Source organism: Aulostomus chinensis, chromosome 14 (genome assembly GCF_037954235.1).
Source record: "Aulostomus chinensis isolate RoL2024-O1b breed Wild chromosome 14, RoL_Achi_v1.0, whole genome shotgun sequence".
Lineage (NCBI taxonomy): Eukaryota > Metazoa > Chordata > Actinopteri > Syngnathiformes > Aulostomidae > Aulostomus > Aulostomus chinensis.
This window is the reverse complement of record NC_141333.1, coordinates 8,060,273-8,180,272: the sequence shown is the minus strand read 5'-3', so window position 1 is coordinate 8,180,272 and position 120,000 is coordinate 8,060,273. Positions and strand designations below refer to the sequence as shown.

The window sequence follows — 120,000 nt, the reverse complement described above, 5'->3', positions numbered from 1 at the left end:
GCTCCTACGGAAAAGAAAAAAAAAAGACATGTGCTCAGTGGGGGGCATAAACATACAGTTAATTTGCATAACTGATTATATTCACAATCATTCATCCAACTCGAGCATACACAGATAAAGCGTGCGAAATAAATCACCAGGAATAACCCGAGCTGGTTTTTCCAACTTTCATCCTGTGAGGCATCATTGCTACCTGAGCTGCCCTCAATGATTTTTTTTTAAACAGTAAATCATCCCCCTAATTGCAGCATGAATGTAGCTGTAAAATTGATATGCTGATCTATTAAGTTTATTGCTTTGTTACCAGGAACAATCTGGCTGGAGGGAGCGGGCGAGGACAGGTAGCATCTGTCCCCACCTACTGCCTTGGCAGCGTTAGCGTCATCTGCTAGCTTTGGCAGCATCTTGGAAGCACATCAACATGGCTTTATGTAGCCAGGGCCGCTAGTAGCTAGCATGCCAGTCACGCTCTCAGGCAACGCTCACTCACAGCCTGAGCATACACAGAGCACTGAGCCAACGGAGCTAAGCGGAACTGAGCTCGCGCTGAACAGGGAGGCCAGGTCTCCCTGGACCTGCATGGGGGAAAAGGGCCAGTGTCTGTCATCTATTCACACATCCATGGTTAGAAGTGTGGAGCCAAGTCCAGATATGAACACTGCCACCATTGTAGCTGCGAGCTTTATTTTCTTTCCCCCAGCAACACTTCTGTTATGGAATGTTGATGCGCTCATAAAATCTCAATTCATGTCAATTTTTTAACCTGGAAAATTTCCTCGCCACAATTTCACGCAATCAAATCTTTAGGTGTTATATCTGCAGCACCTTAGGTAGTTTTATAACCAGTGGAAATGGTGTGTGTGTGTGTGTCTGTGTGAGGGGGGGGGGGGCAATCATAACCATGGGAGATCTAATAAACGGGAACACTAAAAACAGTAGCACAGCAAATTATCCTAAATTACATGCTGTAAATGTACAATTCCTTTTAAATTACACATATTTTCTCTTTTCCCTTGTAAGACAAGAAAACTTGATCAAGATGTCTGTGAGTCCAACTTGTAGTCGTGTACAAAAAGTCATAAAACAAAGTCTGTGTCATTCATAGTGGTTGAATAACCCTGTTGGCAGGACATCATAGACCGTCAGTCGTCTCACGAGACCCTGCTTGCAGCAATCTACTACACAAGCAGATCTGTCCTGAGTAAACACTCCAAAACAGAGTACAAACCACAGAACGTCTGATTATTTTCCCAGGAATCTCTGCTAGATAAGTCCGTAGTGAGGTTTCATTACTAGACATACAGAGTGAGAAAAAATGTACTGATTTGGCAACTCTTGACTCTGGACTATTTTTAACATTGCTTAGTAACAAGAAATGAAAATGTCACGGTAGTTCCTGAATCAACTGCTCACCAAGTTATGGATTAAAAATCCTCAGAGGCTCATAAAAACATACGCGTGACGCTGCAGCGTCCGCTTCCTCAGCCTGCGTGCAACATTTCTCTGCTGTGTATTTTAATCATGACTAAAATTCATAAGAAGAATACCGAAGAGGAAGAGGCTGAAGCAAGATGATGCGAATGGGAGGACGCAGTCAAACCTCAAACAGGCAGCAACAATAGGATGGATATAAAACCTGCAGTTTAGACTAAAACTAAAATTACAGCTATGTGCAAGAGTGACACGCGAGTGCTCTTATTCACAGTTATATTTCATCGATAGACAAACTCTTCCACCTCTCCAAGCGTGATTTTTTTTGGGGGGGGGGGGGGCAATATGTCAAGATTGATTACAATTTTCAGTGTTTCCACTCAGTTTTTTTATACTCAAGTTTAAAATGTACGTAAAAGGAGATGGATCGAAATGCAACTAATCATCTATCATCCCCAGCCCAAATATTAACCGACATATCAATATCCGAATTTCCTAACGTCACGTCATCATCGGCCCCAAAATTCTAACATTTTTTGGCTGTCATTTTTTTTTCAGCCGTTTCTTTCCATTTCTAATTCTGTCTCCACCCACAGCGAGGATGACTCAGTGATTGTTGGTAGCTTTAATATATTTCGATGCATGTTGGAGAGGAAGGTTAGAGGGAGAGCTGCAGGTTCAGGGTCTTTCCTCCTGGTTGTCTCATAACAACATCAAGGAAGGAAATACTGCAGCGCGCTGTTGCCGGAGTCACACTGGGCTGTTGAAAGTTCTATCATAGCTTTTGGGTAAACTTTGTACACCGCTGACTGATTTTTATCCCTTTACTTATTTTTACAAAGCTAATTACACACAAATTTGTCACTGAGTATTGACATCTCAATCATAAGTTCCGAAGAGCCTCTGCCATAAAGAAATTGTGGACTTTTTCGTGAGCCATGCATACTTTTACTGCCACAGCGTAAACTTCATAAAGAGTCGACAATCTATTCTGGGATCACTAATTCTAAAAGGTAATTGCGAAACAAGCTCAGCAAAAAAAAAAGGAAGAAAAAAAAACAGGCCTGCCTGTATGTACGTGGGCGCCATGAGCACTCAACGCTGTCCACACAGGAAGTAGTGGGACAGGTGTAATGACCATTTCAAAGTCAAATTCTGCAGTAGGATCTTGACTCATATTATCAAAGAAAGTGCGTGCATCAGTCTGGTATATCATGTCATGATATCACATGTGGATCAAGTTTCAGGTCTACAGGACCAGGATGTGGTAAGAGTGGCAAAACAACGGCGCGGCATCAGCAAAAGCATGCACAAACGCAGCAAGTTTTCTGTTCCCTAAAAGAAGACACCCTCCCACTATCACTTTTAAGTAGGATTCTGTGTGAGGCAGAGAGAACACAACAACTGTAAGAGAGCCAAAATGAATCTAAAATTAAACTGGAGCCGTTCCATAAACTGGAGGACATGATATGAGAAAAGAGCGAGCTGAAGCATCCACCAGCTTCTTAATTCTCAAATGTTCTATGGTGCAAATGAAATTTTATCAGGCTCGCCCTATTGTTTGTTTGGCTCTAGAAGGTGTGTGTGTGTGTGTGTGTGTAGTGGTGGGGGGGGCAATGTGCCAATGTGAAGTGGTGCTTTGTTGGCAAAGTACATACTCGTTGGCTGTAGAAGACAGCGAGACAGGTCTAGCTTGTGGTGAGTGACTGTGGGGGTTTCACGGCATGGTCACAGCCCGTCTGCTATGACTCATAGCATTAACCCTCTGAGCACATAACACAAAATAAGCACTGAAGATATTAGACAAACACAGCAGTTGATGCATGGATACACATATGATAACCACCCAATATCCATTTAATCAACAAAGAGTCTTTTACACAGATGCCTGCTGAAGAAGGGGAAATTGATCAGATTCAGAGAGAAGTGATCCTTTCCTCATTTGCTCATCTGAAACCATCTCCTAAACGCAAAAACAACCCACCACAAGCAGAAGCCCCTCCTGCTAGTAGAGTATACATGTACATCGTGACAACCGCCACAGCAGGGGCATTTTTAGATCCAATCAGGACTGAGCACCGAGCAGCGAGAGCACTTGGGTCAAATGACTGAGCAGAATGCATATGTTCTATTTGACCTGAGGGGTGTGCAAACATTGCTCCGTAGCTGTGCTCCAGGGAGCAGGAGTCCGGATATGAGTCTGACCCTGAATCATACGTGGGGGGAAGTCAGTTATTACAGCTCAGACTGGTGGTTTATGAGTTGGGTTTAAAATCCAATATCAGAACTACGTCCAAGGACAACTTTCAGTCGACTCTAGTCAGCTCAGCAGCTGCACAAGTGAACCGTCTACATAACACCTCCTTAACGTCAAAACCCAGCAGAGCAAACAGGACAGCTGGTGTAATATGCACTGACAATGTTTATACATGATATTTTACTTGACACTGGATATTGATGTGAAATATAGCTTACTTTATTTTCAATATTCACATATGGTTGAATATGAAGCAGGCCACAATCATTTCCCAGGCTGATATGACCCTTTTTCTTTTTTTTTGCCCCGGCGGCCATGACTGCTGGAATGTTTGACCGCTGCAAATAGCCCAACAGTTCATGCAGCTTGCTGACCCAAGCGTGATCTTTCTCAAACAATCTAGGTGGGGGTCACGGTTAAATGGGAATTGTCTGCGGTGGTTAACTCAGGCTTAATGGGGAAATTATTCAAAATAAATGAAACTAAATGAAAAATACGTCGCGCTAACATAGGTTTCAGAGCAACTAATATCATTTCTACACCTCGATGATGACCTCTTGTCCTCCATTTCTGAACAGAGTAAAACACGATGCCACAGACACAATGCCTGCTCTATTGTGTGAAGCCAGACTCGGTCATGCAAGGATGTGCAGTGACGCTTGCTGTCACACTTAAAATATCTTTCTGGTGCATTTGGGAAACAACTTTACACAACATTTTGGCTATACTATGTTAGATTTACATGAATTACAAAACAATACAGTCATTTATGAAAACACAAGGCATCCCCAAGAACCAAAACACTCATTTACAACACCGCCAGAGCCAGGAGATCTAGCAGAAGTCAGTGCTGGGACATCTGGTTTTTTTTAATTAATCAATATATTCTAGATGAATAGATTAATTGTTAAATCTCACTGATCTTTACAGTTGTCAATGCAGGTTAGATACATGAGATATGATTGACTAATTTCAAAGTGCTTGTTTTATATGACTCACAATCCAAAACACAGCTAAGCCAGCTTACATATACAACTGACGTCAACAGCATATCCTCACATTTGAGACCTGAATTGTTGTGATATTTTTCAATGACACACGTTAATAATCACCTGTCGCAGCTACATCTGAGTGTCATTCGACAATGTTCGGTACCAGTTCAAATCCGTTTTTCACCAAATGAAAATTATATTATTTAACAAATCTTAGCTTTTTAGTTTTCAGCTCATTCCTTTTCCCACACTCAAAGCACTTCATAGTGTGAAAAGGAATTTACAAAAATGTGGTCTGGTTTAATGTGGCTGTTATTCAACATCAAAAAAACAAACCACAGCTTGAGACTTTTGCTCCTTAAATAATGAAATGTGAAAGTAAATGGCAAAACAATTTTAAATACTGGATGGCAATTTGGTCAGTGCCACGACAAATCCCACCAGAGACTCAGGAACCACTGACATTTAACACTTCGGGGCACTGGTTCGATCTTCACTTCCCCCGGTGACCATGTCCAAGTTGAACATGATACTGAGCCAATAAATGCTCCTGAAGGCCCTGCGACAGAGTGGTGACCCATCCAGGGTGAACCCTGCCTCTCGCCCGATGACGGCTGGGATAGGCTGGATGATTCATACAATTGTACACTCATGTGTTACAACAGATGAACGTGTCAGCTGCTAGCTTTGAGCATTACTTGTGTCACCCAATGCAAAGAAAAACGGACATGTCAGAACAGTAGATTACCAAAAACGACTCCCCCTACCTTCATCTTCAGATGTTGGACATGCCACCTGCAAAATCAGGTCAAATGTTCTCTCTGGGTTCTCCCTGCAAAAGACAAAACACCGTTAGTTAGAGGAGGCTCAGTCATTTGCAACAAGTACTCCTGCGCAGGCTCCCATTACACAAACGTGTCACATTCCCTTAATAGATTTGTGGTGCACTTGTAATCATGAAGGGCTCCCACTCGTCCTACTTTGCTTTACATGAGCCACACCACCTCAATAACAGCGGGCTATCCTGGGCTGACAATGCTGGAGTTTGCACAGCAGAGCGAGTTTTCTTATGGTTGCTGTGGACCCCAGCGGCCCAGAGACTGGAGGGCTGATACCGTCACTGTTCAGGCTGGCTAGCAGAGCTGCTAACTGGTGGCCAGCGGGTAGACACAGCAACAGACTGACCCAAATGCTTACGAGCCAGCTGGCCCGGCTGTTAAATCCACTGCTGGAGAAGGCTCACATTGCGCCAAACGCTGCCTCGCATTTTACACCCAGCTACCCTCACTTTAGCTTCACGTCCCTTAACGGAAACGTGACGATAGACAAAACTCAGGGGTCTTACTTTATTCTGCTGTCCATGATTTAGCTACCACATCGCGACAGCTCCGTGCTGTCGGCGGCTCCACTCGGATGTCCGAGAATATTTGCCCCTCGTCCTCCCTCGGACGCAACCGTCACTTCTCCTGGCTTATCTGACACCGGTGGAAAGCGTCCGCGACCACATGTTTGGAGGTGAGATCGTCCCGCAGTTAATGTCCTCCTTCTGTCCTTAATGCAGCCAGGATCCCTGCTCAGGACCACGGTAGTTATTTCCCACAACAAACACCACTCCAGGAAGTGCTGTCAAAGATTTGGTGACGTCAGCGCGTCTGATAGGCACCTTGCTGCTGCCGCCTGCATGCCTGCATCTTTCCCCCTCCATGGATGACTAACAAGAATGATGCTTACAGCTGACGAGATGCCTCATGAGGTTCCTGCTTTTGATAAGTGTTTCTCTATGAGACTTTCTTTGTGTGTGCGTGTGTGTGTGCGTGCGTGCGTGTGTGCGTGTGTGCTAATGCTATCCTTCACCAAGGATTTCAAAGAAACGGGGGTCCTGAGAATACCTGGGCTCAGTGGCTCCCCAGCAGAGATGCAGATGTACAGTAGACCTTTATAAACCTTTATTCATTGATTTTTTTTGTTTGTTTGTTTTTGTTTTTTTGCTACTTGGATTTTGGCAATCATCATGGAACAACAGGCAGTTATAATCCTGCATTAATTGATTTTGGCTACTTGGATGGACCGTCAACTTCAGATAATGTAACATCATGGAGCAATTAAAGTCCAAACTTGTTTTAGTCCTAATTGCTCCAAAATGTTTCTTTTTTTCCCTCCAACAACTCCTGAGGAAATGATGTGGCTCTTTAGCAGCTGAAATGTTCTCATTATCTGCCCACTATCAACAGGTTATTGGGCTCTGTTTATAAATTTCACCTTAATAGCACATCAAGGACTTTAAAAAGTTTCCTCAGAGATTAGCCAATCAGTTTACAAGTTATAATTTGCCAATGATCAAATCAGTAACTTTTCAGTTTCCAGAGGGCCTGCCTATTCAACTAAAACTTGTGTGCAGCTTTAAAGGTGCATGTTGTACATTTAGGACGCGTTTCCACTGGCTCACTTCGGCTCGGGTCAGATGGGGTCGGGTCAGTTTGGCCCCGTTTCCACTGGCCCAAACATGGTACTAACTGTTACCATTTTGCTCCCTGCTTTGCTGGGGTTCCAAGCTAGCCGAGCGGAGACTAAAATGTGCACATAGCAGGGCGCTGATTGGAAAACTTACCCACTTATGTTGCCTACTTCCTATCATCTTGGCCTCGGCGGAATACTCATCCATTGCTTGGTAAAGTCTTTTATACTTTTCTTGGGTGTCCTGTTTCGCCGCTTGAAGCCTTGCCTGTCTGTCGTCCATTGTCGTTGTTGTGTCACACACAAATTATGCCGACGATCTCTCGTCCGGTGAGTCCACCCACGCTGACGTGGTACCCAGTGCTAGTGGAAACGCACCAACCCGACCCGAGCCAAAGTGTGCCAGTCAAAATGTGCCTTTAGATTCAAGCTAGCCCTGGTCTGTTCCATCTGGTTATACCACTTTATACCTCAAGGGGTAGCGGAGGGTCACTGTAGCTTGAGGGAGCAGTGGCTTTATTCCAACATGCCAACTTCATGAGAGCTACACATATCGTCCATCAGCTCCAGAACCGGATAAGAAGATAGATACCCTTCTCTCCTCTGTCTGTGCAGTAGGGACATGAGCCTCACAGACACTGGCTGACTGCTAGTTGCTAGTTAGCTTAGCTCAATGAATGGTAGTGAAAGGGCAGGTTAGCATGCCTCTGTAAAAAAAAATCAAATGCACCTTGATATAAAATTATCTTTACCTGCATTAATATGGAGTAGTCCATAATATATGTTTTGAAATAATTTAGATTTAATATATATACTGTAGCCAGAACTATTTTCCTTGCTTGGGTGCAGCGATTTGACACAGCATTGCATAAATTCCAGCTTAACAAACAAAAAAATGTTTGTTGATGACTAGTAGAGTAATTGCTACAACTTCTCATGGCTGACTTGTACCTTTTACTTGTACTTAGTATATCAGTATTCATTGTGTTAAGAAAAATAGCAATCAGCATCTGATTGCCCACACAGATGAGAGAAAGGTTTTCACTGTAATTTCTTGTTGAGGAAGCATGCCACATAAAAACATTTGCCAAAAAGTTGGCGTGTTCCTTCAAAGAAGAAGGCTTTGACTGCAGGGTTAATAGTTTTACTTCCACTTTAGCTGAAGTACCATAGTTCTAGATCCTAAATCTCCCACTGGTTCAGCTGATCAGACTGCAGTGAACAATAAAAAAACAAAACAAAAAAAAATACTGAAAACTGACATGATGTCATACACGTTATATTATTACATTCGTGTGTATGCTACTTCCAGGAACACTTAACGCTAAAATTTGCACATGAAATAAATACTTGAGTCACCACACAGAGGAGTTACATAAACTCTTAACTTAAAAAGAATTTCTTTCGCGCACACAAAGCGCATAGATAGTCTACTTGCGGCTCTGTATTTCACACATTATTCATAAATCAACTTGCTTCTTAAAGGCAAAATGCACCTTAGAATATGATATTGTCTTGTCTTTGATATCAATATTAGTTTGAATGGGGAAAATTCATATTCTGGGGTTTCTAGCCACAGTTTCTATAAGCCCAGAGATTTTATTTGTCAGAGGACCAACTCCCTAAAGTCACACCTGATGGCAGAATGACTTAATATTGGTGTGATGTAAAGTGTTAATCCTGGTGGAGATTTATGTTTTTGTATGGATGTTGACTCTGCTGTCTGAAATCAATAGAATACTGTGCAGCATAAATTCAGTTTTAGAATGGACTTCACCCCAGGGTTTGCATTTAATCTCATGTTTAAGCAATATTTGTCCTGTGGTAAATTGAAACCAATGTCTTAGATGTATTTCTCTCGGGTCCCCAGAGAGTCTGTCTGGATCAGAGCCAGATTTCTACAGGCTGACTGGAAGGTAATTAAGTGGTAGCAAACTGGGGCATGCTGTTTCAGGTATTCGTACGAAATGATGATGGCAGGGCTGCTGCCACCATAACATGAAAAAACACATGATTGCGTGCACACAGACGTATGTGTACACACACACACACACACACACACACACAAACACATGAGCAAACCCACGCACACGTTAGTAGCAGCGAAACCAGAGAGGCCTCACATTTCAAGGAACTGTAAACAGTCCCAGATTTTGTTCATTTGAGAAAAACGGTCACAAATGACACCACAGCTTCCCATTGTCTTTCAGAAGGACAGGAAATTTATTTTAGACTGCTTTAACACATGACCACGTTCAAGAAATGTCACATTTAAGAAAATATACAACACAAATTCCCAGAAGCCCAGTTGCACAACAGCATTCTGTGGTCCGTTGCATCGTACATTTTTTAATCATATGACTTTTATAACGTTGTTTTGGACGACACCTTGCTCTTTGTGTGTTCACATCGTTCCCACGGCGGACATGTATACAGATTTAAAAAAAAAAAATTTTATACCACTGATGTGTAATTTGTCCGAGGGTAAATCAACCCTCCAATGTCAGTCAAAAGACACTTGTCAGCTCTCATTACCCAGAATCCTCGAGTCGACACATCATCGAGGTGGCTTACAGCGCTGGATAACCTTGAAAGGACTCATTAATGTCTGCTCATCAACCTTGCAGTGCTTCGTCCAAGTCGCCGTATTACTTTAGTATTATGTGAGGGTTTCTTTGTTTGCAGTGCGTTCAAACAAAGTCAAAGCAAAGTGGTTGAAAGTTTTATCAGAGACGTACCTGCGTTATTTACCTCCTCCACATCCATAGATTAATAAAGAAAGTACAACGGTTTTTGATATCAGCCAATAAGGTGGCCACTGTTTATGTGTTAATGTGAAAAGACTTTAAATAATTGGGTTTTTTTGTGATTATTTTTATTGCTACCCTGAACAAAAGGTCCAGTACAGTTTTATTTTTTGAATACTTAAATAAAACTCTATTAGTATTAGAAAACAACTAAACCAAAAACACTGCAAACATAGCGTCGGTTATCAGCCAGATAACTGTTTCATTTCTGTATTAATTTATAGAATTATGAGAAGCTCGGCTAGCTTTACAAAAACAAAACAAAAAAAACAGCCACCAGAAACGACCTTCAATGGAAAAAAATGTTATTTTTTATACCTTTAACCTACTATTTGAGTAAAGAATTAGTAATTTTATTTTCACCAAGGTAACTTTTTAGTATAAAAGTGTGTACTTCTGCCACCTCTGATCAGATGTCCATTTGTAGATTCTACTGGTGGAAATGAGAGGAAAAAATAGTCCTTGGAATTGGGTGGACTGACACTTTTAGGAAAGAAATAATTCAATAATGATGCTGGAAGACCAGGTTTTTCAACTGGCAGTTTCTTTATTTAGCTCTGCATCTCTTTTATCTGGGCTGGTGACATTTAAAACTGCGTTTGTTCAGATTTTTCTTTTGGTTTGAGGAAATATTCTGAGTAAAGGCAGTTAACACGTCCTTACACACCCAGTCAGACCTCAGTTCTGCTCTCAAACAGCAGGGGCGCTGTGTGGACCCTTGAGCTGGTCACATGACGCTGGTGTGACGCAATAAAGCAGGAAGTAGGTTGAACTGTGTAACTGAGAGGAGACAGAAGACAACATGCTGCACAGTGTTGACGTTGTTGTTTTTTTTCTTTTTAGCACAAAGCGAAACGCAATGTTGAAAGTAGAACCTCCGAACTAACAACTTCCCCTGCCACGTGTTCACAGCATGTTTCACCAACATCATCCAACTAAAACATTTATCAGCAGACTGATTCAGGTTCAGTTCAGAAACCGACTTGTAACAATGTCGATATCGAAGTCCTTGGAGGAAAGTTCGAGAAGCAGGTTACAGGTCCGCGAAGAGAGGAAGACCGGAGCCGACCAGAAGGAGCACCGAGCAGGGAGGAGAGAGTTGACCGAGGAGGAGACGACCATCCACAGGATCCACAGAGAAGCCTGTGAGGTAGGACACACCTGTGGGAGTCACCACGACGAGGAAGAATCCCCCGCTGCTCCCACACGTAGGTCGGGATCTTTATATGCAATATAGCCAGTAAAAGTCGTGAAGTATAAGGAGGGTAACATCTACATGATCGCATGCATCGACCAGCTTCAGAAGTAGAGGTGCGCCACAGGGGTGTAGACACATGCACGCCTGTCCTCAACTAAAGCCGCTCTGAACGCGATAACACGTGCATTTTGCCATCAGTGCGGAAAAAATGCAGACATTCAAGTCTTTCTCAAAGCTGCGTGGAAAATATGAATCTCAAAACTGCACTGCCTGAATGGAATCCAAAATCCAAAATATGTAATTTCACGAATAAGATAAATGGAAAAACTGTAGCTGAATATTAGGGGTGCACGGTTTTGCTTAAATCTCTTACTGTTCATTATCATGGCGTATTGGTAAAAAAAAAAAAAAAAAATCTAATATCTGGCATCCATGTCTTGTCTGTAGACCAGCGCTAACCTTGTTGAGTATCACTGTACATCCCAGTGTGACGTATTTAAGTCCTCTTAAACACTAGACTTATCATTTATAAATGGTTTTAAAAGCAAACCCAAACGTCGAACCACCAGAAATCATCTGAAGAAATAATACTTGATTGTCTATAATAGTTTATTGACCGGTTGCTTTGACTCTCAGTATTGTTATTCTTAAGAACGTTTTACCTTCATATTTGATGCCAAATCCTGTAAAAAGTAAATGATGTCGTGCTAAAATATGAATGAATGGACAATTATTTTACTTTTATCTTCCAAAAAAGCCAAGACTTTAACAGTGAACCTGACACTTTCAGCAATGATCAAACTCACCCAGAAACAAGGTGTCTTTAGCACAGTATGCAGCATCCCAACATACACTAGCATCACACTACATGACAGTCCTTTCGCACATGCTTGTATCCATAACAACTAAGCAAATGTCACATCGGAGCTCGTCTTCTGTTCCAGGCCTGACATTTTTAGTCCTAGGTACTTCAATCTTTGAGTGAACCCTCCAACTTCATGGAATTATTCAGTTTATTGGTCACGGTGATGACCCTGGTCGCAACACAAGCGTACCCACCCTTGCTCTTGACAATGACGTGCATGAAAATGATCACCTCTTTGTCAGCAATTCCATCGTCTTCACCAAATTCTAGCTGCTCCTCCATCAAACGCAGCCGGTGAGCTGTGTGCTGGTGACGGCGGTGAATAGGTGCATCTGCGTGCCTGTGGGCTTATCTGGTGTAAATATTGTGCTTCTGAGTGCGGATGAAGTTGAGGCAAGTTGGCCACGACCTGAGGAGAGTGTTAGGGCCTGGGTGGGAAAAGCACAATACAGAGGGGGGCCCTGCTATGCCAGCTTGACTATGTGGTCCTGCAATGCCATGTGAAATGACAGGCTGTGTCACCAAAAGCCCTGGGGCCTTTTTCCCTTTGTGGCCTGTCAAAGCTCACCAACTAGTGGGCTCTCACTTTGAAACAGACTGAGAGATGACATTTTCGAACTTCCTAAGGGATGGCGGCACAGGAGTTCAGTGTTTTTCACTTGCAGAAGGCAGTTGTGTGTTTATGAATTAGGGATTGCACGATATTGGAATTTTTGCTGATATTTTACAGCCGATTTAGCCGATATTTGTCTTATCACCTGTATAAAAACAAGTTTATAGGATTTTTCACATTCATGCATATTGAAAAACAAACGTTAACGTTTTGAATTTGAACATATTTCTTTCTTTCCAAAAACCCATAAATCATATATTCAACACATTCTTTATAAACAACAGATGATAAGTGAAGAGGAGCACTTGAGTAAGATAGTTTTGGATTTAATAAAAAAATATCTGCCGTTACTGATACAAATGCTGATATTTCCCTGCGTCCCTGTCATGAATGGCTGGTCATAGAAAGATGGTGTCAGAAATGTTTTATTAAACCACTCAAAAGTAAGTAAAATCGCCATCAGTTGATTCATCCTAGCAAATTGTCAGCAGCTGAGTTGCACACAAAAAGGACATCGGTAATTAATGACTAATATAAAAGATTAAACCCTCGCATCTGTTTTTAGTGTGAAGGGGTCATCAGTCCCCTCTTCTCCTTGACCCCAAACAATCTGTTGATCCACGTATATGTGTTCAGTTGTCTTCTTGCCTTTGAGTGTATATACTGTATACTGGTTATGTATGCAGGGGTCATACACCAGCATACGTGTTTGTATGTTGCACTAATTAAATAATAATATCTTCATTCTGTTCAGGCAAAGAAGCAGATGTATGTTGACCCTTCCAGTGGGTACAAGGTGTTCACAGAGTATACCCACCTTCAGAGAGGGAAATGCTGTGGCAGCGCGTGCAGACATGTGAGCTCTCTGGTTACATTGTTTTCGCTTCACTTTAATTGTTCCATACCGTTCGTCTCTGTACTTTTTTCCGATCCAGACATTGATTAGAGGTCATTTGTGAATATCAACGTTGCCGGTGTCTTTGCATGTAGTAGGGAGGAGAAATGGAACGTTAGCTGTCCGTGGTGCTGAAAAGGATCGATCAATTCAAGCGCATGACCCTTCATCAAAATACAACAACAAGATGCAACATATCTACTTTGAATCGTTTGACTTTACATTCCATATGCAGCAAATATTCCAAAACATGCTGGATTTTCTATCGTGTGTGTGTGTGTGTGTGTGTGAGTGAGAGAGAGAGAGGGTGTGTCGTACCAGATTTGGCTGCTGCCGCAGGCTCGTGTTGCCCTCGTGAACAAATTTAAACAACAATGTAGCTGTGAATATTCAATTCTGAATTCTGCCTTTTCAGCCTGCAAGTAGAGGACGATAATGAACAACACATTTCAGACACAACTAATTTCATCCAAACCCATGTTTCAGTTTTTGCGATATCCTGCTGATGAACGGACAACTCGTAGCTGTGCACACGCTCTTCCCCTCTTCAGGTTTGGCGTAAGCTTCTGCCAAAACTGCCTTTTTAAATGGACTGTAAAAGGAAGGAGGATGGCTCTCCTGATTATCTTAACCTCCAAATGTGATGTCCAGCTCTTCCCTTAAGTCTGTACCGTCTCCGTCTCGTCCTTTCGCCCTCTGTTTTGTGCTTTGCTCTTGTGTTTTGGCTTGTTCGCTCCCGCTCCCGTCACGTCTTGTCCTCTGTGTGACTTCACGTTTTACTCCACATGCAGCCGTTTAACACAGTTTAATTATTTCATTCTCTCCTGCAGTGTCCATATGGCCAAGTCAACGTGAAGGACCCGGCCATGAAGAAGCAGTGGAATTCTCTGTTTTATGTTTAGGTCAAGCATGCTAAAAGGTAATCTGTAAGAGACTGGAGCCCACCATACGTCGCTGTCTCTAGTTGGACTATTTTGAGAGCCAGTCTTTTTTCAGCAGTGTACTGAATGATGAAATGCGGGTAGTGTCTGTGCAATAAATCACAACTATTCTGAGGATTATTTTCATTCTCACAAGACAGAGAAGGCGGAGAAAGGATTTGTTCTCTAGAAACCCATGTAAAATAGTATTTTATCACATTTTTGATACATTTCCTTGAATATCCAATGAAATACAGTGAACTTAATTTTTTTTGGTACGTGATATTTTGTGTTATTCCTCAGATGTATTAACAAGGGTTGTGGGAGTATAGAAATGAGAACTGAAAGTGCATTTTAGATGTTTGCCCTCCAGATAAAGGGCATATAAGAGAAAGTAACTACAGATAGAAGCTCCTGCTCTTTCTCTTTGCATCACTTATTATTTTCTCTCCCAAATGTATGACTCCATGAATATTAGCATCATTTACACTCCACAAGTGCTCGACTGAACTCTCTACCTTTGACTGAAATGCTGTGTTGTTAAAAATAGGCAAGGGCCAAGGGTCAGCCCTCACACTCAGCTGCCCTGCTTTTATACCACTTGATGGAATCAGGCTGTTAACAAACACGCCATGGACATCAACAGCAGCCCCACTGGACTCGCAGCTCAGCCTCCTGGCAACACTTGGCTCCGGCACAGCTCCCTGCGGCTGCTCTCCTGAGCTGCAGCCTAATGAACTCCAGGGCCTCTCTCATCCCAGCCCTGCAATAGATCAGCCCATGTTTAAGAGCATGCATAGGCAGGCTTACTCTGTCAGAACACCCTGTGGCTCCTAATAGGCCAATATAGAATAAAGGTTTCACTAAACACTGCACTTTGTAGCCCACAGTAATAGTACTAGGTGAGGTCAAGAGCTAGCGCTGCACTACCTGTGCTTGCAGGAGATGAGGAAAGATGCACGCCTTGATTTGTTGGTGCATGTGGGCAGGCAGTGATGCTTCAGGCGCTGCTCTGAACATGTCACACACGCTTGCCTGTTTCCGCCTGACTGGGCAAACAGCGTCAGGATGAGAGGATTTGTCTGCCGTGGAATTCTGTTGTAGCCGCCTACTGGCACGGCCACAATTTTCCTCGGCAGGTGGGTCCCACAGGCAAGTGCTTAGTGATCGGAGCAAAGCCCTGTGAGCGTCTACAAGGAGATTCGTGATCCCAACAGTGCTGAGGAGGACAGGTTCGTGGGGACGCGTCGTCAGGCTGGATGAGAGGCAAATTTATTTGGTGTTATTCTAAACCGAGGCAGCGGAGCGTGCGGCAGCAACATTCCTACAGTGGGACCGTGAAGGTGTCACACTCATCAAGTAGGCTACCTGGCCCCGCTTGGCCGCCGCCACTCTGTGGGTTTTGCCTGGGGACTTGTCTGTCACATTAGAGTAGAGGCATTGCCATTCAGGGCCTCGATGGTCCTGCAGCCTGACCATGAAATAGGCCAACTTTCATGTCTGCCTCGTCCTTCCACGCCTTGCCAGTCCATTGATGGCACAGTTTTTTTGTTTTTTTTTTTAAATCATGTTCAAGCTGAGCAGTTGGTGACAGAGACACAAGCAGCAGCAGCCTGCTCCTTCCTCCACAACCAGACCAGTCACCACCACCTCCATCAGATTCTGTCTTCCTATTTAATGTCCTAAAATAAGGAATTGACTTTAATTAATTGTAGATAAATGAATGCTTTTGACAAGTTAAGGATGTCGATTGAAGAAGTGTTCAGTTCCTTTTTTTTGAATCACATTAAAATACCCAGATAAAATACTATTTAGTCTTTAGTCTCCATTCAAAATTCGAAATAAGTAAAATTAGACAAAGTTAGCTCTTCAAGTTTACTTAACAGATATCGTTTGTCACTGATTAACTTGCGGATTATTTTCACAATTGATCAAATAATTTTTCTGCCCATAAAATGTAAAAAAAAAAAAAAAATTGGAAAATTCTTTAAAAAAAGTGACGTGTTGATTGAAATTGCTTCTTTTGTTCACTCGGTTGTCCCAAATCCAATGACCCTTCATTTATCAAAACAACAACAACAACAAAAAACATCAGCACTTCCCAAGATTTGAGTCTACAACATTTTTGCTTGGGAGAGACCGAAACCATTTATCAGTAATTAAAATTGGCAATTAATTTGATCGTATAATCATTTGTCATAAATCCCGTATCATAAGTAAACACGTACTTTATGCATTAAGTTTGTGTATTCCTGTGTTTAGGAGTGTTCATCTGGAACCTAATCTGACCCCTAAAAGTTATGTTAAAACGGTTTGTGACCCATTTGTGCTGGTTTAATTGTTTACGTTGACGTTGGCGTTATGCTTGACATTGAACATTTGGAATAGATTAGACCGTCCAGTTTCAACCACGGTCGTCTCACCAGGGTAACGTCACTTGACAAAACTTCACAGTCTTCGCCGTAACGCCCTGCCAAGTTCTTAAGGCGTTTCTGACCAAATCTGAGAACGACCCGGTTCACCCAGTAGGAGGAGAACATCAGAAGTGTTAAAAAAACAATAATTGTTGCCTCCAGTGGCGTTTTCCTTGGCTCATGCTATATTTGTGCATTATGCTACTGACAGGCTGACAAACAGCAGTGAAAACATTACCTCTTTGGCAGAGGTAATTAATGCATTTATTTTATTTTATCCAATTCCAGCACGATGATGAAAAATGCGGAAATGTTAAAAGTTTTATTGCTCAGTATGCAAATCTACACGAGCAGAGAGAGTGGAACAAAAGCCAAGCAGACATGTGAGGTGTTTATTTCAGGCATTTTGGACTGAACATCTCTGACCTTCAGCTGAAGCATATGCTGCACTGAAGCGGTGTGGCAGCTATGTACCATGTGCCTTTCTGCAGGACGATGGAATTAGCCGCAGAGAAAAAGAGAGCTGTCCAGTTTGGAGCGGTGACCAGACAGGCTCTAGTCACAACCAGTTGACAGGCCAAGCAGCCCCCCCCCCCCCATCTCCCTCCAACATACACACACACACACACACACACACTCCATCTCAAACAGGCACAGCAGCCCTGCGGCCAGTGGCTCCAACCACAGTCAGTTACAGTGTCTCCATCTCTGTTGGCCAGACCAGCCAGAAACTGACACACAGGGTTGGCGGGGGGAAAAAACTTGAGTGTCAGTCTTATGATGGCTGAAAGGAACATCAGTCACAGCGATTGGCTGGGCACTGCTTTATGTGTTTGAGTGCGTGCACGTGTCCGTGCGTGCACGTGTGTCTTGATATTCAAGCAGCATTTGAGCAGCCCCTACATCAACGTCTGGTCGTTCTACACAGACAATGTCAGCTCGCCTCGGGGCAGCAGCCTCCACAGTGGTCATATGGACAACCAGATCCCTGTGGTAGAATTAGTGATAAAAAACACACATGGACGCTGAATGACAGTCAGGCCATCAGATTCCTTTGGACAGACCGGGCTGCAAATAGCACAGAGGAGCAGTTTCTCCCTTGCACCGCAACTGGTGGTCAGGCTCACGCCAGGCCAAGTGGTGGCAGCCAGATGAGGCCTGATAAAAGGAGAGTCAGGGGTGTCACAGATACCCAAGTATCCCAGAGGCGCTTTGTTTATTTGCCTCTTTCATAGCTGGAGTTCTTGTCTGCATTTACAAGGCGTAATGCATCATATTTTTTAGTGCTGTAAACCTCTGAAATACATCAGTCACTCCTGTCTCTCTATCCTGCTTGAGTGGTTGAAGCAGGAGGAAAGAACCTGTTTGACAACCTGACACCGTATACAAGCATCACCTAAACCGGCGTGGCTCCCCAGAAAAGCTGCTTTGTTATATATCGCTAAAGAACATCAATCTATCATGTTACCATGTCCTTTTTAGTGTGGCCAGATCTGGACTAATACGTGCACCATTCCCCAGGAGGATACCCTTGTCCCCAGAGGAGACGGAGGGGGTGTGTGAGGAGGTGGCGGTGTGCTGTTGAAGCTGTTCTGGAGGCAAGGAGGGGAGGCAGGCAGCAGTTGGTGTGCAGAGAGTAGAGGCTCAGGCTAGCTAGTTAAGAGCTTCCCTCTCCTATCCTCCATCTGCCAGGGACTGGGGTTGTGATTTGAGCTCCAGCAGAGCAGAGCAGGGAGGAGATCGAAGGAGGGGTGGAGGGAGGAAGGGGTGGTGGTGGTGGTGGTGGTGGTGGTGGTGGTGGTGGTGAGAGGTAGGGGGTGAAGGGAGGGAGAGGGGGATGTGGCTGGAAGAGACAGAAAGTGGAAGATGCAGGGAGTTGGAGAAGGCGAGGGGGGTGACTTGGAGAGAGAAAATAAGGGTGGGAATGAAAAACAGGATTCATGGGGATTGAGATGCCTGAAAAATCAATTTATAGGTGTAAGACAGTTTAGCTAGTGTAAGATATTTTAATTCCTGGTATCACCAATGAAAAAAATAGCAATTTGGATACATCGCTGCTGAGTATTTTTCATGTGTCCTTCCTCCAATAATTATGAAGCCATGTCAAGTGTGTTTGTAAATATTTCCAGGATGTCTCACCATCATCCTCCCACCCAGCCAGGCTCATGTGACTGGGGTACATGTGACTGGGATACAGCTTTACAGTGCTTCACTCCTCCCTCTGTTCCTCCTCCTCCTCCTCCTCTTCAACAACCCCCCCCCCCCCCGTCTCTCCCCACTCCTCTCCTTCATTCTGTCAGTGTTTAGCCTGTGGTTCCCTGCACCAGTGGATCCTGGGAGAGCCTCCCTGCCTCCTTCCTCGCCTCCTTTTCTGGCCATGCTTTGGGAGTGACTGAGAGCTCCCTCTGCATGACTGAGTGTCACTTGAGGTGACCCAGAAATGATAACGCCAGATGAACCCTGGATGTGTGGTATAATAACCACCATGCCCTACAGCAGAGAGGAGCCAGGCAGGCGGGCGGGCAGGTTGGTGCTGCATCTGCGGTTGCATCGCTGAACCAAAGCATGCTGCGGAGCCTCTGTGTGTATCATGCTGGCATGGTGGTACACAGTGAAATGGATCTCAGTGCCGTTGCATTATTGATGAGATACATTGTGATGTCAAACCAGGCAGAAGGAGCAAAGCAAAATGACTGTTAGCAGTGACTGTTTGCAGCATGGCACATGATCATTTATGCAAGCAGTACAGAGGTGTAATTAAATGTCGCCCATTGCTCTCAGCCACACTGACTGAATCCTAGTCACTTGTCAACTGGAATCACTGCATCTCAGTGTGTTGTCCTCCAGTGTGATCCTGTCTCCTGGATGACCTCCCCGTGTCATGTTAACAGGTCAATCCAGGTGGATGCCCAAGTGGATGGCCTTCATATTTATCAGGTGAATAATGAGCCAACACTCCTAAGAAATACATTTAGTGCGAGGTAATATTGTTTCATTTGGTTAAACTATCCTCAAAACAAGAACAACCAGGAAGCTAAAAGCATTCATCAGTGGTGAAATTTTCATTATTTCTCTTTATTCTTTTGATGTTCCAATATGAGTGGAAACAAGATTGGACTCCATGCTGCTTTGTATTTATAATCTAGATTCTCCAGGTGAGGAAGAGAAATAATTGTCATGAAAAAAAAAATCATCTAAAAAAAAAACCCCGTTAGAATTCTGCTCTAAAAAAATTCTATAGGTAAACAGTGTGGATGATAAGCATCATTTAATTATATTTACCTTATTGTGTATGTTATGGTTACTCCCCCATTTTTGGACCCATGTCTACAATATGTAATTTACCTAAATTATTCAAATATTTGTTTAAATAATTGTATGATTTGTTTTTGCCAGTCCAGTTTCTTCTCTTTTTTTTTTTTTTTTTGCAGGCCTGTGTTTGCTCCCAATCTTCCTCATTTTGAAAGACATAAGCAACACACACACACACACACTCACACACACCTCTGCTCGCCAACCTGCAATTAAAGCTGTAATAGCCGTTACATCTTCTTTTTACCATATGATCTAACGTGTAGGATCATTTTGTCGTCAAGATTTTTAAGCTTAATAAGTGAAAATGGCGGTTTCTCTGTCGTTTGCAGCCAAAATCTTAATCTACAATCTGAATTCTTAATTGTAACAGCGAAAAAACACCAAATTTTTCTTGAATACTGTTAAATTTCGCATATTTGTTTGCCATATATGGCGACTATAATTGTTTTTTTTTCCATTTGTTTTGGTTTTTTATTCCTCCAGATGATCAGCTCCACGTTGAGCAGGCCATTGGCTCCTCGCTCCCAGTTTTCTGTGCATTTGTAAGCGGTGTGGTGTGTCTCCTGCATGCCAGAGGAATATTTAAATGTCCTGTGTTTTAATTGACGCTCGAACTAGAAGTGGAGCTCAGAAGCGAGGAACAGCCCCCATCTACCGGCAGCGTCTCCTCTGTCTGTCTCCTCTGTGCGCTGCTGCAGCTCAGTCCGGAGCGCCTCCGCCTGCCTGCACGCTTGCACAGGGATCCCACTCATCCAGCACAGCCTCAGGTAAGAGCCTCTCTGTAGATTAGGTCTTTCTTTGGAAGAAAAAACAAAAAAAAGGCTCATTAATAAGAAAAGAAGGGTCTTGTGGAGAAATGCGCGACTGTTGTGGTTCCTGGTAAATACCGTGACAGGGTTATGAGAAGGATGGTAAACTCACGATTCTTCTGCTTTGTCTTTATTTGCGGATTTCGTAAAGATTTCTTTTTAACCCAGAATAATATTTTAATCCTATAAATAGATATTTACGACTTGCATTGAAGTCTTTTAAAGTTCTGAGAACGATGCAAAGGGAAATATGAAATGACGCATTTCCTAAAATACAACATTTTTGGATTTGGTAGCTGAAATATAAAAGTTTATTTTTATATGACAAATCCGTGGTCCACTGGTCGAGTTTAGACTCTACACGTCACTGTGATGAATTTATTTATGCTGTCTTTCTTTTTATGGCGTCAGTGTGCTAAACGGAGTAAAATGCTACTTTCAAATAAAAAGCCACTTTAAATTTATAATTTTGAACAAACGAGATGCTTAATTGGTAAAAAAAAAAATTCTCTCTCACCAAAATCCCCCGGATTATTATTATTTTTTAAAATTCATTAAAACCGGTTATGACGTTGAATAGAGGGGGGGGGGGAACAATGTTACGCAAAATTAAGATCAAAACATTTCTGATATCTCCAATTCAAGCATAAATCAGGAAAACCTTGCAACTCTGTGACTGGGAAATCATAACAGAGAGCGAATAAATCCTATTTATTTGGCAGGTAATATCCCAATTAGCTGCAAAGAAAAGGGAACGAAACACACACAGAAAAACGACAACAAAAAGCCATTATACCCTCAGCCCCTTGGTGCTCACTGACACATTGTTAAATCCTCTTCAGTCAAATGAAATGTTACTGCTGCAGGCAACGGGTCAAAACAATTCTCTGTATCTACATTAACACTATGATAGATGTCTTCTTATATAGTCTAGGCCTAATATGCGTAGTCTTAATCTCTAGTTGTTGTTTGTTTTGTTTTGTGTTTTTTTAAAACATTTTCGGCAGCCAGATTAAATATCACACATAGCTGATCATTCGTCTCAGGGAGTCTCTTTCTTTGTCCAGGTGAAATGAATTCCCTGTGTCCTTTTTTGGAGGTGGGGGTGGGGGTGGGGGGGGTCTGTGTTCAGCGCTGTCTGGCTGGTGCTGGGACTCTGACAGAGCGCAAATTAACGTTATACTTTGCGGAACAGCTGCAGGTCCGGTCCGGCCAGGAGGGTTCAAGCCTCGCTTTATAGCGTTGCTATCAAGGGACCTCCAATTAAAGGCAACACAACTTCAGGGTGGGGAGGGTGGAGGGGAGGATGCACATGATAATGTCTTGAGATGAAGCATCCACACCTGCCCCCACCACTACCACCACTAACACCTCCGAGTCTGAGTAAAACTATTAATGGGACAGTCGAGTGTGTTTTTATGGCTAAAACAGAATTCAGTCATCGAGCTTGTAGTGACTCGCAATCCATATTAGAGACATGAAGGAAGGCCTGTGTGCCAGGAGACAGAACCTGAGCTGTTCATTTAAAAAACAAAACAAACCATCAAGTCTTCCTGTTTATTCAAATTGCGTCACATAGTTTTCACACCTTCTAACTTAGTCGCTCGTGATGATATTATGTCAGCATTAAATGAAAAACGTTTCTTGGAAAAAAAAAATGCAATAACCGGTGATGGCCACTACTTTTGAGTTCTTACATCGCTTCTTGTTGCAAAAATGAAATCATGAAATGAATTCGTCCGGAAAATAAACAAGGCCCCGGTCTGTGCTGGGGAGAGAGAAATTAGAAAGAAAGAAAGGAATAGTTCCTGTTCGAGGGGACGACAATTGATGTCGCACTGAAAACCCTGTCGTGTAAGAAGATGCTTCATCGTTTTATCAGAATAAGCCCATAATATGTAAAAGCCCCCCCCCCCCCCCACAACACACACACACACAAAGTGTTTGGGGGTAAAAAAATTTTTTTTTATTTTTAACCAAAATCTCATTCATTTGTGTTTTTAAAAAATTCTCTCATAATGTTTAATGTGTCTCCGCCTTCTAGCCTATCACTGATCACTGCCCCGCCCCACACACACACACACACACACACACACACACACACACACGCACACACACACACAGACACGCACACACGCACGCACACACACGCACACACACGCACGCACGCACCAAACTAGTTGCTGGTCATGTAATTTCACAATAAAACTCAGGATCAGTGGAAATCTTTTTCTGTTGTTGCAAATATTTCTTTTTTATATACTTACTATTTGTTTAAATCCATGAAATCATTTAAACCTGAACGAGTCCCCTTCACTACATGACTTATATGGCCACTCTCCTGCATCCTGTCCGGGAAATTGGGGAGTAAAAGTAATGAAAATGTCAATCCCATAAAGTCCTTGGCGCAGGCTGAATGGAGAATTTTTGAGGGGAGAGTGACAGTTCTTTGTTGGTGAATAGAAAACAGTGGCGATGGAGAGAGAGGGGGGGGTGAGAAGGAGAGAGACTGAGTGAGTGAGGAGAGAGAGAGCGAGAGAGAGAGAGAAGGGGAACTCCTCCTACCAAATTATTCAGACTGGGCAGGCTTTGCTCTCTTCACAAATAGGACACGGTTCTCAAATCCAGGCAGTCCCAACCTGACCTCCAAGCACCAAGGATCCCTGACTGGGAGATCGGGAGAGAGAGAGAGAGAGAAGCGAAAAGAAACAAAAAAAACAACAACTTTGTGCCATTATTATTATTAATTTTTTTTTTTGGCCAGTGTTGACACTGAAGCCCCCTCCCCTCCCCTCCCCTCCTCTATCCCTCCACTTCCTCACGGGTTTGTCGCATCATTTGGACTATATGTTTTTTCTGGAGGAGAGACATTCCCGGAAAGAAGGAAAAAGCTGGTGCACCACCATCACTCCTCCTGTCACACCCATGTTGTAGTTTTTTTCTTCTTTTTTTCTTTTTTTTTCCCTTTCTTCCAGTTGCCTTTGCACTCTGGCGAGGAGGTGATCTGAACCTTTGGGGTTGTGTTGTTGTTTGTGTGGTGGTGGTGGTGTGTGTGTGCGTGTGTGTGTGTGCGCGCGCGCGTGTGTGTGTGTGTGTGTGTGTTTGTGCGCGCGCCTCTCTCAGAGCCTCAGAGCCCAGTTGGATGCGCTGAGAGAGCAGTTCAGTATATGGAAGTTGTGGGCTGCAAGACAGAGGCAGGCAGTTGCACGTTGCGTCCAGGACCGGGAGCCATGCTTTTCCACGGGATCTCCGGGGATCACATCCAAGGAATCATGGAGGAGATGGAACGAAGGTCGAAAACGGAGTCGCGCTTGGCGAAGGGGATGCAGCTGAACGGGAGAGAGTCGGTAAGAGGCTGCTTGAATTTCATGTTTTTTTTCTCTCTCCTTTCTTTTCTTTTCTTGCGTAAAGCTCCACTAAGCACCGTGGAGGGGTTTTTAGGGGCTGGGCGACCAGACATCCTGCTACTTCCTTTTGTTCAGTTTAAAAAAAACAAAACACGTTTTACTGGAGGTATTTCTCCAGATTATATCCCAGGTGGATATAATCCGTTTCAAATTAATTCAATATGCTCAATTAGCAGCCAAAAATAATTGGTAAAAGCCAACTGTCCAGAACCTGTTTGACCCTTGACATCAAAACATACACATTTGAGTTGTGTTGTTTTGTCCTCTGACAAATAATTTAGCAAATAACCAAAAACATATCAAGCTATGGCTGTGATAGCTAATTAATATTTTCGCCCATGTTTTGGTATTCAGACACAGTTTTTAATTATTCTGCTGACCAAAAACGATTGATTTAATTTTTTTTTTGTATTGATCCATGAAAAAAAAATACAAATAAAACTATATGCCTAAATGAAGTTTGCAGTGAAGGCTTCAATCTCCCTCTTAGAGAGAATTCCTTTTACAAAAGCCTTGTAATCCTGGATGTGCCCCCCCCCCCCCCCCCCTTTGCTGGGCCTGCTGTCACACCGAGGCTGCTGCAGCCACCGAATAACATTGAGTTTAAAATTTAAAGGCCTCGTTGTTGCTTTGAATATTAAAAAAATGAGTCAAAGAAAATGTTGTTTTATTCTTGTCGCTTATTACTTTGATATTTCTACGTTTATTTTGCACGGTATTTCATGGTGTTTAGACATTTATTACTAGCCACCGTTTCCTCTCCGTCTCTGACCCAGACGATGCCTTCCATGAGCCCGGAGAAGCCTGCACTCTGCGCCGGCTGCGGCGGCAAGATTTCGGATAGATACTACCTCCTGGCCGTGGACAAGCAGTGGCACCTGCGCTGTCTCAAATGCTGTGAATGTAAACTCGCGCTGGAATCGGAGCTAACGTGTTTTGCTAAAGATGGAAGTATCTATTGCAAAGAGGATTACTACAGGTAAGAAAAATGAAGGTTTTCAATCACGCGTTTTACGTCACAGCCGAGAATGTGAGTGTGTGTGTGTGTGTGTGTGTGTGTGTCCCTTAGCGTGTCACGTGCACGTGCTCGCACGTGAACGCGTGGCCTATTTCTGTTGCAATTAGAGGAAAATAATATATATTCTTGTAGTACTGATAGTTTAACGTTCTTTTGTGTGTCTGTGTGTGCGTGCTTGCGTGCGTGTGTGTATGTGTGTGAAATATTCTGGAGTTAGAACCGAATCAACAGGCGGTGGCCGTTCAGATTTAATTATTGTGACTTCTGACCCAATTAGGCCTCAATCTTTTCCGAATGAAATATTACAGTCTGTCTGAGAAACCGTCTCCCAAGGGCCCTGCTAATGTTAAATATATCACAATACCATTTTTATTTATTCGTGTTAGGTTCAGATATAATCTCTGATTGACGTGTGTTCCTCTGTATTATAAACAAAAAACAACACCGTATACTTTAATGATGTTTTTCCGTCCCTCAGTGACCCAGCATGCACCAGTTAAGAAAACTAAAAACGCTGCCTTGGGTCAGGTGTGGTACCTAATTGTAAAGGTTCTTTTTGGATATGAGCAATGCCCCAAAATGTCACGTTTTAATGTTTAAAATGAAAGAAATGTGTCAGGCCTACCAGCCGAACCAAGGCAACAAGCAAATACAGACGTGATACAGACTGAACTTCATTTGATTAGAAATGCGTTACACAAAACAAACGATGTCTCAATAATCCCCGAATTCTGCTCCTCGTTTAAAGGGGCCATGAATAATAAAGCGTGTCACTGAAACGCGCGACAAAGGCAAACGTGACAGCGTCATAATAAAGCTGGTGGTGGAGTCCGCCACCGTTGTGTTTGTCCTCCCCTCGGTCTCTATGAGGTGTTTTGACTATGTGTCTGTTCCAGAAGGTTCTCCGTGCAGAGGTGCGCGCGCTGCCACCTCGGGATATCGGCCTCTGAGATGGTGATGCGGGCGCGAGACTCCGTCTACCACCTGAGCTGCTTCACTTGCACCACCTGCAACAAGACGCTGACCACCGGCGACCACTTCGGCATGAAGGACAGCCTGGTCTATTGTCGGCTCCACTTCGAGACGCTGGTGCAGGGACCGGACTACCACCCGCAGCTTAACTTCGCCGAGCTGGCAGCCAAGGGCGGCGGCCTCAGTCTGCCCTACTTTAACGGCACCGGGACGGCGCAGAAGGGGAGGCCGCGTAAGAGGAAGAGCCCGGCCATGGGGATAGATATACCCAGCTACAACACAGGTGAGAGGGAGGCCTCACCTCTCTGCTGCCTACAAACACACATACACGCTTCATGTGAGCAACGCACGCCTGCCAAGGAGGACTAATAGCGCAGATTTAGAGTGAAACTGTGCGCTTCAATAATATATGCGCATAACAATGTGACGGTGAGACCTACAGCAACACACCCACCGAAGTATCTATCCAGAGCTGTGAAATTAAAGGAATATTTAAGGAAACATGAAATAATATCTGAAGAAGACCTCGTGCATGTGGAAGACTGAGTCGCCCTCGCTGATCAATGAGCTCCTGCTGGACAGGTTTGTTGGGAGACTCAAAAATGGCTCTAAAATTTTGTTAATTAAAAAAAAATGTTAATTTTTAAAACCCAACAGCTTAAAATATATATGCCATGAAAGGATAGGAAACTCCTTTTTTTTTCAAAAAGGCCCAATTAATTAAAAAACAAACAAACAAACTTGGCTTCTGTTTCAGCCAGATGTAGAATCTAGATCTTCAGATTCTGAAATGGTCGAGCTGCTGCTCCACGTTCCGCGATTGAAAGCTGTCCTGGTGGATGTGTGAGTGCAGCTGGGCGCTGTCGGTGTCCAACTGCGCCTGCAGCCGCGAACAAAATCGATCCGCAGCTTCCGGTCCACGCGACTTTTACGCACCGTTTTTGTGAAAATGATCGAAATCTGACGGTAAACCTGCACGTCGACTTACATCAATGAGACGTATTTGGGTCAGAATAAATCTAGGTGTGTGTGTGTGGGGGGGGGGGGGGGGGTTAATGAGGCTTTTGATTGTTACATGAAATTTAAAAAAGAAAATTAAAAATGAGGCCAAATTAGAATATTGTCTTTGACTTGTGCCAGCGAGAGAAAGACAACACCGTCTCCACGAAGTCCCACTGTTAATAGATTTCATCTCCGATCTGAATCGCACCGCCCTGCCGCGTCCCAATTTTTGTTGCTTTCTGCGAATTAGTGTGCGCTTGACAGGTTTGTCATTGTGCGCTAAATTTCCTGTGTTCCTGATGAATAGGGAGGAATAAGGGTAATCTGCGCGTTAATTGTTCTTCGTTAATTGGAAGTGACGTTGGAATCCCTGGCCTCCTGCGCGCCGGTCAACACAGTTCTCAGGGACACAGCAGCGCCGTGCAGAGGGGGCCTGCTGTGGGGAGAGGCAGCGCTGCAGTCAGCCTCTCCGGCTGAAAGGGCTCCGGGTTTGTTATCCCTAAACACAATCCCATTATTCCATTATGCAAATCCACCAAATTCTCATGGATGCCTTTGTTAGTTAAATTGTAGTCGTGTGATTGTTATCATTATTATTTTTTGTAAACAGGACAATATGTCAAACCATCAAAGCATTATGCTGCTGAAAAATGTACAAAAGAAAAATCCAGCTATGATTGAAAAAGTGTAAAATACAATGAGATAATGTCCTCCTGATCTCATTAGAAGCACAGAAACAGCAGAACCCCCCAGTGGGATTAGTATATTTTCATTTGTGGTGTTTAAATACGTGAAATTAATAGGATTATTCTCTCCTCTAACATAAGCTTTAATATAACCTCTAGTATTTTTTTTAGAGAGGTCATAACTGTGTGATAAATTTGTGACCCCCCCCCCCCAAAAAAAAATCAAAATTAGGCAAAAAAACAACAACTGCATATTAATATTTGAATGACAAAATCAAGAGAAGAAGAAGATGGATTTAGTCGTGGAGCAGCTGTAAGAGTCGGTCTTGATCTCTCCACTTTTGCAGAGTATTCATTTCTTCTTCTTCTGTATGAATGTAATGCTGCACTTTTCAGGTTAATGTGTATCGCTCTGCAGATCATTCCTGACAAATATGATGAGGTTTTGTTCAAGGTTTCGTTTCGTCTTTAGTGAACACGTTTAAACTGCTTTTCAACAGGGAACTCTGTGGGTCTTCTGTGTATTCCACACCACTCAGTAAAGTTGGGTCTTCTTTGGATATAGAGACCCCTAGTGGGTAATATCTAGTGAAACATAGCCCAGTGAAAAGTGCAAAAGAAGAACATAGATTGTCATAGTGATGGTGTGTGTGTGTGTGTGTGTGTGTGTATCTGTGTGTGTGTGTGTGTGTGTGTGTGCGCGTGTCAGAACACGTCTCACATGACCAAATAAATCATTACTGTCATAACATTGATAAGAAGAGTAAAATCTGTACCTCCTTTATTTCGATGGATTTTTAAATATTCCACCACGGAATATTTCATGTATGGGAATGTGTTTCTGACAATTTGATGGGATTATTTTGTTTATTCAAACGGCATCTCTGTTCCAACAAGGAATCGGTGGAACCTACTCCGTCATTTTGGGAAAAAAAAAAACTTCCTTTGTATTCACAGTCCGCTCAGTTGCTCATTGAACTTTGACTTTGCTTATTTAAATTTGTTTAAGGTTTTTGCTGTGGTAACAGTAAAAAACAAAATCACGCATAAGTCACATTTATGAAGCAATATAGTGCTTCTTTTTTCTTTTTTTTTTTAAAGCAGTGAAACGTACCCTGCCAGCACTGTTTATCCCTGTATGAGTTTAACTTAGTGGATGTGTTTTCACATCACCATTTTTTTAATAAGCTGGTGACAAATGAGACCCATTAGGCCTCTTAGACGTTGCAGACACCAGCAGAAATATTAAGTCCCTGTGTATCTTTTAAATATTTGCTTTGTTTGAAATCTATGAGCACAATTTCTGTTCATAAATTCAAAAACAACACAACTTTCATATCCGTTTTTTTGGGCTGATTCACATTTTGTCGTTGCATAATTCTCACGCAATCTCATATATTTTACCACAACGTATATGAATGCAGACAAAACACAATTATATAATGAAAACTGCCGTGGATTCCCTGTGCAAAAATCTTTCTGATGTGGAACCGGACCAGAAATCGAGTGTCACAGCAGCGTCCTGGTTCGACGGGATCTTGATACCCGAGTTTTCGTGTCACAAAAATCCTGGAGTTGAAAAGCAGATACATCTAAAAAGCCATTATTTTGACGTAAATTAAAGAAAAATGACTGTTGGAGATTGTTTGCAGCGAATGCTCAACCCCGTTCTACTCTCTGCTCTCTCAGGCTGTAATGAGAACGACACTGACCACTTGGACCGGGACCAGCAGGCCTACCCGCCAACACAGAAGACCAAACGCATGCGGACCTCCTTCAAGCACCATCAGCTGCGGACAATGAAATCCTACTTTGCCATCAACCACAATCCAGACGCCAAGGACTTAAAGCAGCTGGCCCAAAAAACGGGTCTGACTAAGAGAGTTCTACAGGTAAGCAGAGAGCCATTCTTACTGATCTAATCACCCCCATATCTATGTCTGCAACCCCCACCCCACCCCCACCCCCCTCCTCCATGTCCCTCTCATTTCACACCTGAATCATCACTGACGCCATCTTTTCTTTTCGTTTGTTTGATTGGTCCATTTAGTCATTAGATGTATAATCAGGGTTTTTCCTTTTTTTAATTTGAAAATTTTGTAGATTTTTAAATGTTGTTTTTGGGTTAGAAAGTGGTTCCTGAGCATAGAAAGCTAAGTGTAAAACTAGATCATATTATGTCAAAGGAGAGTGCACATGTCCTTGTTATCTGTGGAATGGAGGGGGAAAAAAAAACAACCTCACAGATAAAAAAAAATTTAAAAGAATATGATTCTTTTTAATTGCTATTAAATTCCACACTCTTGTGGATTAGGAGCTAAGTGGTTCATTGTTATCTGCCCCTTCAGATCAAAATCATGTCTGAAAATTGCTTTATAAATATTTATAGACGTAAGGCAAAGGGCAACTTGATACAGTAATCGCTGTAATAACATGCAATGTAAACGTCTGTATTTTTATAGATGATTTAACTCTTTCTTTTTAAAAATTAATCGTACATAAACATAAAAAGTAAAAGACACACTGGGATTGGTTTGCAGGTTTGGTTCCAAAACGCAAGAGCCAAATTCAGAAGGAACGTTTTACGACAGGAGAATGGAGGTGTTGATAAGGCTGATGGCACCTCACTCCCTCCACCCTCATCCGACAGTGGGGCCCTGACCCCCCCCTCCAGCGCGGCCACACTAACAGACCTGACAAACCCCTCTATCACTGTAGTGACCTCCGTCACCTCTAGTTTGGACAGCCATGATTCGGGGAGTCCTTCACAAACTACCTTGACAAACCTTTTCTAACAAGCTATCTCGAGCAGACTGATTTTTTTTTATTTGATCTGATTTTTATTTGCTTTTGTTTTTTTTTATTTTTAATTTTTAAATTTTTTTTAAAATTTTTTCCTCCCCTCGATTTACATTTTATTTTTTTAAGTGACACCTTTAAATCAACCAGAGACAGCTCCTTGGAACAGAAAGTGCTGTACTGTGTACACAAACAAGAACAACAAGAGCAAAGAACAGCAGCGCCGAGGTTAAAACACAAGGAAAATCATTTTAATGTGTAGCATCTGAAACCACATGGCAGCCGTGTCTGTAGTTGTCTTACAGTGTGCTGAGGTTCACTTTGGACCGGACATTTTGAAATCATTCGGAGGAAAAAAAAAAATTGTCGCAGATTTCACAATTCACTGGGGGAAAAAAAAAAAAACCCACCAACAACAACAACCTAAAGCTTGTTTGAAAAATTTTGTTCCTTGATTTGTACATTTGTATCTAATTATGACAAAACAAACCCTTCCTAATTTAAGGTTAATTGGTAAATTTAAAAAATAATTTTTGCCCTTAGAATCCTGTATATGTATGCACTGTGTTCGCACTATCCAATTTAAATCTTTTATTTTTTTCTGCTTTGGAATAATTTGGGAAATAAACTTGTCGAATGTTCTGTATATGGGTAACTCCAGAAAACAGGCTTTAATTCTCTCCGAATGTTTCAGTCTTTTAAAGACTGAGTTGGATGGAATCAGACATTGGTTGTTAAAACATGTGAATTGGATTTCCTCTGCACCTATTCACTGCAGGAAGAAACCATAGCATACTTTTTGTTCTGTCTTGATTCGAAACTGTGATAAAGAGAAAGAAGCAAAAAGAAAGAAAGAATCCCCACAATCTGTATAACTGTTCAACATGGAATGCAGTCAGAAGAAGCAGAAATCAGCGAGACAAATTCAGATTGGAGAGCAGATTATGGGCACTGTTGTAACCAATTGTTTTCATGACTGAGCACTTTTATTCAGATTTGTTGGCCTCGTAGATTAACTGTAGTTTAACGGATCCTAGTTAACACATCCATAAATCCACAGATAAACTCAATTGCACAGTGACAACATACTGCCCAGTGAAAAGTGCATTATTGTTTTATCATGTTGCTCAGGGTATCGATGTGATTTTTTTAAAAGGGAAAAAAGGGAGTAGGGATGAGAAAATTAAGTGGTTGCGACGTTGCAGACTAGATTTATGGAGCTGACATGAACATTCAAATGACCTCAGATATAGGCGGAGTTGAAAGAGGCAGCCAGTGGAAATCGTTGTCCATGTGTTCTCCTGTTTTGGCCATATTTCTCCTTTTCTTTGACGACACTTGCCACCGATCAGACCAAAAATCAACAAACAAACAACAAAAAAAAAAACCCACATTTCTTCTGGCTGAAGGTTTAGAGATAAACGAAGGCGAGAGCAAATCTTCAATGGAGTTGATACATTTCATTGTGAGCGTCACAATTTGTTCTATTGTAGAACAAAGTGGTACTCTAGATCTACTTCATGAAGTAGATGCCTAACTCAGTTCTACTATGTGCCTTATGCGATAACTTGGGAGAAAGTTTGTGAAATTCAGGATATATGTGTTCTTTGTTAACTGATTCACACCCTTTTGACGCCTCACTAGTTTTGTACTGTTTTGCATCTTATTTTCGAAGATCTTTTTATGGTGTATCCTGTTAAAAAGGGGGCAGCGATGTCATAGAAAGCATTTGTGCACTCTTTCAGATATAGTTGGGTAATCCAAGAACCTTATATATTGATCTTCGTGTTAATAGTTGAGTACAGTAAGTGTTCTATCAAGATTGTCCATGTTTCCCTGTTTCTTGATAAAGATGGTGTATAGAAACTATTTCCCCTTAAATATTTATGGACCAAACGGTTGTTATATATCTTATTAAATTTGTGTGAATAAAAATACTTTGCTTTAAATGGCTTTTATTTTTCATTGCACTTGCCATTTTTTGTGTTCCTTCTTGAATACAATTTTTGTTTTTCACATCAACAAATAAGAAAGCATTTGGTTATTAATGAGCAATTCCTCATTTTTGCCTCCATTTTTAATTTCTATTTCCTATTTTATGATGTTTATGGTTTTTGACGTAATGCCCCATGGATTTGCATCTAAACCCTGCAGTCAAAAATATGAAGTTGCTTTTTAATGCATGAACATGGCTTTAAAATTTAAAATAAAGGAATGCTTCAAAGCATATATTGATATATATCTATATATTTATGTCTAGCATATTGATAAAACTAAAATGAAGTAAGAGTAATTGCAGACCCCATAAAGCCAGGTTGCTCTGTAGTTAATATATTCTTACTCTATCATTTCTTTCAGGGAGAACAAATCTTGGGGCATTACAGCCATACATCCCGACGTTTGAAAATTCCCTAAAGTATTAACAGAAGGGGAAAACTTTGATGGGAATTCCTCACCATTGAAGACAAAGACTATATTAGGATAAGATGATAGCATATTGAGAACAAATAAACAACAGAAAACCTGTTTTAGTTGCAAATGTACGACAGATGAATTTTTTTTCTAAACCAAACTTTGCCCTGAATGTTTGAATCCATCAGCGGAGGAGACCCCACGATGTATATTTATGATATCCATGTGAAAAAAAAAAAAAGATTGTCTGTATTGGAATGGCACATGCACACGAGTGATAATAAAATGTATTGTAATATAGTAAAAGACAAAAACCTCAGAAAGACGCAGGGTGTAATTAACAGACAGCAAGCATCCAACAGTGGGACACAGAGACAGTATGGCTGCTACTGGTATGAACACACACATTCCATCTTTCTCCCACTGCCTTGCGCCTATGTAAGTAGAGTATATACATCCCCACAATTACACACACACATACACAAATGCACATACAGACACACACTGCTGCCCCCGTGCACCTCGCCCAAGAATCAGCTTGCTAAATAGAAGTTTTCTTTTGTCACAAGTGTCATTTCGTAAACACATGGCCTCCTTGAAACTCGGCAGCAGGATGCCCATCAAATATGATGAGTGTATGAAGAGGACTGCAGAGCTGGAGCTTTGCCATCTGGCTGTACCGAGGGAAGGAAGTGTGGAAAAAAACAAAACAAAACAAACAACAACAAAACAAAGCAGATAAAGAAGAGATTCTCATTTTGCATGCGCCTCATCATCTTGTTAACATCTTCCTTGAGATGTATATTATTTCCTTTGATTCATTGTATGATTCATTGTCAGCTGCAAAATAAAGCCTATGAAAATGATGTCCCTGACAGCCATATAGTACCCGACACTGGAGAGGACATGGGTGGTATTGCTTTGAGAATATTTGGTCTTGACATTCATCTCACTGTTGCACTAAAAAGATTTTCACTGGTTTATTAGTTCACTACTGTTAATGAAAATAATTGCCCTAACATCTGGCCACACACGCACACACACACACACACACACGCACACACACACACACACACACACACACACACAAGATTCATCTAAGATTTGGACTGTATATGTTATGGCTGCACAATTTTGAATAATGATCTAATTGTGATTATTTTGACTGGTACTGCAATCAGGATGTGATTTGCATTATTAGAGGGAATGTTTATATCTACGTCATTATTCTCATTTTTTTTAAAAACAATTTTTTATGCAATCTTTATCAAAGAAAGAGGTGTCAGCGGGATATCTGACACAGAATTAGCCTTTAACGAATATTGCACCTCCCTGTGATTTGAAAATGAATTGTGCAGCCTTAATTTATGCCATATAACAATTCTGTTTTATTTCGTCCAAACAGTATGCTGCATTACTATCCAAAGTAATGAAAACAACATGTTATTGGCCGATGTGATTTGAATATCTTACATATGTAGCAAAATGGATGGACCATGTAAGCCTCAGACTGTGATACAAGCAGCTACATGATTTCTTCATGTCCAGTGGAGATGAAGGGAAGTGAGAGGGAATATGGCGTATGCGCTCCAGACTTAGCTCCCTTTTGCATACGAGGCAGTGTGCCGTTCTTAGTATGAACACTGTGTAAAGAAGGTGTGTTGTGGGAAGAGAAAAAAGAGAAAAAAGAAACAGGCAGGCGGGCTAAAGAGACTGAAGCCACATGGGGACCAGTAAACAGGCTGGTGTTGAATTCCAACAATGTGGGAAACAGCAAACACTTGAGTCAGTCCAAGAGGAAACCTCAGTCGCTGGGGTGCCTGTGCACTGTGGCAGCGGGGCTGTGTTCCCTGGGTCTGATGGGAGGACGGTGGGCAGGTTGACACCACAGAGCTACAGGAAACAGAGCTGGAGCAGAAAGACAAACAAACACACTCAGCCTGGCTCAGAGACGGAGGATGAAAACTCTGGACAACGTCGCAGACCTACGATGACAAGTATTTCAGGCATTTGCTGTTGCTGACAGAATGCATCTTATCATTGACGTTTGTGTGTGTATGAATAAGTTCAAATCTACAATATTTACAATAACGACTCCCATATCTAGTGCTTATGATCAGAATGTCAACATGTTAATCTTAAACACAACTGTACGTAGTTAGCAGGATTTATAAATATGCTTGCTGGTGTACAAGCAGATGATGAATGAAAACACAAAATGTGTCTTCAGGAGAACACAGCAGATGTATGCATATCTGCATTTATACATCATATATTGATATAAACTTCATACTTCTGAATGCTAAATGCTAAGCTACTCAGATCAACAGAGTATTGCTTCAGAGGTTAAATTTAATACGGTTGCATCCTATTAACCAGGGTCATCATTTACAGACTTGGTCAAACTTGTGACATTTCCAAGCGAGGCCTGATATTCAGTACATAAATGTCAAATGAGAAGCAAACTACAAAGAGCTGCGATGCATAAAATTAAACAGGAGAACTCTTCAGTGAAAATTAGTTACATTCTAAAGTTGGATATGGAACTGCAATACTTTTGGCACCAACCAACTTGCTTTAATAGTGAAGCATTGAAAGATGCTTTTTAGTACCTAAAGAGGAGTAGGTCTCCAAGCTGCAATTTATTATTTTATGTTGCTAAACTGCTTTGAGTGGAAAAATAGGTAAATGGTGCAACATAAAACTAAACTGTTGCAACATTCAAACCACATTTTAGAAAAGTGGTTTGTACTTTAATGTTATGAAAAGGTTTTGCGTGTTAAAACACCAAGGAGCCAAAAACATAAACCAAAGATTTGTAGCATCATGAGGAATAAAATTTACATTTTGTTAAAATGAGTTTAACAAATGGGGTTTTTTGGGCATCAAAGTCAAATTATGAATGACACTCAGGCCTTATTACAGGTATGAAAGTTACACTCAACAAGCAAATTGATGTGGAAGGTGAACTGCTGGAAGTGTGTGGATATCAGAAAGTGGTGCTCACTGATTGAGCACTCACACTCACACTGCCTCTGATTACCAAATGGAATTTCAATTCCCTACTGGGTGGTGTATATGTGTCTGTCTCGTGCAAGCACACGTGCACGTACACACACACACACACACACACACACACACACACACACACACCCTCATATGCAGTCACACATACATACATACATTACCACACATTATACACAAACAGTGACAGGCGACAGGGTCAAAACAAGGTGTAGAATGATGACTGATGCACAGGCCACACCTGCAGATGCTGGTGATAGTGCTGTTCCTATTGTCACAGCTTTGTGTGTGTGTGTGTGTGTGTGTGTGTGTGAGTGTGTGTGTGTATGTGTGATATCCTGCCAGTTCTGCTTCACTTCCCTCTTCTCATTGCTAAGCGCCTATTTAACCTCACCTCACACACCATCCACCTTGCTAACACATATAAATACCGGCACACGCACAACACACACACACACACACACACACACACACACACACACACACACACACACACAGAGCCACATGTCAGAGGGGTGACGATGTGAATGAGACACAGTTCTACTGCTGTGTGTGTGTGTGTGTGTGTGAGAGAGAGAGAGAGAGAGAGAGAGAGAGAGAGAGAGAGAGAGAGAGAGAGAGAGAGAGGCCTGCCCTGTGGGTTGATACAGAGCAGGTGGAGAGATTCACTGTGCTGGGTGTTTGCCAAGATAAGGAATACACTAACAAATACATTTTTGCATATGCAGGTATACACACACACACACACACACACACACACACACACACACACACACACACACACACACACACACACACACATATCCACCAAAATTCAGACACACAGAACCTGGCATTGAAACGCAAATTTGTTGAGTGATCCAGGCAGAAATAATATGCCAGTTTTGTCCTTCACATTATCACAATCTATCTCTCCTGTGCCTCATTTGCACGGTGCTCTCCACATGCAATAAATCCTTTATTTCTCTGTTGTGCTGTTATTCTATATTTACACTTATTTATTATGTGACGGCTCACATCTAGACAACCTTGGAAATGCTGCGATCAAGGCCGATAACAACGGGTTGCAATTGCACTTTGAAGACAAAACAACATTAATTAGTGAATAAAATGGAAATGCAGGCATCACATACATACTGCCTCCAAGTTTGCCTGGAAAAGAGAGAGAGCGAGAGACAGAGAGAGAGAGAGACAGAGAGAGAGAGAGACAACATTTCATCCATATTTCCATCTGTAATCCCTTTCTTTCTTCTTCTGATAGCTCTGCTCTGCGAGATACATAAACAGGAAGCTCGTCTACATTGATACGGCATGTGTCAGTGCGTGACAGGTCATCTTTGTACTGGTAGAGTGTAACCTCTCAGTTCTCGCTAAACCTCCAGGATGCACGCATCTCCTCTCCCCTCCATCTGCTGGTCTCTATGAAGTCTGCACCTGATCACAGGAGCTTTGACTGCAGCTTCTGTCTCTACCACATTGCAGTCATACCTAACCCCTGAGCCAGATCAACAACACAGAGGAAAATAAGAAAGACATGAGTGAGAACATCAACATTTTTCTATTTAAGTGTTTAAAATGTGCTTTCAGCCCCTGGGTGAAACCTATCTGCATATTTAGCAATGAAAAAAACCCAGCTAGAATTCAACAGAAATGTGTATATTGAAGAAAACAAAACGAGTGTGAATGTGTCTTTTTTTTTTTCCTGATATGTATGCGGTTGTATTCAGTGATGCACAGTTTTGCAAATGATATGAGATGAGCAGTTTTGTCTGTATTTAAAGTTCTTCTCTCACCAAGCAACTATTGAAAAGCAGAATATATCAAAAGGCAAGTTGTTGTTTTTTTTTTGTTTTTTTTTACATTTCCAACCTGCAGAGAATAATTCCACATCACTGGCTAACATTAACCACAAGATGACAAAGAGAACATCTAAAGCATGCTAAATAATTCTAATAATGTTGGTCTACGTTTAAGACAACACCTTTTACATGCGACATTCTGATGAAGACTGTTTTAAAGATGTTGTTTAATATTTGTCCTATCATCTGTTGCAAATATTTTCAGTTTTTTTTTTGTTGTTGAATTAATCATCCTATATTTTGGAAGAATGCTCCCAGAACACATTAAAAACTTCCTGCCAAAAAATTACCCGCAATTTATAGATCTAGATTACACTTGTGAGTGATTTTATGGGGAAAAAAAAGCCTTACATATTAGTACTACTTAGTCATAACATAACAGAAACGATATGTCACTTTTACGGTAAAATGTCTTAAACATATCTTTTAATCCAGCTATTCAACTTCCTTCATTTCCCCTGGAGGAAGAACCTTTTGCATCCTGGTTACCTGCAAGCGACACCAGAAAGTTTGAAGGGGAATAGAGTGAAATAGATGACAGCGCTCTCTGAAAAAAAGAATAAGAAAGAAAAAAAATCCAAATCAAACAGAAATCCTCTCTGTTAAATAAACAATATCAGCAAAAAGAACACAAAAAGTTTGCCATTGGTTTAAAGCACCAGATCAGTGCGAGAGAGCCACTTTTAAAACAACGGAAATTCAACACGATTATTAAACAGTTTTCTACCAAACAGACGTGGCGGCATGCGTGTTGAACTAGAGGATCTCCGGGTACAGCTCCCCTAGCAGACTGATGCATTACTTTTCATCCATCCATCTAATTATTCCCTCAGAAACCTGAAATTTGAAGATACAAAAGACCGTCCCTATCTGTCACTGAGCGCCATTGATCTTATTGAAAGAAAATGTGGGTGTAGAGGAAACCCAATATAACTCGTGCCATTAAATTCCACACAGCATTATTCACATACAGAATTGACAGATTTCTGTGAGACGTTTCTTTTAATCTTCAACTGTTGTTGAAGAAAAAGGGAAAGAAATCCTACACTCCAGGCATCTCTCCCTTTTCCATATTTGCAGTGAGGTTAACAAAAAAGGCTATTGATGTAGAGGGAAAAAACACAACCCCACCTAACTTGTTGATTATTAACAATGGGGATGGGAAGACAGATGTGTTTCCTGTGTATCAGGAGTGTTTGAATTGTCAGTCTGAAATCAGCAGTGAAGCTTTTATCAAAGCAGTGTAAGCTGATCAATTCCAGATGCTCTCGCTGTCCATGCGAGTCAATCTGCAATACCATTTTTGTCAATAAATTCTCATGATATTCCCAATTATACACCGTGTGTGTGTGTCATGGGATGGGTGGGTATTCTGGATGCAACTGTGAGATGATAGCAAACCAGAGTGTGTGTCGATGTGTGTGTGTGTGTGTGTGTGTGTGTGTGTGTGTGTGTGTGTGTGTGTGTGTGTGTGTTCAGGAGACTATTATGCCTAAGATGCCTCTCTCTTTCTCTCTGTCTCTGTCTCTCTCTCTCTCTCTCTTACACACACACACACACACACACACACACTCATTTTTGCACCTACACACAGGCATCTTCAGGACAATTCAACTAGACACGATGAACAATTTGAAGTTGGAATTTAATGTGTTGTTGCCCTTTGCAAGAATGTTTCACTCACCATATTAGATGCATATTTACTTATTTAAATGTAATTATTATGACTACTTCCACTGATTGCTACAAATTTAATGGCCGTCCAGGAAGTTATGTCAAATCTTTTAAAAATTCCTCTTCATTTGGTCTGCATCCGATGGCTATTCACTTGTTAAAATCAAGACATAACAACACAAAGCATGTAATAAACATGATAAGTGGTTGCAGACAACACTACTAAATAGTGAAGTAAAGACCATCAACTCAACAAGCCCCATTAAAATGCTACACACATACCAGTGCATAGTTAATATTAATCCAATATCAGTTTGCCCAACTCAGTGCAACCACTGGGACACTATTACTCATCCACATCCGTTCTATATAGTTAATAAGGCTTCTCCTCCAGGCTGTTTGAGGAGCATATATACTGCATATATATACAAAATCATTTTCCTCTGCCCTCTCTGATGAGATGTTCCCGTTGTAGCTTACCTGGTACTCTACAGGATATGGTTTCTCTGGTATGGTTATATATGCACGTGATGTAGAGTGTGTTTGTAACATATGAAATTAAGATTGATTTAAGTCTTGAATATTATTATTCATTGTGGAAACACAACACACACACACACACCCAAACCACCTAAGGCCTCACCTGAGGATGATTGTTGAGACAAGGGGTGCTCACATTTTTTTTCCTGTAGAGGGCCAGAAACACATTTTAATAACACAATTGTTCTGTTGCACGAGTAATTGGTGCAATCCAGTAATAGCAAACTGATGACCTGCACAAAAAAAAACTCACAGCCGCCTGATCAAATCATAATTATATTCAAAAATGATAGTAATAAAGAATTCTATTCATCTAATATATTTTTACCTCAGAAAATGAGTGAAAACATGGATTTAACAGTGATTTTTTCAAACTTATGGAATCTATGTTGTGGAGGTCTATTTTTTATCATTATCATTTTCCATCATGCAATGCATCATGCATGGTTTAGACTGTACAACATGAAATGAACAACACTTTGTGTTCTTTCCCAGCATGAGAACTAAAACAATAAATTAAGTCATTGCAAAAAACAACGAAAAAATATCATCGCCAGTTTATCACAACAATATCGTCCAATATTGTGTGCGTTATATTGAGTTATTGCTCTCAATATATACATGAATTCATCCTATATTACTGTGCACTAAAATGATAGAAGAGAGCTTGTGAGGAAAAAAACTTATCAAGTGACTGTTAGTTGTGATTGTTTTCCTCCATGAACTTTCACCCAAAAGCCCATTCTTTTTCTCAGTCAATTTCGAGGCAAGTGATCACATAAAATGAAAATCACAGTGTTGGGTTGGGTTTGAGTTGCTGTGTTGAATCTCGCGGTATTTGACAGCTGTCCGGGAATGCTGGGTTGTTTACATTACTGGCACACGGGTCAGTGTGGTGATGAGGGGGGCCTAGCGGAGACAGTCTGAGAACACGTACACATCTCGACTGGCTCCACAGCAGCACAGGCTTTCTCCCCCAACAACGTTTTCAGTGCTCCAACGACAGTAACGCTACCGCACAAGAAGAGAAGCCCACCGAGACAACTTTTTAAGCGTCCTTGGGAAGAAAAGGGAAAGTCAAAACATCGCCATAACGATCAGGAGAATCTCTCAACGTGAAGAGGGAATAGCTTAGCAACAGACTCCCACTTCCTGGTAAGTAGTGACACAGCTGACTGTGAGCTTATGAAAGTACAGTAGACGGTTGATGAACCGCACAAAAACTCTTTTCCGCTCTATTTTAACATGAATGGGAACTGGCAGCCATGCAGGACCCACAGTAGTAAATAGTTGTTGCTCGGTTACCACCGTCACAGTCACTTGGAAAAGTTTCAGCTAAGTTCGCTAGCTAGCTTAGCCTGTTTTATGCTACTAGCATGTTGCATTGCTAACTTTCACTCCCCTCGGATTTATAACCACACATTCGCCGCTGTCATTTAAAAGTAAGAAGTGATATTGTTGCGTTGTTAAAAAGTGCTGACTGACAACTTTGCCCGATGTTGTAAATGTTCCCATTTATATCAACAACCCTATTTTGATAAGGTTAGTAGCGAAATGACTTAGACGCTCATTGATGTCAAACTGATTTTGATAACAACTGAAATTACTTCCTCAAAAGGCTCCCGTTAATGATAAGAGTCTCTGACCTTGCTAAACATATCTTCGTTTCTACTCTTAAATTTGATTTATTTGTATGTTTGCTGAGAAGCCACGTGTGTGTGTGTGTCAATGCTTTGTGACTAGAGATAATTCAGGTTCCATTAATTTCAATTATGTTCAACCAAACTTTCATTTAGTCAAACTCAAAAAATATACGGATGCTGTGTAGGATATTTCATAGAAGTTACACAGAATGACACGCTAAATGTAAACATCTTAAACCAGCAAGCTAAGCCCTTTGGAAACAATAGACTCACAATACTCAGCCATATTTAGTTGGTCTTTTCGTTGAAGTCAGTGTTGCATAGTTTGCCATATACATATTTGCATGTGTTCATCTTGAAATTGCTTGCTTCATTTGCCTCTCCTAGTTAATGAACTGCGGAGAATACAGACCACATACATATTCTCAGATGAATCTTTGATAACTGGCTAACTAGGTGAACTATATTGCCACGCACTTCAACCTAACTTTGCTGGTAGCTTCATCTGACTGTCACTCAAAACCAGAGCTGGTGAAAGTATTATCTAGGTTAAAAAAAAAGAAAGTATAATTTCGATTTAGCAGTAACTGTTTGAAGTCGTTTGGTTTAAAAACATTTAAAGTGCTTACGTAGCAACATTTTGTCACAAGAATGTTGTCTTCAGAGATTGATCTGTGAAGCTTTCATTAATTACTAATTTATTAGGAAATCATATAAACTGGTGAATGTCAGTAATTGACTATAGGCTACATGCTGGCAGCATGTGATGGCATGGAAGTTAATGACTCTGACCCAGTTGCTTGTTGGCTCATTAGCTGTGTTGTGCTTCACGACAACATTGAATTAATGTCTTGCAAAACGTGGACACTTGTAATATTCCAGTTATTTATGCGGGTACCATCTAATCAGGTGTGAACCTACTGCAAGTAGAAAATTCTGCAGATTGTTGTGGGTTTGTGCACATATCCTGCTTGTCACAAACACTGATACTGATACTGACAGATGTATGTTGACAGATTCTTTACATTGTGTAAGGAACACTAAAATGTTATATAATTAATTTTATTTTAATAAAAGTATATCTGACTATATTAAAGATTAATTTAGAAGAGTGCAATATGTTTTTATTTACTGGGATCTCTTTTATCATATTTTTATGCATATCTTTTGGATGTGAAACTACTTTGTTGCCAACTAGTTTGCACAAACTTTTCATGGAATTATACATATTTACACACAGTACTTCATCTTCACATTCTTTCTTCTTCCTTATTGCTTTATTAATTGTGTATTTATTAACCATCAAGTTGAATTGTGTTTTGTGTCTGTCTGATGAGTCTTGTGCTAAAGTGCTGTCTCTTCACTCATTGCCCAGCTAAACTGCAGTCAAAGCCTGGGAGAATTTGAATGACAGCCACTCCTTGTTGTGAAACAATGTATTATTTCAACGAAAGATAAATCACGTGGTCTTTTTTTCCCCCCTTTTTATTAGTAATATAAATGTTGCCCCTGTGACTCACTTTTTTTGAGTCAGAATTATTTCACAACCCAGAAGTGCTGATTGCATCCACAGCTGGGTTTAGAGTTGATAACGTAATAATGTACTGCCTTTACATTGGTTCATTCATCTGGTAAATAATTATAATAATGACAATAATAATGATGTTTAATAAAAGTAAGAAGTAAGCATTTATTGAGGCCCCCTCCTTGCCTAATCTGTTTGAGGGGGTCAAACACAGGTTGAAAATATTACCTCATGATGTCTTCTGCCTGTCACAGCCAAATATTTCAGGCGTTATACCATCACATTTGGCTAGACTGCAGAGAGATGATTCAGATGAGCGTTAGTGGGAACTGACATACCTTGTTGACCCAATTATTACTCACTCCTCTGTTGCCACAATCTATGAGCGTCAAAGACAACAGGCTTGAGTCTGTCAGCGTCATCAGGTGATGGAGATGAACACAGGCTGGCTCTGTGAAGTTGACTATCAAGGAATGTGTCATGGACCGGATGAACAGCAAATGGCTGCCAAATGTTTGCATCAGACTCTGTGGTTAGGGAATTCTGCCAGTATATAATGCTTTGAATTTCAGCTGATGAGAGGTGGATTATTTTTGACAGGCTTTGGCATTATCCAGTTATTTTTGCTTTGTTCTCTTGTGTGGAATTAATAAGATCAACCAGACTTGAAAGTGGTTATAGTAGTTGTTTTTGAACAACCCTTGGAAAAAAAAAGTGCCAAGGAGGGGAACTCAGTCATCAATATACTTTTACTTCACAAGTTGATTAAGTTTATTACTGCTGTAGACACTGTCAGTGCCATTTTAACAAGAATGATACGATGTTAGATCCAGTGAATTTGCCAGGATTTTTTTTCCTGGTGTTCATGCATGTTCATAAATAGTTCATAGCTATGCATGTTGTCTGCCTGCACAGTCTTAATAGCGGCTAAACTCAAGAGTATGAGAATATGCAGACCTATATTGCCATTCATTGGTGTGGAGAAATGTGCGTCTCCCAAAGCAGTGATTTAGCACAGTGGAATTCACCAAATCGCTCTATCCTGTGAGAGTTTCCTCTTTTAGCCCTGGAGCTGGCTCCGCTACTGGATTAAAGATCAGATGAGACATTTGTCATCTGACCACTTTAACAGTCATCTTGCCTTTGGGTTTTCATAAAGAACAAAAAAATATTAGCTGTTTTTTTTCTTTTCACAAAGCATATTTGAAGGAAGATGCTTCCTTAGGCCATTTTGAGCTACATTTAACACTGTCTTTTACATGATGTCAAAGACCTTGGCCAAGCATTGTACAGAAATGATGCTGGCAAAGGTAGCAGATCTCTGCTTAGAATGTAGAAATCTTTAGTGTTCCAGCTTTGCAGGTTTTTTTAAATCAAATGATAGAGAAAAAAAAAAACAGAAAAAGAAAATACAAGCTTCCCAAATGCATTTACAGTTTAGTTCTTCCTTCCCAGGCTCAGCTTGGTTAGAGTGTAGACTGAGGTCTTTGGCAAAGAGAGCGGGCTATCTAAGCAGCTTCTTCCACTCCTCCTAAACAGCCTTTTTCTCTTATGAAGGGTCACGGATGTTTCGAGCATTCAAATATCCTTAGAGGATGCCTTGCAGCTCCTCATGTCACGTGAAAGTTCTTAATTTCATTGTGGCATTGATGCCTTTTCTCATTGGACTCCATCTTGCCCTCAGGGAAACAGACTTCAAAGACATGCAAACTCAAAAATTACTGACCTAAGACCCTGTGTAAAGTTTATGAAACGCTTTTAGTGCCACAGGGTCAGCTCATGCCAGGGCTACACAATATCCAATTGATTTCAGTGGTGTTTGACAGGGTTTTGTAATTCATGCATTTAAAAAAAAAAAGTCATCTTCATCCTCAGCTTTGAAATCCTGCTCTATGAGCAAATAAACACAAATAATGGATGCATTTAAGAGATGACAAAGAAGGATTACAAATTTATCATAAAGAGACTTTAAGTGGCAAAACAATTATCAACAAAGGTAGATAGCCTAATTACAACTGCCTCTAAAAAGTAGACAGCATTTGGTTGAAATAAGGCTTTTTTGGAAGTAGTGGAACAAAATGTCAATATAGCAATAAACTGTTACGTCATCCATACACTGGTGCCACATACCAATTTACTTAAGCTGTATAATAGAGGTGGGTTAAAAATGTCTATATACCGATATTTTATCAATATACATTTGTAGGAAAGATTATCGATACATAAATCCCAGTATCAGTCTTTTAAAATGCATTAGATTTTACCCGTTTATTTTTTTGTTTTTGTTTGCCCCTTTAGTCTCGCATGATTTAGTGCGTTATGCAACGTTATCGCAGTCAGATTATCAGATCTCGCAAGATCCAGGCCATGTGCCTCCAGTCAGAGAACAACAAGATGGCGGAAGTGCAACTTTAATCTCCGGCAAATTTAAGAGCCGATGTCTGGCAGCACTTCAGCTTTAAGAAGCAAGAAAACTGCGCCCAACTTGACAAAAATAATGCTGTGCGCAAAATGTGCAAAGTAGAGGTTAAGTACATCGGAAATACAACTAATCACTGGAGCCATTAGACAAGGCATCACCCAGAGTACACTCAGCAACCAGGAAGCTACAAGTCACTGCAACAACCCTCGCTGGAGAAAGCATTTGGGATGAAGTTTCCATCCACGCCTCCATGTGCAAAGGACATCACTTCAGCTCTGGCAATTTTTATCTGCAAGGATCTCAGACCATACTGTGTGGTAGAAAATGTAGGCTTCAGACACCTCATCCAGACACTAGAACCACGCTATGTGCTACTGACACGGAAACAACGGAGTCAAGTCACAATCTCAAAGATGTACAGAGATGTTAAAAAAAACGTCGCAACTGCAATGAAAGCGGCAGAGAGAGTTGCCATCACTTGCGACAGCTGGACAAACAGAGCTACGGATTCCTACTTGACAATCACCTCTCATTACATTGACAGTAACTGGTCCCTCATGTCCCACATTTTACAAACGCGGGCGATTGACGCTCGCCACACCGCGAGTCATCTTGCTGAGCTGCTGACAGTTTGTGGAAGTCTAAGTTGCCCTTTTGTTTTGAACGACAGTCGGTCATATATTTAAATAAAAAGTGCATGATGTTGTATAACTATTGTTTAATAGTCAGTTCTCAATGTAAATATTAATATTTAATTATGCAGCAGGTTAGAGGGTTACTTTTACAATTGAATTTACAGCATTAGTCCTTCGAGAATCTCTTCCATTACCAAAGCAAAATTGGTATTGTAACTAAAATATCGTAACGTATATTGTATCGAATCGTATCGACTTGGGACCTAGTGTATCGATATCGTATCGGGAGGTCAGTGGTGATACCCAGTTCTACTGTATAATGTATTGTGTTTGGCTATCATTTATTTTTTAAGTCTTCCGAGGATGTTATGTGATTACTGGCATTGGTATGTATGTTAGCAGTATAACTGAAAAGGTTGTTGTTGGATTTTTGATGAAATTTGGTTGAGGAACATTTAAGTATTTATTTGGAACCCAATCTGGAGCTGGTGTTGTATCACCTTTGTTGAAGAACATACACTCTGAGTGCCTAGTAATTCATAGACTTACCTCAGCTATCTAATTCTGTGAAAATATTGAGATATTCATTGACACAAATATCGATGAGTGGGTCTTTGGTTACACAAGCATTGATTTTTGGAACATTGATTTAATGTTGGGTCCGATATGATGACTTTTTAAAAATGTTCTCTGGCCTGTCTCTTGACTTCATGCTCCCTGCCATGTTCTCTCCATAACCCTGTTTTATGCCAAGATCAATTTCATTTATTTATAAGATTTTATGACTTCAATGTTGTGTTAATTTTTCCCTGTCATCAAAAACTGTATTGTATTCAAGGGATTGTATCACAGTTGGATATCACAATATTGTGATGACTTGACGGAGCAGAATATTGCCAGAAAGCTGGGGTTTCCAGAAATGCTAACTTCTTTTGCATGAGCTAAATAGAAAACCACATTCATCTCTGGTTCTGGGTGTTGGGTATTGACTGACAGGCCTAATAACCCCTGATAAGTGACCAAAAATAAGCCAGTCGTGTCTCGCTATCGCCAGGTGACGAACTCTGGAGAAAGATAGTTATGCACTGTAACTACAGGTTCTAAAAATAAAGCCAGTGTGTCCAGAATTCATTGGATAACATCAAACAAAGAATTGTGCTTAAAGGTCACTTGCCAATTAAAACCAAAATGCCCTGGTGTGCTCTGATCTTTGGTTTGCAGTTAAACCCATGAGATCATATAAAGAAAAAAAAAAAATCGAAAGGGAGAAAAATAAGACAGAAAGAAATGTCCCGGGCTCTTCACACTAGAAAGGGGGAGGGTAAACAGTCTGTCAAAACAAGATGCTTTCATACAAATTTGCACTGTTCTGCAGCAAATCCCGTGTGCAACATTAACGCTCATTTGTGGTGAGGCTGGAACAAACGCCCATAGCACAGTAAGCAAGCAACACAAAAAAATGTATTCACTCTCATTCTGTTCATGAGTGCAAATTCATTCTGCTTTTGTCTCATCTCATGACAAATGCATACTGTCACTGTCGCTGATGTGGTGTTTACAGTGGCATATAGCATCTTGTAATTATTCTGTGAAAGTGAATTTGTGTCCTCAGGGGAATTGTATTTTTGTGTGTGGATAATCAAAAGAGATGGAGAGGGACAGGGGACAATTGGAGAGTGATCTGAAACAAATAAAGCAGAGACTGTGTGAGGGCCATCTTTCCAGTAAAGTTCAAATTATGGCACCATGGCTGTACATTAGCTGTGTTTAGATGGCAGTGTACATTGGCGTATTGTTCAACTCACACTCAAAACACAGGATATGTTATGGGGTATAGCCACAGTGGAAAGCATGATGCACAGTTATTCCACAAATAGCTTACATAGCTTTATTGTTTGCTGGTGAAAGCTTACAATTCCAGTCCCATTCATAGGACTTAAGACGACTGTATTCCATCATTCTGGGGATGGTAGAAATGTGTTTGGGAGAAAAATGGGATGAATCAATGCTTCATCACAATATTATTTTGTTGTTCTTAGTGCTGTCAGGTGATTTAAAAAATTTATTACAGGATTTGTAATTAATTAATCGAATTAATCACATTTTACTCATATCTGCTTAAGATGAATGAATAAAGAATTTGAATTCTAGGACATTACAAAATTGCAGTGCATGACTAATTAAATGAATACACTAAGAAGGGAAGATTTTCAAATCCATTTTTTTCTTGGTGATTGAATAAAACCCTTAGTCAGGGCATCTTAAGGCAGAGTCTCAAATAGGCACTTTGACTAGCGACGCATGTGTGAAGTGACGTGCCACTGCCAAGTATGGGTCCTTCAATGGGCCAAGTTTAAAATGCTTGTGTCTGGGTTAGGGGTTTAGCATTGAATTGCCAAGTGTGCTAAAATTAATCTTGTGTTAATTTTTATGACATGTTAATTTGTGGTGTAATTAATCAATCTAATGAATCTGTTAAAGTGACAGCCCTAGTTGTTATAGTTGTTCTTCCATACAGTTTTGATTTGATCGGATTCAGGGGTGGGCAACTGATTTAGCAGTTTATCACTGTGCTTGAAAAAACATGGCAATGAAATCATGAACAAAAAAATGAAAAGAAAAACAATCTTGCCTTTTAAAAATAACAAAATAGAATTGACTGCAGAGCTGCAGAAAATGGAATGTGAACTGGCCATGGGAATTTCAAAATAAAGGTGCAACTTGGGTGGCAGATCAAGATGTAGATTGATATTCACATTCAGCACTGATGATGTTGTTAATTACTGGTCGTTTGATTGAAATATTGTTACAGTCGTAGCAGCTTCTTACATACTAGTCAGTGACTATCTTAGCTAGAGCATATTTCAATACGTCATTGTGGTGTTTTCGGTATCATCTAAAGTAAAAATGAAGAAAAAAATGTGAAAAATACCCTCACAGTGGAGTATAGCTCCCAGTACTATATTGATTACAAAATAAAGTTTCAACCACACAGGGTCTTCATTTGGCCTGATGAAGACCCTGTGTGGTTTAGATGTTGTTATTTTGAAGTCAATAAAGTTCTGGGAGCTATACTCCAATGTGTGGATATTCTTTTTTCTGACTCTCCATGTATTTTTATCCAGCACCTAGCCTTAATAGGTCAGATGTGCACCTTAACAGCATTTTTAACTAAACCCTTAATAAGCATAGCTTTTACATGGGCAGTTGTGATCGTAGGTGTATCCAAAGGACCAATTGTTTGGGTCGAATGATGTCATAAAGATAACCACTGAATAATAGCGGAACGGTTCATGGGAGTTGAAGTAATAAAACATTAATGAGGGAAAAATGGCAAAATCTTACATAAATGTCTTTAGCATAAAATGACAATGTGATGATTTTGTATCTAAATCTGCACTACATACAGTATATTATGAACCTGGGCAAACATGGATGTAAAGTGCTGGACTGGCCTGACTAGTAGCAATCATTCTAATATCTGTTGTCTATCTCTAAGTACCTGTAATAATGTGTTTTCAAAACACAGTGTAACTGGTTGTACAAGGCCCTGAAGTTTATTATTTTTAAAATAATTATAATGATACACTCCCCTGCTGTTGCTGCCCACTAGTTCTTGAGCCCCTTTGTCTCCCTCTCTTTTCTCCCCTATTACTGCCTCTTGCCTCAGACCCTTAGTTCTTTCCCCATTTCTTCCATCTTCCGATGCTCAATCTCTATGACGCTCTGTCTGTCCTGCCATTTTTGCCTCTGCTCTCCTCTATTGGGGGTGCTCTCTACCCGGGGCCTCTACTCAGCCTCCACCGCCCTGCCCAGCCTGGCCCACAGTCAATGGGAGGCAGGCAGCCTGACTCCCTCTGAGCAGCAGGAAGCTGCAGCAGCAGGGGTTAGGCCTGCATGGCGCTGCCGGCTGTCTCTGTCAGAAGTCCTGCCAAGCCAAGGATGAGAGACCTTTGCCAGTGCGGTATTGGGGCACCGAATAAAAATATTTTACAGATGTCTGAAGGCAGGCGTTAGAAATCAGCAGCGGCTTGCTCTGGCTTTCAGCAGAGGTGTTGTTACGTGCAAATGATCTGTGTGTTAATGCAATTGGTGGAGTATTTATGTTGAAGAAAATGCATAAGTTGCAACAATTAATAGTTAAATGAAGCGGTATTCAGCAGTTTAGGCACCTCAAGAAGTGGGTGTGTGGTGGGAGGAGAGAAATGGGCTGAAATGATTTGGAAGTGATACATTTGGTTGAGTTTTGAAGAGGGGAGAATCCACAGCTACTTTACTGCGAATGCCTGGCTGGGTGCCCAACCAGTTCTGGCTTGACAGTTTAACAGTGAATATTTAACATTGCGCCACACTGTGGGTCTCGGCTGTAAACAGCAGTCAGCAAACAGCGTAGCAGCAAAAACCTGTGTGATGCCGGGCCTTGGTTGTGAAACCCACCTAAAAACAACGCACAAGCAGGAAGGAAGCACATCTTGAAGTTCTGATTTTAGAAAAAGGCAGATGGCATGGGCTGGTGGTGTCACACTGAAAAAAAAATCCACAAAAAACCCCACCAGGATCTCCTGATGAAAGCAGCTCCCGCTTGCTTTGAACAGCAAGTCTGTCATGGTTAGTGTCTGCTATGTGGCTGCGGGGTCAAACTGTGATTCGCAACTCCTGGAATTTGTGCTTTTTAAGTTTTTCATGCTCAAATCGACTGAGGGGAAAAACAGAGGAGGGGGGGCAGGAAGTCTCATTAATATTAATATTATAATGTGTGAAGAGGCAGGGAAGACCTCTGGTTTAGCTTCTTTCATCCCCTGTTGTGGAGCTTTTCTCTCAGTCTTTTGGTCTCTCTTGCTCTCTTTCCTCTTCTGGATTTTTTGCAATTGCAGTAACTGGCATTTTCACTTTCTGAAAATGGTCAAATCTGTTGTGATTTGGAAAAGCTTTACTTTTGTTCTTGAAAGTAATTCTGGGCTCAGATTATGTTGTAAAACATTGGTATCACACATCAACAAACATACCTTTTCACAATTGTAGTTGTCACCCACGAATCAAAGTATTTGGTGGCGTGTAGGGAGTCCTAGTGCAGTGTCCATTCAAAATGTGACTGTTGGGAATGAGCAGATTGTTTGGCCTCAGCTGATTCTGCTCTGATTCAAACTATGACTGTGTAGAGTTCTCAAATCATTAACATTAAAATGCAAATGAGCTGATAGGCTTCTTTGCTGAATCAGTGTAGCGATAACGGAGTGAACATATACAGACTTTGTAACTGTTTGTATACCATTAATATATCTTTGTGGCCCACACTTAAAAGGTTTGTGGATGAAGCAAGTCTGAACAATTATTTATGGAAACTTTATTTTCATTGTGTTAATTCACGTTAATATGTATATTTCAAGTGGCCCAGTTATTTTCCAGGGATCTCTTATTTTTTGCTTCTTGTGTTTGAAGCCATACTGTGACAAGCCAAGATTTATGTACCAATGTGAATTAAGTTAAAACATTTTTTTTTTTTAAATGTCACGTTTTGGTCCTCTTAAGCTCCACTTGGCTGTGATACCTAGAAATAAGGCTGATTTGTGGAGTTCTACAGATCTAGTCCACCCTCTGTGTGAGGGATGGTGGAACAGGTCTGACATCTCTCCTGATCTGAAAAGGGAAATCCCTGCAGGCACAAAGAAGAGAGGAGGAGGGATAGGGGAGGGGGGTGAGAATTGAGAAAAGTGCGACCCCTTAGGGGTAACGTTACTCTCTGATCGTCGGTTCCTTACACACACACACACATACGTACTTCAGTTCCTCTGTCGGTGTGCTGGGTGATGCACTCATGCAAAGAAGGGTGAGTGCCTGAGGAATAAAAATAAACATTGAACTTGTTATGTGTGTCTGTGTGTCTGTGTGCATGTGCGCGTTTGTCTGCCTGTGCATGTGTTGTACTCACAGGTATGTGCGTTTAAGTAATACTGTAATTATTTGCGTCCAAATTTACATTTTAAGCCCTTACCTTGCTGTCTTGGCTTAAACTATCAGCAGTTTAGAAACTGAGCAATATCCTTCATTTCTCTTGTCATAGGCCAGAATAAGTGCAAGAGATGAGCTGCAGGTAAAGGAATCATAGCCCACATAGTTCCCACTCCAAAAAATGTTGACTGACCTTTTGGTCATCTGCATTATGTTTTGCGGTTGTCCAGTTTGGTGTTTGCATTCTTGTGATCACATCTCAGAAATACCGCTCTTCAAAATTGGTGTAATTTGGTCAGCTTTGACAGAAGGATGACAAAAACACATTTTAGTGGTCAGAGGTCTAAGTCACTCAGGAATTACGTTGCTGGTTTTGACAGAATTTTATGCACCTCTTGTATGATTATAAAACGACAAACTTCACTCTAATGGCCTGTTAAACACTCCTTTGAATATCTGCATTTGAAACATTTTATATTGCATTGGCTACAGCTTTGTTTTTGTGTGTGAATGAGCTTTACTGGCCAAAGAGGTATGCAGGAGCTGGTTGCAAACATTAAAAAAACTGCCTCAAGTTCCTCTAGTAGCCCACCGCCACGTCCTGATTTTAAGCTTAACATCGTCATTGCCCTTTTTGACATCGTCATTGCCCTTTTTGACAAAGTTCTCTGTACTCTTCTGTGGCAAAAAGTCTCTCCGTGGAAAATAATAACCCACTGGAGTCATACAGGTCACCGCAGTGATAAATTCCAGAAAGTACACTTAATACCTTTTATTAAATTCCATTAGTGTCTTCACAGATTTTATGGACTCTGGGCAGAGATGAATACAATCTGTAGCTCGACTGGTTGGTGGAGGCATACAAATCTGAGGTGGTAGTTCTGGTATTTAGCTTCATTATTGCTGTTTGATTTTTTTTTTTGGTCTTAAATTTTTCTCAAGGGCACAACTAGGCATATCTATTAATCATTGCACTGTTTTCATTTTTCAATTCCAATTTCAACCGGGTAAAAATACAACTTTGAAGTATATCTTAAAAACCTACTTTGAGCTTTCAATTTGCCTTTGCTTGCTAGATTTACATATGTAGTCAAACCAAATAATTACCATGTGATATGAGATGATAATTATGCGACTGGAATCATCTGGAAGAGCTGCATTATCGTCTGTTTCATACGAAGGAATCATCCTCCTTGACAGTATGACACCAACACTTAAATGCAGAAACCATACTGTATTTGACCTGTGATAGAGTAGCAGCGCTCTGGTTTGTAGCTTGTGTGTGTGTGTTTGTGTGTGTGTGCGTGTGTGCGTGTGTGCGTGTGTGGCCACCAGTAGGTCCCACCACAGAAGCCACAGCAGGCTGAAACCAAACCAGAACCAGACCAAGCTTGATTTTTGTGGAGCCATGTTCCCATGGGCCCACTATTAGTATGTATTCAGTGCATGCATCTAGGTCTGTATTCTTCTCTGCGTGTCAGCATCTTTTTCGGGTGCATGTTTATGTGTATTCCATTAACTTAGTACACTCACTGTGTGCCAGGGTTGAGTAAAGGTTTGTTTGGACCATGAAGATGCTTCTCCCATCTCCCTCAGAGCGTATAAGAAAGCTTGAACCCAGCTTTGCCCCAACTTGAGCCCTTAGTCGTAACGTTAGCACTCAGCTATGTAACGAGACATGCCTGGGAACTGCTCCTCTCACATTACTAATGATTTAGACATCTTGCTCCTGTCATTTCCTCTTAAGACAAACTTCGGTGCTGACGCAGGCTAACTGCTTCAAACTATTCAGGGAGAAGGGGGAAAACCTGCTTGAAGGGAGTATGAGAGACTGTTGGTCTTGTATTCACCAGATGTTTTTTTGTTTTTTTAAATGGTTGCTTCATAGATGAGAAACTCAAATGACAAGCCTCATAAGCTCCAAACAACACAGGGATTGAACAGCATTTGCTGCTCTACAACATGGCTGTTCTGGAACCTGCATGCAGGGTAGAAGATGCTACTGCTGATGGAGAATAAAAATGTATTTAATGAGCGTTTGGAGTTGTCAGGTAAACCCCAGTGTTCATTTAGCACAATTTAATGAATTTCTACTGGTAAAAAGTACTATAGACACTAAAATTCAACAATTATCTTTTGTATATTCAGCCAAACAGAGTTCCAAATATCTTTGTCAGTTGGTTGCGTTTGACATATTGCCTATGTTAACTTGTCATTTTGCAGCTTCATCCCCATCATAAATATCAATAGAGCACAAAAAAAGCGTCATGTAATTTCAGTATGAATGCTGACACTGGACCTCCATATGTTGAAAAACAGATTCTAGGTTAAAATGCTTTGTAAAACACTCATTATTTATAGCAGAACCAAATCCTGAGCAAGGCATTCCCTGTTTTACAATTTCCCCTAGTTGTCCCCAGTTTTTCTTTTTGTCTTTCCTTTTTTTTTTTTTTAAACTAAGCCTCTAGCCTTACATACAAACAGAGCCCCCACCCTGTGGTACAGAATGTCACATCTGATATCCTGGTGCCAGAGGTGATGAAGCTAATTTGGTGGTCATTCGGTGACATGGCTAACAAACAAAGCCCCCATTGGTCCTGGAGCACTGGGTGCTCTGTTCAGTGGTGCAGTGCTCTGTTTAGCATTGTGGAAAGACCATGAGTTGTTGCCACGGGACACTAATGCAACTTAAAGCTTTGGGATATTTGTTATGCTGTGGTTTGCAAATGTAGGTTTAGATATCTAAATAAATTTAGATGTTTGCTCCCAAAAATGCCTAAATAGCTGCTTTGATAACCAAATAACTAAAAAAAAATTATAGTCTGAGTTTTGGGACTGAGTACAAATACAAGGGAAACTCATCAGCCAATGTTTTTCTGCTGTCAGTTTTGGAGCATCTGGTAGTGGCTGACCAAGCTTTGAAATATCATATCTTAGATATGGCTTGAAAGTAATAGAGACACAATTATAAGAACAAACACAAAAGAAGGCTTTGAAATATTCATCCATCCATCCATTTTCTATACCGCTTATCCATTAAGGGCTGCGGAGGCTGGAACCTATCCTAACTGACAATGGGTGAGAGGTAGGGTTCACCCTGGACAGGTCGCCAGTCTGTCACAGGGCCATCAGGAGCCATTGGGGATTCAGTATCTTGCTCAAGGACACTTTGGCATGGTTACTGGGGGAAGTAAGGATCCAGCGACCCTTCGGTTGCTAGACGACCACCTTACCTCTGAGCCATGCCGCCCCCTTTTGAAATATTCAAACATGACAACATTTTATTTGCAGGCTGTACTACTGCGTTGCAATTTGGGAATATTTCCTTCATTGATTGATCCTCTTTAAAAGTAAAATTTAAAGGCTGTCTGCCATTCTGACTGATTACAACTCTGATGGTGATTTATCATTAACCCTGGTGCTGATGCATGCTATAAGGTTCTAACATGTTTTCATCCTGGCCCAGGGTCGCTGAAGCTCTGAGCATTACATTCTTATTGACATGATTTGCTTTACATTGCAGGTAGCTACATCTCATATAGACATTCAAGAGAGCCTTATACATGTGTTACTCTCCCGGCTTTCTGTCAAAAATTAAAAGCATTCTTTGCAATTAATACCAAATCACCTCCAAAAACTAAGGCATTCTGACCAGAGCAAAAAACTTTAAAAACAGAAGCCCTGTTTGACCCTGGCACTAACATGTGTCGTGAGTGATTTGATCACAAGAGGGCAGCTCAGGATGCATTGAGGACCCATTTGTAATTTGAACAATAAGATCACATTAGGCGGTAGTCTGGGCCACATAGAGCAGCATTCTGATGTTACCTGGGACACATTAGAAGAGTGGCTGGCAAAGTATGAGGAGGCTTTTGCCTTGGCTCACTTCAAATCCTTAGAACCTGGAAATAAATCCACCTGGTGGAACAAAACTGAAACCTGCTGGAGGTCTTTTAAAAAAAAAAAAAAACACAGGAAAGGTGGAGATGGAGTGTACAAGAGGCATTTTGTTAAGGCCATCCCCAGAGTTAGAATCTCTAGAGTCCAGCAAAAAAAAACTAAAAAGACAAAACATGAAGAAATTATTTTTTAACCTGTCTTATTTAGAAAGCAATGGCCTGGCCTTAGCTTCAGCTTCCTCACAAGAGTTTTAACATGAACAAGACCTCTAACCAAATGCTTAACTTTGAGTTGAAGTACAGGTTTGTGGTACGCAGGGAAGTCCATGCCTTGGACATGCGTCATAGTCATGAGTCATAGTCATGGGGAAAGCTCATTGAAAAAAAATGTTAAAAAACCTTCACATTATTTACCAGATGATCTCCCTATTGAGCGTCCTGAACATAGTAAAGATGTATGGCATCACTTGCAGCCAGCTCGCCTAATTTATGTACTCTTGATTTTCTTTCACATATTATGCATTCAGTCCAGTGTCTATTTTAACTGAGGTGTGATGGTGATATGGCATTTTGAAGGGCTGTGAATGTAGTTAGGGTGTGCAAGCATAGCCCAAACCCCCAGGGTCTCTTCTCCTGAGTGCCTGGGGGGGGGTTCCTATCCTTCACACAGCCTGCCTTTTCACACACTAAGCTGGTTTCCGAGGGATCACACAGCTGTCTTACATCCAGCTCTGTTTTTGCTTACTTTGCCCGTATGATTTTGTCTCTTTACCAATCAGCAATTTGTCAATATACTTTGTTTATTCTGAGTGATTGACAGTATGAATTGGTTTCACCTATGAAAAAGGGGTTGGTGAGTTAAAAAAGAGGGGTATTGTGGCTGCCGGTAGTCTTTCAACTGGTACCATGGCTGTCTTTCACTCTTCTTTTATCATTGAAATTGGAGTTTATCTTTTACAAGCTTGAGTGGAATGTTTTTGTTTTTCAAGTGATTATTAGTATCCTCCTTGGCTGGCATCTTCAGCTCATGAAATGAGCACATCAAACGGCACGGCGCACTAACGAAGCTGGCTGGCTCCTGCTTTTTGCTGTAAGGCACCTGCTGAAGTGACAGGCAGGCAACAAAGGGCCTCTCACCAAGAGAGTGTTGTCAGTGCTGCTGTGGAGTGGTCAGGACAATGGAGCCATGGAGGTGGCCTGGGCTTTCAGCCACGTGCCAGCTCGCGTCGACAACACACAGGACCTGTAGAGGAGTATGAAGGGGAGTAGGTACAGAGGACAGGAGAGGGGAGGAGAGTGGCTGACACCTGCATGTGCTTGAGGTCTTTTTTCAATGGTGGACATTTTTAATGTGTAGTGGTTGAGAATGCAAAAGGAAAACTGAGATACGAGGTAATACAAATGCACAGGTGTGCACGCGCCTGCAGACACAGGCGTCAAGACAGAGGAGAATTCAGTGTTGTTAATGGGATTGCTAGCTCATGGAAGGTCATGTGATTAGACGGATGTGTTTTTTTTTAGAGGCTGCTGTAGGTGAAATATACATACTTCAAGGCAGCATTGTGCTAGTTTGTGTGGACATTTGGAGAAATAAATCAATTTAGGCCTCACATGTAGTCCAGGTTGTTTGTGCTGTACTGTTTACTTCTGCGGTGAAATAATCATTAGCCTATAAAAGTCTGAAAGTGAAAAATATAAAAGAGGGCTATATATAGATGGCAAGCAGCATTATAGATCACTGGCCTTGTAGTGTCCCAAAGGACCTCAGCAGTTTTCTTTGTCTTAATTCCCTTCTTTATCATTTTCCTGTGTTTTCTCCGCCAGTGGGGGGGGGGGGGGGGGGGTGAAGGTCTGAGTTGTGCACAGATATCAAAAATAAACTGAAATACATGCATAGTACAGAAACATCCCAGATCACACATTTTGATACTTTGTTGTGTCTTGTATTGTGTTTTTGTCACACTGTTAACTCTTGTGTCAAGCTTGACTCATCAATGGATGAAACACATAGCTTAAGGCTGAATAGCCACATAGCCCAGCTATTAACCAGTGAATGTGAAAACTTTATATTGGCATTTGAAATAATAAAGAAAATATTGTTGGATTATACATAATCCTTTTATGTATATTCAGTGGTTAATATTTTGTTTGCTGAATAAACCTGGTAAATATCAGTGGTTGTTTGGATCTTCTGTCCAGTTGGCTGAGATTCTATAAGACTGGTATGATGAATTTTTTTTTTTAAAGAAAAGTTAATAAGCTCCCTGATCAACTTTTTGCTTTTGTAGTTACTAGATTCAAGCAATAAAGAGTCTGAATGGCTTGACTCTGTAGTGTGTTTGGCTGGCTTTCCAAAGTGAAGTTCGGTCCTTTATCTTTTTGGTTATTTTTCCATTTTAGATTAGGAGACAATAAAGTTTCCTCTCTTCATTCTGTATTCCGTGGAGTCTTGGATGGTCTTACTCAAAGACCTCAAAGAATGCCTCACATGCTGAGGTGTAATTGGTGCTCTCCCACTCTGTGTCGCTCTCTCTCGCCTCATGGTCCAACATAGACGAGTGCTCGCACATTTGGGCTAATGATTTTGAATAGTGATTAAAATGAATTGGAGAGTATGCTGCTTCTGTAGTATCCGGACCCCTCCATCATTAGTGGCTCTCTTCCTCTTTTTCTTTCCTCTGTATCATCACTGTTAGTCAAGCAGGGGTTTCAGACGAGGCCTGGGGTGGGCTTTCATGAGCACAGACTCAAAGGTTTCTCCTCTTCTTGTAATCATGGACACCACTCTTCTAGCACTTTCACTGTCGTCTTCTGGCTCCTCAAAGGTACCTTTGATTCCTTTACATCATACACCCAGGCCGGATAGTGTCACATTATATTTTTCCTCTCTCCTTTTTTAACTATCCAGGCCATCCTCACTCTTCGGCCCCTTTCTTGCCCCTCTTTTTTCTTGCCTTCGCAAGCCCAAGCTCATCAGTCTGTGTTCAAATTTATTGTCCTCGAATAGAGAGCTGATTTAGCACTCTCGTCTTTAGGATCGCTTACTTCTAGGACCCTTCCCCCTTACTTTCTAATTCACCCCCCCCCCCCCCCGCCAGTTTGCCTTGATCCACCTTTTTTATAATCGACCCCCTCTCTTTGTTTTTCCTCTTTTTCTGCTTGAAATGAATAATGCAGAGTGGAGGAAATAGGGATTAAAGAGGAGCTAATGCCAGTGCCAACTTCTGTGGAGCAGAGCTCCACACTCCATCTCTCACAGGCCCATGAACATTTCAGGGCTAACAAGCTTCTCTTTTTACTCTCCTGACATTTCTCTCAGTTCTGCATCTGTCCCACTCTGTCCTATTCCATTCCCGCTGTGCCTGGCTCATTTATGTCTCCCCCAACTCAGTGTTTCCTCTCACTTGACTGAAGATATGCTATTTCATATCACGATTGGATGACTTGTTGTCCACTATGTTGTGAAAGCCAACTTGTGCAAGTTTTCTCAAGTGTATTTCATGACTTGGGCAATGAGCTTGTTGTGATGGGAAAAATAATAAACTCCCTTGGCTCAAGAGGTGAAAAATAACGTATTTTCACAGAGACACATTTCCCGCTGCATCTTTCATGGATTATGTTCACTCAGAATCCATCACGTTTACAGCCCAACATCAGTGTCAGTACAGAGGAGATGTGAGCTTAAACAAATACACAACAAGGGTTAAAAAGTAAAATGTTTTCACTATTGTAAAAAGCCCATCTTAACATCCCTGCATGCCGAGGCAACTGTCTCAGAACAAACCGAGTTAGAACTATTTAATTCAACCTGGCCATCGCAATTTATAAGAATAATGTTTGCAAAGTTGTAAATGGAGCTGCTGTTACATCATATTGGAAATTAAATTCCATGATGTTTCACTCACTGGATGGTAAATATATCTGCAATAACATAGATGGGTCAAAGCACTGTTTTATCACAATATATTGTATAATGAGATATGATCTTGATACTAAGGCGTTAGTGTTCGCTTTTTACACTAAACAGGTCCATCCAGCAGTTGTTTTCAAAGACAGCCAACATGGATGCCACTTCATAAAGGCCTGATGACACACAAGGCAATAAAACGTGAGCTTTGACGGTTAAAAAAATTTGTTAGACTGCTGTTACTAGCCCATTGTTTGTAATTTAAGCTGTCACTACAGTTCTCAGTAAACCAAGTTCTATCTTTTATCTGGTATATTTGCAGCTGCCTCTGACCAGGCCTCTAAACTAGCCTGTATCTATGAATAGTTAAAGGATTTAGCTTTTAGCTGCTGCTGCCGCCCAACTGCTGCCAAAATTCTAGCCAGCCAGTTGCCGTTTCTCTCCCACATGACAGCAAGGCTGGGAGACTGGTACCTTAAGTTTCCACTGCTGTTTGTGACCACCAAATGGTTTGGAAGTAAGTTTGTTTCTGTAATAAGAGCAGGGCGGAAAAGAGACTATGAGAGAAACAGTGGATCAATGTTTTTGGAGAGAGGGCTTTAGTTGGCCAAGCCTTAACTTTTGAGTGCTAGCGCATTACTTGAACTATGTGTGCGTGAGCTCTTAAGAGTGTGACCTAGCCTCGTTTGCTTCTCTTGATTGAGTTAACTTCTTTAATTGTGCCGTGTTTCGCTGTGTGTTAATCCAACATGACAGTATTAATTGATCTTGTTAACGTGGGTTGTGGAGCTCAAATGCCCCCTGGTTATTTTGACACATAGACAAGCAGAAACACAAGAGGGGTAGAGAGAAGAGAAGGGTGCCAGCTCTAATCTAACAAAACACAAAGCTGAAGTGCAAAGAATCACCAGGGGAAGCAGGAAGGCTAACCGGGTGAATGACTTGTAAGTTCCCCATGACAACAAAATCAAAATGCCAAGACACCAAGCTCAATAGTAACCTGCCAGCCAATGTGTTCTGTATTGTAAGTACTATTTTCACCTTGGATTAGAATCCCTGTACAGAATGTTCATATTGACATTTAATTTTTTTTCTTAAAATACTACATGCTGAAAAGCTGATGTCTGTAATTTATCTAAAAACAAAAACAGAAAGAAATTTCAATATTGTATATTTATCCGTGTATTTTTATTTTACTCTTTGGCGTCCAACAGCTGGTGCTTTGAAAACCTTACAATTTGAAAACTGTGCTTAAATGTTTTGAAACAAGCTTTTGATATAAATAAACCCAATATAGTCTCAGAGAATAAAGTGTAAATCAGACTCTCAGTTTTGTGATCTTCAAAGCTCACATGAAGGCCACTGAACCCTTACGAACAATAGTAGAACTAAACTGAAATAAACAACTGCAGTCTTGGCAAAGAGCTCTTGAGCTCACATTTACGAACATGCATAGCTCTCTTAATACATGCACACATACACACAAACATGCCCTTAGTGCCATGCAGATATCTATTGCAGATGTCTAATTAGCATTATTAACCTTTAGTGAATGGGACTGACGACAGCAGCAAGGAGACAGCTCCTCAGTGCCATTTCCTCCTTCATTGTACCGGAGGATTTTTAATTGGCCCGTGAGGTTTGAGGTCTTGCTGTCTGTTGTCATAGGCGACAGAGATGACAAAGACAACTGACAGTTTATAATACATTAATGACAGCTCTGCATACAGACTGCTCTCAGTTGGATGGAAAAACATGCAAATATTCCATTGCGAGATGTATGAAGTCCTTTTCATCGTAGGTGGAAGTTGAACGTGTTTGTGACCATTCTTTTTGTGTGCATCTAGAGATAACTGATTGTGGTGGAAGTATAACCCATCTGAACTAGTCTTGGCTATTTCTTAACACCGAATACCAAAGTTTAGCCTTTCGTTCATCTGACTCTGTCGATAGTTTTTGCTCGTTAACACAAGCAAACTGTGTGCAGACAAATGTGTCCTCCCACACGTCAGCACACTCAAACACACAGCAGATATGTATATACAAATTACTTCAACTTACTTTTTATGTTGTGTACACAAAAAACATCTCACCTTAAGTACATGTAGGTGAAACATGATTGTTGTTATGCATATACTCCCTCCTGCGTACATTATGATAAACAAGCTGGTGCCCATTGTTATATCGTGATTATGTTTTATGTATTTAGGAGTGCTCTAGAGTTGATTCTAGAGGAGCTCTCACATATAGATTAAGTGGAGACCATGGAATCATAAGATAATTGCATGTTTGAGTACATTTTTTTGCATCATACTTTTTCAAAGATTTGCGTAAATTATTTATTCAGGTAAATTTCATATTATAGCATTGTCTATTCTAAAAGATTATTAAATCAAGCAACTGGTGAAGTATCTTAGGCAAATAGCTTCCGTCTAGGCTTTATGCCAGAACATGCAACTAGTTAGCATTGTGTCTTACACCCATATCCAGCTCACTCACCTCTGTGTGACTTTTTTTTTTTTTTTTTTTTAGAAAGCAGAACATGAAGCAAAATAGTTTAAATGCTGGCGTAACCAAAGGTCCTCATGGCAGGTTCCTTGGAGGAAACCCAATGATGGTGACTTTATCTCTGCTTTGTCCAGATTAACATTGCTGCCTGCTTTAGCTCCGCCATGCTGCAACATGAGAGCGACCCAGACAAAGGGTGTCAAATCCACAGGCATGACGTGGGACCCAGTTCTGCTGAAAGTGGACACCAGCAATAGTGTGGCAATAACTAGCTCTCGATAGTTTGATGCTTAGCAACCGAGAACAAAAGGGCCCATTTAAGTTATAATTGTCTGCAGAGAAAAAAAATATTATTGTAGAATTTATTTGTTGGTTTTTAGAGGAACTCAGTGTTTTGTGTAAGGGTCTATGTTGAGCCAGCTAACCAGACATTCTATTTTTTGTGTTTGATCTCAGAGGTGGAAAGGATCAAGCGCCTAACACCATGGATATGGATGCCCAGCCACAGGGACAGCAAGCCGCCGTGCCAGTGTTTCAACCCCAGGTAGACTCCACACACAAGCTTTTCTAAAAGGGGTTGGTGATTTGAAGACATAGCTGGTCAGATGATGAAGTATATTGAAATCACAGCCAAAGACCGATACAAAGAGATTATTTTAGCTGTTAACAGTCTCAGTTGACTTCGCCATCCTTGTTGATAAGTGTTTCTATTATTAAATCCATCCATTTAACTAAATGTCTCACTCTGTGATGGGATAAAATGCCACAGGAATGTCGCTGAAACACTGAAAAAGTTGTGGAAAATTTGCCCTACAAATGCCTGCTTTCTAGATTATACATTATGTTGTTCTGTATTGGTTCTACTTTATTTACTAATATTTATTTTGTATCATCCCACATGGTTTGCCATTGATTTTAGTTATGCTGTGGTAAATAAGTAGGAATTTATCAATTTTCTGTGTCTTGTTTTCAAATTTATCAGCTGTGACCAGAGTATCAGATTCTATGCTGATTAAATTTACAGTTATATTCTTTGTGAATTCACACTTCTACAAATGGCAAGCTTTGTATAAACAAACCCGTTGGATTGTTGTGATACTTTTTTTTTTGTTGCTTTATTTCTCAGTTCTATTTTATCATGATATTCTATCCCTTCATCATTTGTTTATTGTAAGAATAATATCCCACCTGCTTCACTCTTCAAACTGTAACTGTTCTCTATTACCTTTTTTTTTTTCCCTGTGTGAGTCAAGTTGCACCTCTCAGTTCTGTCGTCCTTCAGACCACGCTAGCTTGTGTGTGAGATAGACAGCAGTGGATGAATGCTGAGTTGTTTCTATTGATCACAGCTCTGGAGGCTGGCAGAGCATGGCCTCCCTGCGTGCCTCTCTTGGTTCGATACAACTCAGGTTTGCTCTGTGCAGATCTGGTCACTGTTGGATTTTAATACCGCCCTCCAACATTAGGCCCATTGATTTCTTTCCAGAAGGATGTTTTTGCCTCCATAACTATTGAATAGACTTTAAACAAGGAGGATCATCCATATGCCCCAGAGTAAATGTGGATTTTTTTTTGAGACAGAAACAACACTAAAAATAGGCCTGTTGTTGTTTTTGTTGTGTATGCAAGGGCACTGCAACATTAACACTAGAATTGCCAAGGGGGTTAATTTATTCTAAGATTTGTAATTGCAAAATTAAGGATAATTGGGTTGCTCACAGAAGAACTCAGATAAAAGCTCTAATGATTAATTTGACTTTAAGCAACACCCCCATACTCATACACACACAAACACTAGATCATCTGCGTATCTCTCAGTAGTTGGTTATATGTTCAGGCTTAATGATTTTTTTTTTTCCCTCACTGTTTTTCAATCTATTTCTAGCAGTTTTCATCAGTGTTAATTCCAGGCCTACGCTTTGTGCCATTGTTTTAGATATAACAATGCATATTATTTGCTGCCTTCTGTTGTTCCACTCTCATGAAGCACATCTGAACTTATTTCACATTTAGTGGGAGATGGAGAGAGTGAGAGAGTCAGTTAGTGTATGTAGATTGCTGTCTAACCTGCATCCAGATGGGTGTCTTTCAACAAGTCCTGTATCTGTTTCACACTTTCCCAAGGTTCAGTCTGCTTGGCAGTACAAGGGGGGAAAAACACGCCAGCCTCCTGAAGAAATCTGAATTGTATATGTGATGAAGGGTATTCTGTATTGCTTGCAATATCATTTCTCTTAGTCCCGGAGGTATGATGCATATGCATTAGGTAAACGAGATGAGCTGGTAAGATGTGCATTTTTAATGGTGCATTTGCTCTTTGAGTGAGTGGGAGGTTTGGTGAGGAGGCCCCCGCAGATGAGATTTTGATCGTCACTTCGAAGTTTGACAGACACGGATGTGTCTGTGAGCACTGTAAGCAGTTGTGGAGCAGATTGAGGGGAGAAGAAGCAGAAGTACCTTTGGGTTGAATTCTAGTGTTTATAGCTGCCTCTCTTGCTGACTGGCTTGGGATGAATATTGTATGGTGCCACACTCATGGGGGCTGGTGACTAGTGAGTGGTGAGTGTGGGTGTGGGTGTGGGTGTGTGGGCCCCCCTGCCCAACAGTCACTGTCTCTTCCTGTAGTCCTCCCTTCTCTTGAGACTACATACACACTAATCTGAAAAAAAATTTAAACAGACCGTTCCAGTGTGGTGTTCTGTATTTTAGAGCGGAGTCCATTTTTATTCCATTCCATTTCTGTTATTCAGACGGCTTTTCCTCAGCGCGGAAAACCAGGCGACTTGTGGTCATTTAGGGGGTTATAATTTGTGGTGCTGTCGAACCATACTGGGTTATACTGAGAGGTATAACTCTAATTCATACAAATGGAATGGACAGAGTATTTAGATATTACTTTCAGTGCTGCTGTGCTGAATGTTGGCCACTTTGAACCTGGTTTGACTAAGAGAAACAGCTGAATGATGCTGTTGTTTTACAATTTTCCATAGTTACATTTTAGGTGAGTCCTCAATGACAGAGTTACAGGTGACCAAGGACCTTTTGTGTGTCAAACTTGAGTCATCATGTTTCCTTAGTTTACAAATATCCTAAAATCACTCAGAATCAAAATTTTCAGATGTCAGAAATGATAATTCTATGAGGACAACATGTCAAAAAGACGTGTTTTCAAAATTAACTGGCTAGTGTGGTTGTACTGCTTCCCGTTCATGGGAGATGGCACCTCTATGCCGCCGTTGGCCTCTCTGTGGCAGCCATTGGCACTGCTGGGCTGTCACATCAAACCCTCTTCCCTCTGCTGCTTGTCGCGCCCCCCCCCCCCCCCTTCTGTCTCCTGCATCCCTCTTCAACTCTCCATGTGTCTTGTCAGTTGTGTTGGGCAATGGCGTCATTATTGGGCAGCCGGTATCACACTTCTTCCGATGAGCTGTCTATGAGCACTCGCTCGTCCTCATCTGCTCCCTCTCTCTCTCTCACTCCCTCTCTCTTTCTCTTTCAATCCCCCCAGCGAGTGAGTTGGCCATGGCAGTTGTGTGTCACCTTTATGCCCAAGACATACTGTCCCTCATAAAAGTTACCCATCATGCCTTGCCTGTTGCCACTTTATCTCCTCGCCTGCAGCTTGTCCCTATCACGGTTTAGAATGACAGGAGTGCAAATAAGCAGGGCAAGGCAAGAAAGATCAAAATTCAGAAGGAGATAGTCATTATTAACACTGTTTATTTGTCTCAACCTTTAGTGCACTGTAGGTCTGCAGTAATGATCGCCAATGTCTGACATGTGACCTGGTCTATGTGCCTTGCAGTCTTTTATTTGAGTTGATGACCAGATATTGGCTATCTTAAATGTTTTGATGGATAATTGTATCCAAAATAACCCTGTTTTGTTTTCTTATCCACTCCTCTTAGACAGCCCAATAAAGAATCAAATGTAACCTTGATTAGCACCATGTTTTATCCAATTGGCTCAACCACTATATTTAAAACACATGAACACTCATGTTAGGATAACCCTCTCTGCCTTGTCCCCCCCCCCCCCCCCCCAAAAAAAAAAACTGACCCCTGCATCATTCAGGGTCATCCCTCTGTGACTTCTCCTTATGTGTGAGTGTGTATTTGTCAGGGCCTTGTGTTTCAGCTGCAAGCTTCTGATTGTGTGACACCCATGTGCGGCAGATGAGACGGCCTGTCAGTCAGCTGTGGCCTGGCTGCCCTTTGAAGGCCAGGCCAGGGGGCGAAGAGGTGCCGCAAATGGCCTGTGAAGTTTACATACACTGCCCACTGCTAAACAGATTAGCTCTAATGAAGTGTCTAATGCCGGGGCCGCTTGCTGACATAATCCTGCCTGGCAGCCCGGCCCCTTGGCTGCCAAAAAAGACGCCCTCCCTCCAGCCCTCTCTTCCGCCCTCGCACGGCCTCTGCTGCCACCCAAGGCGACTCCACACAGGGAGGTGCCCACTGTTAATCATGCCGGACAGTGTGCGATCTGACATGCAAATGTAGGTCATTGCATATGTAAATGTGTGATTACGGGGCTGGCATGCCAGGACACATTAGCAAGACTGTGCTCTCAGCAGGCGGTTGTCACAGCGCTTTAGAGGCTCATGCTAACATTTGTCAAGCTACCACGCAGCGAATGAAAGCAATGCCCTCTTGCCCCCCTTCCCAACACACACACACACACACACACACACACACACTCACTCTCTCTCTCTCTCTCTCTCTCTCTCTCTCTCTCTCTCTCTCTCTCTCTCTCTCTCTCTCTCTCTCTCTGAATCTATATACCTTGCAAACCAGCATCATTGTGAAAACCATTTCTGCATGTTCTAATTTATATGGGAAGTCACTAGTGGAACAGTATGTTCTTTTAGATACAGCATTTAGTCGTAGCTATTAGTGATGAACTGCAGCAGTTCAGAGGCTCTGGCAGTGCTGCTGTGATGCTGAACAATAAGTTAGAGCTGTGTTTTATGCTCGCTGTCAAAGTGATTCTATCTCCGACAGCTTGGAATGGTGGTGGTGCTGAAAAATGCACACACCTCGGCAGTGTTAATTGGACAAGGCGTCTCATTGGCTCACGCTTCTTCCTTTGGCTGTCAACCTAAAAAAAAAAAGAGAGAGAGAGAAAGAAATCGAATCAAATTGGTTGTCCCATTTCCTCCAGTGCTCTAAGCATATGTGAACAATCCTGTTTTGAGTCATGCTCATCTGAACTGTGTTGTTGTTGATATATTCCTGGGTTAATTCTTGTTACATAGTAGTCTTTTAGTCTCGTACTTAGTCATGTCAGGGTGCAGAAAGTTCTACTGATTACAGCACATCTGACTTAGACATGCGGACTGTCATAAGCACCTTTGGACATTTATATGAGTACAATAATCTGAGATCCTTTGAGCAACTGAGACTTTCTTTCGGGCTCCCCTCTGCACACTTTTTAAAATATCTACAAGTCAGAGATTTTATCAGGGTACTGCAAGGTGGGAAACTTAGCCCCTTGGAGGACTCTGTGATAGATAGTATGATGCGAGACAAGCATAACTCTAAAGGCTTTTTATCCTATGCTTACAACAGACTAAGGAGCCTGGCAGAAAATGAAGCTTCTAAAGCAAAACTTAAGTGGGAAACAGACACTAATTCTACCTTTGAGGACTTCGAATGGAAGGAAATATGTAGTAGCTCTCAATCGTTCTCATATAACAGCCGACACAAACTTTTACAGTTTAATCTTATACATAGGGTTTACATGACTCCACACCGTCTCCATAAGATAAGTAGCAACCATCCTGAATGCTGTCCTAGGTGTAAGACTGAAATAGGATCCCTTCTCCACATGTTTTGGACTTGTAGATGTTTTGAGCAGTATTGGACATCTATCCTGGAAATTGTTAGAGGAATTGTGGGGGTGGAAATCCCAGCCAACCCACGGCTGACACTATTAGGGGACTTGTCGGTCTTGCCAATCAATATGAGAGTCAACACTCGCTTCATCAGACTAGCCCTAATTGCAGCTAACAAATGTATAGCCATTAAGTGGAAAAGCGAGGACTCCCCCAGTGTTTCTCTATGGCTTAAAGAGCTCTCGTCATACCTACCTTCAGAAAAGATCATGTTTAATCTTAAGAAAAAGCCATTAGTCTTTGACAAATGTTGGGGCGGATTTGTAACCTTTTTACACAATAGAGCTGCTCCTATAGGTGATGTCCAGGGTCGGATTTGAAATAGGGCTCGATTCTGGAATTCACGTATGTATGTATAAATGTATGTGACTCCTGCTGTTATTTTATTTACTTATTTGTTTATTTATTCTCTTTTTTTTTTTTTTTTTTTTTTTGTCCACTCTTGTCCATGGGGGAGGTTGGGGGGGGGGGTGTTATTAATACCCTATGTTCACTCTCAAATACTGTATTGTATTCTGTCTGAAATTTGAATAAATAAAATGTTCCAAAAAAAAAAAAGACATGCAGACTGTCACTGTCAGAAATATGTTTTTAGCCAGACTATTGGAACAGATTTAGTTAAGTTTAGCAATTGCTCAGTTATTCTTATAGAAAACTTGGAAAATATTTGCCTTTGCCAGCTCTTCAATTTACTCCTTTAATTTGTGGTTGTGATGGTTTATTTCTCTTTGTTCTGCTGTTTTTAAGGCCACACAATAAGATGATTCATTGGGGGGAAAAAAATCATTGAATCACACAATAATGACCCTACAATATTCTTTTAAATTTTTCTCAACAGTTTCATGGTGTCAAATATATTTTACGATTCCACATTTTGTCATTAGAAAGTGTATAATCATGTTGTGGATGAATAAAATTTCAGCTATTCAGTAAAACAGAATTTAGAATGCAGTCATGCAGTTATTGTTTCTAGAGCAGCAGCAGTAATGTTTTAAAGAGACAAGTCAGTATGCACTCAGTAATATCTCATTGGAATCAAATATTTAATGTGATAGAAAAAATATGAGTGACATCGAAGTCACAAGTAATATTTAGAAATAATTATCTACATACTCAGTCGTTCCTTAACTCTAAGGTGCCTTCTCAGCCAGTGAGATTAGCCACATTTACAACAACTTTCACATTTTAAGATTAATTGCAAATAATCTGGCCATGTTTGCTTGTTTATAACAATTCCCAACAGAAAAAGTAGTTAAAAAAATAGCTTTTCTGCAGGTGGCTTAGTAAATTATAGTCATACTAAGAAAGGGTGCCTTTGTTGTTATTAAGGTAAAACTTTTCTTGCACGTCTGGTTCTTTACATTCATTGCAGTGTCTTGTGTGCTGGTAAAACATGGATACAGAAAGCAGAAGCAATACAAACAACAGCAGCGTAGTCTGATTCTTTTTATTCTGTTAATTAATAAATGAGGGGTTTTTTTTGCACCAAAGTTTTTCAACTACAGGCAAAGCTGTAAGTCAATCTATGTTTTGGCAAATACCACAATGTGCTTCATTTTACAGTTGATTTTGCTCTTACTAAAACACTGACATTCCGCCTGTTTGTTCTGCACTGTGGAGATAAGACAACTGAGTAAACATTTTTGCTCTTATTCTGTGTTTAGTTTAAGTTAACTCTTCCCCGTTCATTGGTCACAACTCGTGACAACTCGTTGGTCACAACTCGTCAACTGATGTTTTGCCTCTGGTCTGCGCTCATGGTAACACGTCAAACTGCTTCAGACGACTGAAGCAAGGAACTTAACACTGCTTTCTTTGTGTATTTAGCTACTCTTTGTCTTCCTTCCCGCTGTTCTAAGTTGCTTTCCCATGAGCTTCTCCCATGGCTACGTTGGCAGAAACGCTAGTGACATGTGGCATTCTAATATCTGTCACCTTCTGTTTGCTCCCGCTGACGCCTCGTACAAGTTTACCCAAAATGGGAAAGGTCACCCAGCCTGCTCTCTGATTTTTCACACATCATATCCAATGGGCTCATACTGATTTGTTTTTTAGTGTTTTTTAGAATTACGGTAGGTGAGTGTCTCAGTCTGCAGAGGCGATCCTGTGGAGAGGAGAGACAAGGAGTATTGTAGTCTGTAGAATAGCGCCAGATTGTCAGGGATGTGACTTGGCAGATAGAGGAAGGAAGAGGGCACCAGTCCAGTTTTTGAATCCCAGTGAACTTAAAAAAAGAATAATAATATGAATAAGTAGAAGAGACTGATAGTTGTATGCATTTATGTAACAGATTTTATGTAAACATGTAGGAAAAGACATTTTTCATGCTAACTCCACAGGGAGGGTGAGAGCGACTGTATACAGAACTACAACCATCAAGCTGATGGTGATTTATCAGCCTGTCTAGCATGCACAAGACAGAATTTCAAACTTTAACTTGTTACTCTGGATTATTATCTATCCAAATATCAAAGAATGATACAAGCATGTCTAACTTAAGGGGTAAAAGCTTATATTATGTTGAAACCACTCAGCAATATATTGTGACTTAAGATTTGGGATTTCAAACTTCTAAAGATATAAGGAAAAATATATTCCATAAACATCTTGGTGTTCTATTTTTAGCAGTTTAAATGACGGTGAAAAAAATTCACTGTCCTTAGACTTGGAGATGTGATGCAGCAATGCAATAAAGTGTCTACCAAAGTATGACGCATCAGCCTAAATGCCAGGCAAATCAAAGCAGTCTCCCAGCAAAACAGGCCCAGCGGACTCACGGCCTCACAAGCGTTTCACCAACAAACTTTAGCCCCTCATGATTCCCTCCTTCAGCAATGTGAAGAAAACTTGATGTTTATGTCAAGTGAAGTCATCCCAAAATGTCATTTTGCTATGTCAGCCAGGGAGATTTTGTTTTCAACTGCATATTGGTAAGACATAGTGGAAAACTTTCTTGTTTTACCTTGATGAGAGGTATGCGCTGTACAGACATGGACTTTTAATTCCATTTTCTGTATTTTCCCTTCTAATATATCTGTGACCATGTGAACCTGCATGACAGTGTGTTCAAATTCATTCATCTAGCTGCTTCTGTTTTTCAGAAACCTCTGCAACCAGATATGGGCCACAATTCACTTGCTAACTTCCAGATTGAGAAGAAAATTGGTCGCGGGCAGTTTAGTGAGGTTTATCGAGCGAGTTATCTGCTAGACAACACATCTGTGGCCCTGAAGAAAGTCCAGGTAAGACACAGCAATTGTATCACTTTGAGTTTCCTTCACTCTTCACCAACAACACATGCAAATACACAATTCAGGATTTGGAAAGATGTACAACTCAGATAAAAAGTCTTGAATCATTACACACAATGGCATTGTTGCTTCACAGAATAATTCAACCTCATGGCAAACAGAACACACACAAGCGTATGCTAATATATCCCAGAAAAGAATGGGTTTTTTTTGTTGTCCAGCTCTAATGAAGAACTTTTAACTCATACACATCACATTGAATCTTTCAGGTGTAGAGTGGAACAAAACACAAATAATAGTTGATATCCTACCCCTATTCATGGGATTCTTTATTGTGTGTGTGAACTGTGAAGTGTCATCTACGTTTAAGATATGACTATGCAGTTCTCATGGTGATAGTGCATCAGTTAATACACGCATGTGCACTCGCGCACACACACACACGTATTCTCAAAATACGAAGAGGATATGCAGTTCTGGTTGAACATTTATGCACATCCAGTTCACACATACCTTACATGGAGATATGTTCGTGTTACTTCGATGCGAAACACCTGTAGTCACTGCAATGCCACCCTTCAGATAACAGCAACCATGTTTTCTCTTAAGTGTCTTTTTTTCTTACTTTCTCTGCATCTCTCCATCTTACCACTTCTTGAATATGTCATAACACGCCTCTCTGTCCTGTCTCTCTCTCTCTCTCTCCCCTTTTGATCTCCTGATAGATATTTGACTTGATGGATGCCAAAGCTCGGCAAGATTGCATCAAAGAGATAGATCTCCTTAAGGTAAAGAACCAGAGAGGAGGGAGACAGCGTCATTCGCTGCACACTGTTCTCTTAAGGTGCCTCAGCTGAGACCTTCCACCACAGGAAAACAATTGATCTGCACCAGACGGCTTGAATTTGTGTGTGTTGCGTGTTTGTGTGTGTTTACTTGCATGTATATGAAAGCAGAGGGTGTTGTGAGCATGTGTGCACACAACTGAGACTGTGAATAAGTGTGTGTTTGTGTGTGTGTGTGTGTGTGTGTGTGTGTGTGAGAGAGTGAAAGTGAGTGAGAGACTGTGAAGACCTGTTACTGTTTCCTTATGTTTTGAGGGAGTGTGTGTGTGTGTGTGTGTGTGTGTGTGTGTGTGTGTGTGTGTGTGTGTGTGTGTGTGTGTGCGCGCGCACGCGAGTGAGTGAGTGCAAATGAATGTTACACCCCTCTAGGCTCACATTGAGTCTTTTTTTATGGCAGAACTATTTTTTGGTCTTTTTTATAGCTTAGGAATGGGCAACATTGCTCCAGCGTGAATAATTATTAACCCTGATGTGTCTCTTTATGCTTTAGCTCCTCCCTCTCCCTATTCTCAGAGTGGTTTCAATTATCAAGCCACTGCCACCACAAGCGAGTCAGCTCAAATGCTGATGAACAAATTAATGACAACTTCAATATCTACCCCCCGTCTGCAAGATCTACATGTGTATCAGAAATGTGTCTGTGTTTTCCTGCATGTGTGCATTCATGCATTCCTGGTAATATTTCCTATCATATCTGCAGGCTTCTATCACATGTGTTCACTGAAGGCTGTTGGTGCAAATGCTTTCACATATACTGTAGGGAGAACAAGAAAACAAATTAAATTAGTTTGTGCCACTCAGACACTTCAGTTAGGCTCCCGGGGCCAATCAAAGATAGCGATACTGTGATGCAGACAAGGCCCTGTAGAGAGACGTAATCTGAGTAGCAGATCTCTGACTTGATGGCACCAGACAGCAGGGTTTGCCTGGATCTATATTTCCTACCATGGGTCAGGGCAGGGTTAAATGTCACATTCTACCAGTTACATACATTGCTTATATTCTTTAAAAATCTCCTGTCCCCTTTATTTCTTTGTGTGCTGGCCTCCTGGCCCACTCATTAGAGGGATTCTCACTCTCCATGCCATTTTTTTCATCATTTTTATTCTGCTTCATTCTTGCTATTTTGTCTATACCTCTCTGGCACAATTGCCATGCCATTCCATTCATCCTTCCTCCTTTACATGTCCTTGTGTCATCTTCCCCTCTCAAAGGTTTTTGTTCCCCTTTTCATTCTGTAAGCTGATTGCTAGTGAACATGGAAGTTATCCGGCCCTTCGCTACCCAGCCAGCCTGATAATAAAGGGCTGAGTGTGAGAGAGAGACAGTCCTACTGCCTTATCCCCCCCCCCCCCCCCCCCCCCCCCCCAGACAGGCCAACAGGAGACACAGCCAAATCAGAATAATGAGAGGCATACTGGCATGGACCAACTGGAATAACACACATACATGTGCGCGATCTTACACACACACACACACACACACACACACACACACACACACACACACACACACACACACACACACACACACAATCACAGCCTCTCAACAGTCTGCCTATTTGTTTGTTTGTCTGTCTGTGTTTATGTCTGCTTATTCATCTGTATTTTCCTGTTCTGGCATGATGATTTCAACTTGAGAATCTCACTTCTCACTCTGTAAATCCTTGCTGATAGGAATGTTGTTCAGAGAAAAGGCCTGCCAGTGTGCTAGTTTCACAATCCTTGCAATCCCACAGCAGTGTGTTCCTCTTGCGTGTGGTTACTATCAAGCCTGGACTGTATTCTAAAGACTAATGATCTGCCCTTATCAGCGGTGAAAGTCCATAATTATGTTTGTTTGCTTCTTGTGTGTGTTTTTATGAATTTATGTGGTACGTGTGTTGGTTCCGCATCTGATTAGATTACACTAGGGGTTTACTGACTAGACGAAGAGCTGGCAGCAACCAGCTTTATTTGATACTCACACTATAAATCTACTTTAATCTGTAGGTTTCTTGAAGGACAGTATATTTCTTCTGCAAGATTCAAACCAAAAACAGTGTATGTGCTTATTTTCTCATTTATAGACTGAAAACTTATCAGTGTCATCTTCGTCAGAAAAAGTGTGTGTATCTGAAGTCTTCCTCAGCCATAGTTCAGCTTTGTACCAGCTGCATTCATATGAGCATGTTATTCAATTTATGAATATCCTATAACCTAATTTATTACCATGGATAATTTTGTACCATCAGATTGCATTAGTCAGTATCTTGTTCTTCTTTGAAACACATCACCAGCTCACCAAATGTATCACAGTCTTGCATGATTAAGTAATTACACACACTGGTGGGTCTCAGGCAGCGTATGTAATTACATAATCATGCAAACTTCTATCTGATATTTTCCAATGGATGATTGTTGTGTTGCAGCAGGCTTCCATCCATCATTTACATAAACATCTGTGTGTGAACATCATCTCTACATTTCTCTGTATCCTTTGCCTGCGGTTCAAGTTATGGAAGCGCAGTGGGTTGGATGGGGAGGGAAGTAGGGGGGCACTTGTCATCACTCCCTGGCTGCGCTACAGTGTGGAGTCGTGTGGAACTGCCACTCTGAGCCAAAAATACATCTGGCAAGAGAGAGGACAAGGGAGGGAGAGGGAAAGATGGAGACATAGGGAAGGTAAAGTGAGAACACGCGAGAATTGTGGAGGGATGCCGAGATGGAGTGGAGAGTGTAGTGTAGCGTAGAGTTGTGCACTGCGCTCTCCTTTCCCTTCTTCTCTGCATCATTCAGAGCATGAACATTTCTTTAATCACGGCAGAGGAAGCGAAGCTGAGTGGAGGATGCATGTCACACTGCTCCGTCTGCTCGCATCACAGCCCCCCTCACAGCCCCCGACATCGCCATGCCACAAAGCTCCATGTCTCCAGCCCTCCACATATCTCTCCCTTCCTTTCTCCCTCCTTTTTCTGCTCACCTTTTCCTTCAGCTCTTTTTTTCTTCCTCACCTTTGTTCTCTTTTCCTGGCTGCTCACCCTGCCCTTTCACCATCATTCCTTCTAATTGTCTGTGTCACTGTGCCATGTGTATTCTTTCCCCTCATAGCACCTACCCCTTCTCTCTTCTTGCTCTGGATGGATATAGACTTTTTGTTAACTACAAACAGTGCTATTCTTGCCTTATTGACCATCCAACAGGAAGGAATTTCAGCCAGAGATGAGCCAGGGATGCTTGTTTTTCTGACTGCCAGCCATGTCAGCCTGTCAGGCGTGTGTGTGTGTTTGTGTGTCTTACACATGAGTTGTTGTCATCACAGACAGAGAGGTTGTTGTGACATGTCACCCAGCTTTGTCACACTTGAGGACAAAACCGTCTCATTAGGTCCACACTTAACCTAAAATTGAATCCCAATATGGATTCAGCTGTTTGCATAAATTGGTTCTAACTGGTGAAGAATTAAAATACTCAGCTGAAATAATGATAAATACGCTTTTATATAAATTATATAACAGTTTTGCAAGAAAAGGCAGCCTGTTGCTCTTTTTTTAAATGCTAAAAATTGTTTTTATTCTTAGATTGGGTATAATGTGATAAATGGTGCTCTTAATGTGACAGCTACCATCAACAAAACCTCCAAATTCTCTATAACCTTTATTTTTCATCCAACAGCAACTGAACCACCCAAATGTGATAAAGTATCATGCATCTTTTATTGAGGACAATGAACTGAACATAGTACTGGAGCTGGCTGACGCTGGAGACCTCTCACGTATGATCAAGGTAAGGAACTTTACACCACAGCAGCCCTGCTAGCTCACACCTCCTCCCCCCATCTCGCAGGAAGAGCATTTCATGACTAATTCATACAGATGCGAAATACTTAAATAAATGAAAAATTTATGTTAGAATTTCAAATAAACACAAACTCTTTTTTTTTTTTTAACAAGACTGAAAATTAATCCATTTAGTCCCAATGGCTTGCTGGTTTTGTTCAGTTTAGGACCAAAATTGATGATTTCATGTTTTCCAATACACTGACCTATTGAATATATATCATGAATGATACTGATTTTTATTTTCTTTCACCTATTTTTAAAATCTGTAAAATGTATTATATTGTAGAGTGGAATGCACTTACTTAACCCTTTCTCTTATTGCACTCTCTTCCACTCTCCCACTCTCTCTCTCTCTCTCTATCTCTTTCTCTCTCGCTCTCTCTCCCACTCTCCCTCTCTCTCCCACTCTCTCTCTCTCTCTGTCTGTCTGTCTCTCCCACTCTCCCTCTCTCTCTGTCTGTCTCTCACTCTCTCATTGATACCACACTTTTCTGTGAACTGAATTGTGCACATAAAAACCCAGGCGCTTGCATGGCACATGTGTACACAGAACAGAATCGACAACCAGTACGTGTGCACAAATGCAGTCCCTACACACTCCTATAAAATTACTTCTTTTTTTGTGGGATTGAATAGTTTCTGTGCCCCCCTTACATGAACACCCCCTCCCACTCCAGTTCTCACACTGAGTGTCAGAAGGAATGCTGGCTTGGAAACAACAAACCGGTGATGTGGCCTTGTATAACTAAAGGAATGGAGGCTGGAGGTCTGGGTTGTGGTTAATACTGGATTTTGACTACCTGGGACTACTGAGTCAGTGTGAATCATCAAATCCACAAGGACCACCAAGACCTCCTAAAGTCCCCCTCAATTTCAGTAGTCTGTGTGGACATCTGCTGTAACTCACAAAAGGATGCTGTGAAGAATACAGTGATGGTCATACATTTACTCATGTGAGGTAGTAGTTATTTTGAACTAGTAGTATAATTATTTATCTGCTCACATACATATAGAGCCATCTTATATGTTTGAATGTATTTCAAAAGGTATAGAGACAAGGCTGATTCTTTTTCAAGACTTCATACAATATTTCCAAATGAAAGAATTTTTTTTTTTTAAATTGCCCCATTTTAGAATGTCAAAGGAAGTGGGAACAAAGTCCTGGATATCCCCCATTTAATGTGTTGGTAATCTGTTCGTGCTTCAGCCTTCCAAACTTGATTGAAATTCAGCTCAGTGTTTTATGTGCAGTACTGTTGATGAATGGATGGAAGTCACAGAGAACATAACCTCCTTGCTTGAGGTAATTGATGGATATTTTTAAATGAGCGCAAGGGGGTTTGGTCAGGCAGCTGATTTAATTTTTTTGTGAGAAAACCATATCAGACCCATATTATTCCAAGAAGGATATTTTTCTATGCCTGGAAACATGAGTGGAGCTTAAATTACTGTGGTAACCAGTGAAATAAACATTGAGTAAGCACATAACTAAGTGTTCTTTGAGATGAAGCTCATGAAATGAAGCATCGAGCTACTGAATGTGTCAAACTGACCATGCCTTAAACCTCGACCTTCTAGCTTTCAGTGTGGCAATGTTTGCTGAAGCTGAAGCAAAAAAAGGAACATGGTTGTTCAAAAGTAGTAGCAATTATTTGCCAGGCTCCGCCAGTTATTCATCTTTGAGTTAGACCAAAGCCTTCGTTATTATAAAACCTGCCAGTATAGCAAATTAGTGGTGTGCATGTAAAAAGCCTGGTCTTCTCCCATGCATAAATGATGCTGCAGCGTTGTATCAGCACAGCTCGACAAGCTGTTTGCAGTCATACTCAGCAGCTCCACATCCGCACAGTTCAACACAGCAAATTAGGAGAGGCGAGGATTAGTGGTACAAGAGAGTGAACATGGCAGGCTGAACGTATACACACACACACACACACGCGCACACTCTGAATACATTCAGTATAGTGTACTATGTGAGCAGAGAATGTGCAGACACAATCACGGAGACATGCAAATGTTCACAGATGCAATTTTACAAACACATTACATGGCATCCTGAAGAGTTAAGTTAACAAAACACTGAGCAATACTTCTATTTTAGCTAAGCTACCAAGGATGCTGGGAGCATTCAGACTGTGTCATCTCTACAGCTGCTGACAAGACACACTCATATACACACAAGCACACATTGCTTCTCAGCGCCATTCCTCTCCTGCTCTCTTCTAAATGATTTGTTTTCCTAATATAACAGTTGCAGTCCAGAGGCGTGTGCTAGGGCACGGTCCCCCCTTCCTGGGCCGTAATGTGAAGTAAACACATTCGTACAGTGTGCCATATGTAAAACTGAACCCCCTCGACGCATGAATTTAACATTTTTTATTCTTTTTGATTTCTCATCCTCCACACCGCTTTTTTCCTTTCTTTCTCCTTCCTTCATTCTCCCTCTCTCTCTCTCTCTCTCTCTCTCTCTCTCTCTCTCTCTCCCTCTCCCTCCCGCACTCTGACCATCTCAGAATTCAAATGAAATCAAATGGTCCTTGATTTGCATGCGCTTACAGAATATTGCATGTGCAGTGTTTGCTGTTAAAGGCATGGAGAAGAGGGTGGTGGTGGTGGTGGTGTTGGTGGGCGTCTATGTGCTCCCCCATTGACATCAAACAATCTTCTGATATGGAAATGGGAGGGCAAGGGAAGAATGGCTCCTTACTGAGGCTTTGTTTGGATGTGGGCCAAGGTCTATCTCTCCCTCTTTCCATCTACCTCTATCAGTCTTTCTTCCTCTCACACTTTTCTCTATCTCTTTCCATCAACAATGTTCTCTCCCTTCCCTTAACTCCTTTCTCTCATTCTTAAACTCTCATCCCTCTCTGTCTCTCTCTCTCTCTCTCTCTCTCATAGTGCATCCACCAGTAGTTTTTTCTCCTCCTTTATTTTCAAACTCACTGAAGATAGATGGACCTATCATTGCTGTGGAACTTAATAGATACACAAACTTGTAATACACTGAGTACTGCAGCCTTAGTAAAGGCGGTATCCTAATTCAACTGCTAAACAAATACATCCAACCTTTCAACGATCCATCAGAAGCTCCTCCCCCATAGGCATGGATGCCCATTGCCAAGGACAGCAAAACTGAGGAATGCTGAGCTTATCAATACATTTTACAGATAATAGTATAACAACCTGGAAAAAAATATTGGAATTTAAAGCAAAAATTCCAGGCTTGGAAGAGGGTTTGAATCATATGGACAGAAAACTTTGGAAAAGTCATAGAAATGTCCTTCATGAATACCTGCATACAAGAATATATCTGGTTTAGTTGAGATGGATTGGGAACTATCTTTTGGTTAATATTGATCTGCTTTAATTCTTTTAATTAGATTAGACTAGTAATTTTTTAAAGATCTTTCATGTGTGAATAGATGAGCATATACAAGTCTGAAGGATACATTGAGAAATTTCTGGTATTTTTTATTTTACAAGAGCAAGGAAGGAGATATAATGGCAAGGTTAACAGTGAGTGGACTGCTCCAGGTTGTGTTGCATCAGGAATAATGTTGTAAGCAATATATTAGACTAGATAGAACTTTATTGATCCTTTGGGCAGAGCCCTCAAGAAATTCAGGATCTGTCATTATCAAAACAGAACAGGTCTTTTGGCTCACTGAGATGTTACCTGGTCGTGGACAGAGATCCTACAGCACTGATGAACTTTTGGGAGGACCAAACCACTATGCTGTTATCTTGTGTAGGAAGTGGCCAAAGAGCTTGAGTGCCTGCTTTTGCTTTTTGCCTGGCATACGGCGGTGGGGGCTCCGTTTGTCTAGGAATCCCCATTTTTTGTCAGGTAAACTAGTTAGAAGCAATGGAGGAAATGGTCCTACTTCATGTCTTGCTGTGTCATCGGCTGTAGTCCATCTCCATCTGTCGTCGCCAGGTCAATACACTTCTCACACTGCAGGACTTGGACTCCTCTGCTCAGATATTTGGCTTCAGCGGTATCTGTTGGTTGTCTACAAGAGCTGGCGAATCTTATCTGATCACATTTATTTTCAACCGTTCACACACATCAGTCAAGAGCTGATGTCACCTTTGTCACTGTTGGTATTGAAATACTTGCCAGCAGTCAACCTGTTTGAACAGGTTTAATGAACCAGCTGAAACAGAAGAATCTGTAATGTAGACCAACAGTTCAGCTTCATTTGCAATGAGTCTAAAATTGTGACAAATTCTCGTGAACCTAGTTCGTCATCTCCCAAATACAGGAGGAATGGCTGAAAGTGGCTGATGTGTATGTACTTGTTCATCCTCGCTAAACTGCAATTAGGATTGTGATTTCAGGAGTATTACTGAGTTTTTCCTTTACATTTTTATTTTAGATTGTTTTTGTCTATTTGTTGATGTATGTGTGACTTAATTAAATTTGTGAAATATCGTTCATCCATCACTTGGTTAGACAGTCGCTCTGACATTTAGGTCATAAAAAGATAGAATTAGATTTCTTGGGAAGAAACTGAAACTGAAAAAAATTCTAACAGATTTTAGAGGGCCCTTCAAAACTCTTCAAATCTAATTGTTGAACAGGGGTTGTGCTGTATATATTTTTAAGTCATTGACTATCTTGGCTTCCATATGGGGCCACAGACATCCCATAAAAGCCTACTGGTAGCCAAATGTCTTTTTTACCCGCTGGACTCAAAGTATCAGCTGTTGATTGTTGTCATTGTGGACGGGGACGCTGCCTCGTCTAAGTTAAAGCTCTGTCATCACTGTGGCTTTTCTTTTGAAGGACCACAGGCTTGATGATCCAGATCAGGTCAGCCCTCTAAAATAAATAAACTAAAATAACAACTAGAACTGTGTGCCACTTAAAGCCGTACTTAACAAAAGAGCTGTGTGCCAGATGGAAGAGGTTTTGAAGGTACCACAAATTTCGTCTTTGTTCCCAAGAGTGCATGTGCTTTCCATTGTGGGCCATAGAGAAAATGAGACGGGGCTTGGTTAGGCAGGGGACAGAATGAGAGGAGAGTGGTCTGGGTTCCATTAAAAGTGGAGCCGCAGAGTGGGAGACCGAGACTGGGGATGGATCCTTTATAGGCTCACATAGACCTAAACACTCTGCTACCATCTTAAAATTGTACTGCATGCCTCACAAAAAAGTTTTTGATTCCTATGAAAAGGTTTCATTTGCTCCCTCTTCTCAGGTGTGCTTAACTTGGTGTGTGTGTGTGTGTGTGTGTGTGTGTGTGTGTTTGCGTGCGTGTGTGCGCACGTGTGTGTGCGTGTGTATGTGTCTGTGTGTACATGCATTTTCATTTACATTGCAGCACTTTAAGAAACAGCGGAGGCTTATCCCAGAGAGAACAGTGTGGAAGTACTTTGTCCAGCTCTGCAGCGCACTTGAACACATGCACTCCAGGAGAGTCATGCACAGAGGTAGCACGCGCGCGCGCACACACACACACACACACACACACACACACACACACACACACACACATAGATATTCCAGTTAAAGTTAGAGAAATTATTCTTCCTGGTTTACTACATTGATATCTCAAACCTGCCAGCAGTATCATTCACTTTTGATTAATATAAAAATAAAAACAAATGGTAAACTCAGTGAATTTTCTTCAGTGTGAATGGTCTTGTTGCATATGACAGACTTATTTGTTGGTGTTAAGCAAAACATAGACCAGAGAACACAGTGTTAATGGCTCCACATGCTTTCAATAGGACCCAGTCAAATTAAGTCCTGGATCCATGTACGCACCCCCCCCCCCCCTTGCTCTCCCTCTCTCGTCACACTCACTCAGAGCTACAGGTGATGTACTTCCGTTGGACTGTCTCTGATTAAGCTACAGGGACACTAATGAACCCTGAGCTCTGAGTTTTAACAACCACTTAACAGAGAATGCCTATTCAAAAGCCGCTTACTATTATGCGGAAGCAGTAAATTTCAAAGGCTGATGTGGGTCACATTAACCTTACCATAGAAATACCAACAGAAAATGTTTAGCTAGCAGACTGAACTTGATAAGTTCAATTATGGACGAGACCAAAAATACAATTTCTCGATATTAAACTTTTTTTGGAAATCATTAATAACTGGGTCACAATTTTCTTGTTAATAACAATAAATGATAGCAATAAACAGATATTTGTTCTCTTCTCCAGATATCAAGCCAGCCAATGTATTCATCACAGCTACAGGAGTAGTGAAACTAGGAGACTTGGGATTGGGACGGTTCTTCAGCTCCAAAACCACCGCTGCTCACTCTCTCGGTAATTCACAGTCGTCTTTGTATCCTTGGAAATGCACGAGGAAAGACACACCGTCTACACCAATGCACATACAGACACTCACTCAAAGCGGCCCCAAGTAATCACCTGCAGTTGGATGTGTTTCATTAGGCATGGTGAGACCAAAGCCATGTGTCACATTGCCGTGCTGCCTGGCCAGGGTTGTGCCCAGCTCCTTCATAGGCACTTAGCTACTTCCTGTTGCTTTGACCTCTGACCCTTACACAGATGAAAACTGGCACTTGACACACAGCTCTGATTGTGACCGTGTGCCATAAAACAAGCCGGCAAACTTTACAATCATTGTTATTATTAGCAGTAGTGGGTTTGTGTTTGTCACTCATAGGAATTTTTTTTTTCTCAAAAGTAATGGGAATTTAAGCCTTAATAATAGTGAATAAGTTTAAGATTACACCAAAGAAATAGTTGTGAAGAACCTGACACAACCTGACAAAATGGAACCACATGTTCAAGTATGTCCTTAATTCATAGGATGCTGATGACTTTGAGCCACTTTGTGTAAATCTTAAGGATCATTTAACATTGTGACAACATTTCATTTCCTCGAGACAAGGAAAAGATCTAGACATTTGCTACACTTTAAAGGAAACATGGGGTTTAACACAAATGCACACACAAAGAAACCCCCCCAACACACACACACACACACACACACACACACACACACACACACACACACACACATACACTCCTCTTCCTGGTTTCAAAGGTGTCTTAGTTTTTAAAACAGGAGCCGACCTCTTAACAATTTGTTAACTGCCGGTCCCGAACGGCCTTCATCACTAATGTGAAACTTCTCCTGCATCTCTTTGTTTGCTGGCATCACAGTGTCAAGAAGAGGCAGGATAGATGCTTTGTTAGGAACTGAAAGTGGTTGAGATCACTCAATGAAATCAGTACAGCCTCCAATTAAACCAACTTGCGAGAATCAGAAAATGCTTTCCATGCTTTGTTTGGTGCATGGTAGGAATGATTTAAATGATGATTTTGGTATGTAATATTTAAACCTGGGCTTTTGGGTCTAAATTATTAAGTCTCAGCAACAATATTGAGCAAGGATGTCTTATTAATCATGTAGACCTCCAAAAGATGGTGAAAATAAGATCCAGTTAGAGTGTGTGTGTGTGTGTGTGCGTGTGCGTGTGTGTGTGTGTGTGTGTGTAAATTGTATCGTCCCCCTCAACATAAGAATATAACATGAGATTTGAGGATCGGCTTGATTTACCTCAACAGTTATAACAACAAAAAATTAGTTTCTCTCCAATGACTTTCCACTTTTTGTTGTAGAAAAATGTTTATGGAGGTAGACAAAGTTTCACTATCCCAACATTGGAAGAGTTCCCATTTGTATTAAAAAGTATATATATTTTCCATATCAAAACAAATTTCCTTTACCCATTTTATAAACGGATGTTCTTTTAACATTTATTAAGTTTGATTCCAAATGATTTGCCTTTTTAAAAATGTTTAATCTACACAAAGAACATCAAAGTTGTAACATTTCAATATGTTGAGATCATTTGATGTCATCCTCTCTTCCTGTGACCTTTAGTTAGTTACTTGTGATATTAGTGTTGAAATTAATCATTTGTCACTCTTTATGTCCTTGAATCAGTTTGATATCCAACATTATAAAGATGTGGCACATGTTTGTCGTGGAAATGATTACATTGGTTTCAATATTTCCTGTTGAGGTACGTGAAGATTCTGTGGCAATTCGAGCTGCTTCGTGGATTAGGATATGTAGAAAAATGAGTTCCATGGGCCAAAAAAAAGTAAAAATGCTGCTGTTCACACTGTCTCACCTCCCTATGTCAAACTGTTATTACCACAAACAGCATGCTATTCTCAGCCTCTGTACAGCAGCAGCCCAGCCTTTGATAAAGTGTGAATCACATGATCAGCTCAAACCCTGTCAACTAAGCAGCCTGAAGAGGAAGCAGAGCGGGATGAAAATGTCTGTGATTGCTCATTAAACGTTGAGTCCACAGCACCCTCTTTAGGCTGACAGAGGACAAGCAGCCCCACGAGCAGAGGGGTCAGCCTGAACGCTCTCATCATTAATATGATGCAGCAATTAGGATTCATTCCTCCTTTCTGTAAACTACACAAATTTTTGAGTAACATTTATTCCTGTGCTGAGTAAGTGTAGTTTTTTTTTTGTACTTGATGATGCACATTTGAATTTATCAACATATTTGCAAATTATATATTTACATGTGTTAAACTTCAGTAAGTGACAATGGTTAAACGGTATGTCGTGATGTTTGGATATGTTAGGTTGATAAAATTGAAATTCAAGGTCAGATAATGATCTCAAATATCTTGATTAGCTGAAGTACTTTATTTTAATATTGAGACATCAATAGATTCAATGTCTATTGATATATTATCATTTATAAAATGAAACTACATTCGTCTTGCAATCATTGATTGGAAAAGTGGGGGGAAAAAAAACACAATTAGACAAAAACCTTACACTGAAAATAGCTCTGGCTGTTTCAGCATGTGCTGAAAATCTTTTGTTAGTTTTCTGTATAATTTACAAATTGTAACTTCCAGGCCTGACCCAGGTGCCACTGCACCTCCTACACATTCATGAGAAATGTCGACATTTCGAACAAGAAGCGTGACATTTTTGGACACTTGGATGTCTTCCCTGGTGCAACTGCTGATCCAACACCACTTACTGTTACATTCTTACACTGTTTGTGATAACTCTTTCATGTGACTTGTTCATAGTGTCTAATAAATGTGATTTGAAATAATTAAGAAATGGTTTGGCACTTAAAGTGGCTATACAGCAACAGAAGTAAACCCTGCAGCTCAGCATAACCTGACAACACGTCCCTCCATTCTCTCTGACCCTGGAAATCTTTCTTTCTTTATAGTAGTTTCTAGTCACAGATCTCTCTGTCTTTGTCACCTCTCCATCCTCCCTCGTCTGTTTCTCTGCCTCACATATTCTCACCTCTCTTTCGATCAGTCCCTCTGGTGCCTTGACTTTTAGTCATAGAGAGCGACAAAGGTGTGGGTGAAGGGTAGCTAGACAGAGAGGAAGAAGGTGTTAGAAATCTAAAAGTAGAGAAGGGAAGACAGGAGGGCGAAGAAAGAGTGAGAGGAGAAAGCAATGTGTTGGATAAAGAAAGGAGCATTAGAAATAGAAGAATATATAATAAATAAACAGAAAGGGATAGGTAGAATGTGTCCAGCAAGAAGGAAAAGAATCTGACAGAGTGACATGGAGGAAAAGAGGAGAAAAAAGAAAGCAGAGCAAAAGGAAAAAAGTTAGAAAGAGCAGAGTAATAGGAGAGAATATGACAGTGTGACAGAAAAAATGGAGGAGAAAAGGGAGAGCAAGAGTGAGAGAGGGATAGAAAGAAAGAATGTGAGGAAGAGGTGTGTGTGTGTGTGTGTGTGTGTGTGTGTGTGTGTGTGTGTGTGTGTTTGCACAATTGCGTACCAGCATGGGTCTGTAATGAGCCCAGCCAACCAGCTGAACAGTAGAACAGCGTGGTGGAGCTGAGATGGAGGTCCAGGCATACAGCCTGTCAGCTCTTAGGCTTTCAACTCAGCCGCTCAGCAGCCCGCACAAACACACACCGTTTTTTTTTTTCATCCTCACACACTTTTGCACACATCGAGAGACACTCAGACTCTTTGTCTCCTATACAGATGTATGTATGCATAGAGACACACATGCACATCTATGTGGGCTGACTGCGTGCACATATGCAGCAAGACATAATCGCGCACGGCCCCATAGATCTGCAACATACATACACACTAACAGACACACACAGTGAGACATACAGTGTATGCATCATCACTCTGGGACTGACAAACACACACACACACACACACACACACACACACACACACACACACACACACACACAAACACACACAAAATAAAGACACCCACTACGCATTTGCAGCTTTTCAGTGCTGAAGAAAGGTATGTAGGATTATTGTAAATAGATGAGAGAGAGGAAAAGAACAAAAGAAAGGTAGTAACAGAGGCCGACTCAATCATTAAAAGAACAAGAGACTAGCCAATTGGCAGTAATAAATAGTATAATATACCTGCAATTAACACCTGTAATGAGGAAGGTGTTAACGATGAGATTCGGGGGTGGGGGGTGCGTGCGGAATGAAGAGGAAGGGGAACAGAAACGGAAACACTTCAGGGAGATTGATGTTGGAAATAATTATGACAATTTCAGTATATGTTTATATAAATACTTGGTAATATTTTAAAGGCAACCAAGAAAGTTGTGAAACAGAAAGTGGTAGGCGAAGAGCCAAAGTCGAGGTGAGAGATCAGCAGATGAATGGAAAAGAAAGAAAAAAACAGGCAAAGCAAGGAAATACAATGAATGCTTGATAACTATAACCATGAGTTATAATGCTGGCTCCGCTGCAGCCCACAACTTTACATCTTATCTCTAAATACATGATAGTAGAGAGCTTTTTAAGCTCTTGTCCAAAGCCTGAGTGAGAGATTCAGTCACTGCATTGAGATTCTAGATTAAAGTGTTACAAAACTGGTAATCGATGAGAGTAAGTATTAATGAGAGCTGCGTGTGAAATGCTTCACAGTGTTTAAATTGACCTGTAAAACCTTTAGATTTTGCTAACATTATGTGTTAATAAGGAAGTAAGTGAGCGTGCGCAATCAAATTAATACATGTTTTTAAACCTCACCAGTTTAAGCTCATTAAAGAGGACATTTAGAGTATAGAAATGTGGTGAGAATAATTCTTTATACCAGCTGGCATCTTACCTCCTATGCAATAGCGCTTACTCTATCTCATGAAAAAAATACAGTGTTGTCATAGCCATTCACAATAATGGAAATCAATCCCAACATGACTTTCAATTTATTTGCATGAATAAGTAATGTGCCCTTAATTTAGCATGCTGGAGGAGCCTGAACCCGGCGCTGCTGCCTGTTTTATGCAACTATTAGCATAAGAGAGGCTGATTCTTTTTAATCAACTAATAATGAATGTTAGGGGAGCTTGTTCAGACCGCACCATGAGACCTCACACACACACATGCACGCACACACAAACCACAATACCAGCCTGATGACCAATTAAAACAGCAATCCCCAGTCCCCTATTTATTCCTCTCTCTCTCTCTTCACTCTTGCTTCTCTTTTTTTGCCTGTGCAGAGGCTGATTATTTTTGGAATGACAGGTAACACTTCATTATTCAAAACCCCACATTTAAGATAAAAGCATGTTTTCTCAGCCCAATTAGATCGGCACCAAAATTAAAAGTGCTAGCTTTCATTTCAGTTCTCATGGACTTCAGATCTAATAGCCACCTCTGTAATAGTTTTATTGATTGCAATTACACTTGCTGTGTTTCCTCTGACTTGTTAATGTGCAGAGTTGCTCTGGAGAGTTTGTGTGTATGTTCACGTGTGTGTATTTGTGTGCACATGCTCGTGCTGCGACTGAGTGCAGTTATGACTTTTTCTTAACATTTTCCAGCAAACAGACTGTTCTCCAGAAATCTTTCCTCTTGAGAGCTGTTCTCACCCACCCAGTGCACTTCAGCTGTTTGTGTGGATTGCAAACTCAAAAGCTACCAGTTGCTCTCTATAAAACTCCTCCTCATTTTACCTACCTGCTCAAATTTAATGTATAGTCAAGTGGAAAGACCATCTCCTCTTAAGGAAATAAAAGACGCCTATCTATAAAAGATGGAAAAGATGCGGGTGGGATATCACTGCACTTGGTCCACAATATAGTGTAATATTTGTATTTGTATAACTGGGGAAGAATTGGAAAAATTCAGAAACACTGGCTGTTAAAATGAAAATGTCAACATTTAGTCGCAGCGTATCAATACTGTGTTGCGAGATTAAGTATTGCAGTATACATCAGCACCACTATTTTGCTGCATGCAAAATGAAAGATAATATTAAACAATAAAAGAAAACGGTCACGACAGTATTAAAGGAAATCTTTCTTGTAAACAGTGTCATCTATCGAGGAAGAACCACAAATAAGCTGGTGGTATGTTTCATCTGACTAAACCTGAGAACTCCTTCAGTGTTCTGCTGGACAGCTCAGAGGGAATGTAGCTCACACTGCCTCTCAAACAATTGTAAATACTTTGAAGTTATAAACAACCACAGGGCACTTGAAGAGCGAGCACATACCTCTGCCAAGTCGATATATCAATTCCAAAATCCAATTGAATGTTCCTCAACTCAAGTTCTATCATCGTCCTTCTAAATTTAATCGAAATGCAGTCCACCATCTCTGTTGTGGGATTTACGCATGTTGTTATGCGGGCTGATAGTATTGAGGGACATTTTTTTACCAGTTTAGCATCGTATGATCCTCATTCCACATACTGGCTGCACTGGCAGGCTGCTGGAGAGCACAAGGAAAAATACTGTGTGCATGTGACATGTTTCTATGACAATAATATCTTAACAAATGTTATGATCAACCAGCATGCTCCTCTCCTTTTCTTCATTGTATTCTTCCAACTTAGTGATTTTACCATCATCCTTCCTATAAGTAAGCCTAAAAATGTTGATGTCATGCTGTCTCCGCCCAGCCTGACAGCTGCAGAGTGTGCATGTTATGATCCATTGGAAACATCAATAGAGTGAATTGATCCAGTACCGTTAAGTGTTGGTTTCTTCCTACAAGCTGGCTAATCTTTGTCTGTTATGGTAGTTAATATCAGACATTTTGTTTGGGATATAGAGACAGAGGACAAGATGACAACAGTCTTTCTGAAAAGTGAAGTGATTAACAAATAGAAGTGCTTGAAGTGGCCACATAAAAAAGATGCTGGCTTTTTCTCCGAGGTAGGTTCTTATTGGTAACAACTGAAAAAAAGACACTGGTGCTCAGAAAGAAAGGAAAAGAAAAAACACAATCTAGACATGGGCCCTTAGTGTTAAATGTCATCTGACTTCACTAAGCCTTTGTACACGTTTGCCTGAGAGCTGCTCAGCCCAGGTTAGCAGGCTAATAAAATTTCTATCCTTTAACCATATGTGATTAATATAAAACTGCTGCTGGATGTGCTTGATAGATTTTTACATGGAAAATCACAGCAAACAGAAAGCAAATGCAAAAAGCAGACAGTCACACTCAGCTAAGAATGCAGCAAATCTCCTGAATGTCCCGCAGTGTGTCATGGATGTGATATTAAGCTGTGGTTCCTGTTTGGGTCCAGTCGGGTGAGGGTCTGGTTCTCTGGAGCGCTGCCAGTTGCCATGGCAGTTTGAGATTCTTGAGTTTCAAAACCAGAACCAGAAAGGAGCCAGCTTTTGAGGCTCCACCACTGCTTCCTGAACACACTCACTGACTACTGTTTCAGATCATTTCGCCCCAGTAATCAAAGGTGATTTATGTATATTGGTTGTGTGAATATGTGTGTTGTGCACATACTGTATATGCAGCTTTTCAGTGCTTTTATAACTGTAGAGATGTGCATGGTGATGTTTTGTCATATTAAATATCCTCTTACCTGTGCTTATTTAGAATTCATAGTGGCAATAAAGCTTAATGTGTCCCTCTAGTTTTCTTGCATTCTTGCTAAATTACTGTGAGTATTTCAACCTCTGAACTTGTCACAGTTTGAAGAGATACCTCCATTCCTCACCGGCTTGCTGTGTGAGCTATGTGATGATGATAAACTGGGGGGGGGGGGGGGGGGGGGTTGCAAAGCAAAATGATAATGCTCACTCCTGTTTTTTTACTACTTATATCTCACAATGTCCTCCTCTCTCTCCTCCTCTCTGTCTCTCTCCTTCTTCCTCCCGTGTTCCAGTGGGTACTCCTTACTACATGTCACCGGAGAGGATACATGAAAACGGATACAACTTCAAATCTGACATCTGGTCGCTAGGATGCCTGCTGTACGAGGTAAACTATGGGAATATGTGCACTCACTGTCACCTTGCAGGCGAGTGTAGGAGTGACGGGAGAGCCACTTCCTCAGACACATACATAAACAAGGAAAACATCTTGAGTCCCACATAACAAAATATTTTGAAACCATACTATATTTTCAAGAGCGCCCAGCTAGTGCAGCGGTCTGTTGTGTTGCCACTGGTTCAATTCCTCTGGGCTGGTTGGATATCCATGCAGACACAGGTGCTCCCGCCTGCAGGTGGGAAGTTCATGAGGGTATGTGTCTTGGTCTCAGCATTAGCACCTCGTAGGGTGGATAGGGCACCTGCTGGGGAGTGGGGTAATGGTGAGCTCCTCCCGTGCACTAAATCTTCCTGGTGAAGACCCTCAGCATCAGGAGAAAAAATGCAGCCAACAGCTCTGCATGTAAAGAGGAAGCATGTGGCTGTCTGTGGTGTTCATTAGACTGGCAGAGGGAGTGGAGCAATGACCAGGATGGCATGGTGGCCTGAATAACCAAGCTACAATTAGGTGATAAAAGAAAGTGAATGTTGAAATACTACCTGCATCTCAGAATGTGTGAAATAAAACAATATACAGTTAATGATACTATATTTACATGATATGTCTACCTGTTAGCTCCGCTTTGTCTCACTTCTTTTCATGGCTGAGCTGCAGCCTGAAGATAATTTGATTTAAATTTTTTAGCCAGGGAACCTTTTGAATGTTAAAAAGCTGGCGACTGAGGAGAACTGACATGGCCATGTGTTTTAGATAAGGCCGCCTAGTGACACTGACTAGTTTGATTAGTCAGGAGCCAAACACAACAGGGTTCTACTGCAGACCACACTGAGAGGAGTCAAGGCCGGGAGCAGCACCCAGCAGAGGGAACCTGCACGAACGAGAGGAGCAGAACAATGATAGACATGGATGATAGCAGTCAGCCTGATATTTTTTACCTTACGAACCTTTGCACTAAATACACACACACACACACATACACACACACACACACACACAAGCAAGCACACACACACACACACACACACTTTTCTGAGACACTGTCAGCCACGGAAACACCCACATCTTCTTCTCCTCTTCCCTACTCCCTTGAGTTACTGATCACTCAGGCTGCATGTCAATGCACCAGTGGCTACACCTTCTCTACTGTGCCTCAGGCGTGGAGGTGGAGAGAGACCACAGTCCTTCGTGTGAATTAGTTCCCCAGAATGCACTGCAGCCATGCACAGCCATGGTTTCCTGAAAACAGTGGCTGTTACAGGGTCACATTCTGTTTCTGTACTTTTTATATGACTTTAAATGCTTGGTGCTACTTTCACTGGTAGTAACAACCAGATTGGACTGAGGTGATAATAAACACCTTAATGAGTATTTCAAGTGTTTTTTTTTTTTTTCTTTCCCTCAGTAGTCTGAAATATCACAGGTTGAGGAAGCAAAATGGCTCGAAATTTCTAAACTGCACCCTGTGGGGGGGGGTTTGCCTGCTGTGCCTCACCAGAGTTACTCGCTTTACTAGCCTGTCATGGCATTTTTACTCGCCTCTGGGCAATTGGGCAAGCCTTTTTATCAAGCCCTGCTGTTCATTTGAAACTGTCATAGTATTGCATGTGCAGTTTGAGGATCAGTTCAGTGTCTGATGGGGTCTTTGATGCTTTTCACCCTTAGGACATCTGCTCAGGGTCACAGGCTGGACTAAACACTGAAGGCCAGATGTATGTAGAATGGAGAGTGCTACACTGGTCCATAGAGAGTGCAGACTGTGGCATTCTATTTTACCTTGAATATGCCAGCACTCTCTAACTGACCTGTTATTCACAGGCAGAATTGAATGGAATGATGTTTAGCCAACAGGGAATAGATGTACATGCTAAGACGTAATCATAACTAAATGATACATGGCAATAATTCCACTTCACCCAAAAACATACTATTTCCACGAATATCATTGTCTGAATATTTGTGTGACTGTCACTAACAAGTAGTGACGCAGGAGGTGGAGGTGGATGGAGTAGAAAAAGAGATGGCAGGACACTTGCATTTTAGAAGTGTTATTTCCCCGGTAGTATTCATATTTACAACCGCATACATAATCAGTGTCTCTCCCTCTGCATCTTCTCCTGTGATTTTGTCAGAAACTCATACCTCTCCCTTGACCCCCCCCCCCCCCCCCACTCATGCATACGAAGGAAAAGTCTGTTGGTGCATACAGTATACATGCCATGTTAGTAAGTGCACATTGTGATGAAACTGCGGTCTAAATCTGGCAGTAACACGTTGCTTCATGTTGTGCCCCAGAGACGGCAATAAAGGAATGGGGAGAGAAAATGTGGAGTAAAAAAAGAAAAAAAATATGACTTGTTGCTCCCCGAGGAAATGAAAAGAGGCATAATGTTGTATTAAGAAAAAGTTTAGGAATTCATATAACATAGGAAGCTGGAGAATGGTAAAAGAAGATAAAGTCCAGAGAGAAACAGAAAAGATGTAGATGGAGAGATGGAAGTGAGTGGAGAATGTAAAAAAAATGGTGAGAGCAGGGTCATAGATTACTGGGGTGAAGAGAGAGATGGAGGAGGGGTGCTCACTGAGAGAGGGAAGGAGAGAGAGGACTGTAGGTAGAAGAGCAGAGATAGAACTCCAGCCATCAGGTCAAGGTGAGTCATGTGAGAAGCCTGTGGAGATAAAGATTTTACAGCATTATTGTTACCGGAGCTGTGCACACCACACCATGCATATTCTCTTTGAAGAGCAGACCCTTGCTTTCCACTCTGCTCGGTGAGAGGGCTCCACAGTGCATTCACAATGTCAGGAAACTTATCTCTTTCTCTTCAACTCTCCTTCTTTCCTCAGCTCTTTTCTCCTCCCCTCTGCTAAGTTCCCTCTGTGTGCCTCCCTTTCCCTCACTTAACCTTCAGGCATAAGGAATTCACATAGAAATCCAAGTCCGATCCCTTTGGTGCTCATTGATTTCACTCTGAACATTGTAGGGGCTGCTGTGTGTGCGTGTGTGTGTGTGTGTGTGTGTGTGTGTGTGTGTGTGTGTGTGTGTGTGTGTGTGTGTGTGTGTGTGTTTAGGTGTGAAGCATCTCCATTTGAGAGAGCCTGCATTTTTCCATTCTTGTGCCCGTTGGGTTGGGTAGGGTCCGAAGGGTCTGTCTGTCAATACCTGGTCATTGTATCTGCGTCCATCTTCATCTTCCATTCTGTTTGATCCCCTTCTCCTTGTGTCCAACCCCATTACATCACCTGACCCTGCCCTGTGCCCCTCACCCAAACCCCCATCACTGTGGTAACAGGGTTGTCTCCCAGGATGACTGGGGGAGGTAGGGCAGGCGAGTTTGGTCAAACGTCAGTTGATGAGATTGCAGTCTCCTAGCGTCCTCCCCTCCTGCTCCCAGTCAAAACCACCTCATATTAGCAGCAGTAACTCTCACGCTCTTGCTGAATGTGTTCTCTGTTAAGGAAATGCGTTTTACACACAGAGACTGGAGGTTTCCAGCTTGTACAGATGTGTTGTGGTTGCTGTGCTTTGTGTAAAGGTTAGCAGAGGAGGGAGAGTGTCTTGAAAAGCTTTACGGGAATGTGTCTCCTTCCTGTATGGAGCTCAGCCATCCATACCTCTGACTGTGCCCATGTCTCATTCCACTCCCTCCCCTCTTGTATTGATGTTGGTTTTATGAGGCCTAAAATGCTTGGTTCTCAGCAGCTGGCGTTTGCATGTGATGATCTGCCCTGTGGCTAAGTCTCTATGTGTTTTTGATAGTGGAGTTTTTCCTTTAACCTTTTTTCATACAGTCTGTGTATTTTTTTTTTTATTTGTCTATCTTTAAAAAAAAAAAAAGAAAAGAACTACTTAACCCATTTCTGTACAGTATCTTTTTGCTGTTAAATAATACAGTTTTTTGCACTCTTTTGTTACTGATTAAAGAAATGAGATGCTGGCTGCAGCTTCATGTTAGAGATATGAGCTTGATATTGATCCTCTTATTGAAGTAGTGCCAACAAATGCTAATGTATTTTCCAAAATGTTGAACCATTTCATAGAATTTAGCTATTAGAAATATTCACTCTAGCTGTGAAACTTCATCAGTTTTCTTGAAAAGCTCAATCCATTTGATCAATCTGGCATTTTTTTTAATTATTCTCTCTATTCTTCCTCTCATCCGCCTGACTTCACCCTTTCTTTTTACTGTGTTGAAGTAGGGGAGTGATGACTCCACTGGGTGGAGGTATATTTTTAATGACTGTCCTTAGACTGTGACTTCTCTCCTTAATTAATATATCATCATAAAGCCACATGAAGGACCAGTGTGCACATAAAAAAGTCATTCCGTCTCTGAGTGAGTGTGCGTTTGTTGGGGGAGAGAAAGAGAGAGGCAATGTTCAGGAAATCAGCATGGATTTTGCACAACTTTGAAGTCCTTTTATTTATGACGAGTCAATAACAACTTTTTTTGTGTGGTAATAAATGAGTATGAACTTCAGAGATACCTTTTGTCCCAGGCTGTCAGAGCTCCAGAGATGAATTGGAATGGAGGGAGAAGACAGAAGCCTATCACTGCTCCTTTTAACTGATGTACAGGAGGAGAGGGAGAGAGGGTGGAGGCTGGAGAGAGGAGTATTAATTAAACTGCAAAGCCCCATGTAGACCTTATACAGGGATACTGGCTTTACATGCCTGGACTGGGGGGGGGGGGCTGGCCAGCTGAGGAAGAGCAGAGGAACAAAGGAGAGAGTGAACAAGAGAGAGGGAGAGAGAGAGTGTGTGTGTGTGTGTGTGTGTGTGTGTGTTTGTGTCTTCTGCCACCAGCACCTCACACCGCTTAGACAGCAGGCATGCGTGTGCATTGTATCTCTCTCGAATATCAATGAACCATATACACACACACATACACACACACACACGTACACCAGGGCCTCAGAGGTCAGAGAGTGAGTCAATCATCTAACCCATTGTGACGACACAATCGGAAAAAATCAGTTTGTGCGTGTGTGTGTGAGTGCGTGCTGAGAGCAGGGGGCCGGCAGCTGTCAGGGGCTTGGAGCAGCAGGCACTAATGAAGCAGATGAATAGTGCAAAAACTCCCAAATACAAACAGGACAGTTGACATTTTTCATCTGTCAAAAGCAGAAGATGCATGAAAATACGATGGGGTCTTGTTTAACCCTTTGCCTCCTGGTGTCTATAGCTTGCTGATTTTTTTGTGGGGTTTTTTTTGTACTTTGTCTGCCCCTTTTTTGTTTCCCTTGTTGGGAAATGAATTTTCCTCTGAAGCGCCTGCCAACAAAGCTTTACTACCTCTGACGCACTATATATTTATCCTAAAGCAATTACAAGCATCTTCCCTAAATAGTCGTTTCCAAGTTATTGAAGAGAGCACAGAAGTTACAGTAAGTAGTTGGTCAGCATGTTTAATGCAGACATGGGGCTCGCCAAACCCCTCAGAAATACAGCCAGCTGAGTTCTGAATCAGATTGTTGTGGCTCTCTGGCTCTTGCTGGCACTGACAGCTCTGCTTTTGGGAAAGTGATTAATTTCTAAAATGAAAATGGAAGATATTCTTTGACCTTGCTGCTAAATGTCTAACACTAAAAAAAAAAAAAAAAAAAAAAAAATGTTCTGGCCACATTGGGCTTATAGTGTATTTATAGGTTACTGCAGATGAAATGATGATTCAGTCCCCAGAGATTTAGTGTGATCTGTGATTAGACAGTGTAATTCAGGTTCATTCTGAATTGTCAATTGCATCTTGTGGTGTGAAGGTCAGTCGCTGGATCACCACCTTACAAATATAGGACAACTTTCCCATGAAAATGTTAATATCACTTAAAGTGATTCTGGGATTGTTGATACATTCCATACAATATGTGTACATCATGGTGTTGGTGTAACTGAAAGAGTAAAAACAAGAATGATTTATTTTATTTATCTTAACCGAATTTGTCAACCAAGTAATCGGTTTGAAAGAGAGTGTCTTCGTGTCTGTTTGTGTAATAGAAATGAATTCACTGTGAAGAGTTTTTTGTCCCTTACTGTTGTAAGAAGGTCTAGACCTGGATGACTTTCCCCCAGGATGTCTCTGGATAACATAGATGGCCGTCCCGATTAACACCCATTGGTATGCAATTTTGAGGACTGCAGATACGAAGTGCATCATTGCAGACACACACTGGAAAACACACTTCCACACACATCTCATCACTGTCAACCTGCTGCTGTGACAGGCTCAGTAGTAATTGTTATTAATGGGGCGGTCACGTTACTACAATACACTGAAATTTGTGTTAAACTGAGAGATTACATGGAGTAGTGATGGTACATTATGTCCAAAGAAGATCACCCACTGAGATTTTGCAGCAACCATCCTCAATTCCCACTGGAAGCTGTGGCAGACACTGTCAAAATCTGCCCGATGGGGAACAAAAACCTGACTGTCTCTGCACCATCACATCTTTCAGTGAAGGCACTGAAAAAGCCCCCTGCAAGCTGGTGATGTGCCAGGCACTTTTTGGGTGATGTCAACGAGTTACACTCCCAGCTACACACAAGAAAATGAGAATTTCCTCCATTTTCTCTTTGAGCACTTATGATTTCACAGCCTAGAACGACAAAGACATGAATGGATCAGTGACATCTTTTGTGGTCCTGTGTGCTGCAAGTGTATTTCTGTTGTTCAGAGACAAATATTCTGCATTACTGTCAATGATTCAAATACTCTTAATAAAGTACTCCTCATAATGCTGTTGGGTTATTTCCAGTTTCTTCAGAGTAGACGTGCCTGAGGGTGTGTAAGGAGGAACATTCACACCTTCTGTGTTCTGAATGGACTGAACCATTTGGGTCCATATGTGAAGAAGGTGTCCTCATCTGCTTTCACACTACCAATTAGCAGGCTGTCAAATTCTTGTTTTTTCCATTTAGAATGCAAACACACCTGAAAACATAAAATTACAATGTGTAACTAAAAGAATTCCCCTTTCTTTGATAAACTCGTGTTGTTGTTTTTTATTTTTTTATTTTTTTTTTTTTGAGCAAAGCAGGTTTCTTGTTCCAACTTTTCCTCGTTGACCAGCTATGCATTATGACATTAAGAAAGACTCAAGGTCACATCCTAGCATCACCCTGTCCGTCTACATCAACCTGGATCATGTTTTCACTTTCTTTGGGAGGACATTGGTAACGTCAGTGAGAATTTGCAACAATATTTCCGAGCAATGCAAAAAAAGATGCGATGCTCAAAATTGGATCAGGTCTTTTCTGTTCTCTGTTCTTAGAAAGCTGGGAAGAATTCTGCCTCTTATTTCCTTAACTGTCGTTATCTACCTTCCCTTCTTTCTGCTGGAATTTATTTTCTAGGGGAGGAAATGAATCCTAGTGTTGACTTGATGTTTTTTAATATGACTGTCGAAACTCGCAGTTCAGTAGATTTCACAGAATGAGCAGCTTGTTTCTCTGATGCTAACTTGGAGCCACAGATTTAGGTATTCAGAGCCAGGAGGCCTGATTTCTCTTTGGACCAGTTAATGTTGACACTGCTGTTGGCGCTAGTCCTTTCGGGGGGGGGGGGGGTCCTGGTGTTTTGGCTGTTGTTGCTGTTTATTAGTAGGGGTCTTGGCCATTCATCACGCAATAGGCACTGTTGCAGATGCTGTCTGAACATGATTAAACTGTCAATGCGTGTGGGAATTTCCAAGATTACAAGCACTAGATTTGTAGGAATCGATAAAATGATGTGTTATAATCCCAATCCTGCACTGAAATTCAAGCCATGTATTCTCTGTTAACACCTTTGGAGAATCTCTTTTGGCTTTTGAAGTTTTGCTCACTCACAACCTTTCTTTCCTGCACCCCCCCTTTTATGTATTTCAGATGGCAGCTCTACAGAGTCCATTCTATGGGGATAAGATGAACCTCTACTCCCTTTGTAAGAAGATAGAACAATGCGACTACCCTCCTCTTCCCTCAGATCATTACTCAGAGGAGGTAAGTAATGCCTTAGTTACAGTTACTGCTATGGACCTGCTCAGTTTTGAGAAGAACTCATGACAGTCTGGACTCCTGAACGCCATTTAAAGAAAACACTGAGCTAAGCGTTGGTGGCCAGGGTCTCTTTTTTTCTGTGCCAGATCACTGATTTATTTTATTTTTTTAACTTTTTTTTTTTTATACACGAGTGAAATTCACCCAACTGTCTGAGCACAGTATGATATTACTCTGTAATATCATTACTCTGTGATCAAAAGACCAGCTATGATTTTAACTCTTTGAAAATTAAACGCACATATCAAAAGCATCTGGCCATGCTGCACAGTGGAGTTGAGACTAAATGGGCTACAGTGTCGTGTTTCCCTAACTAAATGTGAAATCATCTGCTGTAATTCTGCATAGTCTCATTCGTGCACGTAGATGTAATCCAGTCAGGCTGCGGTTAGCGATCGCCCCGTTGCTGATTGCCGGAGACGTGTGTATGAATGCACATGGTTTTGCATCTGCATGCCTTCTTTGTGCGGGTGGCATTATTTTTCAACCATTCAAGTCTTTTTCTTTCACAAAATCGTAAGTTCAAGTGTGCAGAAATCCAAAAAACTCACTGACTCATAGCAACAAACACACACACTGTATTTTGTAGTAGTATTCTATTTAGTTTGAGATTTGTCAGTACTTAGCAGTTATAAGTCCCTGCATGATGCACATCCCCTCAGATCAATGAGACAGTCAATCAGTTGTTTGTTTGTTTGGTCAACAAATTGTCAGGGATTTTAATTTACATGAAATACAACAGCACAGCATCAGTTTCGATGACTTGGAATCAGCTGTAGTCGGCTTTAGTGTACGAACCTAATCTTAAAGGAACAACATTTTTGTAAACCTGCTCTTCAGTTGCAGGAAGGCATTAAAAAGGTCTTTTGCTCGTAAAAATCACACAAGGTGCTCTTTGGTGGAGGGGCGAGGAAGTCTGATGCCAAAAGAGGGAAACTGACACCAGACTGGCTGAGGCACTGAGGCCCGAGTGCTGCAGTGTATAGGGCTGTTAACATCAGAAGTGCTGTGCTTCCTTTTTTTTTTTTTTTTGTGCCATCATGCTTTTTCTCTTTGGATGAGATCTATTCTTCCCGAGTCCCCTCTTGTCTGTCCAGTTTGCTTAGGTTAACCTGGCGCAAACAAGGAGAAATGATGACAAACTCCAGCTGAAGCGCTCTGTCTTTAATTATATAATCCACAGTATAAATATAATGAGTATGTGATGGGTTGAACGCTTACGGACAAATAAATGATTCTTCCTGTTCAGGACGTCTTTCTGTCATCCACTTTTGATCATTGTTACAAGGTGACAATCAGAATGAGCTTGAAATGTGTAATCCACCAGTGTGGTTGTATATTGGAAAGAAATGAAAATAATAGATGCCTTTGATATAATGCGTTTAAAAAAAAAACAGTACAACGTATAACTAGAATTAAAAATGGAGGGTGTATTAGGTAGAGATGTGGAACTAACTCTCAGAAACACACACCTTTCTTGTCTTTTTTATCTAAGTTGCTCTACTTATTTCTGTGTGGTCCAACATAAACTCCTGCAAAGGCAGCGTTTCATTATACCCTCGTATTTCCTTCATTAGCTTAACAAAGGCTAATTGCAAGGTGTTTCATGCCTGTGTGTGTGTGTGTGTGTGTGTGTGTTTTGTATGTGCATGAGCTATTGTGCAGGTGTGTATTTGTTACAGTTGCTCCCTCTCCACACACCCACCATTCTGAGCTTTCGCGTTGCCCCACATGTCACCTCCATCCAGGAGAAAGGGAGACAAAGCGATAGAGAGAGGGAATGATAGAGCGAGAGACAGGCTGATGGAGAAATGGAGATGAGGGGGGTGCCTACAGCGCCTGTCTGGATGTAAACAATGCTCCTGAAGGATCGGCAGCAAACTGTCAGCTGCTCATCTTTGTTGTGTCATTTAACCATCTCCGTCTATGCTTCCCCCCTCCGCCTCCCTTTACTAGCTCTCTCTCCCCCACCTCCCTCCACCTGACACTTTCCACCACCCCCCACTCCACTCGCCATGCAAAGAAGCACATGAATATTTTACATATCTGCATCTTTTCTGCACCCTCCCATTTTTCCATTCGCTGGTGGGACTAATTCTCAGACTGTCTAAATTTACATCTTTCTTTCTCACTCAGGCACACACAAGCACTCACACATGCATACACACGAACACATACACACACAACGGCTGAGGAGAACTCGTCCAAGCTGGTGCCACGCAACAGCGGCCAGGAAGTTGGCAGACAGTTACCATAGCGACCTTGCGAAGATGTTATTTTTTTTTCCTTTCCTCTGCATCCTTTATTCTCTTCTCTTTTTTTAATGATGGTGGTGGCTGTTCCGCCTGCGAGCCTGTCTATCTATCTGCTCCAATCAGCCGCTTCGCTCGGCTTCAAGTGTAAGTGCTGTCTCCGCATGGCAATGGAGTGGCAGCAGTGTGTGTGTGTGTGTGTGTGTGTGTGTGTCTGTGTGTGTGTCTGTGTCTGTGCGCGCGCGCGCGCGTGTGTCCTTAAGTAGAAGTGGATTCAGCAGACCAGTAAGCGGTTAGCAGCATGTCTTGGCCTCAGCTCTGTTACCTGTTGCCTTGTTATCACTAATACTGAAAGAGCTCATTAAAAGCTGAGCAGGTCCGTTAACAGTTCTTTATTTATTCCTCGCTGCTCATTTCAAATCCGCTGCGTAGACTCATTAAGTGTCATTGATTGGATTCTCTCTCTCTCTCTCTCTCTCTCTCTCTCTCTCTCTCTCTCTCTCTCTCTCCACCTCACTTCCTTTCCATCAGCTGAGGAACTTGGTAGATATGTGCATCAACCCCGACCCGGAGAAGAGGCCGGACATCACCTACGTGTACGACATCGCCAAACACATGCAAAACCTAACACAGGGCAGCTAAGCCCCCCCCCCCCCACACACACACACACACACACACACACTCACACACACATTATAGCGTGTAGAACAATTCTCCACCTCCTCCCTCTCTCCTCATGCTGGACGTGTACACATCTATCAGCTTTTCTACGATAACTTCCTCCAGAGCTCCTAGTGTTGAGTAGTACATGTGTTTTTCTTCTTGTGTTTTTGTCAAGGTGATGGTACAGTCCATTACTGGCCTGAGGGCAAGAAGCTTTTCTGTCCAAGGATTAAGATTCAACTGATCTTTCTGATGTGGCCCGTTTTCTAAACTTCCATAATGATGCAGCACTGAAAGCCCGTGTATTGTTAGTCACTGATGTGTTTCTTACAGCTTTGTAGATGTCCTGTGTATTTTCATGTGATGAACCTAAACAGCAGATGTGCTGGCTCAAGAAAGAAGTAGGGACGCGCGGTTACGGATTTTATGACAGTGTTTTCAAGACTGATTTGGCCATTTTTACTGATGTTGGTATTATCTGCACAAAAACAAGGTAATATGATTTTTACATTCTGCACATGGTGGAGAAACACATGGAAACATTGGGAATTTGACAAATTTTCTTAATTTCCAAGACAGTTGGAAAGCCAGTGCATTATATATTTTACCACCATGTTCTCTCATCATACCACAGGTTAAAAAATGAAGACCAACATTGCCTGATATCGATGGCTTGGGGATATTTTCATGCATCCCTGCAGATAGCGTTGCCTCCAATTTTCAAAAAGTTTTTTTTTTTTTTCCGTGTAGATTTTGCTCCAACAATGTCCAGCAAATGGTGCACGAAAATAGTTCTAGAAAATGAGTGAAAATGGTAGTGGAGATTTTCGCTGAGTGGCTGCAAACCTGAGTGTTGTTGATGGAAGTGTTGTTCCGTTGCACTTTTTACCCTGGTACTTGAGGGCTGGCAGGGTGATCACGTCTAATGAATGTATTAGGAAGGATCATTTGGAGGGTCGACTAGCGGTGTACGGGGGTGGGGAGGAGAACACGGGCAGATGTCTCCACAACACTTTGAATGTTAGTCATTTTGACACCTGTGTGTTGTCTTTGAAAAATTCAGAATGCCTCCGTGACAGCATAGAAGGAGTGATAAGATACTACAACAAAAGCAGTCGGCTGTTTACCTTCGTCACTGACACCAGAATATTTCCTCCTCCGTTCAACTTGAACGACACATATTTCTGTTGGATGGTGAATATTGTTTCATTTGAAAAATCCAAGCACTCCGTATTTGTCCAGTGGAAACTTCTGACCCACCACAGTGTTGCGCTATTTTTTGCTGAAATTGTTTATGGTGTCGTGTAAGTTTGCAGCGTCTCCATAAGCAACAAACCAAGGTCCTTGTGTTGCCGTCCGTGTGGTGTAAATCCCAGCTTGCCAGCTTCCTAAATTCTGTCCACAGGGGAGATACCAAAGAGAGAAGTCCTCTTCAAAAAGAGCCTTGCAGGTTTTACATATGTATGGTAACTTTTATGTAAAGTATATCAGAGATTTGTGAAAGAACAAAAACCAAGCTGTAATAGGACTCATTTTGTTTTACTGTAAATAGTAAAGAAGTTCCTATAGATAAAATACTGTAGGCTTTGAGTGACTCTTTGCTAATACATGTATTTTTTTTAACAGTGAGTGGGTTTACACCAGTGTGACGCACTGACTACCACTGGTTTACATGACAGTCATACCGCATGGAAGGGATAGTTAGTCAACAGCTATTGGTAATTTCATTGTCTTATCAATTCTGTTTTAACATAATCAAATAGCATCTTTACCATAATTGGAATTATTGTACATGTCATGTTTTTTTTTTTCTAAATTAACATTAAATACTCTTTAACATTTGTTATATACAAATTCAGAGCTCATAGGAGAAAGAAGATGTAAGTTATTGTGTCATAGTAGTGTATTTGTTCTAGTTTTGTGACTTGCAAATTTAGTGTTTTCCGTGATCTTTTGCAGTAGATTTTGTCAATTCACTTTTCAGTCCCACCATCATAAATCATTTTCAGTTCCAGTGATTATTTATGACCCATAAAGTGCTATTTATCTCCTGACTTGACTCGCACCACAATCCTTCAGTATTTTGTTGTTATTGCAAGCGAGCTGTTTCTACTAAGCACCATTTTTAGATTTTGTTGCTCAGAAGTCCTTTAAGAAACACCAGCAAAATACCCCAAAATAAATAATCCAATGATTAACGGGCAAAGGAACCTGTTAGTTTGAACCTTTTCTTCAATACCTAACTGAAGCTGCGGTTGCTTTTCTATTGACTAAGTTACGTTTACGTTGGCACGGTTCCACGTGTCGGAGCACCATTGCTAGTTACCAGAGGAGAAGTATTAAACGGTCAGGAGACGATGTAGTTGAATGAATTTTTGTTGTTGTTGTTGTTTATAAAACCAAATGAATTTATCTCGTTTATTCCCTTCTCTTGTTAGCTCATTACGAACATGCAGTTTACAGTGCAATGGAATCTTTGTGCCTCAAAATGAAAAAGAAAAGGTTTTGCATTTTCAGTTTCTGACCTCGGCTCAGTTCACTTCTCCAAAGGCCCCGTGAGGACGTTGTTGTCCATGAGTCCAGCGGTTCTCCCCAAAGTTACAATTTAGGAGGTACTCTAGGTGACTAGAAGTATTTATTGTTTCGGTAATTTGGTTGTTTTTGATTTCACAGCATTTCATGTCAAATTAAAGAGTCTCATCAATGTCTTGTATTCCAGCTACATGCAATAAAGCTTTTAAAATTCTTCTGGGCGGTTGAGTGAGTACTTGGTCAGTGAGCGCTGATTGATGTCACCCTAACAGGCAGTACGTGGTGGCAGCATCGTACTTCTGATATTTATGATCCATCCATGATGTTTAAATAAAAGTCTCAAACATTTACCTATTTATGTATTATTTATTGACTGATTTGCCTCTTCATGGACAACTGGCAGATTTCGGCAGATGATGGTAAGTACTGTCTGTGACACTGTTAAACCTGCTGCATGTAGCGTTTAGCTCTGCACCAGAAAAGGACAGCGGCCGTGAATCAACATCTGTCTGAAGTTTGCTAAACTCCTGGCTCATTTACGGTTTTCCTTTTGGCGAGATGTCCTCAAATATCGATACAAATTTAGAAGGAAAAATGTTTTTGTCGTAACACAAATACATAAGAAATGGCAACAGCAGCAAACAAAATTAGTCAGGACAGCAGAAGTCGCGTGGAGCAGCAGAACATCAGTGAGACGACTGCAAAGTGACAGTGGATAGAAATACGGTGAAAATGAAGTTGATCCTGCTAAAATGAGAACAAACCTTATTGAAATAAAACATTCATTACAATTCAATTACATTTTTTGCTTCATTGTCTCATCCTCCACCTTTCAGTCAGTTTTTTCAGTTCCAAGGCGCCGTGACCTATTTCTCCCTGATTACAACGTGATACTCTAACCACGTCTTGTTTCCTCTCTCTCCCAGGGCAACAGCAACAATAACCCACCTGTCAAATATGCACTTAGTACTCAGCCTGATATTTCATCAAGCTCCCCATCACCAGCACTGAGAACGTGTTCTTGATATCCGCCCTGTCAACGGCTTCGCAGCCACATCTGCTCTGTCAGTGAACTACTGAACGCTAAACACTAGAATCAGACATTTAGGCCGAGTGACATCATATACGAGGAAGGAATGAAATGTCTGCAGCGTTAACAGGATGTGGATGGAGATGAAGACGTGAAAAACTGCTGGCCTCTCAACAAGTCGGCCGTGCTTGTGTGATTCTGATGAGGGCATTGCAGCGTTAGATGCTACTTTCGTCTCTTCTTCCTGCAAACGCTGAAAGTTGCCGCTGAAAATAAAGACTGGAAACACATACTGATAACATCTGGACAAAAAAAAAAAAAAAAAAGGCCTGACTGAAATGAGCACAAACTTATCAGATGTCCTGTGACGTCTAACAGGAATAACCATATTTGGGTGACTGGCAGCCTCTGTTCATCAACTCTAAAAGTGTAAATATGACATGAAGGTGTATGACAGTGATATCTTGAACTTTGCTATTTAGTTACGCAACTCTCTTACTTCATTTGATGCCAGCCAAGGTTTTATAAATGTAAACCTAAACTACGAGCACATTGGTTCAGTTTGTCTACAGCACATTTGTTTCTTAAGGTACTTTGAGCATAAATGGACATTAAGAACACAAACCCGGATGGTCAGGAAAACCACAGAACTGACGTACTAGCTGAGCCTCTCGCGTTGCTGACGGAAGCTAATATCAGACTAAAACTTCTACACATTTTAGTCAAAAGACCAAGACTGGAACTTAATCAAACCCAGCTGCAGAAACGCAACGTAAGAGTTAACGTTTTCTCTGAGATAGGACTACAATACTTGGACTTCTCTGCAAATAAAAATTGGACTCTCTCACCTCCACAGTAGCTGCTTTTGTTGTTTAAAGAATGTTTTAAATGCTTCACAGTATTCAATTAGATCATTTATTTACAGGTTAATGCATAAAAGAATGTAGAGAGGATATTTTCATTGAAGTTTTGAAGTAACTCTGGTTGTGTACACGCATGTATTTGGTTTTTATTCGTTGCAAAGTGAGAGAAAGTTATAAATATGCATGTCTGATTGGGGATCAGGAGGTTTTCACATGCTGATAACCAAGTAGAATTTCCTCTTTTCTCAAAAAAAAAGAGAGAGAGAAATGATGCCAAACACTTAGTGACTTTTCAATGCTAATGTATCTGAGGACAGTGTGTGAACCTGCGGAGAGATCACCTGAGTCCTCAGCCCCCTTCTGTTCCCAGAGTTTCACGGTGACTTGCAGCTCGTCTGTAGGCAACGTGACTTTTACTTCCCTCTCAGAACTCTCCAGGTGTCGTTTTCATCAGAGCAGCGGCATCATTCAGCTGTCAGTGTCACTACTTGTGTGTTCCCGCTGCCCCCGAGTGGGTTAAAAGGTGCAGATTTCAAATGGTAAGAACTTCCGCCTCCCATTACAAGAGCTTGTATCTGTAAATCATGTGATTCTTTCAAAAAAAAAAACCTCTAATTTATTAAAAGCAGAAAACAGAAGAAGACGCAACGTGAAAACATGTACAAGCCTTAAGGTGAAGCATTATGTCTACTTACCTTTACTCATCTCCAGAGGTAATGTGTGGTTATCAGGCTTTTAGACACATTTCAAACTCTTGAGTTTAATCCCAAATGAAGAGACACAGTAAATAGGAGAGTTACAGGTTTGATCATCTTCACGCGCTCGCAGGCCTCCAGGATAGTGTGCCTCTAAAGTTTGGTGGAAACCAGCTTGCTCTGGGATAGAGGAGCTACTCCATATTACAAGGACTTCAGATGTGAGACATGAAACACGCGCACATTTCTCTGCTGCCTCTCTTTACTTCTCTTACATGTGCAGGCCAACAGTACAGCAAATATTACTCAGAAACAAGGAGCTGCGTTTTATAAATGCTCAGGAAAGATGTAACACGGCTCAGGAGGTGGAGTGGCCCTCCAGTCATCCAAAATTTTAACTACCGGCTCCCAGAGATTTGGTCAAAATGTTCTGGAGCAATGATCTGGTTTCTCCTCATGAGCTGCACTTTGCTTGGCAACTTCTGCCATCAGTGTCTGAATGCTGTAGCAAACTTACTTTGCTTACTTTCTACTACATTTAACCACACTTCAATTATTTTGAAGTATCAACAAAGAGAGGGAGATTTATCCAGTCAGAGCAAGCTGGTAACTTTTGGCCCTCCTCCTTCAGTGTGAGTGATAAACACCTGCAGTAGCAGTACTAGTAGTAGTACTGCAGGTGAGACAAAACCCAGAATTGTTTCAAGAGAGGCCATGCGCAATAAGTTTTATCAAGGGCAATATTTTTAAAAAGTTATACGTGATAAACGATTCTAAGAATGATTTGTGGAGATTTGGGGCAGGGGGCATGGCTCAGAGGTAGAGTGGCCATCTAGCAACCGAGGGGTCGCTGGTTTGGTTCTCACTTCCCCCGGTGACCATGTTGAAGTATCCTTGAGCAAGACACTGAGCCCCGAATTGCTCCTGATGGCCTTGCGATGGACTGGTGACCCATCCAGGGTGAACCCGGCCTCTCACCCAATGTCAGCTCGGATAGGGTCCAGCCCCCCCCCCCCCAAAATTGGATGGATGGATTTGTGGTACAAAATTTGCCGTAAAATGTGAAGAAATGTTGAAGTTCAATCATTTTATCAGACTTTTGCTTTTCAGATGAATTGAGGCTGCTGAAGTCCTCATAGTAAACAAAATAAGAACACACAGCGTTCATTATTAAAATGGCACAGCTGCGCTATTTTTATATTCAACAAATTTTTGTAGCGTAGAGCAGGAGTTTTGTACTGTCGTTTCAGGAAATACCTGCTGGAAGTATGTGGGACTTTTACCAGAGTACATTTTCATCTGTTTATTTGTACTTTTACTTCACCTTTTTGTACTTCTGAGTGTGAGCGTGCACGTCCACGAGAAAGAAGAGAAGGCGCCATTTGAATGTAGCATGTTTTTAGCTCTGTAGCTCCATTTACTTGAATTTCTTCATTTGTGTCCTTTCATGAATGTCTGCTGTGTTGTTGGTGTGTTTGAGGTCATTAGCGGAATGTTTACAGTGTCTTCCTCCTTGCTTCCCCTGAGTAACCCCCTCCCGCCACATCCTCACGCCATCCTGGAGGTTCCCTCCCCACCTCCACCAAGCTAACCCGTCCCTCTGGGCCCTCCAAATCCCTGCTGGCCGGGGAGCAGTGGGGCTGGGCACCAGCTCTCTCACTGTAATGAACTCCACCGGGACTGCTGTTCAGTTTCATCACAGTAAAAATTGCTCCCATGGAGCCCCGAACACAGTGAAAACAAACAAAAGTAAATATCTAGAATTAATACGCCGGTCGTTAGGCGCTTCCCAACATCGTTAGCCCCTCCCTCGTGCACTCCTCTGCTTCAAAGTATAGAGATATTTATACTTTGCTCTGCATTTTTGGGGTGAAATGGGAAAAAAAAAAAAACATTTTGAAAGTGAAGGAGCATTCACTTATTGTTGTTTTCCATATAATGCATCCTAAATCCATGCAACCCTAAGTCCATCTTGTGGTGAAAATTCTTCACTGCAGTATTCTTCCACCGCTCAGCTCTTGTTCTGCAGCAGACCTGGACCTCTAGTTCAAATGTGCACTAACATGATTGTCATGCTTGTGCTTAAAGAGGGCTTCAAATTCACACACGTTACGATACCATCAACGTCGTGTGCTGTTCTTGCTTTTGGCTTTGTATTAACATGAAAAATTACATTTTTCAAATTCATTTTTTAAGATTAAATGTAAATGTGCAAAAAAAAAAAAGTGAATCTTCATATGGGAAAAGCATGGTCAAAGCTTTTTGCAGATAATTGAGCACAGCAAGTCATATTTTTGGAAATCCAAAAGTAAAAAGTGCCAGAGAGTGCAGCGCAAAGACCTCGGCTTGTCTCTGGGAATTTGTGAGCTATCGCCACAGCTTGAGAACAACAACACAAAAAGACCCTGCAAATTAAGAAGGCCTGAACTCATTCTTCAAATAGGGTTTATAGTTTTCTGGTACTTTATTAGTGCGTGTGTCTGTGCGCATTAAAGAAAGAGAGTGAAAGAAAGAGAAGAATAATCTCTCAGCTCATCAGTCGTCCCAGGTGATCTCTGAGTGTTCTGAGGCAAAAAAAAAAAAAAAAAAAAAAAGGAGAGAAAAAATAGGGCCATTCCAGAGGACATTGACTTGGATTTTTTTTTCTTTCAGTTTGTTTGTTTTGTTTTTAGAAGCCTGGAATATCAATATTTTTTTGCACATTTGAAATAGCTTGTGGCGCATGCTTGGCAGTGGCAGTCTGAGCTTCAAACATATTAGTTTGCTGGGAGAAGAGAATCACCAGGGACAGTCTCCAAACACAAGCGGGAACAGCAGCGCAGTCCTGTTCATCATTTGAAAGCTGCTATTGTTTGAACTTAAGTAACTTTAAACAGGTTAAACTCATATTTAGAATGAAACAGTTGTCTTGTAGGCTTTGCTTCGTATTCAGGTTAGAATATTTGTCAGCAGCTGCTCTCCAGGGAAACAGTTGAAGAGGTTCCAGGTAAAGAAAGACTGTCCTTGCAGTCATTTATCAGTTGCTTGCTACACCCAGCAGGCTGCGACTGGCGTCACTCATCAGCGCTGTCCCTGTTACACACACACACACACACACGTACACGCATAATGAGCACGTGTACGCACACAAACGCTGGGTGTAATGAGTGACTCTTTGCTCTGCGTGTCCTTAATCTGCAACCACCAGGCCGGCACAGAGGGGGCACAGTAAAGTACAAGCAGCCCGCAGTGAGCTGAGCTAAAATAAAAAGCCAAGTGGTTCACTAAACCAGTCAGGAGCTCTTAAAAAAAAGCACACACCGCCTCTCCTTGGTCCGTCCAGCAGCCCTACAGGAGGTTTATAAAACACCGCCCAGCAAACCTAAACTGGGAAGCATCAGTTCAGCCTTCCGGAACGGGCGTTTTCACAAACTATAAACCACTGGAAACAAGCGCTGTCTTTAAATGTGTTCAAAAGAAACCTGATCCTCCTAGAGAGGGTTTACAGGTGGCTGGGGGTGTGTCAGATGTAGACGACCCTCCCCAACACACACACACACACACACACACACACACGACCCCAACATGTAAAAAGATGTCTGTCTGAGAATGTTTATTTATTTGAATTTGCAACATTAAATTAATAATCGTCACCTTCTTAAAATAATCGCCTAAGCCTTTTTTTTTCTTTTTTTTTTGCTTCAATCAACTCCTCACGATGTTTTGTCTCCATTTTTTTGTGTTTTCTGGGAAAACTAAAAAAAAAAAAAAAAAAAAAAAAGACTTGGGCGATTGTTTTAAGAAGGCGACGATATGTAAGACGCACCCGGTCTTAAAAGCTGGCTTTAGATGTACAATCTTATCTCGCTTCATATCAGTAAATTATTTTTGCTTTTCTAAAATCTACATAAAAACCCACTAGAATACATTTTCAACTTTATATCCGTCAGCACATTAATTATGTGCAAAAGGAAATGTTCAGATCTTGCTGACAACATTTGGATTAAAAACCTTTATCTTCAGATGAATGCTGTCAAACTTTATCATCTCGTGTTTCTTTTTTTTTTTTTTTCTTTTACAAAACGGTCTGATTTCTTTTTTCTCTTTGGTGATAAACATCAGGAGGTTTTATGTCCTCTTAAGTCTCCTATATTTCAACCATATGCCAGACTTCCGAAAGGATTTCCCTCACTGTCACAGGCACATGTGCTTGGCTCTAGTAAAATAAGCACTCTGGCCATAAACTTGCCAATGAGCTGTCCCCAAATAACCACATCTGTCAGCTCGACTTAAACAGGCCCTAAAGAGCCACTTTTAAAGATGAAGGGACCTCACCAGATGCACTTAGACTCGCTCAGAGAGAAGGAGTTTCTCAGCCGTGAAACACAGAAAATTAGACACTACCAGCTCCAGACTGGGATACTAAACCTATCCGGATGATTCTGGAATTATTTTCTAAAGTTCAGACGGTTATTTTAAGGTGGTGTCTGAAGTTGTGTTTTGTTAATCGCTGTTAAATCACACTAGGAGATTACCGACAGGCGGCACGGTGGTGCAGTGGTCAGCACTGTCGCCTCACAGCAAGAAGGTTCCAGGTTCGAGCCCCGACTTGACTTTGACTTGATCTTTCTGTGTGAGTGTCCATGTTCTCCCTGTTCCTGTGTGGGTTCTCTCTGGTACTCCAGCTTCCTCCCACAGTCCAAAGACACCAAGAGGGGACGAGGCTGATTGATACTCTAAATTGACCGTAGGTGTGACTTTGAGTGTGAATGGTTGTCTGTCTCTATGTGTTGGCCCTGTGATGGACTGGTGACCTGTCCAGGGTGAACCCCGCCTCTCACCTGAAGGCTGCTGGGATAGGCTCCAGCCCCCCCCCACCCCCACCCCCCGCGACCCTTAATAGGATAAGCAGTAGAAAATGGATGGATGGAGATTACCGACATTGTTGTATTTGTGGAGGACAAAAAAAAAGACAGTATGCTCCAGATCAGGCTGGAATACACCTAAAACTGTTTGCACACCATAAAAAAATCTAGAAAGGAAAATGAAATGCCAATAATTCCACAAACAAATGCTGCCATCTTTGATGATGGAACTGCCGTTAAGTGAGAGAAAGCAGAACTGAGTTTCCCGTTATTTAGTTAGACACTCTTCGGTTTGAAGTTTTTCTGACTTCTGAGTTGTCCTGAACGCAGCATTGTTACCGGCCAAGTTGAGTTACAGCCATTACACACTCACAGCATCTGCATCTCCTCATAAGACTGCAGAAAACAGCTGCTGGTTTGAATTTGGGATGAACATTCTGGCTCTCCAGAGTGATTTAATCACTGCAGGAGTGAGATGAGCCGAGGCCTTGTACACCGGAGAGAGCAGCTTTGTGGGCTGTGAGGAGGGGGGAGAGGGGAGGGGAGGGGAGGGGAGGGATGTTGTACCTGACCACGCTGGTTCCCACGGTCCTTCTTGAGCTGCAGCCCCCCTCTCCTGAGAAAACCGACGATGCCTCCTCTAAAATTATAAAGCAAAATGTCTGAAAGGTTGGTGAGCTGGGAGGAGAGGAGGGATAAAAGAGCGCAGAGGGAGTAAAGGTTGCTGTCAGAATAACCAAGAGGACGTCATCTTTAAGAGGCGGCTTATAGACGAGGCACCGTCTGGTAAAACAGTGTATCGCTGGCTGTGTCTGAGAGACAGGCGAGGAGCCAGACACACTTTTTCATCGGGTAAAAAAAAAAAAAAAAGAAAAAAGATAAAATAAAAACTTGGATCTTCGTGAAATGCCGTCTGTTCTGGATATAATCAATAGCTGAAGAAGAATCCAGTTCAGGGTTGTCTCTCATATTTCAATCCCTGCTCTTGTGTGATCAATAAAAGTGAGCTGAAATCAAAGCGGGCCCTCTTTACTATTGTCTATTCAACGTTAGCAGACAAAGACTGAGGAGCCTTTGATCGCCCTGTCTGCAGGGCCCACAGCTAAACACAGACCCCATCCTCCCACTTCCACCCACCACCTTCAGGTGAGCTGTGTGTGTGCGTGTGTGTGCGTGTGTGTGTGTGTGTGTGTGTGTGTGTGTGTGTGTGTTAGAGTGTGTAGACACACAAAAACAAAAAGCACTTTTTATAGGAATCACAGAGAGAGAAGCGAAGGTTGTCAGCTGGCAGGTCATCACACATGCTGCTGCCCGCTGTCTTACACTGTCTCTGCTGTGAGTGCTCATGGTCTAATATTTACTCTGTTAGTGGACAAATGTGTGTGTGTGTGTGTGTGTGTGTGTGTGTGTGTGTCTGTCTTTCTCTGTCTTTATCTCTCTCTCTCTCACTCACTTTGCCTGTCTGTCTTCTTTTTCCTTCTTCTGTTCTTTTCTGTCTTTTTTATGGATCCTGTTTGCTTTATGTCTTTTTCCATCATCTTGTTCATCTTGTCAAGTCCTCTTCCATCTTCCTCCGTCCAGTGCCATCCTCCGTCTTCCTCCTCTTATTCTTCATCTCCTGCAAAATACTCACTCAAATATTTTTCTGTTTCAGTTTGTGGTTTTTTGCCCATACATGTCCTCTGTATTCATTTGTTCTGTCCTCCCCTGTTTTCCTACTTCATATTGCAATTTTTGTCCTCCTGTTACTTCAGTCCCAGGATTTTATCTCATTTTTCCCATCTTGTCTTCTACCTTTGATTTTCCTGTCCTCTTTATTATTTGACAGTTTTTGTCCTCTTGTGCCATGTCTTGCCATCCCTCATCCTGTCTTGTCCTCCACTGTCTTCTGACTTGTCATCTCATCATGTCCTCTTCTGTCGTCTCACGTTCGCTGCACAGTTGCATGTTCTTTCACACCAGAGGACCTCCACACACGTGTACACACACACACACACACACACACACACACACTGACTCTTGACGTGCACCTTGTTTACTGGTCCTGAACGCGTCCTGTGTCAGAGGGGTGGCTTTAACAAACAGGCTCTTACAATGACAGCCCACATGAACACATTCAAGACAAGCTTATTATCTCCAGGCGCTCCAGAGCTCCCAGGTGCCGATTTAAAGAATACGACTGCTCCCTCCATCTGGCCGCATCAGTTCAACGCCACAGAGCCGAGAATGTCGACACAAATGCTCTCTGGGCGATTAAAAGCCCACCGACTATAGTTAATCTGGAGGTTAGGAACAGAGGAAGTTTAAGAGTCCATGAATGTGTGTGTGTGTTTAAAATGATTAAGTACTGTGTATTTAACTGTGTAACTGTGCTGCAAACCACATGACATTCATTTCACACCAACTCTTAATTAACGCCCTTACCTTCGTGACCAGAGAAGGTAACTCTTCCTTCTGCCTCTCCCAAGTCTTCCTCTTTTCGTCTAACTTGCTCATCTGTTGCTATTTGAGCCCAGAGAGCGTGTATGTGTGTGTGTGTGTGTGTGTGTGCGTGCGTGTGTGTTTGGAGTCAACAGCACAAATAGACAAGCCGTGTGAAGATTCCTCTCCATGTTCCACTTTAGAACAGGTAGAATATTGTTGTTTTATCAGACTTTCCAACACAAACGTGGAACAAGTCATGCCTGGAAAGCCAGAGGAGCCTGTTTATTTATTATTTATGAGGCGTGCCGCCATTTCTAATAAACACAGACATGTTATTCAGATGCCTCAAAATTAATAGACGTCATGAACTTTATGGCGTTCCTTTGTTGCATTGTTGTCCAAGTCGGAGTAGATGCAGAATAAGAATCATATGCATTTATGCAAGTGAAGGAACATGAGGCTGGAAGTGTGTTTGGTGAATTAGTTTAAAGGCCAATATTAGCATACAAGGACAGACAGGCAGAGTCCTGACGTCTAGTCAAACTCCTCGGTCCGCGCAGGGGCTCCCTGGTGCCGCTCAATCACCTCACACCTCTGAAATGAAGCCAGGCAGGCATGAAGTGAGTCTTTCAAACCAGGGTTAAAGGTCATAACCTTTCAGCCACCATTTCTCCCTGTAAGGTGGCAGCTGAGGAGGCACATTAAGGAAAGAAGTAAGAGAAGAGAAGAAGTTAAGTTAGGAACTTCCAGGCAGAGCAAGTTTTCTTCTCTCTATACGCATAACCTTTAAGCCCAGTGGCCCCCTGCGACTCCTGGATTTCTGATTAGTTTACAGTATACTCCCAAATCAGCATAATAAAGCGTGTGATGAGACTGATGAGATCTAACAGTCTGCTCTTGTTTACCCCGCTGCAGCCCCAGCTTCTTCTCGGCATGTGTGTGTGTGTCTGACCCCGAGGCACCGAGTCACTTGATGCGTCTTGCATCTCTCTCTCTCTCTCTCTCTCTCTCTCTCTCTCTCTCTGCAACACACATTTTACATGCACACATAAACCCCCCCCACTGGTAGAAATCCTGGTTGTGTTGCCGGATCTCAGCGGAGGCCGGGAATCCTCATCCCCTTTAGGCTAGTCCTGGGGTGCAGTTACTCCACACACACACACACACACACACACACACACACACACACACACACACACACAGAAACAAACACAAGCCCATAAATACATTTGTACATGCACACACACACGCACACACACACAAAAACAAACACAAGCCCATAAATACATTTGTACATGCACACACACACACACACACACACACACACACACACACACACACACACACACACACAGAAACAAACACAAAGCCCATAAATACATTTGTACACGCACACACACACACACACACACACACATACACACACACACACACACACACACACAAAGAACCATGCTGTATCTTAATGAGAGAAGGGGATGGTACTATGAAGGCGACAGCAGAATGAAACCTACTCACCAAGGACTGACCTGAGGTTCAGGGGCGGCGGCAGCTCGGCAGGGAGCCCATCTCCCAGCGCTGATCAGAGCACCACCGAGGCTGCTCACTCTGGCGGCGCTGGAAAAACCAACTGATTAAACACCACTGTCGCCTCAGCTCAGCTGCTATATGGAAAGAAAGCTTCCTCTCTTTTATATTTTTTTTCACTCACTGTTTGTTTGTCAGTCTCCTTTGTTTTCTTTGTCCTCTGCTGAGACAGCGGCGCAGTGGATTGGAGCTGTGAGCGTGAAGGATTTGTGCGTAATTAGCTGAAACGCTCACCCAAGCAAGCACAAAAAAGTTAAATTTTAAACTTCTTGAACTATACTCCTTTTTAACTGGATTTCACTGACACTCCGCTTCACACCCAAGATCAAAACCCTGCTTCATGGTAGAAATATACTTTATTTGAATCTTTGAGTATGTGGACAGCAAAACAGCGCTGACAACTTGCAAGTCCTATTAATAAGTTGTGCAAACTAAAAATTGTGCAAAGCGTGTGCATGGGAAAAAAGTAATGACTTTAGGAATATATGAATAAGTATTGATGAAATGTTAGTCGAGTGACAGACAAGCGTAATTGGAGCCACTGACCATTGTTTTAAAAGCATGTGAGCTCACTGCCGCTGCGATACACAGCACTAGGTGTGACGGTCTGTTCTGGAGAGTTTGGGCCGCATTAAAGAGGTTTAGATCCTTCAAAATAAAGTTAAGCTTCAAAGGTAATTTAGCAAAGCACCACTTTCTTAAAATATGCAGATAATTTTAAAAAAAATATAATAAATATTTATCGAAACTTTATGCTTTATCAGACATGGATCCAAGAGGTGATAAAGTTGACGATGAAGCTGTGGGTCAGAGGTTGACGGTGGCCCGCCTTGTCAACCACTCCTCGCCATCGACATCATCGCCAATTCACAGCTCTCTGGACTCGGCGTCTGCCCTTATAAGGTAAAGATCGTTGAATGTTCAGACATTCTGGCACAAGTAAAGGGTTAGAAGGCTCTGCCCATTTTCTGTGGCCTCTGGCCTAGTTGGGCGAGTCATCCAAGGATGGGCAGCATCTCTACGCCCCGGGGCCAAACTTCGCTGACTGCCAGCCCGATTGTGCCACATGTACTGCAGCCTTTTGTTGACTGGCCTTGACAATGTTGTGTTTGCAACATAGAGCAACTGCAGCTTTTCTCTTATTTGAAATATTGTTTTCAAATGGAAACATCAAATTAACACTTTTTATTAATTAATCCAAAAAACAAAGTTTTGAAGGCATGAAATATTGCAGTGGTGTACACCCAGCTGCCCTCCACCCTCTCGCCCTTGACTTCCACAGCTTGGCTCCTCTGGCCAGAGTCGACAGATCATGGTCGACCTGGAAGGAAGACAGGATGGGGGCAACAAAGGAGGAAGCTCATTGCCATGCCCTTGAATGACAGCGAGCTGGTCTAACAGACAATAGCCACCTCACATGTCCAGCCAAGTCAGCTTTTTACTCATCTCCCATAGTTTTGTCTGCTCTTTTATTCTTATTGTTATTTGAAAGTTATTCCGTCATATTTCAAAGTCATTTTCGAACCTTTGCTCCTGCTGTGACAGCCATGAGTGGAGTGAATATCTGCAGGCGAGAGAGAAAGAGATGGACTGCGTATTAACTCATCTCAGCCCACAGGCAGCTGAAGGAAAGAAAGAAACGAAGGAAGGTAGAATTTTTTTTAAAATGGTGGTGACCGGGCAGGCGGGCAGGCGCAGTTTCGGCAGGGTAGGGAAGCAATGGCTGGCAGCACAAAGGATGATTCTCCTTCTGTTTTTCTGCTCCATTAATATCTGAGCTCCAGCCTGCATATATCCTCATTCATTATTCATGAAGCGGCCAGGGATGAACGCAAGCGGGGAGGAAGGTGGCAAAGCAAAGGCCAGAGATAGTTCCAATCAGTCCTGGTTTAAATGACACTGAGTAGTCCTAGAGTGTAGTTACCACACACACACACACACACACACACACACACACACACACACACACACACACACATGCAGAAATGACACTAAATGACGCCGAGTGACAGAGCCTGAGGTTTTATGGCTCACTTCTCCAAAAGGACGCTACCCAGCGGTAATGTTGACTCTCTGTTAATGACCAACAGGAAGCATTAGAGGCTCTGGTCTGCTGGCTTCCACACTGGGCTGCAAATTTGCCCAAACTGCCCCATCACAGTTCTGCATTGTGGGAACGCTGTCATGTTCTGTACCGACCTGAGCCTGAGCTGAGGAGCAGCTGGATACATTCTGAAGGTTCCGAAACACAGAGACTTCAGTTCATGTTGCAGCTCTTCCCTACTTTGACTTTTCAGCTTTAACGTGTTTGCATAACTTGTTTCAACGCGTGTTTTACTGACAAGGGTCCATATTACACCTGAACACTTGGAGGATAAATTCCTATACCTCCAAAATCAAAACTGCTCTTTGATTGATACTAACTGGAGCTGACGTGATGATTATTTGAAATTTATACCCCTATTATAATAAATGATGGGTTTCTATGTGTCATAAGTCCCTAACCAGGTCTGTACTGTGAATATGCTGTACCGTTACCACTGGAATATATTTCTAACAGTGAGGTGCACATCTCATATCTGTGATTGTTGAATTATTTATGAAATTTTATTAAAAATGAAAGCACGTGTTGCATGAAATTTAAACGTTTTGTGAAAAACACATATAGAATTTTGAGTTTTACTAAATAAAAAAACCCCGCAGCAATATCTGGCAATTTTTTGCAAACAAAATAAATGATTTTGAATTAGAGTCTGCAAATCTGAATCCAGTTGTGAAACAATTCTAATAAAGGAATCGATTGCTCCTTAATTTATGCTCCATCCTATAATCCTGCTTTACCCTGCTTACAGAAGGCTAACACCACCTGATGCGTGTAAAACAAACGATAAATGATTGGGTGTGATCCATTTTCATTTACCTGTGTCACATTTATATATATATTGTATGTGATGTTTGATAAAATGTGTTTCTCAGTGCCAAAGAGCTCCATCATCATCCCCAAACAAATAAAACCAAACTGTTGTCCGCTGATGTCCAATTATACAATCATTTAAGCAATGATGCTAAAAGCTGTAGTGCTCATCTGTGGTTATATTCATATTTATTCAGTCAAGTAAAAATATTTTGATGGGTTATATTGATGTGCATCTACAGTGTGAAGGTATGTGTGTCAAAAAATATTAAGAGACCAACAGTTAACAGAAAAACACACTCGAACAAGTGGGCACGTCATGCACTTGATATTCTATCTTAATTGTCAGTTAAAGTAATATTCACTTCTAAATTAAAGATATGTTTTTGTAGTTTGCTGGATGGTCCTTACACTTTAACCTTACTTGACTGCGTTAAGCCCCCCCCCCCCAAAAAAAATTGTGACACCTGTTGACAAAATGAATTAATTTAAACTGTATTATCTAGTGTACTGCATCACCAAGTGTTTCTTTTAGTACAAGCTACTCTCTCTCTCTCACTCTCTTTCTCTCTCTCTCTCTCTCTCTCTCTCACACACACACACACACACACACACACACACACACACACACACACACACACACACACACACACACACACACACACTCTATTACATAACATTTTTGTTTTTGGTGTCCCCACACTACCAATAACCACTGATAATAAAATGTTCTAATGCATAGAGAAAAAAACCCACCCGCGTACATTCAAAATCAACGACTGGGCAGGAATATAAAAAAAAACTATCAGAGAGGGTTTGAATGCTGCCGGTCCCAAGCCTTTAATTCATTGTAGGATTTGATGAAGTGACTTTTCCTCTCAGCTCAGCTTGTAAGGATTTATTTCGTGCAGCTATATTTTCCTTCTTACCGGGGTGTGCACAAACAATCTTGAATGAGACTGTATCTGCTGCGTCGACGGATCAGTACAGCCACTGTCCCTCAGGCCCTGTAAGAATGCCACATGCCTACCAGAAATATTGTTCTGCCATTAGTGAACAAAAATGAAAACAAGCCTTTCAATGAATATCTAATAGTACAAGCAGCATGTATAGTAAGCATTTTGCAAAAGACTCGAAAATATTTTATCCTCTCATGGGGCATCTGGTGGGTATGCCTTTACTGTCTGTCTACTGTATTTGTGTGTGTGTGTGTGTGTGTGTGTGTTTTCCTGAAGTCTCAGAAATGGTAATGCCG

At 41.5% G+C, this 120,000-nt stretch overlaps 4 protein-coding genes across 9 annotated transcripts in view; 3 read left to right on the top strand and 1 right to left on the bottom strand.

Moving 5' to 3' along the window:
- dennd1b (DENN/MADD domain containing 1B) overlaps positions 1–6,354 on the bottom strand; it is a 104,517-nt gene extending 98,163 nt beyond the window's left edge. Inside the window, exons 1-2 of one of the 2 annotated variants that reach the window (XM_086225439.1) lie at positions 6,026–6,354; positions 5,448–5,512 (exon numbers count right to left, since the gene is read on the bottom strand). In XM_086225439.1, the coding sequence (XP_086081565.1) occupies positions 5,448–5,512; positions 6,026–6,042 (82 nt within the window). In that variant the 5' untranslated portion in view covers positions 6,043–6,354. The remainder of the gene's footprint in view (positions 1–5,447; positions 5,513–6,025) is intronic. The other variant, XM_086225440.1, reaches the window with a different exon arrangement.
- Positions 6,355–10,683: 4,329 nt separating this feature from the next.
- c14h1orf53 (chromosome 14 C1orf53 homolog) lies at positions 10,684–18,457 on the top strand. Of its 2 annotated transcripts, XM_086223389.1 has the most exons (4): positions 10,684–11,091; positions 13,372–13,473; positions 14,343–14,431; positions 14,983–18,457. In XM_086223389.1, exons 1-3 carry the CDS (start codon positions 10,855–10,857, stop codon positions 14,412–14,414), a joined length of 411 nt encoding a protein of 136 aa, XP_086079515.1. In that variant the 5' UTR covers positions 10,684–10,854; the 3' UTR covers positions 14,415–14,431; positions 14,983–18,457. The 2 variants fall into 2 exon arrangements, with proteins under 2 accessions (XP_086079515.1, XP_086079514.1); XM_086223388.1 differs by lacking the exon at positions 14,983–18,457 and having other exon boundaries at positions 10,686–11,091; positions 14,343–14,975.
- A 724-nt stretch (positions 18,458–19,181) lies between these two features.
- Positions 19,182–34,145, top strand: lhx9 (LIM homeobox 9). Of its 4 annotated transcripts, none has more exons than XM_086223385.1 (7): positions 19,182–19,783; positions 20,780–20,928; positions 24,094–24,317; positions 25,154–25,356; positions 26,295–26,650; positions 29,745–29,947; positions 30,596–32,803. In XM_086223385.1, exons 1-7 carry the CDS (start codon positions 19,728–19,730, stop codon positions 30,848–30,850), a joined length of 1,446 nt encoding a protein of 481 aa, XP_086079511.1. In that variant the 5' UTR covers positions 19,182–19,727; the 3' UTR covers positions 30,851–32,803. The 4 variants fall into 4 exon arrangements, with proteins under 4 accessions (XP_086079511.1, XP_086079510.1, XP_086079513.1 ...); XM_086223384.1 differs by having other exon boundaries at positions 19,185–19,783; positions 26,292–26,650; XM_086223387.1 differs by having other exon boundaries at positions 19,186–19,783; positions 23,946–24,317; positions 26,292–26,650.
- A 7,105-nt stretch (positions 34,146–41,250) lies between these two features.
- nek7 (NIMA-related kinase 7) lies at positions 41,251–104,602 on the top strand. Its single transcript, XM_086224798.1, has 10 exons — positions 41,251–41,518; positions 63,308–63,395; positions 71,849–71,989; positions 72,724–72,786; positions 76,497–76,607; positions 81,991–82,099; positions 82,841–82,948; positions 90,800–90,894; positions 98,771–98,884; positions 101,725–104,602. Exons 2-10 carry the CDS (start codon positions 63,336–63,338, stop codon positions 101,833–101,835), a joined length of 912 nt encoding a protein of 303 aa, XP_086080924.1. The 5' UTR covers positions 41,251–41,518; positions 63,308–63,335; the 3' UTR covers positions 101,836–104,602.
- Positions 104,603–120,000: the final 15,398 nt, after the last annotated feature.

What these genes read in the sequence shown, in the direction of transcription:
- nek7 (XM_086224798.1), top strand. Translation starts at nt 63,336, where the DNA reads ATGGATATGGATGCCCAGCCACAGGGACAGCAAGCCGCCGTGCCAGTG. An exon ending in TAGGATGCCTGCTGTACGAG is followed by an intron (nt 90,895 to 98,770) that starts GTAAACTATGGG and finishes TATGTATTTCAG; the next exon opens with ATGGCAGCTCTACAGAGTCC. An exon ending in CAGATCATTACTCAGAGGAG is followed by an intron (nt 98,885 to 101,724) that starts GTAAGTAATGCC and finishes CCTTTCCATCAG; the next exon opens with CTGAGGAACTTGGTAGATAT.
- c14h1orf53 (XM_086223389.1), top strand. Translation starts at nt 10,855, where the DNA reads ATGTTTCACCAACATCATCCAACTAAAACATTTATCAGCAGACTGATT. An exon ending in TCCACAGAGAAGCCTGTGAG is followed by an intron (nt 11,092 to 13,371) that starts GTAGGACACACC and finishes CATTCTGTTCAG; the next exon opens with GCAAAGAAGCAGATGTATGT. An exon ending in GTGGCAGCGCGTGCAGACAT is followed by an intron (nt 13,474 to 14,342) that starts GTGAGCTCTCTG and finishes TCTCTCCTGCAG; the next exon opens with TGTCCATATGGCCAAGTCAA.
- lhx9 (XM_086223384.1), top strand. Translation starts at nt 19,728, where the DNA reads ATGTTAACAGGTCAATCCAGGTGGATGCCCAAGTGGATGGCCTTCATA. An exon ending in CTCATCCAGCACAGCCTCAG is followed by an intron (nt 20,929 to 24,093) that starts GTAAGAGCCTCT and finishes CGCCTCTCTCAG; the next exon opens with AGCCTCAGAGCCCAGTTGGA. An exon ending in TGACTAAGAGAGTTCTACAG is followed by an intron (nt 29,948 to 30,595) that starts GTAAGCAGAGAG and finishes ATTGGTTTGCAG; the next exon opens with GTTTGGTTCCAAAACGCAAG.